We start from the raw sequence: 121,896 nt of genomic DNA on the forward strand, positions 1-121,896 counted from the left end.
AGACATTGGAAGGTATTGCAACACAATTTCGAAAGTGACCGACAGAAAGGGAACATCCTGGTTAGTGCAACCCTTGTTCCCTGATGGAGGGAATGGAGACGTGTCCTGCCTGTTAAAACTTAAAATGCTACTGAAGGGTTTAAATGGCGTCTTGGCTCCTTAGAACAAACCTGAAGTGTGTGTGCAGCTGGCTCACCTTATATATGCCTGTTTGAGTATGGCCTGGCATGCAAATTCCATCAGGGAACGAGGGTTAGTCTAGTAACCAAGAATTTTCAGTTGGAGGTTGGGTCCTCCATCATTTTGTTGTATAGCTCACTTTTGCTTCAGTAACTACCCCCACTTGTGACAGACTAAAACAGAATTTTAACCCCTGGTTTTGATAGTGCATACAATTGGCCTGCTCTAATGGGTTTAATTGTGTCCCCCAACAACAGATATTGCTAAAACAGTCAACTCTAAGCCTACCATTAGGCTTAACTCTAACTTTACCTACAAGAGGTTTTCCCAAGCCTGTGCGAAATGTAAGGGCTCCGGTTCATGCGTGTAATTTAGGCACTGATAAAAACTGCAACCAGCCTGAAGCCAAGTACCACACCCACCTGACTAGCTCAGTCAGTGGAGCATGAAACCCTTGATCTCAAGGTTGTGGGTTTGAGACCCAAAGTTGCATGTCTCTATTAGCTCTTCCCAACATGGCCAGAACAAGTCCTTAAACAGTGTGTAGAGTTCTCGTGGTGAGTAATCTGTCGGGGTGCTCAGTGAACAAAACCTCATCCGGTATGTCTCAGGACTGATCGTTTACTTCCCCAGTATGTCACGAAACGATACTGGGCTAGAATCCCTCCTCCCCTCGCCCATCCCAAAAAGCCATGGAAACTAGAGAGTTTGATTTAAATGTAGTTCTGTGTTTTGTTTTGGAATAAAAAAGTGAATGAATGAATGAATGAATGAATGAATGAATGAATGAATGAATGAATGAATGAATGAATGAATGAATGAATGAATGAATGAATGAATGAATGAATGGCTGTCTAAATGAAAATAAAAGTTTGGTCATAATTAAATGCTTCTTTCCCTTGCATTTGTGGTTTGCTTTGCTATAGTATCACCCCAAAGTTCTAGGCACTTGTGAAAAAAATGTTGTCAGGATACTTTAAAGAAATTAATGGAGTGACAAGTTTTTACTTTTTTTAGGGGAAAAAATTGGAGCCACATTATAGTTAAAAAATAAAAGTGCATAATTTTTATTGTAATATAGCTTAACACAAATAATTTCAGTAATGTGGAAACCAGTTATGTGATTTTTAATGCTGAAGCATAATTCACAGTATAGGAAATGTATAGGAAAATAGGGGGGGGGGGGATGGTTTATGATCATTTATAAATGTAGACTTTCAAAAACTGGTGTTTATGATAGATAATTTGTTTCTTCTCTTTTACCTTTTTTTTCTTTTCATTTCACATTTCCTTATCTTTTCCCTTCTCCGCTTCCTCAAACAGACTATAGTTCCCCCCAGTTAAAAAACTAATAAGTTCAAAAGGTACAACATAGAAAATAACTATTGTGGTCCTATGTGACCTCTATCGGCTATAAATGAAAATGAATATGAATATGTGCTTTAATCAAGAGTGGGTGAAAGGTACATCTTTTGCCCTTGGGGATCTTTTTTTGACCACTTCCCTATTTACACTGCCTGTGTAGCAATTCACTTTCTCACAAAAAAATATGTCAGCGATGAAAGAGGAACAATAAGAACAAATCTAGAGGAGTTCACAGAAATGAGGTAAGCTGTTTTTTTAATTAAAATAAATAGATACAACAAGACAAAAATGTTAGTTCATGCAAGTAAAACTGTAGTAGTAGCATATGTTTTTTTTTTGTGCATTAATATATATATATATATATATATATATATATATATATATATATATATATATATATATATATATATATATATATATATATATATATATATATATATATATATATATATAATTTCATATTCGGTTAGCCTGAGAGTTTGACTGAGAAATCCAGGAAGAGCTGAAGCAGGAGATAAAGTGATGATGGTAAAAAGAGCAGTGTTTATTGAATAATAGTGTGTTGCAGTGCTTAGAGCTCAGATTATGTTCTGATGTCTCAATGCTTAGACTTCATCTTTATGTTTCAATGCTCCGACCTTTTCTTCCGGCACACGTGTTATCACAGCAAAAACAAAGGAAAATTACAGCTTTGAAATATTGTCCTGTGACATCAAAAACCTTGAAATGGAGATATTCCCCCATTTCTTACATTAATGGTTAAACATAAAATGCTGTATTTTGTAAAACTGTAAAATATAGATAAATGTGCATATCCCAGTTTATGCCTGTTGGACAGAAAACTTTCAAAAAAATCAAGATGTTTAAAGAGTCAAGAGCCAGAGGAATGATTCAGATTCAGATTCCTTTTTATTGTCATTTTTTCCTGTGCCACATAGAAGAAAAACGAAATTGGGTTTCACACATCCACCACTTAGTAATTCAGTGCATACAATTAATAAAACACAAAACACAAATACCTAATATTAAACATACAAATAAATAAGCTAACTAAATAGAATAAATAAATAATTATGTTAAAAAAGGCATTCAAAATCCGAGGACCCTGGTCATCCCTTCAGTCCATTAGAATAAATCGCCTACTTTTTTTTTCTTCAAAAAGAGCCTACTTTTTTGGTGGGTTATTACAGCTTGGACAACATATACTTACATGTTTATGACTTTTAGCAGTGTTTTATGTAACTTCACTTGGCACCATATTTTAGAACTTAGACCACTGTATGTGTGTATGGGAAGCTTTTCAATTTGGGTAAGCCAAATCCAGGCAGAAATCCCAAAAAATGGCAAGAAGTGTAAGAGGTTAAATGCAGTTCACAGTTTCTGATTAAGCAGTCTGATAGTTGTGGAAAAAACTGTTTAACAACCGAGTAATCCTTGATTTAATACTTCTGTATGCTTTACCGGACTGCATCAGTGTGAACATGCCATGAGAGTAATGAGTGGGGTCCTTTTGGATGTTATTAGGATGATAAGAAAGTAGAGCGAAATAAATTTATAACAGAATAGTTCTATGCATCATTATATCTTCCTGTCATGGCATTTGTTCACTGTACATTATAGATCATTCTGTATCTCCAGTTGGCTGCCATCCTGGTGTCCCACCTCATTCTCTCAACTTATAAAATCAGAAGACAGAATCCTGAAACGTAAGTATATATATTTATATATAAATAAAGTTGATTGATTGACTGATACATGTGAGTGTGTAACTTATAATTTTTTTTAAACTCTTTAAAAATTATTCAACATATTGTATTTTCAGCCATCAAAGTAAGGTTTACTCAAGGACATGTTCCCATTTCTAATGGCAACTACATTTGGACTCTGGGCTTTAATGAAACAGAGAGTGCATATGACATCTCAGCCTCTGGGGTTCAACACCTTCAGGTCCCATTAGTGCTACTACATGGTTTTGGGGGTGGAGTGGGTCTCTGGGTGAAAAATCTATCTGCCTTTGCAGGGGAAGGAAGGCCTGTGTACGCACTGGACATGCTGGGTTTTGGACGCAGCAGTCGACCAACCTTTGGCAGAGATGCCATGGATGCAGAGGAGCAGTTTGTTCAATCTTTGGAGGACTGGAGAAAGGCCGAAGGTTTGGAACATATGATTCTTCTGGGCCATGATCTTGGAGGATATGTGTCTACTGCCTATGCACTGAAATATCCTCAAAGGTAAAACTGTGTTTTTTAATAAGGGATACGCCATAGCTGTGCATTTAACCGCGCTTATACCATAGTCATTTGGCAGCAGTGACAAGTTAAAACTGATGTTTAAAGCACTAAATTTGACAGAAGGATTAAAATTTTTGGTTATTTTCATCAGTTATCACTTGTTAGATCTAGCAGTCTGTCCACTTTAATCAGACAGAAATAAAGTTTAGAGTGTGGTGATGTGGCAGTACGAAGGGAGAGTTAGATACAGGTCCTTCTCAAAAAATTAGCATATGTGATAAAAGTTCATTATTTTCCATAATGTAATGATAAAAATTAAACGTTCATATATTTTAGATTCATTGCACACCAACTGAAATATATCAGGTCATTTATTGTTTTAATACTGATGATTTTGGCATACAGCTCATGAAAACCCCAAATTCCTGTCTCAAAAAATTAGCATATCATGAAAAGGTTCTCTAAATGAGCTATTAACCTAATCATCTGAATCAACTAATTAACTCTAAACACCTGCAAAAGATTCCTGAGGCTTTTAAAAACTCCCAGCCTGGTTCATTACTCAAAACCAAAATCATTGGTAAGACTGCAGACACCCTCAAGCGAAAGGGTAAGACACAGAAAGAAATTTCTGAACGAATAGGCTGTACGTTCAGAAACGAACGAACCCCCCACCCTTCTGATCCATATTAAACTTTTCAAAACAGCTTATTTTTTGTAATTATCATTTAAATCTGACTAATTTTAAAACTGTTTGCAATAAATCAACATAACATGTTATTGGGTTTCTAATCAATATGACTTTCTGTTACAAAATGTCCACTGTATGGGACACCAGGATGCTTATAAGGAATGTTGGGAGACACAACAAATTAAAAGTAAAATAAATTAAATTCCTATGAAATTGTATAAATTATTAGGAAAATGCTGCCAATTATTAATCCCATTAATACACTTTTTTATTACATGTTGCCCCAAGAACACATTAATATGCAAATTAGATACAGTGTATAAAGTGCCATAATGGTACTACCCATTTATGACAATTTTACCCACATATTGCATAATGTTTACATCAATTCATTTTCATAACATATTGACAATAATCTTTATACAATTTTTAAAAAAAAAAAATCCTGAAACATTAAATAACCTAACCCTAACCCTATACATATAATTTTGTGTATTTATATATATATATATATATATATATATATATATATATATATATATATATATATATATATATATATATATATATATATATATATATATATATATATATATATATATATTTAAACTGAGAATGTTGTGCAAATAAATTTAAACAGATTGAAGCACTTGGTGTTGGTGGAGCCATGGGGTTTTGCAGCCAGACCACATGTTCAGGAGCACTGGGTTCCCATTTGGATTAAAGCCATTGGGGCAGTAATGAATCCATTCAACCCTCTTGGTCCACTTAGGCTGGCAGGCCCATTGGGTATGGAACTTTGTTTTTATTGTTTACTTACTGTTTTACTATAGTTTTATTAAGAAAAAAAACTATTAAAAATTGTTTTCAAAACTTAAATGAAGTTTAAAAAATAAGAAAATATTAAATAAAAAACTTTAACTTTTAACGAACACTTTTGTTTATTAGTGCATTTCTCAGAGTTGCCTACAAGAGAACCTGATGCATTTTTTTTTTTTTTTTACTAATTTAACCAAGTTTAAATGTTATTTATAATTTAAGGCTTCACTTTAGTTAACATAAACAACACTTCTACAGCATTTATTAATCTTAGTTAATGTTAATTTCACCATTTACTAATACATTATTAAAATCAAAAGTTGTATGTTAATATTATTTAATATACTGTCAAGTAAGGGATAATGTACATCCAGCCGGTTGTTATTGCAGAATAAACCCTGACAGAGTGATCAGGATCAGTCTTGCATCACTCTGAAGGGGTTTATTCTGCGATAACAACCGGCTGGGTGTACATTATCCCGCTTATTACACGGCTACTAGTCTCAAATAATTATTAGACACAAAATATTGTCTTGAGATTAAATATTTTATTAGCTCTTACGCAAAGCTTCCGCGAATAAAAACAGTTCCAACCTGCTTTAAGCCTTTATCTATTGCTAAGATTTGCCACATGCCCTTGCTAAATGTTGAAAATGAATGCTGAAAGGGTTAGCCCAAAAATGAAACCAAGCTCACCCTCAAGTTATCATAGGTGTATATGACATTATTCTTTCAGACAAAAAACAATCAGAGTTATATTTAAAAAGTCCAAGCTAACGTTAATCCAAGCAGTAGCCTAGTTGTAGTTGTGTTTGAAGTCCATAAAAAATGCAGCTGTCCGTCAAATAGTGTGCTCCACACGGCTCCGATGGGTTAATAGATGCCTTTTGATTTGAATCGATGCGTTTTTGTAAGAAAAATATCTATATTAAAAACGTTATTAAGGAAACCTGCCTTGGAGTCTTCCATTGTAACCCACGGCTGTTTAAGCCACAAGATGGTGCCAGCGTTAAGCATAGAAGTAGTACCGGTCAAGTTAACTTGTAGTACCCGTATGAGCGGTTGTTATCTGGAAATAACATACCGCTGGAATGCGCGATTGACCAATCAGAATCAAGTATTTTACAGAGCCGTGTAATAACTGACATTAACAAATGATGAACAGGTGGATTTTTTTTAAAATTAACATTAAGAAATATTAATAAATGAAGTAAATACACTCACCTAAATTATTATTAGGAACACCATACTAATACTGTTTGACCCCCTTTCGCCCTCAGAACTGCCTTAATTCTACGTGGCATTGATTCAACAAGGTGCTGATAGCATTCTTTAGAAATGTTGGCCCATATTGATAGGATAGCATCTTGCAGTTGCATTTTGTGAGATTCACATCCAGGGCACGATGCTCCCATTACACCACATCCCAGAGGTGACTTTGGGGGCCATTTTAGAACAGTGAACTCATTGTCATGTTCAAGAAACCAATTTGAAAGGATTCTAGCTTTGTGACATGGTGCATTATCCTGCTGGAAGTAGCCATCAGAGGATGGGTGCATGGTGGTCATAAAGAGATGGACATGGTCAGAAACAATGCTCAGATAGGCCGTGGCATTTAAACATTGCCTAATTGGCACTAAGGGTCCTAAAGTGTGCCAAGAAAACATCCCCCACATCATTACACCAGCAGCAGCCTGCACAGTGGTAACAAGGCATGATGAATCCATGTTCTCATTCTGTTTGCGCCAAATTCTGATTTTACCATCTGAATGTCTCAACAGAAATCGAGACTGGATTTTTCCAGTCTTTAACTGTCCAATTTTGGTGAGCTTGTGCAAATTGTAGCCTCTTATTCATATTTGTAGTGGAGATGAGTGGTACCTCGTGGGGTCTTCTGCTGTTGTAGCCCATCCGCCTCAAGGTTGTGCATGTTGTTAGCCTAGAAATCTTGACGCACCCTAGCGGCAGAAAATCTAATCTGCCGCGAGTATCGTCTAGCAACTCTCAATACAGTTCTGAGCTGTAAAAACCAAACTCTGGTCAGGCCAATCACATTGTGTATAGAGTTGGTGGGTGGGGCTTAACATAATGATGTTATGCCATAATGATATTATGATGTTAACTTCTGCCAAGTTGCGCTTGCGTGTTACTAGTAAACACAGAAGCTGTCGAACGGGGTCTTTTGAATCAGCTTTGACCGCGACTTTGGAAGACTTGGAGTTAAGCTTTTCTCTGAGAAAAGAACAAAGAACAGCACTGAAGTCATTTTTAAAAAAAGGGAAGATGTGTTTGGAGTTTTGCCGACCGGATACGGCGAAATTTGAATCTTCACATATTTCCTAGCTTCAACTAGCTCCGTTTCACATTCGTTGCTCAGGGTGCTTATAGTGCTATCCAATTGCGTGCAGAGGGAGTTTGAAAGACAACCATTTATCCCGTCCCTCGGATTGAGCCCTGTCAATGGTGAGTTTCCAGACCAAACATCTTGATGTGGGTCTGGCTTGTCAGGCTAGCGTGTTGTGGCTTCACAAATGCTTTGCTGCATACCTCGATTGTAATGAGTGGTTATTTCAGTCAAAGTTGCTCTTCTATCAGTTTGAATCAATCGGCCCATTCTCCTCTGACCTCTAGCATCAACAAGGCATTTTCACCCACAGGACTGCCGCATACTGGATGTTTTTTCCTTTTCACACCATTCTTTGTAAACCTTAGAAATGGTTGTGTGTGTAAATCCCAGTAACTGAGCAGATTGTGAAATACTCAGACCGGCCCGTCTGGCACCAACAACCATTACACGCTCAAAATTGCTTAAATCAGCTTTCTTTCCCATTCTGACATTCATTTTGGAGTTCAGGAGATTGTCTTGACCAGGACCACACCCCTAAATCCATTGAAGCAACTGCCATGTGATTGGTTGATTAGATAATTGCATTAATGAGAAATTGAACAGATGTTCCTAATAATCCTTTAGGTGAGTGTATATTGCTCATTGTTAGTTCCTATTATTTAATACATTAACTATTGTTAACAAAATTACACCTTATTACCTCATTTAATTTAAAATACATTTATAAATTTATTTTGTATGGTTTATGACTCATAGATTTTAATGTCACATATCATTTAGTTGTGACATTCTCCACTTTTCAAACTGGCAAACCAGCTTGTAGACTAAATCAATCCAGAGCGTGAATATCTTGGTATGCAATTTTTGAGTCAAAACAATTCTAGAAAATTCACACTGTAACTTTTGTCTTGAAACTTACATTTTTTGTAACAATACTTAAAGCTCTTTTTCATAATGCATTATAAATATATCCATAATGCATATTATAATGCATTATATCTTTCATAAATAACTGTAATCAAAGTTAAAATGCAATGTGTATCAATGCAATTTACTTTCTAAAGGTGTGTTCAATCAATTGTATTATAACTGTGGTTACAATTATTCATAAAACCATACAATATAACAAGGCATAATTCAATCAATTAATCAACTTTATTTATATAGCGCTTTTACAATCATTATTGTGTCAAAGCAGCTTCACAGTGTCAAACAGGTTAATATTGCAACAAAATTAGATTTGGCTGTACAGTCGTATTGGAGAAAACAGTGATGTTATCAGCTTATTTTAATTTATCATATAGCGACAATTTTGGCATATCAGTATTATAGTTTATAGAATTAAATAAAACCTAATTCATACATTTTATTTGTATAATTAGTTGAATAACTTTAATCATAATTTTAGTGTCAGCAACTGAGCAAGCCAAGCCAAAGGCGACAGTGGCAAGGAACCAAAACTCCATCAGGGCGTGAGGGAGAAAAATAAACCTTGGGAGAAACCAGACTCAGTCGGGGTGCCAGTTCTCCTCTGGCCTATTAACACACCGTGTATGATTATTATTCTGGCAACCTTACAGGTCAGAAATCATATTAGATCGGAATATTCAAAATTTCAGGGTATCCCGGAAGGGACGGGTTTATTTAGGATGGTGCATCGATTACACAAGAGTATGAATACATAAAAGATCGGAATTATTGCGCCTGAGACGGGTTTTTTGAGCATGACGTGTCGGTGAGGCAAATTCGGAGGAGACACCATTTGACACGGCTCAGCAGACACTCCAGGATGCGTTGGTCATGTCCAGGCAGGTCCACCATCCGATCCGAACAGGGCCCAGATCCGGGACAAACCTCGGGATAAACAGAGAGACTAACATTAGCGTAGATGCCACTCTTTTTATGATGTAACGAGTACATCAGGTGTTATGGGAAGTGTTTCTGGTTCCGGCTGACCTAGTTAATGCAGCCTAACAATCAGTCAATTGATTTGAATAATGAAAGTTAAAAATGTTCTCTGTGTATGCCATAGTAAAGAGATGTTTTTTATTTTATTTATTTTTTATTTTATTTTAATTACTGCATTAAACTTTTATAATGCATCTGTACAATATAAGTAAAGCCTTTAAGTGTTTTGGTAGTGACTGTGTGAATGAATATTATTCTATTGCTCATAAAACATTCACTAATAGGCTTATAACCAGTTTAAATGGAAATAATCTTAAGCTGACTACTAGCTATGTAACTAATACGTTACTGTAGTTATACCCATTAATAGACCAACCATAATGAAATGACCCTTCATAGGGGTAAAATGCTTTAAAATCAACTCCGTTAGAAAGTTACATTATGGCAATTGATCTGTTCAATAAAATACCTTACCTGTTGTGTAAAAAAGGAAGAAGCCATCTCTGCATCGCTTTTACGACATTTCAAATCCCTCAGTTCTTACCATCTCCAAAAATGGTCACGTTCTCTTTATGCAAGCAGAAGCTCCTCTGTTCTGCTTAAAACAACAACAACAACACACAAAAAACAACAACAGCAGGTGCAATTGCAGTTATTTGCGGAATTATCACCTTTATGTGAATGTGCCTAGGCACTAGCCAAGATATCTAGACGCACCCTAGCAGCAGCAAATTTTATTTGCCGTGAGTGCAGTCCAGCAACTCTCGGCATGACCTACGAGCTGGAAAAACCAAACTCTGGTCGGGCCAATCACATTGTGTACAGAGTTGGAGGGCCGGTTTAAAATAATAATGGCAGAGTTGCGGAGGTTCTGCGTGCTTCTTGTAAACAAAGCTGGGGGACAGCAGTCTTTTGACTCAGCTTTGGCCATGACTCTGGAAGACTTGAGGCCTGTTCCATGAAGCTAACTGAACCAACTCTGAGTTTCAGAGATTTTGAATGTAAAAAAACATGCAAACGTCAGAAGTGTCACGGTTCATGGATTCCCTGTCTCACTCTTGGGTGCGTGTTGTATGTAGGTTGGGGCGGAGCCTGGGAATGGCTAATCACGCACCTGTTGCTGGTCGCCTGTCCCAGCTGCAACTCATCACCTTCACCCTACTTAGTCTCTCTGTTTCTCCCTTGTCTTTGTCAGAGCGTTGTTGGATGTTTCCTTGTGTGTCTTCCCGTCGGTTGTTGTTCCCCTCTTCCTGGGAACAGTGGATCCCTTCCCGGTTTTCCTCGCCGATCTCCCGAGTCTCTGCTGCTCACAGCCTGCCTGTGCTGCCTAAGGGAATTCTCTCACGGCTCTGTCTTATCCGGATTTTAGTTTAGTAAGTCTCCGCCTAAGGGCAAGCTTTACTCTCTTTCTATTCCAGAGAGGGATGCCATGGAGAAATATATTTCTGATTCTCTAGCCTCCAAATTCATCCGCCCTTCCTCTTCTCCAGCGGAGGCGGGGTTCTTCTTTGTGGGGAAGAAGGATGGTTCTCTGCGACCTTGTATAGATTACCGAGGGCTGAATAACATCAAACCCGACTCTTTATCTCATATTTTTGATGCTTCCGAACGCCCGGTTACTCCCGAGTGTATTTTGCCAGAGAAGATAGTTATCTCTACACTCAAATGGGAGATCTAATCAAAGGTCAAAGTGGCCTTAGAAGAGGCAACGCCTCCGCCCGGCGGCCCACCAAGTCGTCTGTTCGTTCCGGAGGAGTTAAGATCCGAGGTTCTCAAATGGGGTCATTTCTCCAACATTGCGTGTCATCCAGTAGTAAACCGCACTAGCAGTTTAATAAAGCAACGATTCTGGTGGCCACTTATGGCTCACAACATTCGCAGTTTTGTTTTGGCTTGCTCGGTCTGTGCAGTTGGTAAGACATCTAACCAACCTCCTCATGGGTTACTTCAACCGTTGTCTGTTCCTTCGAGACCCTGGTCTCACATAGTGCTAGATTTTATCACCGCCCTCCCGCCCTCTAATGGCATGGTGGTCGTTTTGACCGTGGTGGACCGATTCTCGAAGGCAGCACATTTCATTCCCTTGCCCAAATTACCTTCAGCCAAGGAGACAGCGGTATCTGTTGTCGATCACGTCTTTCGGTTACATGGCCTCCCGATGGACGTGGTCTCTGACAGAGGTTCCAATTCGTGTCCAAATTCTGGCAGGAGTTTTGTAAGTTACTAGGAGCTACGGTTAGTCTGTCTTCGGGTTATCATTCCCAAAGCAACGGTCAGACCAAGAGAGACAACCAGGATCTGGAAAGAGTGTTGCGATGTTTGGTCTCCAAGAATCCTTCATCCTGGAGCCAACAACTTTCTATGGTTGAGTACGCTCATAACTCGTTACCAGTGTCATCCACAGGCCTTTCACCATTTGAGTGTAGTCTAGGTTACCAGCCACCCATTTTTCCTAGTCTGCATTCCGAGGTTGCAGTCCCCTCTGTTCACGCTTTTATCCAGAGGTGTCATCGCACGTGGACCAGAGCCCGTGAGACTCTGCTCCAGGTGGGAGCACGCAACAAGGCTAAAGCCGATTGCCACCGGCCTAAGCCTCCCGTTTACGTCGTGGGTCAAAAAGTGTGGCTTTTTTACTAAGAACATTCCGCTCCGCTCCGTATCTAATAAACTTGCTCCCAAACTCATCGGCCCGTTTACTGTCACCAAAATCATTAGTCCGGTGATAGTCCGCCTCAAACTTCCTCCGGCGTATACTAGAATTCATCCCGCCTTCCATGTATCCAAAATTAAGCATGTTTTTTACTCCCACCTTAATCCGCCAGTCCCGGTTCCTCCACCGCCGCGACTCGTAGATGGGGAACCAATGTATTCGGTTAATTGCATTCTGGATTCTAGACAGAGGGGACGCGGTTTCCAGTACTTGGTGGACTGGGAAGGTTACGGTCAGGAGGAGAGAAGTTGGGTTCCTGCTAGGGACATTCTGGATCGCTCCCTTATTGATGATTACAATCAACAGGTAAGGTCGGCTGGGAGCGTCAAGGGACGCTCCTAGGGGGAGGGGTACTGTCACGGTTCATGGATTTCCTGTCTCACTCTTAGCCGTTGTATGTAGGTTGGGGCGGAGCCTGGGATTGGCTCATCACGCACCTGTGGCTGGTCGCCTGTGCCAGCTGCAACTCATCACCTTTACCCTACTTAGTCTCTCTGTTTCTCCATTGTCTTTGTCAGAGCGTTGTTGGATGTTTCCTCGTGTCTCCCCCCGTCGGTTGTTGTTCCCCTCTTCCTGGGAACAGTGGATCCCTTCCCGGATTTCCTCACCGATCTCCCGAGTCTCTGCTGCTCACAGCCTGCCCATGCTGCCTAAGGGAATTCTCTCACGGCACCGTCTTATCCGGATTTTGTCACGTTCTGAGTTTTGTCTTTCTGTGACATTGTGTCAATAAAGACTAAGTTACTTGCTATTGAATCCTGCCTCTGTGTTTACGTGACAATAAGTTGTCTTCAGACAACAGTATAAAAAAATGTAATAAATAAAAGCAAGTTTATAAACCACCTTTAACATAACCTTTAACTCTAACATTTTACACCTTTAACATAAATCCTAACAAATCAAAATGTGACATGGACGGCTTAAATACACAGATTAATGACTAACAAAACACACCTGTAAACAATCAAGACAATAAATCAATGACAGAACTAAACTCAGAACCCACATGACTAAATTAACCAATGACAATAGCTTGTTCAAGATCCATTGGTGCTGCGCAGACATCAAAGTATACCGCAAGAGAGATTCAAAAGCATAAGGAGACATTTGCTCTACAATCGTTCTTCCTTTACTTTGATGTCATATGCTGATCAGTCTGCGCAGAGCCAATGGATCTCGAACAAGCCTAATATATGACACAAAATACTAGGGAAGCACATGACATGATCACATGAGGGCACAATGGAGTCATGACAATGAACATAAGAACGACACATGAACATGAAACAGAACCAACACTACACATTACAAGTAGCTAATATTACAAACATTTATTTATTTATTTAAATAATTGAATGAACCACACCACAAGATATTAATCCACTATGAGAAATAAAGATACGTCTCAACTGTGATACAGTAATATTGTGAGATGTAAAATCAAAACAGAAATTAAATTAACAAAAACCTTTTATCCCATACATGCTTCTGTATTATATCGCTTGATCTGTCTTTATGAATGTATTTCTCTTTCAGGTCCTTTGTTGCTGCAACTTTTGCGATCAGATTTTAAGCAGAAATATGCATCTGTATTTCCCGATGACACTGTTGCTGATTACATATACCATGTGAATGCACAAACTGCCAGGTAAACCTTAAACCCCCTGTGCAGAACAAAAGCTATTTTCTGACAGTTTTTTTTATTTTTTTACAAATTTGTCTTGTGATTGGACAGTGGCGAGACAGCATTTAAAAACATGACCATCCCATACGGATGGCCTCAACACCCCATGATAGACAGAATGGAGATGATCAGTCCCTCTCTTCCCATGACTTTCATCTATGGATCACGTTCCCGCATTGATGGGCAATCAGGAAAAGCTATTCAAGAAATGAGACCCAACTCGCACACAAAAATCATAGTGAGTTTTATTTCAGTAATTGGACTGTTTTTCCTCAACTCTCCAGAGTAACATTTTTTTTCATTTGTTTTTTTCCTCATCCAAGGTCATCCACGGCGCAGGTCACTATGTATTTGCGGACCAATCAGATGACTTCAACCAGGCTGTGCTCAATATATGCAATGATAAATGTATAGAGGAGAGAAAACATGAGTCAAGTGTGAATTAAAGGAGGATCAGATGAAGGTGTAAAGGGAGAGATAGATACCAGAGAGGTACTATATAAGAGGTAAAGGAAGGAAATGAAGGAAAGGAAAGAGGAAAAATTGCATGATCATTTATAGCTTTCTGCAAATCTGCCTTTAAAAATAAATACTTAAATACATTTGTGCAAATGAAATATATTTTAATACATCTGCTATATGAAAGCAACAAAACAGGGCCACACTTTATATTAGATGTCTTTAACTACTATGTACTTACATTAAAAACAATAAGTAAAATGTACGTTTTGTGCTCATTGTATTGCAAACACTACTGAAGTGGGATACAGTTGTGGTTATAGAAAGGTTTGGTGGTATGAGTAGGTTTGAGGGTGGGTTAGGGTGTAAGGAAAGGCTCAACGGTGTAATTATAGAGTACAAATTAATTACAGATGTAAAGTAATTACATGCAGGTGTTAAAAAAAATAGTACAAAGTAAAACATGTATGTACACAATGTATGGATTGTATTAAATGTGTTTACATTAACATGTTAGGACAACATGCCTGAAAAATACTGCCTCACATCTCCCCCTCCCTCCTTATTGACAGAAATGAGAGGGTGAGGTGGAGACGTGAGGGAGGATGTTTCAGGCGTGACTTTTTAGTGCTATTCCGCCATACATTCTCCTTTTAAACCCGCTAAAAAGCACCACATTTTATTTTGTGTCACCATACTTGGTCATTCAACTATTCTTGTAACTGAAATCAATCAGTCAATTAGACAAAGCAAAGGTGTAAAAACAAAAAAACAAAAACAAAAACACACACTAACCCTGGTTTTACATCTGACATTTCTGTCCCCCTCACTTCTAAATAGATGGGTCACCATCACCCGTCTACACCTCCCTGAATTTGTCTACAACTGGTATGCTAAAGAATACATGGGATACATGGGATTATTAAATCTTTTTTATGTTTCTTTTCAGTATGTAATTATACCTAAATATATGTTTATTACAGAAAGACAATTCTCAAGATGTACCTGTAGTAAGAGGCCTTGTCGCCTTTGGCTTGGCTTGTTCAGTTAGGGTATAAGTCTAAAAAAAAGTCTAAAAAGTTTTCAACTAAATATCCAAATAAAATTAATTACTAACTTAACTGTATCAACTATATTACTGATCTGCCCACATTGTCTCTATATGATCAATTGAAATTAGCTGATAACATCACTGTTTTCTCCAGAACAACTATACAGCCGAATCAAACATTACAATATTTTTCTGTTTAACTGTGAAACTGCTTTGAAACAATTGCCATTTTAAAAGCACTATCTAAATAAAGTTGACTTGACTCTGTCAATTCAAAAATGGATTAGACCAGTAATTTATTTTGTTTATTGACCTGCTAAATTGATGTAACAAATCTTACAGTTGGGAATACCGTATGTACTTTACTGTACTGACCAAAGTCACAATATATACCTGAATTCAGAAAACATTCTAAACATGCTACTGATTTTTTTAGTTTTTACAGAGTCACAAACGCAAAGCTTCCAATTTGGAATCATGGGAGTTTTTGCAGAGTTTTATGAGTGACATAACACATGCAGCAACAGATTGAAGAAGAGTAGAAGTTGAGAAGAGAAGAAAAACAAAGAGAAATGATGATAAGATGTTTCTATATTATCTAAAGTATTTAACTAATGTTAAATGTAATGTTCTGAAACCTTGTAAAAGTGTTACCTATGTGGCTCAAATAGAGGGCATTAAGGCAGTTCAAACTATTCTTATTGATGGCCACATTATTTAAATAGCTGTCTGATGGGCACATTTTGTTTTCTGTGATGCAAATGAGGTCCTATTCAGTTGAATTATTTTGGCTGTCAAGAATTTATTGGTATAGACAACTATGCTTATTGATGAGACACATTATTTAAAGGGGCTGTCTAATGCCATTTCTATGGAAGCAAATAAGAGATAATTCTTTGGAATTTAACAGGCACTGAATACTTAATTTTGAAATATTTTATTTTGACAACATTTATCTGAATTGATTTGCCCTGAATTCACCCCTTTGAAATTATTTTACTAAACCATTTACGAAACCATTCAAATTTACCTCTCAAAACTTGAATAGCAATGAATATTTTTCAATGCTCACAAATTCAGATACAAAAAACGTACAGAATTTTAGATAAAATTAGTTGAAAATTGGTTTAAAACAGGTAGATCAAATTTATGTAGCAATGTAGCATGCCAACACACGTTCAGACAACGTGCAAAGAGCGGATGAGACTATCACGCAATACGTTGCTGCTTTAAGATTGATAGCATGCAGCCCCGTGTGCATTCGGGCAAATGGAGAGTGAAATGAATCGTGATCAGTTGATCGCAAATGTGTCATTGACTAGAGTAAAGGACAAATTACTGTTCGGAGGATGACCTCACTACAGAGAAAGCAGTTGCAATCGCATGTCAAGTGTATTCATAATTAAATAATTAATTATTATTATTAAGTGGAAGCTGCAGTTAAAAATTCGTCATTAATCTGTAATTCCGCTGCTACATTTATGAAGTCAGTACAAGCCATTAGTATGGATACTAAGCATGGCAGAGGGGGAAAGGGAGCACGCTTAAAGAGGGGGTGAAATGCTGTTTCATGCATACTGAGCTTTTTACAAAATTCGTTTTTTAGAATACAAAAAGCTGTGGGATTTTAACATGTCTGTTTTTGAATGTTAAAAGTAATTTTAATTCATACAAATTACATGTTTCAACTGCATGGTGGAATAGGCAGACGTTCCCTTGGGCATCAAGCGCAATGTCAGCGTGTAAAAGCGTTTTCGAGTATGAATATGCAGCTACAATGCCTGTAGATGATTTTGAGTTAATATTTAATGTCAATATACAATGGTTACACACTGACCGTAGTGTTTAAATCTCCGAAGACTGGCCAATCTATAGAGCAATGGCAAGGGAAACTAACTTTATTGCACTCCGAGAGCCCCCTCGTGGTCGGGAGCATTTCCGTTGTGTTGTGTTGTGGTGAGGTGAGGTGATTCCGTCTTGCTGTGGTGATTCCGTCGTACTGTGGCGATTTCGTTGTGTTGTGCCTTGTTTCCGTTGTGTTGTGGCAATTTCGTTGTATTGTGGTTTAATTTAGTACGGCTGCACTACTGGGCCACCGTAGTACGGGCTCTTCTCCCGGAAGGGTGCACGCACGAGCGAGCGACCAGAACGAGAGAGCAAATGCACGCCCATAAACACTGCTCTCAAGGTACAGATCCATTTGCCCGTGCAACACTTCTGCCGCGCCGCGCTCTACTTTATTCCTATGGGTGACGTCAAGGGACTTCAACGCGCCCGCATAGCATTCCGGGAAGCAGCGCTGCATTTGAACCGATTTGAACGCACAAATGACGGGAAGCGTCACAACATCATGCTTCAGTCGTATCGCAAAAGTGGATCTCTACGGTCACTGCTGTCTCAGGACTTCACGAAATCAACAATGTTACCAAAGAAGTGTGTTTTTGATGAAGTAGTCCCAACAATAAAGGTTCACGGTCCTGCTTTGGAAGCAGACGGTGAGTAAAACTATTCAGTGGACTGTTTACATGAGACGTTATCTAAACTGGTTTACATGTTCTAACTTTCAATCGCAATCATCACAGAGCAGTTAGTCTGCCTCTTCAGAAATGTCGACGCTGTCCTCTCCAGCAGCTGGAATCTGTTCACGGATGCCATAGCCACTCTCAACAGCCAGCAGGACTTTTTCACGGTTTTATAAAAGCTATTTAAGCTATTTATAATGTTTCGGATCAGGTCGTTTACATGGTTACATTTTTCGTTTGATCGGTTCATGAAAAGGTTTATCCCACCCCTCTCAAACCGATTACAATTTCATTGTAATTTCATCGGTTTGATCGGCTCTGACACAGAGTCGCTAAGAGCTTTTCTAAGCCTCGAAGTCAACCCTGACACCATCCAGGACACCTCGTCGTGCCCCTCCTTTCTTGAACCGCACATTCCAAAGGCTCTTTGAACATCACACAAAGACCTCACACCAATGCAGACATGAGGAGTTGACTTAAACCATAGATTCAATAACATGAATTAATCCACCCAATGGCGACTTAAACATATACCAAGGTATTATGTATATTTTCATTTAAATGGAAGCTTCAGCTTAAGTTCTGCCAGGAAGACTTAATCACTTCGTCACTTATTAACCTAATCTCTGGCCAATCACGTCTTCATATTTTCTGTATAAAGGTCGTACTTACACATTCAGACTCGGGGCAGCTACAACAGCTGCTGAACGAGGAACCTCTACATAAGCGATTAAGATCATGGGCAGATGGACTTCCTCAGCATTTGAATCATACAGCAGACCTGATTCAAAAACCATTCTCGAAGCTCAGCAAGCTCTTCAGTAACAATCAGGTAAATGTTATGCAATTACTGGTGGTGGTTTATGGCTGTAATGGCCTTGCGCAACCATATATAAAAAAAAACAACAAAAAAAAAATGGTTGCGGTCTGTATATATCTTTCAGCCTATCGAGGTCTGGCCTAACGTGGCTATATCTGTCCGGTCTATCGAGGCCTGTCTACGTCTGGCCTAACGTGGCTATATCTGTCGGCCTATCGAGGTCTGTCTACGTCCGGCCTAACGTGGCTATATCTGTCGGCCTATCGAGGCCTGTCTACGTCCGGCCTAACGTGGCTATATCTGTCGGCCTATCGAGGCCTGTCTACGTCTGGCCTAACGTGGCTATATCTGTCGGCCTATCGAGGCCTGTCTACGTCCGGCCTAACGTGGCTATATCTGTCGGCCTATCGAGGCCTGTCTACGTCTGGCCTAACGTGGCTATATCTGTTGGCCTATCGAGGCCTGTCTATGTCTGGCCTAACGTGGCTATATCTGTCGGCCTGTCGAGGTCTGTCTACGTCCGGCCTAACGTGGCTATATCTGTTGGCCTATCGAGGTTTGTCTATGTCTGGCCTAACGTGGCTATATCTGTCGGCCTATCGAGGTCTGTCTATGTCTGGCCTAACGTGGCTATATCTGTTGGCCTATCGAGGTCTGTCTATGTCTGGCCTAACGTGGTTATATCTGTCGGCCTATCGAGGTCTGTCTACGTCCGGCCTAACGTGGCTATATCTGTTGGCCTATCAAGGCCTGTCTATGTCTGGCCTAACGTGGCTATATCTGTCGGCCTATCGAGGTCTGTCTACGTCTGGCCTAACGTGGCTATATCTGTTGGCCTATCGAGGCCTGTCTACGTCCGGCCTAACGTGGCTATGTCTGTTGGCCTATCGAGGCCTGTCTACGTCCTGCCTAACCTGGCTATATCTGTTGGCCTATCGAGGCCTGTCTATGTCTGGCCAACATGGCTATATCTGTCGCCTATTGAGGCCTGTCTATGTCTGGCCTAACGTGGCTATGTCTGTCCGGTCTATCGAGGATGTCTGTCTGGCCTAACGTGGCTATGTCTGTCCGGTCTATCGAGGATGTCTGTCTGGCCTAACGTGGCTATGTCTGTCTGGTCTATCGAGGCTGTCTATGTCTGGCCTAACGTGGCTATGTCTGTTGGTCTATCGAGGTCTGTCTACATCCAGGCTAACGTGGCTATATCTGTCGGACTATCGAGGCCTGTCTATTTGGCTATGTAAGGCAAAAAAAAAAAGTGTATATATAAAACAGGTAATTAAAAAGTCATGGTAACCCCTTCTTTTTATATAATTATCATTCATTTTCTATCTTCAGGAACCTCAGGATTCACGTCCGGTGTGTATTCTTTCCGTTTACCATTTTTTGGGGGAAAGCTGGCCCCGTCCGGTGGATCTACAACCACCTGCTTTTGGGGGTCGGCTGCGCCCCTGCCTTCATCTTCAGGCAGGAATATGCTGATCCGCTACCCTCGGATTATAAACTATGGACGGGGCCTATGCCAAAACTTTATTATGCTTACTGGGCTGTCAATAAATGTATACTTCATTCATCATTCTATCTCCCGAGTCTTTCTGGTAGAACTTGTAAAGTTTCTCTGTATACGAGACATGTGTTACATATGAATCTTTACTATCTTCTACTCCCATCATGGGAATAGCAAGCTGTTTATGTCTATGTGATGGATAAATGAATGCCTTTCCTGCCTGCACGCAGCGTCCTCAGAGCTACCCAGAGCTCTTCATCACCACACTACAAAACTCCGTCTGAACCTCGCCGAAGAAAACTTCCTGGAGTCCGCACAGCCGCGCCTCCTGTCGCGTAGCAACCAGCTAACGCCACCCAGGATTCAGCTTTCATCCCGCAAAACTAACCATTCGTCCCTCTGACCACAACAACTGACTACCAGCCGAGCAACGCCGTGCTTAGAGGAACCCATGCTCATAGGAGCATTCAAACGCAAGTACATGACTCTTCATTCTGGCTGAACTGGTAAAAATCGTATCTAAGCGTGCAAACTAAGGTTGACCTGCTAGTATATTGATTCTCAGGTTGCGGTTAAGTAATCATTGGGACTTCACTCCTTTCCATTAACAAACCTCCCTTTCCCAGTAACTGTATGAATGTGTGTTTTTGTTAGTTTGTGTGTGTTTAGAATAGTTCAATAAACTTTTGTTTACCTTTTTCATCTAGTGTCTTTGGCTATGTGTTTATAAGTTATTGCCTCAAACTGATCGATTGTGTTACCTTAGCTCACAAACAGTGAACATAAAATTGATATTATTGCCGTTTTAAAAGGGTAATATCCCAATTCAAGATTGATAGTGTACTCTAATTTCAACGTATCGCTGGACGAATAGTTGATAAAGTGTAAAAAAATTAATTTTGAATCATTTAATATGTATCACGGTTCCTTTCACTGTAATTTAATACCCCTTTCAGTTACTTGATCCGAATCAATTCCTTACATTATCACACAGAACTAATGTCTCTACGACAACCTGTCAAAATCAAAGTTCGGTATCTCTAAGAAATTATAACAGAAATATTTTGCGGTTGCACTGTAGACTAAAGTTCTCTTTTTGCCAGAGGATTGCTCCTGGCTGATGATTGCTCCTGGCTGATTGATTGTTCCTGATCGATTGCTCCTGTCTGTCTGCCTGCTGCTGCTGCCTGCTGCTGCTAGTGATGGGCAGACCGAGGCTTCGTGAAGCACTGAAACAGTTGAAGCAAATGTGCCGAAGCTTCGAAACAACACCCGACACCCGTCTCCATGACGCCATCTAGTGGACACTGGCGTGTATTTATCTGAAATAGCCTTGACTGTGATCTACTATGTAAAAAAAACAAAAACGTTTTCAACATCTGGCTCACAACTACTTGGTTTTGTAACCTGTAGCCTCCTCATTGTAAATAACTTTAGTTTTTTTTGTTTTGTTTTTTGAAAAATTAAGATTATTAAAAGAAATAAAGCCACAATGTGTCATTTGTTCCATAACATTTTTATTAAAAAATATGAATTATGACATACAAATGAGTGAAAATTACTGAAAATTAAGTTAATGGATCCTGCATTCTGGGTCAAAACAATACACACATCTCACTTTATGTGGTGTTTCCAAATGGAAATGCTCCCACACCAGATGTAGTACGAGATTTCGTTTTTGATTTAAAAAAGCATTGTCATTTCATCATTGCGATATTTTAGAGAAGCATACATTTTTAAGCTTTGATAATTTTAAGTGTTTAAGTACACTTGTTTAGTATACAAAATGTGACATAATCTTGCTCCCACTCCACTGCATGGCTTTTTTCAAAGACTTGACAGTGGAGGTTATACACGGGCCTGTATCAAAGGAGACTGCGTGATACCATTTAGGCTCACCACTTTTGGGCAAAATGTTTTGTTAGTAATAGGTGGTAAACTCCAGAATAGCTTGCCCCTTTCAATAAGAGAATGTCCTACATTCAACACCTTTAAAACTCACTTAAAACAGTGGCTTCTTGAAAACCAGAAGTGTACTCATATTTAACTGTCATACATTTATCAATAGTGCATGTACACTTACACTGTAAATCTGAATGTAGTATAGAGGTGAATGAACAATGTCTTGCCATTTGTGTAATTTTTTGTTTAGTTTTTTTGGTGAATGATGTTGTATGATTGTTGGCTGTCTTTGTTATTTTTGTTATCTGCCTATAGTGACTGCAGATGAAAAGTAGTTATTTTTACTAATTCTGGCATATTTACATGGAGTATTTTTATACAACAATGTTCATGAATATGCTTGGTCCCTATTAAATAAACGAATAAAATAAAACAAAAATATATATCACCTATGAATATCTTATCTATCTATCTATCTATCTATCTATCTATCTATCTATCTATCTATCTATCTATCTATCTATCTATATATATATATATATATATATATATATATATATATATAATTCTAACTTAGCCTATATGAATGTGTTACTAGCCTATATCTATCCTATCGGTCACTGATCAGTCAATATAGCCTATCTCATTTAAATCTAGCCTCCATATAACTAACCATAGCGCACAATAAATCTCACTTATCTCACAAAATCTCTCTCCTCTCACAAAAACCCATGAGGTGAAGATGGATTAACTTCACTTTTAAACTGTGGGGAATGAGGTTTCATTCAGATGTATGACTGTATGGTTTGTTCCCGCCCCTTTTAATCAAAGCAGTCTCGACAGGCGCACCTGATGAAACACTTCAGTGCTTCGTTTAGCGGTAGTCACGTGACATGGGTGAGTCGAATCACAGCTCGGAGCAGTGTTTCGAAGCATCCGCGCTTCGGGATCTCGACACAGCGTCGAAACGTCAGGATTGCGTCAGCCATCCCTAGCTGCTGCTGCCTCAGTGTTTGTAGCTCTGTATAGCTGTGTTTGAATCTCTATTTGATATATTTTCTTTGTTATTTACACTGCTAAATATAACTTACTCATCACCATATAGTGTTTAATATAGCCTATCAATTTAAATTTGACATTACTAGCTTTTAATCTAAATCACTACCACACGTTAGCTTTTCGCTAGCCTGGTAGCTTTTCATCCCAGCATCCGGGTCTCCTGTTTTCTGAGTTCTTTAGACAACTGTGGTGAGTTGGATTATTAAAAAGACTCCATCAGACAACTGTGGTAAGTTTTGGATTCATCAACAAATACGGTAAGCCATGTCTTCTTCTCCTGTCATTGTCACTTGCACTGCATGCTACATGTTTAGCATATCTATCTCCGTTGGCGAACAGGGCTTCACATGTGATAAATGTAAGGAATTAATCAGACTGACGGAGAAGATTTCAGATTTATAGACACGCATCTAAGCTTTATGTGAGAGTAGTGAGAATGTAACAGCTTTAGATACTGCTTTGGATGCGACTAGCTTAGTGAACACTCATTGTTTGGTTCCGGCTGAGCCCGCGCAGCAGGGCTGGGTGACGATGAGAAAGCATAGTCCCGGATCAAAAAACCACTCTTCCGTTCCGATTAGAACATCAAACAGGTTCTCCCCACTCAGTGACGCACCCACTGAGGATCCTGTTGAAAGTGCCCTAGTTATTGGCGATTCTATTACACGGAATGTGAAAATAGAGACACCAGCCACCATAGTCACATGTTTACCGGGAGCCAGAGCGCCTGACATCAAAGCAAATTTAAAAGTGCTGGCTAAAGCTAATCGTAAATTCTCTACGATTATTATTCACGTTGGCACTAATGATGTTCGACTTTGCCAGTCGGAGATCACCAAAATTAACATTAAAGAGGTGTGTAAACTCGCAAGTATGATGTCAAAGGCCATATTTTTCTCTGGTCCCCTCCCTGCTAAAAGGAGTGATGAAATAGTTAGTAGATTATCATCACTCAATGGCTGTTTGTCTAAGTAGTGTCTGCAAAATAACATAGGGTTCATAGACAACTGGAAAAGTTTTTGGGGCAGACCTGACCTGTTGAAGATAGACGGCATTCATCCCTCTTGGGCTGGTGCTGCTCTTCTCTCTAGTAATTTGGCACATTGTCTTAGAGCTAAACCTTGACTCACTGGGGCCCAGGTCAGGAAGCAGACAAACTGGCAAAACCAACAGACAAACTGGCTAAACCGATATTATCATATAGAGACTGTGTCTGTTCCCCGAATTAGTAAATACAAAAAAACATCAAAACCATTCAACAGTAAAAATTTAATTGATGTCCAACAAATTAACAACAGATATAATTCGGATGAACAATTGATAAAGCTTGGGTTGCTGAATATTCGATCCCTTTCGCCAAAAACGCTTGTTGTCAATGATATGATTATAGATCATAACTTAGATGTGCTGTGTTTGACAGAAACCTGGCTAAAACCTGACGATTACATTACTTTAAATGAGTGCACCCCCCGAGATTATTGTTACAAACATGAGCCACGTCCGAAAGGTAAAGGGGGAGGTGTTGCTGTAATTTATAATAATATTTTTAGTATTACTCAGAAGTCTAGTTTCAAATATAATTCCTTTGAAGTTTTGGTGCTTTATGTAACGCTGTGTAGTGTAAATGATAAATCCCGTCTGACATTTGTGTTGGCTATTGTATACAGGCCACCAGGGCACAATACAGACTTTATCAAAGAATTTGCTGGTTTTGTATCGGAGTTAGTATTAGCTGTAGATAAAGTACTAATTGTTGGGGATTTTAATATCCACGTAGACAATGAAAAAGACGCATTGGGATTGGCATTTAGAGACATTCTAAACTCTATTGGAGTCAGACAACACGTATCGGGACCCACTCATCGCCTTAATCATACTTTAGATCTAATAATGTCACATGGAATAAATGTCGATACTGTTAAAATTCTGCAGCAGAGCGATGACATCTCAGATCATTAGCTAATATCAAGTATACTTAATTTACCTAAGGCTGCAAAGCCATCCCCTTGCTTCAAATATGGCAGGACGATAACCGCTGCGACTAAAGATTGCTTTGTACATAATCTTCCTCATCAGTTCCATCTCCTCAGCATTACAGATAGCCAAGAGGAACTTGATGCTGCAACAGAAACTATTGACTCTCTCTTTACTAGCACTTTAGACATAGTTGCTCCCCGGCGCTTAAAGAAGATTAAAGCAAATAATTCAACGCCGTGGTACAACGAGCACACGGCAAAAATGATATATAAATATATAAAATAAAACAGCAGCCAGAAAAATGGAGCGCAGCTGGAAGAAAACAAAACTGGAGGTTTTGCGCAATTTGTGGAAAGAGCGCATGATGGCATATAGAAAGGCCATAAAAACTGCTAGATCTGCTTATTTCTCAACTCTTTTAGAAGAAAACAAACACAACCCTAAGTATTTATTCGATACAGTGGCTAAATTATCAAAAAATAAAGCTTCAGCTTCTGATGTTTGTAAACAACACAGCAGTAATGACTTTATGAACTTCTTTACTAGTAAGATTGATAATATTAGGAATAAAATTATAACCATGCAGCCGTCTATTACAGTATCACTTCAGACAGAGCATTGTAGTGTCACTGAGGAAAAATTACACTCATTCACTACTATAGGAGGAGAAGAATTGGCTAAACTTGTAAAATCATCAAAATCAACAACATGTATGCTTGACCCTATACCGACTAGGCTATTAAAAGAGATACTTCCAGAGGTCATAGATCCTCTGCTTAATATCATTAATTCATCTTTGACATTAGGATATGTACCGAAAACTTTTAAGTTGGCTATAATTAAACCACTTATTAAAAAAACGCAACTTGATCCTAAAGAATTAATCAATTACAGGCCAATCTCGAATCTACCGTTTCTATCAAAAATACTAGAAAAGGCTGTCTTCACAATTATGTTCCTTTTTAGAAAGAAATTGTATATGTGAGGATTTCCAGTCAGGATTTAGACCGTATCATAGTACTAAGACTGCTCTAATTAGAGTTACAAATGATTTACTCTTATCATCTGATCTTAGCGCTGCATTTGATACTATCGCTCACAATATTCTTCTGAATAGAATCGAAAATTATGTTGGCGTTAGTGGAACTGCTTTGGCATGGTTTAAATCGTACTAATCTGACCGTTATCAGTTTGTAGCAGTAAATGAAGAGATGTCACACCGATCACAAGTTCAGTATGGGGTACCGCAAGGCTCAGTGTCAGGACCGTTGCTTTTCACCACTGGGAGATATCATTAGGAAGCATGGCGTTAGTTTTCATTGTTATGCTGACGATACTCAGCTCTATATTTCCTCACGCCCTGATGAAACCTACCAATTCACAAGATTAACGGAATGCATAGCTGATATAAAAAATTGGATGAATAGTAATTTCCTGCAACTTAATTCAGATAAAACTGAATTTTTAATTATAGAAAAGCTCCACAAGTAGTAACCGAGAATACTGTCTAACACTTGATGACTGCTCTGTCTTCCTCCTCGTCGTCAGTGAGGAACCTGGGTGTGGTCTTTGATACCAATCTTTCATTTGAAAGCCACGAAACCGCATTCTATCATCTTAAAAATATATCTAAATTACAGCACATGCTTTCAATGCAAAACGCTGAACAGTTAGTACATGCGTTCATGAGCTCAAGGCTAGATTATTGTAATGCTCTACTGGGTGGTTGCCCTGCTCGCTTAATAAACAAACTCCAGCTAGTCCAAAATGCAGCAGCTAGAGTTCTTACTAGAACCAGGAAGTATGATCATATTAGTCCTGTTCTGTCAATACTGCACTGGCTCCCTATTAAACATCGCATACATTTTAAAATCTTGCTTATTACTTACAAAGCATTAAATAGTTTAGCTCCCCGGTACTTAAGCGAGCTCTTAACACATTATACTCCATCACGTCTATTGCGGTCTCAAAACTCTGGCCAGTTGATAATACCTAGAAGATCTAAATCAACTGCAGGCGGTCGATCATTTTCCTATTTAGCTCCTAAACTGTGGAATAGTCTTCCTAGCATTGTTCAGGAAGCAGACACAATCAGTCAGTTTAAATCTAGACTAAAAACACATCTCTTTACTATGGCATACACATAGAACATTTTTAACTTTCATTATTCAAATCAATTGACTGATTGTTAGGCTGCATTAACTAGGTCAGCCGGAACCGGGAACACTTCCCATAACACCTGATGTACTCGTTACATCATAAAAAGAGTGGCATCTACGCTAATGTTAGTCTCTCTGTTTATCCCGAGGTTTATCCCGGATCTGGGCCCTGTCTAGATCGGATGGTGGACCTGCCTGGACATGACCAACGCATCCTGGAGTGTCTGCTGAGCCGTGTCAAATGGTGTCTCCTCCGAATTTGCCTCACTGGCACGACATGCTCAAAACCCGTCTTCGGCGAAATAATTCCGATCTTTCATGTATTCATACTCTTGTGTAATTGACGCCCCATCCCATCATTTATTTCCAAATAAATCTGTCTCTTCCGTGATACCCTGAAATTTTGCGCTATATAAATAAAGTTGATTGATTGATTGATTGATTGATTGATTGACAGCAATGTATTGTTTTAAACGTTTAAAAAGCACTAAACACTTGTAATCCTGTTTACCACACCTATCTGTTTCAGGTAGCCTAATACAGCTTAAAAAACAAAAACAAGCTTAACTAATTACATCTAAACACCACATCAACAATTGCATGCATATTTGGCGGTGGTGCCGTTTTTTTATTATAATATTAAAAAAAAATTGACTGTTGTTAACGGCGACGCAAATAATTGTGGGTTATCTCCAGCCGTGAAGGATACTCCTTGTGCACACTCCGAATTCCCGTGAACGAAGGACGCATTCGAAGGTCGCATTTGGAGAGTCCTACTAACTTTTTTGAAATGAGACGGCCTTATGACGTATGCAGCCTTCAAATACGACCTCTGGAGGACACAGACTTCTGAAATGAGACACAGCTATAGAGAAGCAATGGGTTGTTGCCTGTTGGTCACGCCTCTTGTGGTCTGATTGGTTGAAGGACTTTCCAATTGCGTACAGAGTTTATCAAATAATGCCAGACTCCCCAGACCAATGTTCAATTTTAAACTGAGGTTGGTCTGGTGATAGCCAGACAAACTATGCATTATTTGTGTTTATTATGAACTTGTATTTAGTGGTTCTTAGAAGTCCTTTGAGATATGAAAATAATAGTTATTGATAAGCCATAGTGAACTACCACATTTGACCAATCACAATTACTTGGTAATTCATCTAAATCAGTTTCTTGTTAGTTAATGGTAATTACTAGAGTGTTAACAATGCATTACTCATTTATTCCTTTGTAGTTATTTATTAATGACAGAAGTTTTCTAAAGTGTTTCCAAATATTCTTCTGTCAAAGGAAAGTTTTTATTTAAATCCAAAGTACTCTTATTTATTAATTTTCTTTAAAAATCTGTGTACTGCCCCCTTGTGGGAAGAGTAATTTGCGTTTTGAGTTTCTTGTGTTTTGTCCGCTCAGAGCTACCGTAGCTCAGTTATTCTACTAACAATCCTGCAGCAAGTCGATCGCCAGAGTGTTAAAGTCTGTAAATCATTATTTTGTTCCCTGGGAATTATCTGTCTGTAAGTATTTGTTTGACAGTGATCTTAGCTTCCTTTATATTCCAAATTTAGTAATTTTAGCATGTTTTCTATTCGCAATTTGTAAGGAAATATGTGGCGCTAGTACTGTTAGCTTCTCTATGACGTTTTCCATGTGTATTAGTGATCGTCCTATTCTCTCGCTAATGCGATTGTTTTTTGAGGGTTTTAGTTAATTCTAAGCTACTTATTTTATATTTGCATTGTATATTCCCCTTATTGAGATTGTAATGCTTTCTCTTTGTTTCTGTATGTCACAGTTTTACAGTCCTTCCAGTAAAACACACTAACACAGCAAGATGCTTCCTGGTTCTTTATTGGAGACTGTTAGCTATCTGTAAAGCTAGTTCACAAACACTAGTGAAGGCAGAATAGTAAAAAGACAGATGGAAGGCCAGCCAAAAGTCGATGCAGAAGACAACACTGCTGTCCCGGATCGCCAACGTACGTACAGCAACGTTGGTGACCTGTGGGAAACAAGATCGAATTGTTCCAGCATCTCACGTGCCAGTCAGCGGTCACGTGCCAGTCAGCGGTCACATGCCAGTCAGCGGTCACGTGCTAGTCAATGGTCCAATGCAAGCGTTTTGGCAGCAAAGGCACGTGCTAAAGCAGCTGCCGCTCAAGCACAGGCATCATACGCTGAAAGAGAAGCAGAGGTGATAAAAGAAAAAGCCCACATTGAAGCTGAAGCTACAAAAAAGAAAGCAGAGCTCAGCGCTGACCTCCTCAAACTGCGTCTACAGAGTGCAGCTGCAGCCGCCAATGCCGAAGCAGAGGTTCTAGAGGCAGCAGCCGTGGATGAAGGTGGGGATACCTGGTTTCCAAAAAACAGCGACAACGTCGTCGAATCCATTCCAATACCACCTCCGCCGGCTAATATCAGCTTTGACTACGCACAAGCTACCGCACAAGTGCTTCCAGCAGTTCAGCGAGTAAAGTACAGTGGTGATTTTGTGCAAAATAAAGTCAAAGAACGCGGCATACAAGACAGTGAGATTAGTGAATACGAGTTTCAAGAGATACCAATGGTGCATTCATCACAGTATGGTATCAATAGTGGAGCAGATCATTCTCATGCCCAAAGCTTGTTCAAAAATGCTCTTTTCACATCTTACTCGCAGCACCCAACCCCAGTTACCACTGACCACAGATTTCATCCACGCTCTATGAATCAGTCTGCCCCTTTCCAGCCCAGGTTATCGTCTCCACGTCCTGTTGTCAGTGCAAACGAGTCCAATTCCCCAGCCACATCAGACTTAGCTAAGTATTTGGTTCGCAGAGAGTTGGTTAGCTCAGGGCTCCTGAAGTATGATGATATGCCTGAAAATTACTGGGCATGGAAGGCATCTTTTGTGAACGCTACAGAAGGACTCTATTTATCCCCAAGAGAGGAGTTGGATCTCCTCTGCAAGTGGTTAGGTCCCAAATCATCAGAGCAAGCGAAACGATTAAGGGCTGTACACACCTATGATGCCACAACTGGTGTCAAAACGGTGTGGCAAAGACTGGAGGACAGCTATGGGTCCCCTGAAGCGATAGAGAATGCTCTCCTGAAAAAGTTGGAAGATTTTCCCAAAATCGCAAACAGAGAAAATCACAAGTTGAGGGAGCTTGGTGATCTCATCTCAGAGCTTGATGCTGCCCGTGTAGATGGTCTCCTACCCGGCCTGAGTTACCTAGATACGTCCAGGGGCATCACTCCTATCGTTCAAAAACTCCCATTCCACCTCCAGGAGAAATGGATTACTTCAGCATCTTCCTACAAAGAGCATCACCATGCTTCATACCCTCCTTTCTCTGTTTTCGTGAAGTTTGTGTGCGACAAAGCTAAAACTCTCAATGACCCAAGCTTTGCCCCCTTGCTTTCTACTGGTTGTCCAAGTGTTTACAGGCCTGAAAGACTGAACAAGCCCAACTTCAAAACCACAGTATCTGTTCGGAAAACTGAAATAACTGCTCCAAAAGGCTATCGTGACTCCTCTGACCAAAAGGTGGTTGACCCAGATAAACTGTGCCCGCTCCACAACAAACCTCACTCCCTCCGCAAGTGTCGTGGTTTCAGAGCAAAGACCTTGGATGAGAGAAAGGCTATTCTGAAGGAAAACAATATTTGTTACAAGTGTTGTTCCTCCGTCAACCACATGGCAAAAGACTGCGACACAAGTGTACATTGCAATGAGTGTAAAAGCGACCACCACACCACCGCACTGCACCCTGGACCAGCACCCTGGAAAACGGAAACTCCAGGCTCTGCAGCCCCAGACGGATATGGCGGGGAGCTACCAGAAAGTCCTATCCAAGCCATTGTGTCCAAATGTACAGAGATCTGTGGCAAAGGTAACAGCTCACGCTCATGCTCCAAAATCTGTCTAGTAAACATTTATCCTGCTGGTCACAAAGAAAAGGCAGTGAAAGTCTATGTTGTGTTAGACGAGCAAAGCAATAGATCGTTAGCAAAGACAGAATTCTTTGAGATCTTTAACGTTAACACAGGAACCAAAGTTTACACTTTGAAAACCTGCTCAGGTGTAGGAGAGACAAGGGCGCGCCAAGCTGACGGTTTCATAGTAGAGTCTCTCGACGGCAACACTAGTGTCCGGCTTCCCACATTGATCGAATGCAACATGCTCCCAGATGATCGATCTGAGATCCCGACACCGGAGGTCGCAATACACCACTCTCACCTCAAGCATTTGGCAGCCAAGGTTCCAGATTTAGACCCAAATGCTTCAATACTGGTCCTCCTCGGTCGGGATATACCAAGAGTGCACAAAGTCAGAGAGCACTACAATGGCCCCCACGATGCTCCGTACGCCCAGCGCCTTGACCTTGGCTGGGTCATAATAGGTGAGGTCTGTCTTGGGGGTGCTCACGTGCCAAGCAAAGTCAGTGTTTACCGCACAACTGTGTTGAACAATGGACGCACATCTCTTTTGGACTCCTGCCCCAACTCATTCCTTGTCAAAGAAAAGGTCCTGAGCACTGACTCCACATTTAACTCTTCGAACACGACCAGCTTGATTGACATAGAAGAAATCGACCGTCTCGCCAACAAATTGTTCATGAGAACTCCACATGATGACAAACCTGCCACGTCAGTGGATGATGAACTCTTCCTGAAGATCATGGACGAGCAAATGTTTATGGACGAGTCTAACAGCTGGGTGGCACCATTACCCTTCAAAACAAACAGGAACAGACTACCAAACAACCGAGACCAAGCGGTCAAACGTCTCAATTCGCTGCGTCGCACACTTGACAAAAGACCCCTCATGAAAGAACATTTCTTGAACTTTATGCAGAAAATGTTGGAGTTAGGACATGCAGAACCCGTTCTACCACTCGACAAAGACCAAGAGTGTTGGTATCTACCGTTTTTTGGTGTCTACCATCCTCACAAACCTAACCAGATACGTGTAGTGTTTGACTCTAGTGCCACTCACGAAGACACGTCTCTGAACAATGTTTTGTTGACCGGCCCAGACATGAACAACACACTTATTGGGGTCCTCTTGCGTTTCCGCAAAGAACCTGTGGCAATCACTGCGGACATAGAACAAATGTTCTATTGTTTTGTCATTCGTGAGGACCACCGCGACTTTGTGCGTTTCCTGTGGTACGAAGGTAACGATCCCACAAAGGCGATCAGAGAGTACAGGATGACTGTACACGTGTTTGGAAATAGCCCGTCCCCCGCCATAGCAATATATGGTCTCCGGAGGGCAGTGCTGTTTACACAAGAAGAATACAGTGACGAGGCCAGACAGTTTGTGCTTAAAAACTTTTACGTTGATGACGGACTGGCTTCCTTTCCTTCAGACGCCAGCGCCATCCAAACTTTGAAAAGTACCAAAGAAATGCTTGCAGACTCTAACATCCGTTTGCACAAAATAGCCTCCAACAGCCCAGATGTAATGGAAGCGTTTCCATCTGAAGAACGTGCAAAGGAACTGAAAAACCTTGATCTTGGTGCAGAGCCCCTGCCCTTACAGAGAAGTTTAGGGCTTAACTGGGATTTGCAAAATGACTGTTTCACCTTCATCGTGTCAAGAGAAGACAAGCCATTCACAAGAAGGGGAATTCTTTCTGCCGTTAACAGCCTGTATGATCCCCTTGGGTTTGCAGCCCCCATCATCGTACAAGGCAAGGCTCTCATCAGAGAATTGTGCTCAGAGAACTGTGAATGGGACACTCCACTGCCAGCAGAAAAAGAGGCACAATGGAAATCTTGGAAAGACTCGCTTGTTGACCTTGAGAAACTACAAATTCCTAGACAGTATGTGAACACGTCACTGCAATCTACCTGTCAAAGAGAGCTGTGTGTCTTTGCAGATGCTTCTACATCAGCCATATCAGCAGTTGCGTACCTCCGAACCATAGACACTGAAGGTCATGTCCACGTAGGCTTCTGCATGGGCAAGTCCAAATTAGCTCCTAGACAAGTCCACACAGTACCTCGCTTGGAGCTATGCGCTTCAGTTCTGGCGGTGGAGATGGCAGACATGCTACTAAGTGAACTTGACATTGAAATTCACAAAGTAAAATACTACACTGACAGCCGAGTAGTCTTAGGCTACATCAACAACACCAGCCGTAGGTTTTATGTCTACGTTGCCAACCGTGTTGCTCGAATCAGAAGGTCATCTGAACCCAGTCAGTGGCACTTTGTGAGTACGGAAATCAATCCTGCCGATCATGGAACACGGCATGTGCCAGCTTCACTACTGAGTTCTACCAATTGGTTGACTGGTCCTGACTTCTTGAGGAAAAGTGATGGGGAGTATCCTGTGCAATCAAACAGCTTTCAACTGGTGGAACCTGCCACAGACGCTGAAATCCGCCCACAAGTCTCAACATTTGCAACTACAACCGTGACAAAATTGCTCGGCTCACACAGGTTTGAACGCTTCTCCAGTTGGAAACGGCTCACACAAGCTATAGCTAAACTCATTGAAAAGGTCAGATCTATCTCAAAAGCTCCTGAATCAAATGAATCAAAGATGGACACTCTAACACAAGCAAAGTTGGTTATTGTACGAACTGTTCAAGGCGAGACATTTGAAAAAGAAATAAAAACTTTAAACAAAGGAGAGGACATACTAAAACACAGTCCACTGAAGAATCTCAATGTGTTTTTGGACAAAGAAGGATTGATGCGAGTAGGAGGACGTGTGACTTATGCTGATATAACTCAAGAACAAAGCCATCCCATCGTTATTCCAAAGAAGCATCACATTGCTGCTTTGCTGGTTCAGTTCTATCACGAACAGGTTGTGCACCAAGGTAGACTCATCACAGAAGGAGCTATCAGGTCTGCTGGACTGTGGATCCTTGGAGGAAAAAGGTTGGTGACAAATCTTCTCAACAAATGTACAACTTGCCGCAGGTTAAGAGGAAATGTTCAACAACAAAAGATGGCAGACATTCCAGCGAATCGCCTCATGCAATCTCCTCCTTTCACACATGTCGGAGTGGATGTGTTTGGACCATGGCACATCAGCATCCGCCGGACAAGAGGTGGAATGTTGGAGAACAAACGTTGGGCAGTAATGTTTACTTGTTTAGTCACACGAGCAGTTCACATCGAGGTAGTTGAGTCTCTCTCCACCTCAAGTTTCATAAATGCTCTCAGGAGGTTCTTAGCCATAAGAGGCCCCACCAAGCTCTTTCGATCAGATTGTGGAACAAACTTCGTTGGAGCGTGCAAAGAGCTACAGATAAGTTCAGAAGATCCAGAGCTTCAAACCTACCTCAAAAATGAGGCATGCACCTGGAAGTTCAATCCACCTCACTCCTCTCACATGGGAGGGGTGTGGGAAAGAATGATCGGAGTGGCCCGACGTATTTTGGACGCTATGTTGCTGAAAGTTCACTCTCCGAATCTGACTCATGAAGTACTTGTGACATTCATGGCAGAGGTAACAGCCATAATGAATGGTCGTCCATTAGTACCTGTGTCTTCCGACCCTCAACAACCCGATTTGCTAACACCAGGGGCCCTTCTCACTCAGAAAATCTGTCCTGTTTCTATTCCACCTGGAGACTTTGATCTAAAGGACTTGTACCGGAAGCAATGGAAACAGGTGCAAAGTCTTGCCAACTCATTCTGGAAACGATGGCGAGAAGAGTATCTTGCATCCCTTCAACCAAGAAGAAAATGGCAAGCAGATCAATCAAACTTAGCCATTGGTGATGTTGTTCTTCTAAAGGACACTCAGGTCAAAAGAAACGAATGGCCTACTGGACTTATTGTGGACACTTATCCTGGTCGAGATAAAAGAGTACGTAAGGTAGATGTACGACTAATTAAAGAAGGCACTGCTAAGGTGTATACAAGACCTATTTCGGAAATGGTGCTATTAGTTAAAGGTCAATAGTGATATAGTAGTATATCAGGCGGGGAGTGTACTGCCCCCTTGTGGGAAGAGTAATTTGCGTTTTGAGTTTCTTGTGTTTTGTCCGCTCAGAGCTACCGTAGCTCAGTTATTCTACTAACAATCCTGCAGCAAGTCGATCTCCAGAGTGTTAAAGTCTGTAAATCATTATTTTGTTCCCTGGGAATTATCTGTCTGTAAGTATTTGTTTGACAGTGATCTTAGCTTCCTTTATATTCCAAATTTAGTAATTTTAGCATGTTTTCTATTCGCAATTTGTAAGGAAATATGTGGCGCTAGTACTGTTAGCTTCTCTATGACGTTTTCCATGTGTATTAGTGATCGTCCTATTCTCTCGCTAATGCGATTGTTTTTTGAGGGTTTTAGTTAATTCTAAGCTACTTATTTTATATTTGCATTGTATATTCCCCTTATTGAGATTGTAATGCTTTCTCTTTGTTTCTGTATGTCACAGTTTTACAGTCCTTCCAGTAAAACACACTAACACAGCAAGATGCTTCCTGGTTCTTTATTGGAGACTGTTAGCTATCTGTAAAGCTAGTTCACAAACACTAGTGAAGGCAGAATAATCTGTATTTTTTTTTAAACACTTTAAAAAGTATGGAAAATGTATAAGAAAAGAGGCAACACTTAAAGCCAATTGATGTTGCCATTGTTTTCCAGGCTGTAGCCGATTCGAATCTGAGCATCTTCTATTCTCATACTGATACTAACTCTAGTTGCCTTGTGGACATCCTCCACAGTAAACTCTCCATCAGGGGTCATTCCTTGCGAGTGCAGGACCCTAACATGTAGTTTGACTCTCTATTGCATCTACAGCATTCTGAGCACATGTGGAAGACTGGACCCCTTCGGCTCCAATAGCAAGACTCCCTGTTCAACACAAAGTAATTATTTCACTAAATATTTTTGATCATTTCTAAATTTGATGCTAGTTTTTTTTTTTTATTGAATTTTAATGTGCTAAGGTATAATACTATAATGGGACATTATGCTAAGATATGTAATAAAAAATATTATTGGTTTTCAAATGTTTGATTTCTATGAACAATTTAAAAAAAATATTAATGTTCTACTGACATTATATGTAAAGCAACTCACTTGAAACACAAATGCACTTGGATATTTATTTTATTAATAGAATAAGTTAAATATAAAAAAGATATAAAAAATATATATATATATAGCTGGCCCGCGCCCGCATTGTTTGATCTTTCTCCCTTAACTGCAAATATCTGAACAACACAGTGTTGATAAGAAAGGAGGCAACACTTACAGCTCATTGATGTTGCCATTATTTTCCAGGCTGTTGACGAGCCTTCTTTCAAGTCAACTCTCCACCAGGGGTCATTCCCTGCAGTGTGAGAACTAGACCAATAACATGTAATTTGACTCTCTATTGCTATATATTAGGGCTGTCAATCGATTTATGGACAAATATGCATGCTTTATGCAAATATACATTTATTATTAGTGAAACCATACTCAACAGAGCATTAAGACTAGACATGTATCAAAGTTCACATGTTTTTCAAAGAACTAGTTATTGTCTCTTAAGCCGAAGCTTACAAATTCTGAATAAGCAGTGATTTCTCTCATTTTAAGAATATAAATAAAGGGAGTATTTACTTGGGCAGTTTAGTTCAGAACAGGGCACAGTTCGTATGAAAAATTGGTAATGTGAAAGCTGTCATGCGGACCTGGGACCACATCAGTTATTATTAATTAGTAAGGTAGTTGTTAATTTTAGGTATTGGGTATGATTAAGGGATGTAGAATTAATTAGTTAATGAGAAAAACTGGCCAATTGGCATGTGATATGTAAATCGCATGCAAATACTAATGGGATAACCTGGCAGTATAAAAGGTAAAGAGAGCAGCAATTACCTCAGAATCTCTTCATTCACCCTCATCGTCGAAGTTACACCTGAGGATTTATGTTTTTATTTGCATCCAATGGCAACTGTCTGCAGCCTTTGTTGACCCGCCGGATACCAGCAGGAGGGACCACGCACTTTAACCATTTCAGGAACAAGGTCCACTGACGCCAGCTGGTGAGCCCTGTTCACGGAGACGATGAAGATGCCTGGGACCACCTTTCTACCCTCCATCCTCCTCCTGCCGACTTCATCTTCTTCGGCACGTCCAGAGAGGATGACACTCTGTCCATCTCTGCTTTGGAGAAGGATTGGGCTGCTTCCGATCCAGACTGCCTGGACATAGATGCCCCATTATACTGTAGTAGTAGGGGATTTTACTATTTGTTTTCTTTTTGCGTTCATTATCCTTTATATGAGACTGGGTGTGCACGATAATTAGGGCCAGTGTATTTAAGTGTGTAGACAGGAAACCTTCGAACGTAGATTGTCATACCCGCCCCTCTTCCGGTTCTCGGTGTCACTATAGTGGAGGTAAGTGACGGAGGTGATGTACGGCTTTGCGTGGCTGTAAAGTTGTTAAAGTGTGTTTCTTTTTCTCTGAAGTGATCGCTGTAGTCGTCTCAGTGACGTGCCCTGGGAGTTGCGTTAAGCGCTCATTGAAAGCTTTAAGGTACGTCGGCGATCACCGTTGTGGTGCGGGTTTTATTGTTAGTTGGTTTTAATGGGGGTTATTGTGTGATTTTAACAGGACATTCGCGAGTGTATCCTGACATCGGGTATGTATGATCTAGTGAATGCTCGTATTACAGAAGTATTACAAGTAAATTTGATTGACTTGGAGTAAATCTTTGCTTGATGGTTATGTTTTGTTTTGCAGTCTCATGTGTACCACGTGATGGTTAACCCAGGTCGTGCTGCTGTTTTTCGTGATTAGATGTTTGGGTGTTTGTTGTGAATTGTTTTCATAATTTTAGTAATCTCTGTATTTTGCTTTTCTTTCTTTATTAGTGTGGTTTGTTATATTTGTATTGCAGTTTGGCCATTGCGACCAGGACCATAAGTTGTTGTATTCAATAGCGGATGTGCCATCTGACAAACTGTCACTCATTGATAGTTTTGTGGTCCTATAGTGCCGCTGAGGTTGGAGGGATTTTATCCATGTACCAGCTGATTTGGTCTATTACCAGAATTGTTTGATTTGTTTTGTATATTTGCACTGTACTCATTTTTCTTTCCTTTCTTTTTCAAGTCAAGGGAGCGCGCCGAGGGGGAAGGCTAGTCACCTGGGTGAAACACATTTGCTGTGAGTTTGATGCACCAGGGTTGGCACCTCTTGTTTTGGATTGCTGTGCACACATAAGGGGTGGAACACTTATTTACAGCTAGGTTGCCGCCCCTGAGGTAAGCTCTAGGCTTGTTTTATTTTTCTTTTTTTTTCTTTTCATTTAATTCTTTTTGTTAATGTATTTATTTGGTGAAAACAGAGCATTGTTTTTGTGTTCGTTTGTTTGATCTGATGCAGTATCTGAATCAGGCATGATTGGAGGAGTCTTTTTCTAACCATGAGCATTGATATGTTTAGTATTGTTACAATAAATGTGCTAGTGATTTATACCATGATTAAACGATGCTAGTGAAACATTTTAACTTTATGTCTTTTAAATAAAACTCTTCATTGATTTATTGGATGACCCGACTCTGTCTTTTCACTGCACCACCGACCTGTGTTCCTTTCTTATTTCCTTGGGTGTAATTCCCAAGGTGGCGTAGTTAGTGATATCTGGATTATACTATATAATACTGTGTTACGGCCGGTTACAATACCTCCAAGAGGAGCTCAAGAGGAGGTTTATCTAGCACTTCTTTTCGGACATCCCTGAACATGTGGTCAAGTGGTGGTCTGCACCTTAGTCGGCGTGCATCCACGCTTCCATCCACACCTTTTTCTCCCATATAAATGGTATGGAGGCCCATGAGTATGTCTACATGCCCCCCGTCGAGGAGACCATCGCCATGCACTTGTGTCCTTCTGCTACCTCAGTCCTGCAAGTTTTCCAGGCGAAGCTCCTGCAGTTCTTAGATCAGTAAAAACCACTGCCCTAGATGATGGCAGTCTCAACGTGAACGTCGTCAGAGGCCTGATGGCAACCATGCGCTCTTGGAAACCATGTGCTCCACCCGAACCATTGGCTGCGCTATGGGCTTTATGGTAGTATTCTACAGATTCTTTCATTACACTCTTTGGTGACGCCGTGGAGTTGGTCAAGCCTTTCGCTGAGGTGCAAAAGCTATGAGCCATGTGAGGCCCTGTCGCTCATTCCAAACCCAGCCTGGATCCCGCTCTGGAAAATGTGCAGTGTTTGTGTGAGTTACACAATAAAATGCATTACCTTCACAAAAAGAGCTTTTTCCTCCTCATCCCTCTTACACTGCATCCCTGGCCCACCCTCAGAGCGGTGCAGTGACATGGCATATATTGAGGAGAGCCTCCCATCACCTTGGGGGCACCCGCACGCACATGACATCATTCAGGACCAGCTGGCAGCCCTCCAGTCCAGCACACTCAGTCTCGCCGGGGTTAAATCTAGCTTTTGCTATGCGGCTGCCAGCAGCATATACGAGGACAGTGTGCAGACCGCGGTCTCTTTCTCGACGCGTGGAGAGCCATTCCAGGCATATCGTGCTGAATATAGTCCAACATGAATATTCTCTTCAGTTCAGACGCAGGCCATCCTGTTTCAACAGTGTGGTCCTGTCACTAATGTTACCCCAAAATGCCCTGATTTTAAGACATGATGTTTACAGTCTGTTTCCGAAAGGAGTGACAGAAAGGAGTTACAGCCGCTATTTATATTTTGTTTTGTCAAAGATTTTAGCCAATTCACGGGATGTGCTGATCGGTCATACAAACACGTTGATGCATCATCTGGAAAACCTGGGTCTACGAGTGAATATGCAGAAAAGTTCTGTCACGGTTCATCAATCCGTCGTCTCACTCACTGTGTGTTGTGTGGTTGTGTTGGGGGCGTGGTTTCTGATTATTGCCTGAGCACTATCACCTGCTGCACTCATCACCGCTGCCTTCATATACGTGGCACTGACTGCACACATTGTCAGATCGTTTCAGGCTCTGTGGTCCCTGGTGTGTGCTGTTCTCTCCCGGGAGATCGTCTCTGTTCCGGATTCCAGGATTCCCGCGGCACTTCTGCCCACTGCTTCCCCTGCGTCACGAGCCCCTGACCAGCTCACCGCCTTCACCGTTTTCTGGTCCTGCCTGACTGTCCTGTATCCTGCCTGCCCGTTCTGAGTCTCAGTGGTCTTCGGACTTTATGTACCTTGTGCAGTTCTGTCAATAAATGAGTTATCGCATTTGGATCTTTCAGCCTCTTTCTAGCCCGTGACAGAACGATCTGACCACAAAATGGATCCAGCGAGAGTTGCAGGACTGCAGGAGTATCTCGCTAACAGTAATCAGAGGATGGATCGCCAGGATGAACAGGTGACAGCTACCACCCAGGCGGTACAGGCTCTCGTGGCGCAGGTGTCCGAGCTCTCCACCCAGCTACAACAACTCAGACAACCCGCTGCGCCAGCCCCACCGCCGGTTCCCCAGAACCCAGTCAACATCGGCGGCCAGCACGAGCCCCGCATCCCCACGCTGGAACGCTACGCAGGCGAGCCTAATCTGTGTAGATCCTGTTTAACCAGATGCTCACTGTTTTTCTCATTACAGCCCATGACATTCGCCACGGAGAATTCCAGAGTGGCATTGGTTCTCAATCTGCTGGCGGGCCGTGCTGCGCTGTGGGGAACGGCGGTTTGGGAGAACCAACATCCATGCTGCTCCTCGTTCCAAGCACTCTCGGAGGAGATGAGACGGGTCTTCGATCGCGCCATAGTGGGCCGTGAGGCAGCCCAAAGACTGACGGAGCTTCGCCAGGGCAATCGACCCGTCTCCGATTACATCATCGAGTTCCGGACTTTAACGGCAGAGTACCGGGAGTTTCTGGCCAATGACACGGTCAGCCCACCCATCGATTACGAGCCCATGCAGGTGGGGAGAGCTCGGCTTTCCCGGGAGGAGAGAGAACGCCGGAAGACGGGAGGCTTGTGTCTTTATTGTGGCGCGGCGGGGCATTTCCTCAACCAGTGTCCGTTAAAAGAGCGAACCCGACAGTAGAACGGGGGTTACTGTCGGGTGGAGCTGCGTTGGGGAAATCCTTGTCCGCGACTCTCCTTCCGGGTAGGTTGCAGTGGGCCAATGGATCTCATCACTGCCAGGCGCTGGTGGACTCCGGGGCAGAGGGTAACTTTTTGGACCGCCACCTCGCTTCACAGCTTCAGATCCCTCTCACCCCCCTCCCCAACCCCATTGCTGTGCACGCCCTTAACGGACAGACTCTTCCCACCATCACACACACCACTGACACCCTCACTCTGGTCATATCGGGCAATCACACTGAGACTATCAAATTCTTCATCACGGACTCCCCCCTCATCCCCATTGTCCTCGGTCATCCCTGGTTGCTGGAACACAATCCCAGGGTTGACTGGGGACACAATTCAGTTATTGGTTGGAGTAATCAGTGCCATGCCTCTTGTCTTGTTTCTGCTCGTTCGTCTGTGTCTTGTTCTGTGTTTCAGGAGGAGACGACGGATTTATCTAACGTGCCTGCGGAGTACCTCGACCTGAAGGAGGTGTTCAGTAAGTCCCGGGCTGCTTCTCTCCCTCCCCACCGTCCCTATGACTGTGCTATAGACTTACTGCCAGGCAAGTCTCCGCCCAAAGGCAAGTTATACTCTCTTTCTTTACCTGAGAGGGAGGCCATGGAGAAATATATTTCTGATTCTCTAGCTTCCGAGTTCATCCGCCCCTCTTCTTCTCCAGCGGGGGCGGGGTTCTTTTTCGTGAGTAAGAAGGATGGTTCTCTGCGACCTTGTATTGATTACCGGGGGTTGAACAACATCACGGTAAAGAATACTTATCCTTTGCCGTTGATGTCTTCAGCCTTCGAGAGGTTACAGGGAGCATCCGTGTTCACGAAATTGGACTTACGTAATGCTTATCATTTGGTGCGCATAAGAGAGGGGGATGAGTGGAAGACGGCGTTTAATACCCCTAGGGGCCATTTTGAATATTTGGTTATGCGCTTCGGGCTTTCCAACTCCCCCGCAGTCTTCCAGGCACTAGTCAATGACGTGTTGGGAGACATGGTCGATCAGTTTCTGTATGTCTACCTGGATGACATATTGATTTTTTCTTCGTCTCTCCAGGAACATGTCCGACACGTCAGAATAGTGCTTCAGAGGTTGCTAGAGAATGGGCTTTTTGTCAAGGCGGAGAAATGCGCGTTCCATGCACAGTCTGTTCCTTTCCTGGGTTATATCGTCTCATCCGAGGGAATGCGCATGGATCCTGACAAAGGTAAGGCTGTGATAGATTGGCCAAGTCCAGATTCTCGTAAGGCCCTGCAGAGGTTTCTGGGATTCGCCAATTTCTATCGGCGTTTTATTCGCAACTTCAGACAACTAGCCGCGCCTCTGACAGCGTTGACCTCCTCCAGAACTGTCTTCAGGTGGTCTGGTGCAGCCGAGGCTGCATTTTCCAAACTCAAGAGCCGCTTTGTTTCGGCTCCCATTCTGGTGACCCCTGATCCATCTAGACAGTTCGTGGTGGAGGTTGACGCGTCAGAGACGGGGGTAGGTGCAGTTCTTTCCCAGCGCTCTTCCTCGGATGACAAGATGCACCCGTGCACGTTTTTTTCTCATCGTTTATCCCCAGCCGAACGCAATTACGACATTGGTAACAGAGAATTGTTGGCAGTCAAACTTGCATTGGAAGAATGGCGTCATTGGTTAGAGGGGTCAGGGGTACCTTTTATCGTATGAACCGATCATAAGAATCTTGAGTACATCAGATCTGCTAAAAGACTCAACTCTAGGCAGGCTCGGTGGGCCCTTTTTTTCGGACGCTTCAATTTTTCTCTATCTGGGAGTTTGCTTCATCTCAATAAGTATGAGAGCCAGTCTCTCTCATCAACGTATGGGGACCATTCTTTCTGCCCTGTGGTGTGCCAGGTATGTGCCACCGAAGGAATTTCAGGAGCTTTTGGGGTTGATGGCATCCGCCCCCTCGACCTGCCATCTACTGCTCCCATGGTGATTGTGGACGTCAGGCCATTTGCGCATTCTGGTCAATCACAGTTGCATCAAAGCTTTGAAATCGTGGTGCAACCTGGACATATACAAACAAGGCGTGCCTCTGGGTCTAGTGACGAGTAGACATGTGCCGATTTTCGATAATGTGATTTATCAAGATAATGAATATGCACGATATTGTTATCGTGGGCACTATTAAAATATTGTAAATAATAATTTATTAACAATTTATAATTTTTTTATAATGCACTCAAGAATACTTTGCCCATCAACCGTATAAATGCTCAACACCGCTGTATTCTGCGTCAAAGGGACACGCGCTCAGATATAAACAAGCCCAACGTGCGTTTGCACATGACTGAACTGGTGAAGGAGACGCGCTGCTGAAGTGCCGCTCAGTGACAGCAGAGGGCGCTGATGAACTGCAGAATGAAGCCGGTTACCCCGGAAACCAGCAAACAAACAAAAAAAACGCGTGTAGTTTTTAAAACAGCCATTCGTTTTTGTAATCTCAATGTTGTTCATCACAGCACCAAATACTTAATACTTAAAGACTTAATAGGCTATTTATTTTCAAATTTAAACATTTTTATGTTTTAATCTGGACTACAACCCTAATAATTAGAACTGTTCTAAATATTTGTTATTGTTCAGTACAACTTTGAGATACGACTTCATTAGTTAACATGTTAATTCATTATTACCAAACTGACAATGAAAAATACTTATAAAGAATTAATCATTCTATGTTAATTTCTTAGTTACTTTTTAATAACATTAAAATCAAAATCAAAATAACTTTTAATGGACCTAAGATAAAACTAACAATGATCAGTATTTCTTAACTAACATTAACAAAAACATTATACTTTCTATACCAAATGTAGCTATTGCTCAATCTTAGTTAATGCATTAACTAATGAGCCCTTATTGTAATTTGTAAGCCTACCTGTTGTTCTTTATAGCCTAATTCTTTTGCACTTTAATCTGTTTGAAAATTTTACTTTTAAAGCTCTGAAAAAAATCAAGAGACCACATAACATTGATTTCTCAATGAGGGGTCTCTTAATTTTTTCCAGAGCTGTATATATTTTTGGTGCATTATTGTATTTAAACATTCAGTTATTTTTGTTCTTACAAAAATAGTTCTTAAAGCTGTTATGCTATGGCAACAGTTTTTTTGCAACTTATTTAAATATCGTGATAATATCGTATATCGTGATAAAACGTCATCAATTAATCGCAGCATGAAAAATTGATATCAGCACATGCCTAGTGACGAGTCGCATCGTTGTTTCTGCGGACGTGTCCACCTCTGGTTGAAGCGCACTCTGCGTTGGCTCACCGACAACAAATCTCTGGTTAGAGTCACATAAGAGTTGGCACATAAACCGCTTGGAACTGTGTGTGGTCTCGCTAGGCCGGCCTGGAAGCTTTCCTGCCTCAGGTGAATCAGCTGCGTGTTCTGATGCGCACAGACTGCATGTCTGTGGTTTTGTATATAATTTGCCAGGGCGGCATATGATCCAGAACCCTTTTCAAGTGGGTAGCACACCTCCTTTTGAGACACTACCTCTCCATCAGGGAAAATTACATCCCCAGCTATCTAAATTGGGATGTGGATTTACTTTTGAGGAACAAGATTCCTCAGGGAGAGTGGAGACTTCAGTGAGGAGTGGTGAGAGAAATAAGGACCAGATTCGGAAGGGCAGAAGTGGATCTATTTGCGACGAGAGAGAAAGCGCATTGCTTGCCTGCTGACGGGGATGCTCTGACGTTGAGCTAGCCAAGCCAAACTTTATGCAATCCCTCCGGTGAAGATTTCACCTCTGGTGCTATGCAAAATCAGGGAGGAGAGAGCATGTGAGATTATCGTCGCTCCCAACTGGCCCAACCAGCCATGGTTTCAAGATCTCAAGGAAATGCTGAGAGTCTTTCCATTACAAATTCCTCTCAGAATGGACCTGCTGTCACAAGTGAACAGAGTGATATGGCACCTATGACCTGGCTTTGGTTCTGAAAGCACTCTCTCAACCTCTTTTCGAGTTGTTGGAATCTATTGCAGTAAAAGAGCTTTTTCTTAAACCACTCTCCTCCTGGCCCTTGATTCTGCTAATGCATTGGGGATTTATACACATTCACGATCCCGACGACTGTAATGTCAATCTCCAGCCGATACATGGCTATGCCCTTTAAAGCGCAGGTCTATGCCACTGTCCATGCCCTTTAAAGCGCAGGTCGTTGAGGCTCTGCCTCCGAGTGCTGTTTGCCCAGTTAGAGCGCTCAAGGTATACATTAATAGAACTGCCATCTTTCAGTCATACCAGCTTGTGTGTGCTACGGGGGTGTTCTAAAAGACTAGCTGTTTCTAAACAAACGCTGTCCCACTGGACAGTGGATGATACTGCGTTGTCGTATGCTAGCCAGGGCCAGGAATGCCCTTTACACATCAGGGCATATTCTACAAAAGCCATAGCATCTTCCTGGGCTTGGTCTAAAGGTACATTGTCTATTCAAGAAATATGCTTGGTTGCTGGATGTTCTTTTCTTCACCTTCACCAGATTTTACAAGACGTGCCATCTGCAGTTTCAGTGCTCTCAGTGAGTTAAAGTCACTGTTCAAGTTTTTTACGCTGCAGTTATTATCGTTTTCCTGTTGATGCTGTGTACATTCGTACTTGTGTGTTTACTCATCACTCCTCATCAGTGCAGCTTTCACTTCTTGTTCTTTTCGCTATTACAAGTATTTTTTTTGCAGCACAGTTCGTTACCGCTCTGCTGTTGCTCGTATCTTCAAGTTATTTTATGTTATTGTGTTAGTTCTGCCCTTTTCAGGTCAGTCTGCACTTTCTCCGTCTCATATGTAAATTTGCCCCGGCTTCGCCTGTCACTGGCGGCTCTGCCCCTCGGTGGCTTGTTACCTTCTGCGATTGGTGCATTTAGTTCTGCTACCTCGCAGCTCTCACGGTGGGATTGTATTCGTTTCCGGCAGTGGTTTACGCAGTGTTGAAGTGAACGCTCTCGAAAGGAAATGTCTCCGGTTACTATCGTAACCTCAGTTCCCTGAGAGGTAGAGTTTAGATTCTCTGCCTGAGCCCGTACCTGACCCGAACCGACCGGCGGGCCTGGTCGGGCTGAGATTTCCCGGCACTATCCTCGGGTCAGGTAGGGCCGGGCCCTTGATCAAGCGTTTGTTTTTTTAATCATTAGCCTACTTTACTAGTCTAATTGGGTGGGCAGAAAGCTATGCTATAATCAGAAATTACATATATATTTAGCAAAGTAAGAACTAATACAACAACTAAGAAACAAATGTGTAGGCTACAAAGTTGCACAAGTCAGGATTAGTGTAAAAATGCGCGTTAAACTCACAGCTCGTGCAGCGTCTGAACAGAAACGCTCTGTGTCAAGAGCTGCTAGCGTGAACACTGCACTTTGCTTAATTAAATGTCTTCGAATCGTTTTGTTTAAAAGTGGTAATTTCAAGCTTTCTATATGCATTCTCATGTCTGTGAGGCAAGTAGCCTGCTGAGTTTCGGTTTATTTATGAGAAGCGCTACAGTTCATGAGCAATGAAAGCGATCACTCCCACAACTTCATGTCACGATTATAGTCTGCTATTTGCTTTTTTATTTATTAAATCCAGGCAATTGGCCTAAGAAACCTTTTTTAAAATTAAGATACAATTTAAACAATGGTTTCTACAAAACGAAACTTAATATTAAACTAAATATAACCACCAAAATAATTTTCACTTATCATAATCACTCGCATCTTTTCACTTATCATAATCACATGAAATGTAAAAATGATATAATATTTAAACATAAATATGAAGGAAAAAACACATTGTTTAATGGCTACAACAAAGTAAGCTATACAGATAAATGTCGGAGCTGGATTTGAGCAAATATCAGTTTACCGGTGAGCGTTTCATGAGCACATGCCTGCGGATTATTGAGCGGAGTCAAGTCAACTTTATTTATATAGCACTTTTACAATGATGCTTGTTTCAAAGCAGCTTCAAAGTGTTAAACATGAAAATTTGATTCGGCTGTACAGTCGCTATGGAGAAAACAGCCATGTTATCAACTCATTTAAGTTTATCAATGTTAGTTTTATCATGAGCGTCACCAGTCCGCTTCGCTGCGCTTTACTCATTACAGGTTTGTTCTCGTCAAAACACCCACGTATTGAAAAATAGTCGGGTTTAAATCGGGCTCAGGCTCATAATTAGTTAATGTGTCGGGCCGGGCTCGGACACAACGTGCACGGGCTAGGGTAGGGCTTAATTTTTTGAGCCTGATCTAACCTCTACTGAGAGGTAGGAACGAGACACTGCGTAACTTGCCGTGCTCACCACTCAGTTTTACGTCATGTAGTGATTCTGAGGCAAATGTCGCTCTCTTCACCTTTTATACTTTTTTGCAAAAGTAAGTTCGGTTTCCAAACTTTTTTTTAAGCTAACTGAACTTTTTTTCACATTTTTAAATCTCTAAACACAATTAGCACAAAATCTAGCACAATATTCAGTCAGTTAACACAATTCTAAAATGTTCTCTTCACACAAGCTTACCCAATACCAACATCCAACATGGATTCTTCTGGCCTTATTAACCTATATTAAATGCTTAAAAACAGCATGTCAGAAATGAAGACCTAATGTTCCAAATATTAAATGTAGTATAAAGCCTCTACTTCTGCAACAACAGAAGCTAAAAAGTAAAAGCAAATAACTTGTTTCTGTTAAAGAAAATACAATTTTAGCAACATTTTTTTTTAAAATCTGCAAGCAGTATTTTTTTATGTGCAAGCAATACCCGTTATTTTCTCTAACACTAGTGACATGCATAAGCATTTGCAAAATCATTGTAGCACATTTAATATGGTTATTCACAAAGGCCATTCCCTCCCCATCTAATGCAAGAGAAGTTTTAGCAATATCTTTATTGTGAAATCAGACAAACTATCTTTCAAATCACCTGTTTCAACACATACCACATGGAAACAAAAATATTTTTTGTAAATATTGCAAAGTAATAACCGAAGATACTTTTTTTTCCTTATCTGTACACACAGCATCTTTTATTTCCTCAAAAACACAAGTCACGAAAAAAAAACACCCTAAATGTATTCAGCACCTAGTACTAGACCTGTTTTAGTGCTGTGACATGTTTGCTGTGTTGATATACTGTATACAACAAAGTAAAAAAAAAAAACAGATAGTATAAGTAGTCATAACTAAATTGATTTCCATCAACCCAAAGCTGTAACAACTGAATGTCTAATCCTAGGGTTCTCAAACTAATTCTGGAGGATCCCACATCTTGCAGTCACTACTACTTAACTGATGAGTTGAATCAGGAGTGTTAGATGAGGAAGACAAACAAAATGTGCAGTGCTGGTTGTCCTCCAGGACAGGTTTGGGATTCTTACCACTGCTTACAGGGAGCAACCCAAAAGCGTGCCATTTCAGAGATACTCTGACCCAATTGCCTTGCCATAATATTAAGCCAGACTAAATACGGAAGAACAGACTAACAGCTTAAATCCAAACAGTCAACGTCTCCAAGATACTTGAAGAAATCTACCTCATAAGCTACCTGAAAAAAGTATGTACCTATGACAGAAGCCGTTTTAGACGCAAAGGGTGGTCACACCAAATATTGATTTGATTTAGTTAATAGAAGTTATTGATAAAATCTATTACTACATTATTTTTGAAATCATCCACACTTTACAGCATTTTACTCGAGTACCTAAAATTTGTCTCAGTACTGTAGCTTTGCATGCTTTCTTCAAGCATCTTGGAGACCTTGGTGCAGTTCTTCTGAATTTAGTCTATCTCAGAATTTTTCTGTTTCTTCTTGTAATTCCAGATTGACAATGGTGTGATTAGATCTCTATGTAGAGCATATATTTAACACTTTTTTGTACTTTGGATACATATAGCCTATATATATTAGGGCTGTCAAAGTTAACGCGTTAATAAAGCGTTAACGCAAATTCATTTTAACGGCACTAAACTTATTAACGCAGTGCACATTTTCTGTTTGATCCGTGGCATAGCCCGTAGTTGGAAAAAGTGAGAGCAGTCACAGACGCAAAGGATGCAGCAGCTAACATTAATAGAGAAAGAAAAGGGTTGACATTAACATTACTATTCTAAACCAAAAGTGCATTGCCTACAAGCTAGCCTACCATATTTTCTGTTATATATGTAAGGGATAATGTACACCCAGCCGGTTGTTATCGCAGAATAAACCCCGACAGAGTGATCAGGACCCCGACGCGAAGCGGAGCGGCTGGGTTTACATTATCCCGCTTATTACACGGCTACTATTCTCAAATAAATAATTATTAGACAGAATATATTGTCTTGAGATTAAATATTTTATTAGCTCTTACGCAAAGCTTCCGTGAAGAAAAACAGTTCCAACCTGCTTTAAGCCTTTATCTATTGCTGCTAAATGTTGAAAATGAATGCTGAAAGGGTTAGTTCACCCAAAAATGAAACCAAGCCTATGATTTACTCACCCTCAAGTCACTATAGGTGTATATGATATTCTTCTTTCAGACAAATACAATCGGAGTTATATTTAAAAAGTCCAGGCTAACGTTAATCCAAGCAGTAGCCTAGCTGTAGTTGTGTTTGAAGTCCATAAAAATGCAGCTGTCCGTCAAATAACGTGCTCCACACGGCTCCGATGGGTTAATAGAGCCTTCTGATTCGAATCGATGCGTTTGTGTAAGAAAAAGATCTATATTAAAAACTTTATAAAGGAAACCTGCCTTGATGTCTTCCATTGTAACCCACGGCTGTTTAAGCCACAAGATGGCGCCAGCGTTACGCATAGAAGTAGTACCGGTCAAGATAACGGCTCGGGTTATGTATATAACCCTTGTTCCCTGAGAGGGAACGAGCACTGCGTCGGAACGACGATTTGGGGATACTCCCTTAGCATGAACGCGTCTGAAGTATGAATGAAACTAGTCCAATCCTTATTGGTCCTACGTCATGACGTAGATGTGACGGCATACCCGGAAGCTATAAAGGGGAGCCCGGCGCATAGTAGCGTCAATTATCGCGATGAAGCATAATGCTCTCAGGCGATACGCGGTGTGGCGACGAGACGCAGTGCTCGTTCCCTCTCAGGGAACAAGGGTTATATACATAACCCGAGCCGTTCCCTATATCGAGGGAACTTCGCACTGCGTCGGAACGACGATTTGGGGAACGAGTACCCACTAGGCCACACCAAGGATACGCCTGCCCTATTGTGAGCTGGAGACCAGGCACAATCAGGACTGGAGTACCCTGCCGCCGGGGGTCGCAGGGAGGTGTAGGCTGTAAAACCTTATAAATGTGTGCTGAGTAGCCCAGCCAGCCGCTTCACAGATGTCCTGCATAGGGACTCCGGACAGAAGGGCCACCGAAGAGGCCATGCCTCTAGTCGAGTGGGCTCTCAAGGCAATAGGTGAAGGCAGATTGCGCACCTGATATGCCAAGGCTATTGCCTGCACAATCCAATTACTGATAGTAGGGGTTGACGCAGGCAGCCCTTTTTTGGGTGAGCCAAAACACACTAAAAGTTGGTCTGATTTCCTCCACTGAGCTGACCTTTCCAGATAGATCCTTAGGGTCCGAACTGGACACAAAAGGAATAATCTCCCTTCTTCCGCCGTCACATGGGGCGGAGGATGAAATGCCTGAAGAACCAAAGACCTGACCGTACTGGATGGAACCTTCGGCACATACCCTGGCCTAGGGTGTAGTACGGCCTTTACTCCTCCCGGGGCAAACTCCAAGCATGTTGGCGTGATGGCCAAAGCTTGAAGATCTCCCACTCTCCTGAGAGAGGTAATAGCTAGGAGGAACGCCACTTTAAGCGTTAGATTCTTAGGTTCTGCTGTCTCCAGTGGTTCGAAGGGGGCCTCAGCCAGGCCTTCGAGAACCACTGCCAGATCCCAGGTTGGAACTCTGGTGCGCACTACAGGTCTTAACCTACGCGCCCCACGAAGGAAGCGTACAACCAACTGATGCCTACCCAAAGGCCCATCACCTAACGGAGCGTGGAAAGCTCCAATAGCTGCCACGTACACCTTAAGTGTGGACGGGGTAAGCCCTACAGAGAAACGATCTTGGAGGAACTCCAGTACTGAAGCCACTGGGCAGTTAACTGGGTCCACCTCACATTCTCTACACCAAGTGACGAAAACATTCCACTTGAGGCTGTACAATCTCCTAGTAGACGGGGCCCTAGAGCTAAGTAAGGTCTCTATAACGTCTGCCGGCAGGCCCTCCTCTCGGAACCTGGCCCCCTCAGGGGCCAGACCCAGAGGTTCCAGATTTCGGGGCGGGGGTGAAATATTGTGCCCCCCGCCTGTGATAGGAGGTCCCTCCTCAGAGGGACCTGCCACGGGTGATCCGCCAGCAGCGCTATTATGTCCGAGAACCATACCCGAGTTGGCCAACAAGGAGCTACCAGAAGGAGACTGACTCCCTGTTGCCGAACCCTCTCCAGGACCCCTGGGAGCAGAGCGACGGGGGGAAATGCATACAGACGCCGCCTCGGCCACGTCTGTACCATGGCGTCCAACCCCAGCGGGGCTGGGTGCGTGAGGGAGAACCACAGTGGAAAGTGGGACGTCTCTCGAGACGCAAACAGATCCACTTCCACTGGGCCGAACCTCCTGACAATCGCCTCCACCACCTCTGGGTGGAGCCGCCATTCCCCGGGCCTCAGCCCTTGCCTCGATAGTATATCTGCCCCCTGATTCTGTATCCCCGGGATATACATTGCCCTGAGGGATAACAGTCTGTCTTGTGACCAGCGAAGAATGAGATGCGCCAGTTTGCATAGCGGGCGCGACCTCAACCCCCCCTGGTGGTTCAGATATGCCACGACAGCCGTATTGTCTGTGCGGACTAGAACGTGGTACCCGCGAAGCTCTGGGAGGAAACTCCTGAGAGCCCTGTAAACCGCCATCATTTCCAGGCAGTTTATGTGCCAGGTCGAATGATGGTCCTCTCATAGACCCCTCGCAAAGCGGCCTTCCATGACCGCGCCCCAACCAGTTAGGGAAGCATCTGTTGAAACGGTTTTCCGGCAACATGATGCTCCCAGGACTGGCCCTTGGGACAGAAACCAAGCTTTCTTCCATATACCTAGAGCCCGAAGGCATTTGCGCGTGACTCTGATCATACGGAATGGGTTCCCTCTGGGGGAAAACCCCTTGGTTTTCAGCCACCACTGTAGAGCTCTCATATGTAGCAGGCCGAACGGAATAATGTTGGACGCTGCCGCTAGATGCCCTAACACTATCTGAAAGTGTTTCACAGTGATACTCTGGCCTAGCTTTATTCTTGAGACTACCGCCAGAATGGTCTTGATTCGTGCGGGGGAGAGTTGCGCCCGCATCGAAACCGAATCCCATACTACCCCCAGAAAGGTCGTTTTCTGGGCTGGCGCCAACACGCTCTTTTTTGTGTTGAGCCTCAACCCCAAGCGTTGGATATGTGCTAGAACTACATCTCGATGTTGAACTGCCATTTCGGACGACTGGGCCAGAATAAGCCAGTCGTCGATGTAATTTAGTACCCGGATGCCCTGAAGTCTCAATGGAGCCAGAGCTGCATCCATACATTTGGTAAACGTGCGAGGGGAAAGAGCTAGACCGAAGGGAAGCACTCGATATTGGTACGCTTCGCCCCCGAAAGCGAACCTCAGAAACTTCCTGTGGCATGGAAGGATGGAGACATGAAAATAGGTGTCTTTTAAATCTATCGTGACGAACCAGTCCTTGGGCTGGATCTGACTCACGATCGTGGGAATGGTTAACATCTTGAACCTGAATCTCCTCAGAGACCGGTTCAGATACCTCAGATCTAAAATCGGCCGAAGCCCTCCATCCTTTTTTGGAACTATAAAGTACCGGCTGTAGAACCCGGCCTCCCTCTCCGACGGCGGGACCCACTCTATGGCCCCCTTTGCCAGCAAGGATTTTACTTCTTGTTCCATTACCCGAACCCGCTCTGGCACCACTGCAGTCCATGTCACCCCATTGAACTTTGGCGGGGGGTGATCGAACTGCAGTCTGTACCCTATTTCTACAGTACGCAGGACCCATGTGGATATATTCGGAAGGCATTTCCATGCGCCGAGATAATCTACTAAGGGAATCAGCCTCTCGAGGCTGGTCTCGGGTGTTATTTGAGTCTCGTTTCCCGTCCCCTGAAGCGGATGCCCGGCAGGGGACGAAATACGATTTTCGATATTTGGACACTCGTCCCGCCCAGTCGCAGGTCTTACTCGAGGCGACTGGATCGAAACGTGCCCTAGGAAAAACGATGTGGCCCGAAGCGTCTGTGACGGCGGGATTACCACATCGTTTTCCCTTCGAGAGCGTCGCGCGAGAGACAACCTTGGTTGTTCCCGCGCGAGGGGGACCGCTCTCTGAAGCCCTACCACAGCTAGGACTTCTTCCCAGCAGCCTTCTTAGCGAGAAGGACGTTCCTTAGATCGCCCTTCTGCACGGAAGCCTGCTGGTGAGAGCGCCGCCTCTGTTGCCAAGCTCCCGGAGGAGGGGCTCTAGAAGCGACGCTCTCTTTTTGCACCTGACGGTGCGAGGAGCTGGCTGACGGCTGCGGCTGCCCACTAGTGGCAGCCTTTGCTGGTTTTGGCCGACGAGGGAGAAACTGTCGGAAGGCTGCTGACTGTTTCCTCGCCTCCTGAAACCTGTCGACGACCGAATTAACGGCGTCGCCGAACAGGCCAGAAGGCGAGATCGGGGAGTCTAGGAGAAAAGTCTTATCTTTCTCCTTCATCCCCGACAGATTTAGCCATAGGTGTCTCTCCACTGTCACCATAGAGGCCATGGAGCGGCCGATGGCACGGGCCGTCTCCTTGGTGACGCGGAGAGACAGATCAGCAGCCTTCCTAAGCTCTAATACATCCTCCGGGGAGGGACCTTCTCCCTCGTCAAGCTCTTTTAATAGGTCGGCCTGGTACGCCTGCAATATCGATAGCGTGTGCAGAGCGCTACCAGCCCGACCCGCCGCCATATATGCCCTGCCCACCAACGCTGATGTGTCCCTGCATGGCTTGGTGGGCAGTACCGGGGCTTTTAGGGACGATGCCGATTCGGGTGACAGATAGCTCGCGAGAGCATCTTCCACCCGCGGCATCGTCCCGTAGCCTGCCTCGCGCGCTCCCATAACATTAGCATAATCTAATACTGGGGGGTTGGATATGCGCGCGGAGTATGGTCTATTCCAGGACCTACACAACTCGTTGTGCAGGTCCGGAAAGAACGGCAAGCCCCGGCGAGGCGACTGAGCCCGGCGCGAGAGAAACCGGTCGTCCAGCCTGCTGGATGGCTGGACTTCCTGCCTCTCTTGTGGCCAATCGATATTTAACTTGGCCACGGCACGAGTCAGTACCTCGATAAGCTCCTCTTGGGCGGGTGGGTGCGGTGGTGACATATATGCGGCCCCACCCGCCTCGATGTTGATATCTTCCGGATCCTCGGTCCTCGGGTCCCGGATCCAGTCTCAATCTCCGCTGATACGTCCAGCTGCGAGCCCCATGATCTGCGACGCCGCGCCGCCTCAGCGGACGCAGGCCCAGAACCACGGGGCTCGCGTGGTTGGCCGGCCTCGTCAAAGACCGCCAACCGAGACCTCAGCACCCTGAGCGTCAGCAGCTCGCAGTGGCTGCAGGCGGCTCCCTCGAGAGCCGCCTGAGCATGCTGAACGCCCAGGCACTGTACACAAAGAGAGTGCGTGTCCGTTCCCAAGATGTAGCGGGGACACGGATGCACGCACCTCTTGAACTCAGAACTAGACATATCTTCGTTCTAGGTCTCTTTTTACTGATATAATATATTATATATATGGGACAGACAACAATAAATAGACAGACAATGTTCAAACACACACAGAGCGTTATGCTGAAGAGCGATAACTGACGCTACTATGCGCCGGGCTCCCCTTTATAGCTTCCGGGTATGCCGTCACATCTACGTCATGACGTAGGACCAATAAGGATTGGACTAGTTTCATTCATACTTCAGACGCGTTCATGCTAAGGGAGTATCCCCAAATCGTCGTTCCGACGCAGTGCGAAGTTCCCTCGATATAGGGAACTCGTAGTACCCGTATGAGCGGGTGTTATCTGGAAATAACATACCGCTGGAATGCGCGATTGACCAATCAGAATCAAGTATTTCACAGAGCCGTGTAATAAATAAAATTTAACTTTACAGTTTCGAAATTATATCTTTATGGCCATACATTTTTGAGTTAAGTTGTTTCTGCTATTATAATGAGACCAGTGGCCTTATTCATAAAACGTACCAATGCACAGATTTGATCAAAGTCTGCATATGATAAAATCCACGCCATTGTTCAGATTCATAAACAGTCTTTAACATGCTTTGCGCTATGTCAGGTTCTAAGCATGCGTGCGCAATTTGTTTTGTGGCAGAGTCGCAGTACTACAGGTATTTGGAAATCTATGCAGCAATTATAAATAATAAAACATTAGCAAAAACCTTTTGCTATAATATTTTTTTTTTTGCATAATTAAGTTGTCACCTTTATTTATATAGCTCTTTTTAAAAGAAGATTGTTTCAAAATAGCCTTACAGTGATAATAGGAAAATATTGCAACAGACTTTAATAGACAGAAATATAATTAAATATTTAGGTTCCCCAACTGAGAAAGCCAAAAGCCTAAGGCAAGGCTTTTACATCTTGTGTAGCCCATATGCTGTATCCATTTTGTAATTTAAGATATTAGAACGGGGTTCTTAATTCTCACCTTGAGATCCATGATCCTTCAGCATTTAGCTCCAACCCTACATTTACATTACATTTTATAATTTAGCAGACGCCTTTATCCAAAGCGACACAAAAAAAGAGGAGTGCAAGAAGCAACGAAACAAGGCCAACAACCAGAAGTCTCAGTTAATTAAGGAGAGTACACAAACAATTAAAAAAAAAAAAAATTTGGACAAACAAACTAAATTTAAATGGATAGTTAAGTGCTATTTTTTATTGGTCAGGTGCAATTGGAAAAGATGCGTCTTAAGATGTTTCTTAAAAATGGCTACAGAATCAGCAGCACGAATTGAGATCGGCAGTTCATTCCACCAGGTGGGAATGGTCCAGGAAAATGTCTGTGAGAGTGATTTCATGCCTCTTTGGGATGGAACCACGAGGCGTCACTCACTCGCAGAACACAAGCTTCTGGAGGGTGTGTACGTCTGAACAAGCGAGTCTAGGTATATTGGTTCAGAGCCAGTGGTTGCTTTGTGGGCGAGAACTAGTGCCTTGAATTTGATGCGAGCAGCCTTTGGCAACCAGTGCAGTCTGATGAAGAGAGGCGTGACCTGCGCTCTCTTAAGCTCATTAAAGACCACTCTCGCCGCTGCATTCTGGATCAGCTGCAAGGGTTTGATAGTGCATGCTGGATGGAAGGCCAGCTAGAAGAGCATTACAATAGTCCAATCTGGAGAGAACAAGAGCTTGAACCAGGAGTTGTGTAGCCTGTTCTGATAGAAAGGGTCTAATCTTTCTAATGTTGTATAAAGCAAATCTGCAGGACTGGGCTGTTGCAGTAATGTGGTCAGTAAAGTTTAAATGGTCATAAATCACAACTCCAAGGTTCCTGGCTGTCCTGGATGGAGTTATGGTTGATGAACCAAGCTGAATGGAGAAATTTTGATGAAGTGCTGGGTTGGTTGAGACAACAAGTTATTCTGTCTTTGTAAGATTGAGTTGAATGTGTTGCTCCTTCATCCAGTCAGAAATGTCTGTCAGACAGGCAGCGATACGAACACTGACTGTAGGATCATCTGGTTGAAATGAGAAGTAGACTAACACTAATTAAACACATTACGGGCTTGCCTCATATACCGGGTGTTTTAGTGTAGTTTGTGAATGGAAGGCTTATTAGGGCACCTAGGCTTACGCCCGTTTCACACATACTCCGTCTGCAGTGCGTGTGCGGTGCGTGTTGCGTTGCAGGAGCCCCACACCCTGTAGTGCTTTCACATATGCTGCGTTTGCAGTCCGCAACTGATCCGCTGTTGCATACCACAAACACAGCATTTATTCATTATTTTTTATTTAAAATCCAACAGTTTTTACTGAATGTGCCTCGCCAGAATTCCAATTCTCTTTGTTTACTCTTTAATATAAGTCAGGTTACGTAGCCTACTACATTTAAACATCATTTTATTAAATTAATTTATTCATATATATATATATAGGCTACTAGATTTAGCTCACACAAGTGGCAAAACATTTAAACATAGGTTATAGCCTTAAATGACAAACATTTTAAATTAGAAACTAACAATAGTCTATTCAAAAACAGACGACTCGTCTTTTCTTTCGTTTTTACACCCTTTTAAAAGAAATCCTGCAGGTCAAAAAGAACTTTGCTTTTCACCTCCAAGAAAGTACGAGTGCTATATTATGGCACTTTTTTTTTTTTACCTAAATGCCAGGTAAGGTGTCGTTTTGTTGCTTTACTTGAGAAAAAAAGCCATGTCTTGACTTTGAAACAAGAGTATATTTTAAATGATATGCATCTGTGGTGAAATTACTAGATTTTCGCGTCAGTACATGTTTATTTTAATGCGAACAATGTTCTGTCGCTTTAATGCAGCAACGCAGCGCAGCGCAGCAAAAAATAGACTCGGTACGAAAACGATCCGTGCACTGCTGCAGATGCAACGCACCTGGAACGGACTGACGGACCGCATCCGCGTGCAGTGTGAAAGCTGTCATCCGTTAACATGGGTACTGAAAAAAATACGCACCGCACACGCACTGCAGACGGAGTATGTGTGAAACGGGCGTTAGTATGTCCCTCCTGCCCACACTGATAGCGCACAATAACCTTGGTGTTAAATCTTGGGTTCTCACTAATAAGACCACCATTATCACCCACAGACTTACCTGCCGTTACATTCGTCTTCATTGGTGATACAGATCTTTTACTGAAAGTATAAATAAGAGAAAAAAATATGCACTAAATTAACGATCTCTTAACGATTAGAAATATTTCCTAATTTCACTAAACTTTAATGTCGTGATTTATTTAATTATTTGCTTAAACCTGAATCTTTATTTAAAATGGCTTATTTCTGCTTTTGTAGGCTCATTCAGTAAATTTAAGCACCTAATTTGTATGTGCAAACTGGGGGCCGGTGTGATGAGACGTCATGCTCGGCTAGATTCGCCGAGAACTCGTTCATCTTCGGATGCGGAGCTGCGCGCGGAATTACAAAAATGCATTATATTTTGTTGTATGGGAATATTTTTGCAAATGTTTCTTAAAAAAATCAATGCATAAGGAATGATCACTTTAAATTGAAAACGGTTTACATAAAGCAATTATATTTCAAACAAATGGAATTAGAAATACAGGCCTGCCCCTAATAAAAGCCTGCTTCAAATAAAAGCTGGTTCACATCGGCAGGTCAGGTAAATAAAGGCCCGGTCTTTATTTGAGGAATTACGGTATATATGTCCAGTGTTTCCGCCCGAACCCATTTAGACGGCGCACCAGCTCACGAGACTCAGCCATAACAAAACAGACAAACAAAGACAGGGTAAGAATAAACTCCAACTACTCGTTAAAAAGTGTGCACACTTAACTCCAAAACGAAAGTTAAAATAAAGTCTATTAAACCAAAAACAATATTGTTGTGAGTTTTGTTTCCCTACTGCAAACAAAATAATTAAATTAAATTAAATAGAATACACAAACAAACTAACCTGACTGAGACTCAGCCACAATCCATCACATCCATTAATGTCATTTAACAGGTAGGAAATATACATAAATTGAATAAAGTTATCAAACGGTCTACATTTTTTTCTGCTACATTCTTACATTTGATTAGCATTAGTGGCTGCTGTGACCTGCTGCTGCCAAACATGATGTGGATCTGACATGCTGTCTCATCTCATTTTCTCACAAATCAAACATATCGTGTTAGCTTAGGCATGCCGCGTAGTGAAGATCCGCTATCAGTCGACTGCCGAAATTCCAACCCTGCCCATATCAGCTGATCTAAATCCTAGGCACTCAATTGGCAACTCTCAAACAGGCCACCTTACTTAAGAACAGCTTAATACACCAACAGGGCCAAATCAAATTTCAACATAAATCTACTTGAGAGAATACTGCTCACAAATAAATTAAAGTGGCATATTCTGCAATGATGTCAGCGTTCATGGTATAATTGCTTTTGTCAGGAATAAAAAAATCCCTAAGGTAAAACTTTTTTTTAAAGCTATTTCAAAAATCGAGGACCATGCTTTCTTGCATGATTTATACAACAGTGATCTTAAAACAGAGGTATTTAAACTTTTTTTGAGGGCCCTGTTTTGTTTTAATTGAAGTGACCCATTTAAATGGCCTACAACCATTTACATGCAAACAAGACTAAACAAGCATAAGTATACGCATAATACAATGGCCCATTTGACTATTCTACTTTAAACCACTAGATGGCACAAAAATTCAGCTCAGCACTTCTCTTAACAACCACTTTGGCTAGAGTTGATTCTGATGCACTCATTTGATCTAGCTTTATATGGGACGCTAAATAACTGGTTAACTGTTAACCAACAGTTAGACTTTTATCCAGTTAATAGCCTACTAATAATAATAGTTAATAGTTCACTCAAAGCAAGGAGAGTCTGCTTTTAGCTATTATGCCAGCCGCAGTTGGAACCAGCTTCCTGAACAGATCAGATGTGCTCCAACAGTAGCCACATTCAAATCCAGACTCAAAACACATCTGTTTAGCTGTGCATTTACTGAATGGGCACTGTGCCATTGTACGTCCGACTGATTGCACCTTATCTACGCATCATTTTTAAAATCTTTTTATAACTGTTTTAGTTTACGTTTGTTCTTTTCTTTGGTTATCGTCATTTTATTATTTTTAATTCTCTTTACATTGTATTCTTTTTCTTATGCATTCTTATCCCTATTTTAATTCCTTTCTATGTAAAGCACTTTGAATTGCCATTGTGTATGAAATGTGCTATATAAATAAACTTGCCTTGCCTTACTATGATACACTTCAAATATTTTTGGTTTGAGAAGAAAAAAAACAGGGTGTCATGTGTCTCACAATTTACTGCCTTTAGAAACACTACCGGTAAATACTGCGAAATGTTATTATGTACTACAAACATAGCTATAGGCTATTTTAGTTCCCTTAATTTTGTCCCCCACTCAACAACAGATGTATACTCACCGGACAGTTTATTAGGTACACCATCAAGGGGTTAAGGGATAAACAGACATTTCAGTTTACCTGCAAACAAATGTGTTTATTTCTTAAGGGTTAGTTCACCCAAAAAACAAATTTCTGTCATTAATAATTATTATTTTTATGTTGTTCCAAACCGTAAGAATGTCGTTCATGGTCAGAACACAAATTAAGATATTTTTGATGAAATCCAAGAACTTTCATTCTGACTCCACATAGACAGCAACACAACGACCACTTCTAAGGCCCAGAAAGGTAGTTAAAACATAAACAAGTCTGTATGACTACAGTGATTCAACCTTAATTTTATGAAGCGTTTTTGCTTATTGTGCAAAAAAAGTTTTATTCTTTATTCAAAAGACTCTCTAATAACGCTAAACATGCAATTAATCAAATAATATTTTGAAGTAAAATAAAATGTCATGAATTTCAAGTTTTTAATGAAAGCTCATTTCTGTCATACAAGTAAAAAAAAGATCAGTTCAAATAAAAAAAGATCAGTCCAAATAAAAATAAAAAAACATTTGAAACTATGTGAAATTGACACAAAATAGAAAAACAATTTTGTTTTGAAAGTTGAGGGAAGAGCGACTTTCTATGTCATTATAGCATTTACCATAGCATGGCAAATCCTTATTATGTACCAAATATTCAAATAGGTAGGTTTTGATTCCTGAGAAAGCTTTCTTGACTCCTCAAACTGGCTGCTTAAAGGGTTAGTTCACCCAAAAATGAAATTTATGTCATTAATGACTCACCCTAATGTTGTTCCACACCCGTAAGACTGAACACAGTTTGAGAAAACAGTTTAATATATTTTATATTTAGTCTGTAAGCGTATCTAAGTGTATACACACTATACTGTCCATGTCCAGAAAGGGAATAAAAACATCATCAAAGTAGTCCATATGTGACATCAGTTAGTTCATTAGAATCTCGAGGCATCGAAAATAAATTTTGGTCCAAAAATAACAAAAACTACTATGGAGCCATATCAGCGTCAAAAATAATACATTTACAATACAATTCATAAATGCACAAGTAAAAACAAATATTTCCCCAAATGCTCACACAAATGCATCTTGCCTATATACATTTTAAATCTTTACACAAATATGTATATATCATGTTGAATCTGCATTTGCGAATCATCATACGTGTCTGGACTGCTTTGAATTTGTGTGTGGGATTTTTGAGACCTTCCTGGCAGGTTAGGATTCATAAATATCTTTTTTTGGAGGATGTTCTGTTTAGCCAATCATGGTGAGCTTCTAATCCACCAATTAAAATGCTCCTTACTGAATAAACTCAAGAAGCTCAACTTTGCGCTTGTTCTGTGCATTGTTTTTATTCAGTTGTTTCATGACCTTTATATAAAGACATTTTAATGGGTACTCTTTTTCTAGCACCTTATTATAATTTCTACAAAATTATGATTTATATTGTTCGTACATAATACAGCTACCCGGTTAGCCTGCTGTCACCATGGAAACAGGGAGGCAGCTCCTCTGACAAGCAGCTGTCACTGTTGTTTTCACTTCAGGCAAGTTTAGTCCCTAAAATTACAATGATAATACATGAACTGTTCCTGACACTTTCTTGCAAGCTTCTGTTGAATATTTACTTTATAGAAATGGTTTAGTGTCTCCGGAAAAAGTCATTTAGAGTCTCAACCATTAGGCTAAATGTAAGAGGTAACGTTAGCCTTGAGCTATTATTTATGGAAGCTTGGGCTCTTAATCACATATCTGTAGATAAGAGGTTTTGATAGTTCTCTAAATGTTTTTCTGGCAATGTGTCATGAATGGAAGTAACGTTAATCCAATTATTTAACCTAAAAGTTTTCACTGTATTGTTAATCGGTGACTCACACTTACACAGTGCGTGAAAATGGGCTGAAACGATTTCAGACATGTTTTGATCTTTCATAGTGTACCAGTATTGACCACATATATCACCATGCATCTGTAAAACCTAAACGTAAATTCTGGTATCTTAAGATATTATATATTATATCCTGTAAGTTACATTATTCTTACTTTTTTCTGCATTTTCACCTATTGTCTAGTTCATTTCTAATAAACCTGACATTATATATACCACATATTGTTGGCTCTGTGACAAATTGTTTATGTTCCTATGTTCTTCCATGCTGATGGCTGTGCAGAGAACATCTCTAAGGCGCTATGAACCATCTGACTTGTAAGTAAAATCTCAAACATGCATAGATTCCTGTGTGTATATGATACAACAAATGTTGATAGTTCTATTAAATTAAATTATTTCACTAGTTCACACTTACATCAAATGAAATAGAGTAAAGATTATGTGTATTTGGCGTGCTGTCCGGGGGAGGGCTCTGGGTCGGAATTTGGCCCGAACCCAGAGTATTCAGAGAGTGAACCCAGAGAGTGACTCAGAGAGCAGCTCTGCAGGCAGTGAGACAGTAGACACTGAAATCATCACGAGCAGAGTTAGTTTTGAGACTTATTTATTGTTGTGTAATAAAGTTCTTACTATTAGTGTAAGAAGCGTATGGCTGATTGACTAAGACAAAATTTCAGTCCAGCAGAATTCAGAATCTGCACACTTCACCACCGAGCCCAAATGAGCATTGTGAATGTAAGAACCTCACTGTATAACAATTCTTGTTGATGTTTGAATTGTATTTCAGGGCAGTTTGTGTCTCTCATAAAGATTGCTGTCTAATGGTGTATTATATGTCCTCTTGTCCTCTGCAGAATTAGGTGCATGCAGATATTACTCGGGAACATGACTAAACTTTGTTTGCTATAATACATCTATTTAGTGCACCAGTATGAAACACAATTTTGCTGTATATCTATATCTTTGTCATAGTATTCTTTCAGTGGTTACAGGGATTTCACAAGACAGGCGTCAATGTTACTCAATGCAAATGATCACAGAATTTGGCAATACAACGGAATTAATCTACAGAGGCTCGCACATGACATGCAGGGAAAAATAGTAGGCTAAATTTATAAATCGAGGGAACAAATTAGTAAATAATTCACACAATTTACTTTTTTCTTGCACGTCATGTGCGGTGCTCTGTATGAATCGGCATTGAATGAAAGGTTTATTAACTTACTAACTCATAAGGACAGCCCCTTGCTGAAACCTACTGGCATAATGTAACCTGCTATGAAAGTGTTGAAAAAATATGATTGATTCAACAATAATAGCCATTATAAACTTAACATATATGATATATATTAATTAAGTTTTCAATTTTATTTTGGATTATGTGTATTTTGTTTTGGGGAAAAAATCCTTAAAATATAAGAATTAGTTTTAGAACAAAAAAGTAATTAGATTGCAATATAATTATTATAATAATTGCAACAAAATAACTATTAACTAGTCAATTGTAACTATTTAAAATGAGAAAATGTACATTTTACAGATGAAATGCAGTCTTTTTTTCTTCTGTTTTAACATCTGTGAACTGAAATTTCTTGTATTTCTCTATTTGTTATTGTCATTGCATTTTTGCATGTGCTGTAGTTTATTTGTACCATTTTGGCATATTTTTATTTATCTGTATATATATTTTTTTATTATTATTATTAATGAGAACTCTAATTTTATGTTTGAAAAAAATATAAATAAATAAAAAGTCCTTGAAAGAACTGGAATTTCATTTTACATTATCTCTAAGAACAATTAAAACATGTTTATTTTAACTTAAAAAAAAAATGTATTCCAAACTTGTATGACTTTGCTAGACCTTAATGTTAATGCTCCTTATTGACCATTCACTTTCTTTGGTTAAAAAAGTAAATGTTGAATAAGGATTCGGAATATTATTATGCTTAATATCTCTATCTGAGGTTAACATTAACACCTCCTTTTGTGTTCAACAGAGGAAAATAGGTCATACAGGTTTAGATTAGGAATAACCCAAAGATGATTCTTTTTTGTGAACCTCTATCATATTGCTTTTTATATTTTGTAAATAAATACAATGAGTACCGGTAAGTAAATTTGTGTGTAGTATAAATGATTAGTACTACATATGTCAATGTAGTTTAATAAAATGGGCAACCAGAAGTCAGCGCTACAGGTAAGGTGAAATGTAAAAAGTGCTAGTAATAAGCTGAACATTCAGATCTACAGAAATATTATAACCGGTGACTAGCCTATGACGAACTATAAAGAGATCTAAAAGACTACTTAATCTATTTCTCTTACAGTTATAATATTGTTTTATATTAAAGTCATTTTTCAAAGATAACATGAATAAACAGGGTATGTGCAACTTTGGTGAAAACGACAGCAGGCTAACTGCTGTATTTTGTGTAAACAATATAAATTTTGTAGAAATTGTAATAAGGTGTTAGAAAAAGAGTACCCATTAAAATGTCTTTATATAAAGGTCATGAAACAAATGATCATGAAAGAATGCACAGAACAAGCACAGAGTTGAGCTTCTCGAGTCCATTCATTAAGGAGCTTTTTGATTGGTGGATTAAAAGCTCACCATATTGGCTAAACAGAACAACCTCCAAAAAAAGATATTTACAAATCCTAACCTGCCAGCAAGGTCTCAAAAATCCCACACACAAATTCAAAGCAGTCCAGACACGTATGACGATTCGCAAATGCAGATTCAACAATCCATAAATACAGTATTGTTCAAAATAATAGCAGTACAATGTGACTAACCAGAATAATCAAGGTTTTTCGTATATTTTTTTATTGCTACGTGGCAAACAAGTTACCAGTAGGTTCAGTAGATTCTCAGAAAACAAATGAGACCCAGCATTCATGATATGCACGCTCTTAAGGCTGTGCAATTGGGCAATTAGTTGAATTAGTTGAAAGGGGTGTGTTCAAAAAAATAGCAGTGTGGCATTCAATCACTGAGGTCATCAATTTTGTGAAGAAACAGGTGTGAATCAGGTGGCCCCTATTTAAGGATGAAGCCAACACTTGTTGAACATGCATTTGAAAGCTGAGGAAAATGGGTCGTTCAAGACACTGTTCAGAAGAACAGCGTACTTTGATTAAAAAGTTGATTAGAGAGGGGAAAACCTATAAAGAGGTGCAAAAAATGATAGGCTGTTCAGCTAAAATGATCTCCAATGCCTTAAAATGGAGAGCAAAACCAGAGAGACGTGGAAGAAAACAGAAGACAACCATCAAAATGGATAGAAGAATAACCAGAATGGCAAAGGCTCAGCCAATGATCACCTCCAGGATGATCAAAGACAGTCTGGAGTTACCTGTAAGTACTGTGACAGTTAGAAGACGTCTGTGTGAAGCTAATCTATTTTCAAGAATCCCCCGCAAAGTCCCTCTATTAAAAAAAAGGCATGTGCAGAAGAGGTTACAATTTGCCAAAGAACACATCAACTGGCCTAAAGAGAAATGGAGGAACATTTTGTGGACTGATGAGAGTAAAATTGTTCTTTTTGGGTCCAAGGGCCACAGGCAGTTTGTGAGACGACCCCCAAACTCTGAATTCAAGCCACAGTACACAGTGAAGACAGTGAAGCATGGAGCTGCAAGCATCATGATATGGGCATGTTTCTCCTACTATGGTGTTGGGCCTATTTATCGCATACCAGGGATCATGGATCAGTTTGCATATGTTAAAATACTTGAAGAGGTCATGTTGCCCTATGCTGAAGAGGACATGCCCTTGAAACGGTTGTTTCAACAAGACAATGACCCAAAACACACTAGTAAACGGGCAAAGTCTTGGTTCCAAACCAACAAAATTAATGTTATGGAGTGGCCAGCCCAATCTCCAGACCTTAATCCAATTGAGAACTTGTGGGGTGATATCAAAAATGCTGTTTCTGAAGCAAAACCAAGAAATGTGAATGAATTGTGGAATGTTGTTAAAGTATCATGGAGTGGAATAACAGCTGAGAGGTGCCACAAGTTGGTTGACTCCATGCCACACAGATGTCAAGCAGTTTTAAAAAACTGTGGTCATACAACTAAATATTAGTTTAGTGATTCACAGGATTGCTAAATCCCAGAAAAAAAAAATGTTTGTACAAAATAGTTTTGAGTTTGTACAGTCAAAGGTAGACACTGCTATTTTTTTGAACACACCCATTTCAACTAATTGCCCAATTGCACAGCCTTAAGAGCGTGCATATCATGAATGCTGGGTCTTGTTTGTTTTCTGAGAATCTACTGAACCTACTGGTAACTTGTTTGCCACGTAGCAATAAAAAATATACTAAAAACCTTGATTATTCTGGTTAGTCACATTGTACTGCTATTATTTTGAACAAGACTGTACATGCTTTCATAAATGTGTGATGGAAATTAATTCAAAAACTTGATATATACATATTTGTGTAAAGATTTTTATTTTATTTAGGTAAGATAAATTTGTGTGAGCATTTGGGGAAATATTTATGCTTTTACTTGTCCATTTATGAATTGTTTTGAATTTACGAATCCGATTTTATAAATGTGAATTGTGCTGTGCATTTATGAATTTTGTTTTGTAAATGTATTATTATTGATAGATTTTGTCATATCCATACTATGACTCTGCTTTGTTTTCAAACCTCAATTTAAGATTCAAACGGTCATGAATCAGCGGATTGATTTATGATTCGTTTATCATTAAGTATTTTTTAAGTATTATTAGGCCATTATTATTAAGTATATTTAGCAGATTGCTTAAACGTCTTATTAACATTTAGAAATATACATGCTTATTATCAAGATACATACCATTACTTTAAGAAATTCTTATGTTATACTTATGAATAGAAGAAATACTTATGTTATACTTAAATGTTATTTTCGAGTTTAAATGAGTGAATGTAAAGTTGTGTGTGCATTCTATTTTCACACCATTTTTTTCATTATTGTCTTTACATATTTGACACCCATTTTTATTGTGAATATAGTACTGACAGTAGAAAGAAAAAAAGTTACACTTGTCCATACAGACACGCATGGGTCATGGTTAAATTCCATCAAATAAAGCGTCATACTCTGCCTTTTACAGCAACAGTTAAGATTTTGAAAAACTAAATAAACAGACTTGTCTGCATGCAAAAATGTGGGCAAAACATAATAAAGCAACTGCCTTTAGATTCGTATTGTATGAATTTACAATTTATTTGTAATAATATTTCAGTTAAACTGAACAAACTTAAATGTGCACATCACAGAACTAGAAAAAATCGTATCCAATGATGGAATGTCCTTCATATTATTGTACACAAGTGCCTTTCAGAGCTATAGGGGTCATAGGGGTTTACAATAATCACAAAACGTATTTGACAATTTCTAATTGGCAAGAAAAATTGTAACAGTAAAAGTAACTCTGTTTTATCAAGTCTAGAGTAGAAAAGAATGGAAATATTCACAAATGCAACACTATTTTAAACCTCTGTATTTCTTGGAAGTTCAAGAAATTACACATTTTTAAGAACATGAAACTAAATATTATGAAATTTTTTTTGACTCAAAACAAAACAGTCTTGTTTTACAACGTTTTAAACAAGGAAATATATAAACCACCACAACACATTTTTGCAAACTGTTTCAGAAAATCTCAGTTTCAACAGTCTAAAACATGAATTAACCTTTGATCAGACTTTGAGACGTTTGTTACATCTGGGACTGTTTACAAGCATTTGTGTTTGTGTGTGTGTGTGTGTGTGCTAGCTTGCCCAAATCTCTTGTGCCCATCGATCATTCTGTAAAAACCATTTGTGGGCAGACCCACGGTCCAGTTGAAACAGTTGCTCTTGGCTTTGATTAACAGCTGTGTAGCGGATGCTCAATTTGGGGTTTGGTATGAGAGCTGCAGAGAGGAGACGACAACCGGCTGCCAAGTACACACTCTCCGTTACATCTTCGACACCAGCATGCCTAAACCAAACAACTTGCATACTCACAAATCATGTCCAAACACTATTCATGCACTTACAAGTGGGGTTGGGAATCAAAAATACATTCAAATTCTATAATATATAATATATCGGATACTTTAGGTCAGAAATCAGATACTTGGAATAATATTAAAATTTAGACTGCTTATTGATTTCTGTGTGCACATTTTTATTTTATTTTAAACCATTCAAGTGCAAAAAGACAATTCTGCAATATCACACTTCCATAGAGCTGCCTCTCATATAGTGTGTGAATACTGAATTATTCCGCATTATCTCGCACTTTGACAAATACACACAAAATCATGACAAAATATAATGGTAAACATGGTTGGTTTTCTCTCAATTGAACACAAGCAAAAACACATTTGATATTAGTAATATTGGATCCATGCATTGGCTCTTAAAGTGACAGGCAGCAGAAGGTACAATGAGAAAAATAAGCAATTGAACACCCTGCTGTTTTGCAAGTTCTCCCACTTAGAAATCATGGAGGGGTCTGAAATTGTCATCTTAGGTGCATGTCCACTGTGAGAGACATAATCTAAAAAAATAATAATCCAGAAAACAATATATGATTTTTTAACTATTTATTTGTATGATTTCTCACCCTTCTTAGGATCATTGAGACCCCACAAGGTGAGATCTTGCATGGAGCCCCAGTCCGAGGAAGACTGACCACGTTTAGCTTCTTCAATTTTCTAATGATTGCTCCAACAGTGGACCTTTTTTCACTAAGCTGTTTGGCAATTTCCCCGTAGCCCTTTCCAGCCTTGTGGAGGTGTACAATTTTGTCTCTAGTGTCTTTGGACAGCTCTTTGGTCTTGGCCATGTTAGTAGTTGGATTCTTACTGATTATATGGGATGGAGAGGTGTCTTTATGCAGCTAACGACCTCAGACAGGTGCATCTAATTTAGGATAATAAATGGAGTGGAGGTGGACATTTTAAAGACAGACTAACAGGTCTTTGAGGGTCAGAATTCGAGCTGATAGACAGGTGTTCAAATACTTATTTGGAGCTGTATCATACAAATAAATAGTTAAAAAATAATATATTGTGATTTCTGGACATGCACCTAAGATGACAATTTCAGACCCCTCCATGATTTCCAAGTGGGAGAACTTGCAAAATAGCAGGGTGTTCAAATACTTATTTTTCTCATTCTATTTTAGGCTACTGTTGATCTGAATAAAAGAACAAAAGAAAAAGAGAAAAATCACTCACTGCTCTTGAATGACTTTTGTAACTTAAGGATTCATGTATATTTGATTTATAAAGTGAAGACTATACGGTGTTATTTTACATTTGATTTCAATTTCTCTACCTGAACATTAGACCCACCTAAAAAAATGTAAGGGCTCATGTATTGAGAAATCAACTTTCCTTTGAGATTTTGATACATAAACGGTCATGGTGATATAAGAATATACTATAAGTTTCAGAGCTAAAAACTTCCTTGTTAGTCAAATAAAAGCTTTTATTGACACCAGGCCCAGCAAACAATTGATCTCTGAATGCCCTACACCTTGACGTCACTGTGTGGTGAAACACCGCCTCAACAGAAGGACAAAACCTGAATCTTTAGCCCCGTCCACCGACTCGTGCCTGACATGACTAGTGTTGTTTTTGGCGGCATGTTTTAATTTTAGTCTAGTCTTTGTGTCAAGCTGTCCTTTTAGCTTTTATTAGTTTTAGTCACGTTCATACTCTTTTTAGTCTTTAGTCTCTTTATAAGAGTTTTAGTCTTATTTCAGTCAGAATTATCCATGACTATTTTCATCTAGTTTTAGTTGACGAAAACTGATGGCATTTTAGTCTAGTTTTAGTCAATGAAAATTGTATTTTTGTATCTGTTTAGTAATGCAACCCTATTTAAGCCATTCAATATAGTATAAGCACCTAGTAGTATAGACAAAACAAAAATCTTCCAACAAGGTTATCTTATTATATTTTTGATACCTTCAGGGTATCTGCAGGTTTCACCAAGTCAAATTTAAGACTTTTTAAGACCATTATGAATTAAATTTAAGACCTATATCGCACAACAAAAAACATACAAAGGAAATGCAAAATCACTAAATTACTTGCAAAGCAAATTAATTTATTTAAATTGAACAAAGTATTAGTAAACTCGCACTTATACATAGCTCAATCTCAGCAGGATTTAACTATATATACACGTTAGATTTATTTATTTAGATCAAAATATTTTTTTATTTTGTGGTGGTCACTTCCATAAATATGCTTTTTTTTCATAATTAGGATGCCACATTAACCATATTATGGTCACACATGGCAAAACAACAAACAAAATCCATGCATCTTGTTTGGCATTACAAAAAAAGGGCTGGTCCAGGGGTGTGCTATCTATCTTTAATAACACGATTGCTCAGGGTGGGGAATATGACCAGAATCTTAAAAGAAAATATGCAATATGCTCTTTAAGTAAAAAGTTTTAAAGTAATTAAGTAGGCTAATCAAGCAAATGGTCAGTAATAAAATATATACTTATAAACAAATGACAATAGGACAAACGAATACAACAAAAATACATATACAAACAGAGCTTTAAATGTAAGTGCAGTTTTCCCTGTTTGTGTTGTTGCTTGTGTAACATTAACACATAGACAAGAGTGGGTATAAGCTATATTAGTTTGCTTTCACTTTGAGAACTTACTAATGCGCAGATCCAGTACTTACTGACACACATCCAAAAATTTTTACTCAAGTCAGGTTATGGAAATGTGAAAAGAGTGAAGAGTTACGGGCAGCAAACGCACGCAGTCTGACATCGGAGTTTGTGGTTTACATTACTTTTATTAACTATTTTTAGTGCTATCGGTATATTATACTTTTATTTGGTAATTATGTAAGATGGTGAGAAAGATTCGCCTTAGCTTTCAGGATCGCGGAACTGGAAGAACTGTCAGCTGAAGAATAAAATCTGTTTTATGCGTCTGTGGGGTACAATCAGAAAGAGGCTCGTGCCAATAGCACAAAAGCTGATTGGCTGCAATATAAGATGCATGTTGTATTACATTTGTAGTTGTAATACAGCGAACAATACTTGGACTAAAGAAAGAACTACAACACTCCGGAATAAACACAAAAACACACACACGTGCTGCGGGAGCATTTAAATGAGCATTTAGGACATAAAAAGGACATAAATAATGTTAAGCAGGTCTTAATTTTCCTAAGACCTAGAACTCAATGCTTCCACGAACTTAAGACCTTACATTTTGATTTTGAAATGTAAGACTTTTAAGACCCCGCGGGGACCCTGACCTTTATAGGCTCAAGAATACATCCATTCCAGACATAGAAGATAGTCTGATTTAAATTTATAACATATACTATTTATTTTACCAACCAAACATTTTAGAAGTACATGCACATACATTTAAATTAAAGAAATAAAAACATTTAGATGTCTCTTAAGGTTCTTGGGTTTTTTTCCTTTGATTTTGTGGCCACATTTCTCCCATCTTTTTCCACAACGAATTCGGTTTTATTTTTTTACATTACCCGTCCAAATAGGGTTTACAAACCCCGACTGGCCGGCCATTGGTCCCTTTTTCTTTCAGACTTAACTTTTTTTGCTTTTGTGATGTTAACTCCCAACAGCTGCATCTACTAAATAATGCAGCGAGTGGGGTTTGAAGAGATTGACGGCGCAGTGCAGACGCGGCTCCTGAATGAGACGCACCGGAATACTGCAAACTATTAATAATAACATGACAAAAAGTTATACCATTTCGTCTCGTCTCATTTTTGTCAGCAAAAATGAAGAGACATTATTGTTATCTTTTATTTTGTGAACCACATTTAGTCTCATTTTTATTCGTCATCATCTCATCACCAGCATTTACGTTGCGTCTCGTCTAATTTTTGTCACGTAATAAAGTTTCGTTGACGATGATATTTATTCATAATTTTTGGTTGACGAAAGCAACACTAGATATGACATAGGCCTACATAGAGCTAAACCGGATCGAACTTCTAAGCAATAAACGTACTGCATAAGCTTCATTCAGATTCCAATATTATGAATGCACGGATTAACTTTATTGTTAATGAATATCCAGCTCACTTGGAAAGACATTGCACATTTGTTCCTTTATTTCACAATGGATTTGTTTGTAAACAAGAGACTGGATTAGCAGGAAGGACGAGATTACATGAACAAATAATGCAACACACCAATTATAGTCCTTTTTTTTACATATATATATATATATATATATATATATATGTGATAGTATTGCATTGTTTCAGATCGTTTGATATCTATTGTGTACGTGTCTAAAAGAACATACCGTACAGGGTATCTGCAGGTTTCACCAAGTCAAATTTAAGACTTAAGACCTTTTTAAGTAGCCTGGATGCCAGCTGAATTTAGCCCCGCCCACAAAATTTTTAGGTCATGTGGTTCGGTCTGGACTCGATCCATAGAGGAGTAATTATCTCCGAACAGAAACTGTTCGGACCAATGAAATGATCAGGGCAGGCTTTAGACAATGACGGACAGATGATAAACAGTAACGTAATCATGCACGTCATCAAAGGGGCTTGGATTACATTTGTTCGAATCCAAAACGGAGAGCTTGTTTGTATATGCATTCACCTTCACAATTTCTCTCAAAAATGATGATCATGTTGGTTAAGTACTCTATGTATCATTAGATTTTATTTTTATTTTTACAACACCGGCAAAGATCATTCATTCCAGCGCGTGTGCAGACAGGGTTGCCAAGTTTTTACAACAATAGCTTCTCGGGGGGTTCTCCGGGAAAAAAATGGCGTTTGGGGGGGTAAAATGTGTGTTATTTTGGCAAGGTTGCCTGCTAAAATTCGCACTCATGGGTCTATATATCACATAACAGTCGCTTCAACCCACGGACATAGAAAACAACCGGCGGAAAAAAAATGCGGACTTGTCATCAACATAGTGCACGCCCCCTAATCACAGCCCAATGGAGCAGTTTCAGACTCATATTCTGACTAGAATTGAGTATGACCACGTCAGGCTACTTTTTAAGACCATTATGAATGAAATTTAAGACAGGAAAAAAAAAATCTACCATGATCAATCGACCCATTTAAACTAGCTACCAGCTAACGTTAGCTGTAGTGCGACTGGATTCGGCCACCGCACTTCTCTCTGATGATGACGCATAACTAACGTAACAGTGGGGGAAAATCTGCGGTTTGTCCAATGATCAACAGTCAACTGTGTCCGTCAGACTGGAGAAATTTTCCCGGTAATGTGACCAAAAATATTTAAGACCCATCGAATCTGAATTTAAGACTTGTTAAGGCTTTTTTTTAAAGGAAAACCTTATTTAAGACTTTTAACCTGTTAACCGTCACGAGGACGCACTGAAGCTCTCTTTGCTTAAATTAGCTCAAAATTACTATCAGATGTAAGTAATTACCTTGACAAACTATACATCATTAAAAAGATCTAAGACTAAAGTTAAATTTTTTTTACCTCTGTTTTATTCTCAAAGTCTTATAGTGACCGTAATGTGTTAATATGTGCCAGGAGTTATGAATATGATCATGGGCGTCGCAACCTTTTGTTTGTAATATGCGCGTCATTTGCTCCCATTCATAAAAAACTCCTCTGTGGTCGTCATGAATACATTCAACAAAACAACTTCCCTCAGGGCTTTTACTTCAAATGTGTGCAGATGTGGAGAAATATTGATAGATTCTCACGTTTGAGTCAAATTTCTATACAGAGAAGTATTATTTATTAAATCTTTATCTAAAATCCGCGGATGTATCATTATGAGCGCAGTATACTGTGATATGCTGTGTTTTCAATTCATTCTAGCAGCCAGGGGGGCGCTGGAAAGCTGTACTACTGAAAATTCACTCCCATATATGGATGAAGAACAGACACACCATGTGGCATTCAGGAAGTATCTGACATAACCAAAACAGCTTCCAGAGATCGTCAGATCGCTATTTTATGCAGATAGACACGTTTTAAGACAATAAACACACAATTGCGGCAATATATGGTTGGTCTGTGTTCTTTATGCCATGTTGGGTGGTTTCATAATAGATTATATTTATAATGCAATGCTATTCCACATAGCTTTTAGCATTGTATATTTTCTGTCAGATTTTTTGACCCGAAGCTATATGAGATCACATACTGTTATATAAAACACTCGACTTATAAATTATAAAGTGATATGAAGCAAGTTTTGAATAAAACATGATTTTAATCGTATAAATTGTTGTTTTGCTGGTGTGCTAAGCTAACATGCTAGCTTGCCCTAGATGCACCTGCCACTGAGTAAATACTTTATTTTTATGAACATTTTCTAAATGTAAAACTACTGAAATGCTTATTTGGACGAAATGCATTCGATAGAGTCTCAGTGAGGGTAAAGTGAGAGGTTTGATTTAGAAATAAGGTTTGAATAGAACAGTTTGAATAGAGAATCGTTAGTAATTATAATGCAGACAAAAGAATAATAATTAGAGCCATAACCAGTCCGCAGAAGTGTGAATGTGTGCCGGGGAGACAAACTGAATGGGGCAGTTTGCACCTCTAAACAATAGAGGCAATAGACTGAATGAAAGCTCAGAAGACATGGCAATAAACATCAGTTGATATTTTAGAGATATCTCAAAATAAAATCACATGAAACGATCTTGTAAAATGTTTAATAAAATTCAGAGTTTTAGACTTATCATCTTCAGATCTGAAATATAACATGGTCAGACTTGTGGCTTTAGCTGAAGTGCATTTCTAGATTTCTCCAAGGCCCACTTCAATTTTATTTTCATAAAGATATTTCATACAAATAAATTTCTAATAACTTTACAAAACTTTGAAGCTTATTATAGCTTTTTTTGATTATAAAAAATATCATTTTGACTTTACAGTAAACTGCCAGGTGTCTGCTTTCAAATGAGACCATAATTATTCTTTTAGTGCAAAGGATTCACAAACTGTATTTGTTTTAGTCTGAGTATGCATTTCTTAGGATTTTTTCAAAATTTGGAATTCAGCTTAACAGGTTAAGGACCCGCGGACACCCTGTACCTTAGCATGCTGTCAAAGGCTGAAGAATCCTTTATTTGCTGTGTTGTTGGTTCACTGTGATTCAGTGTGATGCATGGGTCACACTTATATCCACCAATTAGGCGGGCCAAGTAATAAAAAAGTAATATTCCAATCAATCACAGGTGGTTGAAAGATAAATCATTGTGTTTGTGTGATAAAGACATATTGTGAGCCCTGTGACAGTTCATTCCAGTTGCCGTTTTCCCAAAAGCTTTCAAAACAATTCCCACATGTACTGGCAGCTCATTAAATGAGTGACACGAGATCTCACGAGACTAAACTGTGAAAAGATTTCCCGTCGAGGTGAAAAGCTGTCTCGTCACATTCTCATGACCTGGTCATGATGGAGTGTGAGGGTGAATTTTATATTATGCCTCTACTCTAGTTATACTTTTTATAGAAATACAAACAATTGAATTCAGGTGGATAATCATTACAGTCGCTTCAATTCCATCAGCTCATCTAGAATGAGCTGTTTGAATCTTGCGCAACAGTGATCATGTGACGAGAAGACTAATACGTGTTAGTGAAGCGCTCGCATTGAGCGAGTTATGTGTTAGTGGAAAAGACTGTGGCGGAGGAAAATCTGTAAGCAGAATCAGAATCAAAATTCTTAATACTTAAACGATACCCAACCCTACTTGCAAGCTAAAACAAATATGTTGTTTTGCCTTTGAACCTCCATCTCTCTCTCACACACACTTACCGTCTGAGTGTAATGAGAAGTGGCTGGGAAGATGCAGCAGGGGCCAGTTGGTTGGTATTAATAAAGGTGATGAACATCTCAAAGGCCAGCGTCATCTCAATTTCAGTGAGACTACACGGCAGAAACAGACCTTCTCTTTCGCACACCACGGCAGTGTAAAATCCCACTGACCGAGCACCTGGAACACATATACAAAAAGTACAGAGGATATGCAGTGCATAAGTGACATGCTGAGAAGTGCCATATATAAAAGCAGGTGTGTAACATCACATGCTAGACCACCAAATAAGTGAAGGCCCTAATATACTTCAAGCTAAATCGAAGAACGAAATGGTGTGATGTAATTTTGAACAAAATCAGGCCAAAATGAAGTTCGTTTTGTGTTTGAAACATTTTCCGGAAAAGTTCGCTCCGGCTGGTAAACAACCATTGATTTGTGACAATAATAGGTAGGTGTGGCTCTCCGCCTTTTTCTCCATGGAAATGTTCTCTTTTTTGATAAAATTATTCCCTTTGAAGTTACACTAAACACTGCTAAAAGTGATAAACATGCAAGTATATGTTGTCTAAGCTGTAATAACCCCCCAAAAAGCAGGCGCTTTTTTTTTTTTTTTTTTTATAAATTCATTTTTGAAAGTGTGTAACTCAGGCCCTGTGTATTCCAGGTTCCTGTAGACAGTTTGGGCTATTTCCACTAAATTCTAGAAAATAGTGGAAAAAAGAAGTTTGTCTGTGTCAGGTTGTATGCCAGATATACTCAAATGGGTCTGAAGGGATGACACTCAACCACAGACACTCATTCCAGGGGTCCACAGAGTTTAAAGCTACACTGTGTAACTTTTTTAGTTTATTCTTAGCTAAAAACACTTAGTTCTTTCAAAAATATATGTGCTCATTAATGTAAATTAACTTTGTTCAAGTAATAAAGTAAAGTATTCTCATAAGTTTATAATATGCCATTGAAAATACGGGTGAGGGGTTCGAATGCTAGTCGCCATGTTGCCCCTCCATCTTGAAAGTACATTAACCAAAGAGGGACATAACCATAAATTCAAGCTTCGCTTTTCGCATTTTAACACTCAATGGCACCGTGTCGAATGATAAGAGGGGGATTGCCATGTTAATCTTGGACTTAATCGGCCACCGTAGGAGTTAAAACGAAATCAGAATTGAGAGAAACAGAAACTATTATTCCCTGGATGGTCATATACCTTTTCACTGCTAGATGGGGTAAAATTTCACACAGTGTAGCTTTAAGTGGTTAAAAACTCAAGATCGGTTGAAGAGAAAATATTGAGAAGTTATCTGACTCACGTTTAAAAAGGGCCCTGGCACGGCTCCAGTTGTTTTGCTTGCCCAGTTTATGGATGAGGTTCTGTAGCTGAAGAGTTTCAGGCACCATGCCCTGTATTAGCATGAACTCAACAATATCTGCTGCAACTGGTAATGTCTGCTTTATCATGCAGATACGCAGATGGGCACTGAACATTTCAGTATAGTCGTTTATCTGCACACCATCTGGAAATGTGAAAGTTGAATTGTCAGGAAAAAATATTCATATATGGAATTAAATTCAATGAATTAATCAGCATATCAATAATCTAATTAATTCAAATAACAATTAACTGACAGTCCTAAACCTTAATAGACTAAACTACATTGCATGTTTCTTATGTCAGCACACACCACATACATTTATTGCATCCTTGAGGATTCAGTTAATTTTTCTGAAAAAAAATCTTGTTATATGAAACTTTTATTAGCACAATGCATTAAATCTTATGCACACTCTCACTTGTGAGCCAAAATACAGGCCCTAAAATTGTCAATACTTTGCGTCCTAGTATCGAAATAATATCGCCATGCAAAATACTGAGATACTAGATAACTATTTTTCTCCTATCCCTAATAAATACGGTTCTTTAGAACTTTTCAAAGAATCCTGAAAATGGTATCAGGGTTCAAACTAAAATATTAAGAAGCACAACTTGATAAGAAGAAACACTGATAATAATAAAAAATGTTTCTTGACCACCAAATCATCATATTCAAAAGATTTCTGAAGGATCATTACATTCTAAAATATATTAAATATTTTAAATTATTAGTATGATTTTGATTAACAAAATAAAAACCTTTCTGACCTCAAACTTTGAACAACAGTATATGTATGCATGCATGTGTGTTAGGGGTGTAATGATACATTGTTATATTGAGATATCACGTTATAAAAATGCAATGATTTGTAGCGTTGATGTAAACAATATGAGTTGCGCTATAGAGTTAGTTATATCGAAGGCTCAGCTTGCTGTATTTATAGGTGTAATTCACCCAAAAACGTTAATTCTGTCATAATGTAATCACCCCAGGGCTTCAGACTGCCAAACATTGCCCAACATCAAATGGCAAATGAAATGAAAGCGGAAAGAAACTGCGCTGCTCATTTGTGCTTCACGTTTATTGACTGTTTATCAGTTTGGACCGAAAACGGATCAAGCTACTCACGAGTCGCAGGCCAATCTCGATCACACAACACTGTTACTCCATAATGCTGGGAGATCCAGTGAAGAAATCCATTGAAATTGCCACAGAACGAATAACATTGCTGCAAAGTCTGTACTTAATGTCTTTGATTGCTGCAAGATCTAGTGAGAAGCATTCAGATTTGACGCAGAGCTCTCTATTATATGAATAACTGTGTTGAAAGTTGATTTAAAGTGTGCCCCTAAAATATCTTCTTGAGTCTGGAGCCCTGCACACTCATGTTGTTTCAAACCTATAAAGATTTTCATTCAACTTCCAAACACACATGCAGATATTTTTTTATGAAACATGAGATGTTAGGGCGATCAGGCCAGAACTTCAATTTTTAAATATGGATATTTTTCTTAGACGCATCGATTCACTTCAGAAGGTTCACCCCTCAGAGCCGTGTGGAGCACGTTATTTGATGGACAGCTGGATTTTTTATGGACCTCAAAAACAGAGCTACAACAATTTCCCTTATAAAGCTTGGATTAATTAGGACTTCGTCTGAAAGAAGAATGTCATAAACCCCTTTTTCCACCAAATTTACCCGGAACAATTTGTACCAGGAACTTTTTTACAGGAACTTTTCTCCCCCCCAGACCTGCAACTGTCTGCGTTTCGACCGCGATCTAAAGTTCCGAGAAGATTAGGCAAATTAGTCCGGTGATCAGATGTAGGACTGCGCGCGACTGTTCCTTCAACTCAGTGAAGGACAGTAATCATTTTTGTGTATACCGATTAAAAGATTTAGTGGACTATTTACATGAGATGTTATCTAAACCGATCTGGTATTTACATGTGATTACTTTCAATCGCAAATCATTTTGTCACATGCAGTTTGTCTGCCGCATTAAAAATGTCAACGCTGTTTTCTCCAGCAGCTGGAATGTGTTAACTGTAGCCATAGCAACTCTTAACGGCCACCAGGACTAATACAGTATTATTTATAGCTATTTATTTGTTGTAAAGTGTAATAATCATCTCAGGAAAAATAAATTCTTCTGTCAGGCGCAGTTAAAGTAAAAACTGCATGGGGCAATATACACTGTGTCATTACTCCAACATTATCTTCATAACTTACGAAATAAAAAGTTTACCCCTCAGAAAAATTAACTTTCCTCTCTTGTCAACATGAGCGCGGCGCGTGCCGTCACGTCATGTAAGGACGCACACTTAAAAGTAATCGGTCAGGTCGTTTACATGGTGAAAAAATTAATAACGAGTATGGAAGAGATTCAAGCTGTGCTGCTTTTGCTGGTTATGTATAGGTTTACAAAGGTAATTAACAACGACAGAAAAGAACACTAATATGCAGATTCAGCAGCATGCAGCATATTCAGAAAGCTTGTAAAGCTAGATTTAAAATGACAATGTATATTATTATCAGCTATTACGGACATTGAACGTGAGATGGCTGAGAACGCGGCGCGTGCCATCAGACAGAGAGCAAGACTGATATTTACTGAATGAGACCGAACCTCGCAAAAGACTTTTAAAAATGCCCGTTAACATAAAATGCCGCGTGAACTAAACCAATCAGCATGTTCAGCGCCCAAGTCCCGCCCTCGAAAGTTCCTGAACTTTGAAAAAGTACTACCTCGCGAGCAGGGCCGTTTGGAGGGGGAAATATTTACCCGGAACTTCATTTAGACCCTGGTTCCTGCGGTCTAAACACACGAAGTACCACCCAAAGTTCCTGGTTCCTGGGTAAAGTTCCTGTGGTGGAAACGGGGCTATATACACCTAGGATGGCTTGAGAGTGAGTAAATCCTTGGCTAATTTTCATTTTTGGATGAACTATCCTTTAAGCATTCATTTCAATATATGGCAAAAAACAAAAAATTTCAGCAATAGATAAAGGCTTAAAGCAGTTTGGAACTGGTTTTCTTTGCAGAAGATTTATGTAAGAGCTAATAAAATATTTATACTCAAGATAATATTTTGTTTCTAATTTACTTTCTAATTTACTAATTTTGTTTCTAAGCTACTTTACAAGTAGCTGTGTAATAACACTGTGAAGCTACTTTGAAACAATCATCATTGTAAAAGCACTATATAAATAAAATTGACTTGACTTATAAGCGGGATAATGTACACCCAGCAGGTTATTGCAGAATAAACCCCTTCAGAGTGATGCAAGATCAATCTGTCAGGATTTATTCTGCGATAACAACCGGTTGGGTGTTCATCATCCCTTACTTAAAATATCATGATAGCATCATATCAGGAGTTCAGTATCGCGTTTTGCATCTAATGGTTATCTAATCTAATCATGAATGTGTCATTACACCCCAAATGTGTCTGTGTTTGTGTTTTTAGGAAGAAATAACTTACTTATTGGTTGTCTGAGTCCAGGTAAGTTGGTAAGAATCTCAAAAGTGTCTCTGTTTGATGTCTTCTCAGCTAAAAGAGTCAGGACATGTTTTCGACTTTCTATGTCAGCCTGCTCACAAGGCCACATGCTTGAGCTCACAAACCAACCATCAGCTGAAGGAAAAGAAACACACACACATTCCATTATTTTCAGATTTAGAACAATACGGACAAAAGTTGCATGTCTCCATTTTACCTCTCAGCATTTTCAAAGCTCCCTCAATACTCCCGCTGTGTAGGAAGAGCTCTGTTGCTAAAGTGACCAGTTGACATCGAGACACCCCATGTTCATTCCCCATAATCCCCTTCAGAGTGATGAATTCAATGTGCAGTCTGAACATCACACTAACCAGCTTCACTCCCTAAGAGCATGCAAGACAAACACAGCATTCAGTCAAAGGTATATTACTGTACAGCGTGCTTCCACAAACAGGATACACACCCACCTTATTCCACTCTTGTGTCCTGTGGTACCTGAAGATCAGAGAAACTCCAATTCTCCCCAGGATGTTTTTGATCATTTCATTAGAAGAGGCGTGCTGACACACTGACAGAATGACAATCCATCCAAAATTAGTTTCACAAACAAGGTTTTAGTCTAGTCTGTATCTTCAAATATGTCAGTGCCATTGTTGTGTCACTAAATTTAAATGTATAACTATATTCTCCATAAACTACAACAAAACATTTATTTTATTCATTTTTTTACTCATTCTTTTTTATAGTTCCCACTCACATACCTAACTCAAAGGCTCATTCATAATGCAGCTGTTAACAAAAAGTGTCAATTTCAATTTAATAAATTGGAATGAGTAGGCACTAGGGCTGGGCGATATGTTAATTTTTGGGGGGGCGATAATCGCCTTCAAAAATATTGCGATATCCGATAATATCATCTACTCCGCACTGATCCCGCCCACTCCCCTGCGCACCACAAAATTTTCCAGGCATAAAATGGAGGACAACTTAATATCCAAGAAAAGATGTACATCAGTAATTTGGCAGTATTATGGATTTAAACCAAATGCAAATGGTGAACCAGTGGATCCAACAGAGGCTATTTGCAGGCTGTGCAAAAAAAAAGAAGAAGAAAAAAAAAGAAAGAAAGTGAACCCTCCGCAGCCATATTCACGTACACTACCCAGCAGTAGCGGCCTCGTTTCCGCTCTGCAGCTGCTTCTCAAAGACGACGGATATGTGGTCGAGCAGCAATGACACCTTAAATGTCAATTAGAGCTTAGATCGTGCTCAAAAAATCAAACCCGACCCGACCGGAGCTTGTGCTCGTTGTGTCCGAGCCTTGCCCGGCCCGGCACATTAACTGTAATTATGAGAACGAGCCTGTAATGAGCGAAGCGGACCGGTGTGACTCATGTTAAAACTAAAATTAACGAAATAAGCTGATAACATCACTGTTTTCCCAGAACGACTGGAAATCAAATTTTGCTGCAATATTGTCCTGTTTAACACTGTGAAGCTGCTTTGAAACAATCGTCATTGTATATCTCAGCTCAATAATCCGCAGGCGCGCGCTCGTGAACCGCTCACCTGTTAAATAATTAAATCCAGCTCAGACATTTATCTGTAGCTCACTTTGTTGTAGCCATTAAACAATGTTTATCTTCTTTCTTTTTGCATATTATGTTTGAATAGGCCTATTATAATAGTATTTTTACATTTCATCTGATTATGATAAGTGCAAAGATGCGAGTGAGTCAGAAATGCTTTTGGTGGTTATATTTAGTTTAATATTAAGTTTTGTTTTGTAGAAAGTATTCTTTCGTTTTGTTTAAATTGTATCTTCATTTTAATAAAGGTTTCTTTGGCCAATTGCCTGGGTTTAATAAATAATATGCAAATGGAAGACGTGTCGAAGTCGCCGGAGTGATCGCTTTAATTTCTAATGAACTGGAGCGCGTCTCATAAATAAACCGAAACGCAGCAGGCTACTTGCCTCCATAGACAGTAAAAGAAATGGACGGAGCGTTCCCATTGACGTCAACGGCGAAAGAATGAAGTCAACCTAGGGGCACTCACTTCCTGATGGCTGAGCGAACTGCGCAGGCTCAGACTGAGCTTGACGACGTAGTTGTGACGTGAGCCTCCTGTCTGACAGCTGTGAGTCTTCTAGTAGATGTGGAAAGCGAAAGCTGAATCACGTTGTTTAAATATTTTCTCCCATTGCTTTTGGCTCACTATGGGCTTCTCCCCATTCTTCCCCCTTGACTTTATCAGACTAGTCTCCAGGACATGTCTCCACGTCCCCCCGACTGTCTCATAGACAGTAAAAGATTGCCTGCGAGCGTCTCCTCAGGTCTATACGGTAATTTCTCAACTGTGCGACAGGGTCGCGTTGGTTATGACGCAATCATTAGCCTATTTTTACAAAAACAGCTTCTGTGGGGCGATAGTGTAAGATACAAGGTAATGGAGCCTTTTATACATTGTCGTGTTTCTTTAGAAATAAACAATGGACAAATGGAGTCTTTAAACGTCTCAGATGTAAAGTTATTCACTGTCAAAGTGACTCAAAAATGAATGGGAGTCAATGGGATGCTAACAGCAGGTGATGGCTTGGTTAGCAATGGCAGCCCCTAGGGGTGGAACGCTTTCCGAGCGCTAGATTACCCCCTTGCTTGCCTCACAGACATGAGAAATATGCGCATAGAAAGCTTAAAATGTCCACTTTTAAACGAAACCATTCGAAAAGAAAATATTTAATTAAGCAAAGTGCAGTGTTGACGCTAGCAGCTCATGCTTTTCTGTTCAGAATACTGCGCTCCGTCACTGCACAAGCTGTGAGTTTAACGCGCATTTTTACTTCACTTTAATATATTTTTCTTTCATTTTTTATATTATAATAATTTTATTCTAACACCTTTATTTATAGTATTTAAAATACAGGCCTATGGTTAGCTTTTATAGACATTTTCAACCGTTTAAGGTTGAGCTTCTTCTTTTTTCGTTGAGCTTTTTTTTCCCCCAAAGGTTTCTCTCTCGTTTTATTTTTAGCGTAAGTAGGCTATTTTAAATGTTTTCCAGGTTTCCATGTTTGATTAATGTTTGTATTATTAATAGGCTATTATATTTATAATTTAGCCTAATAGGAAATAATATTTTTAGAGCGTTTTAAAACATTTAGCCAAGCCAATGTGCTTCTCTTTGCGCGTGTATAATGAAAACACAACCAACGTCTTATCCATAATTCAATGTTTTGCTTTAACACATATAGGCTACTGTAGTTATGCATCAAAAACACCGACTGTTATCGATATCGACATATTTGCGAGACATCGTCGATATATGATAATATCGTCATATCACCCAGCCCTAGTAGGCACAAATATTTTTACATCACTGTGCGTTTTTTGGCCTTATTTCATGAACATATATATATATATATATATATATATATATATATACATATACATATACATATATATATATATATATATATATATATATATATATATATATATATATATATATATATATATATATATATATATATATATATATTCTCTCAAATTTACAAACATGCACATAGATGTTGCTTGCATAGCCCAGTTTGCGATGAATATGGTGTAATGAAACTTTTACCATTAACATGTTTAAAAAGCAACTGAAAAAAGCACAAATGTCAGAGCAAAACTTCTAAAGGGCCCCAAAAATGCCATAGACCCCTAGATGTTAAAGGTCCCATGGCATGAAATTTTCTTTTTATGAGGTTTTTCAACATTAATATAAGTTCCCTAATCTGAATATTGTCCCCAAGTGGCTAGAAATTTTGATCGGTGTAAACGGTTCTGGCTGTATTTCTCTGCCTTTGAGAAAATGACAGCCCAGACGAGCTGATCTTATATTCTCCTGTTATGACGTCATACCAGGAAAGGTTTCCTCCCCTTCCTCTGCTTTGCCCGCCCAGAGAATTAGTAGAGAATGGATTCAGTTTATCAGTCGCAATGTCAGCACAGGCTTTACCATATGGATTCAACAGCACCACCACAAATGTATAGCTGTATAGCTAATCATTCAAGTTCACAGAGACTCTCTTTCTAAATCATTTAATACTGTCAGTCCTGCCGCTGGCCGTCTTGATGCATCAGTAAATCAAGCTAATGACTAAAACGATCAACTTCACATCGTTTCTGTTAGTAGCATGAAACAAATCTGTTATACTGTAAAAACAATACTAACAGTATATGTACAGCTCAGGAAACATTATAACATTTAAAAAAAATCCATGCCATGGGACCTTTTAGGGTCACACACAATGGATACATTGCCGCAGTGCTTCTGAATTTAGTCTCAGTTTTTTCTGTTTCTTCATGTAGACGCAATGATGGTGAGATTAGATATCTGTGTTGAGCATACAGGATACACACCCACCTTGTGTTGAGCAACAGCTGTGTACAAACCTTTCACTGAATTATTGCAATTAATGACAAAACGAATGTTTGGAAATATGCTAACATGCTGAAGACCTTTGTATCTGAAGTCAGGACATGTTTTCGAAATGTGAGAAATATGAGAAATCTAATATGAGAAATAACGCTGCAAAGCTCTCAGATACAAACAAAATAAACTTCCGCTCTCAACAACTCTGTACAATAACACTTTATTATAGCAATTTTTCCCCAGCTCTCACTACGTCTTTCTCTGGACTGGCAGTGTTGCAGCTGCTGCTCGTGCTCACTAAACCACCTCCCTACGCCACAATCTCATTTCAAATGCAAAGATGTCAGACAATCACAACAGTGGGTGTTTTCACTAATATCTCACAGCAGACATGCCCCTTAAAACGGAGCATTCAAGCCAGAGGGTTTATATAAGTATAGAAAAAAAATGCCTTTTTATTTCGAAACTATGAAATTTTTTTGATGTAAAAACAATACTAACAATATATGGAGACATTGCTACAGTTCTTCTGTATTTAGTCTCAGTTTTTTCTGTTTCTTCATGTTAACGCAATGATGGTGATATTAGATTAGAACAACCCACAATTTCCATCTGCAGGTTTTGCAGCAGACTGCCACACCCGAATTGGACTGTACAGTCACAACTGACGCTGCACTGGTGATCTTCATCCGGCATGATCCACAATCTCCTAAAACTGGAGGATGCCTATATCCCTGTTCTCTTCACAGATGAGAGCTAGTTCACACTGAGCATGACAGATGTGAAAGAGTATGGAGATGCCATGGGGAACGTTATGCTGCATGCAACATTATTCAAACATGACCAGGTTGGCGGTGGTTAATTTATGGTCTGGAGAGAAATATCCTCACGCTAGCTAATGGTTCCCTTACTCCTGTTAGGTGCCGGGATGAAATATTCAGAGCCATTGTCAGACCAAATCGTGGTGCAGTGGGCCCTGTGTTCCTCCTGGTGCATAATAATGCCCAGCCTCATGTGGCTAGAGTGTGTAGGCAGTTCACAAGATGAAGGCATTGATGCCGTTGACTGGCCCTCAAATTCAGTAGGACAACTAGTAGGACAAAGGCTGCGTCCGAAACCTGGAAAATGCGGTCTTCGGAAGACACATTACAAGGCAGGAAGGCATCAAGCCACGTCCAAATCTAATGTTTACTTCACTTTCTGTCACCTGAGACACCTTCATCTGATTGATATTTGAAGGCACTATGTATCCTTTGTATGCATTTGATATCCCACAATCCTGTGCTTTCCATTCTGTGACAGTTGAGCTATCACATAAAGATGGGAAATTAAGATATCGTCGGAAAGTTGCGTTTGCTGGTCAGTTTGTGTGTGAACGTTTGTTTTTTGATGTAAAATTTCTGATGTAGTTTCTAGCGAGAAACTACAAATGTAATTTGTAAATTTGTTTAGTTCTCACCAAAACACACTATTTTGCTGTAGATAATTAATCTGTTACACTGCCTTAGAAGTGTATTTCATGAGGTGCCTTTCATGCACAAAACACTGCCTTACAAGTCATTGTCTGATAAGGCATTGAGGGAACGACTCAGCTGCCTAGGTTTTAAGACGCAGCCAAAATGATCACTTGCTGCGTAATATATCCCACCCACAAACAGGTGCCGTGATGAAGAGATATTCAGTGTTATTCACTTCAACTGTCATAGTGTTATGCCTGATCGGTGTATGTATTTTAAGCCATTTTAAAGGCTATTTTTCACTTAGGTCTGCTTTTATTACCACAAAATCTGATTACTCAATAATCAAAATAATTGACCAATTACTAAAATAATTGTTAGCAACAGTCCTAGTTCAGACAGAAGATGAAAACAGGTGCTGCAACAATGAAAATTATAAGAAAAATAATTATTGACCATGAAATGCTCTAAACATTCTAATCTCCGTAAACAGTTATGAACCTGCAAGTGGGCATAAATTGTGCCTGTTGCATTTTAAATTGCTGTACTTCGGATTTTTTTTTTTTATCAAAGAACCTTGAGGGGGAAAAAGTGCATCAGTTTCCACAAAAATATTAAGCAGCAAATCTATGTTTTTGAGCAGCTTATCAGACTTTTAAAATTATTTGTGAAGGATCACGTGAGGATTAATGAAGACGTAATGTAATGGCGGTTGAAAGTTCAACCTTTTTAAATATATTAAAATATAATTATTTTAAATTAAAAATTGTTATTTTAAATCGTTATATATTTCACAATATTACTGGGTTTACTGTCGACCAAATAAATGCAGCCTTGATATGCCTCTCTTACTAAAACCCACATTTTCAAGTGTATGTAAAACTAAACTTTTTAAATAAATTCAATTAGGCATGCGTGTACCTGATTCAGCAAACAGCTCATATGGTAGGGCGAGTTTGTCTTTGGGCTCTTTCAGCAGCGCCATTGTAACACAGCAGCAAAACCTGAGAAGCTCCGTGGGACTGTGTGAACCCACACAAACACCACAGAATACTAGTGCCAGTCCAGCCCAGTCATTCTGATGCTTCAGCATCTAGACACAAACATATGTAAACCTCTCTACAAATGATGATAATAATGAATGACATGGCATCATAAAGACATAACCAAAGAATAGAAAAAAGTAAAAAACAACTGCGTAAAAAAAAGTGTAAATAAGTACAGTGGAAAGGGTGTGCCTTTACCTCAACTCTAACAACAGCCTGGGCCAGATCTGACAGCTCAGAGGTATGAGGGTTAGTCGCCAGAGCTCTACAAACAAACAAGGTGTGTTTCTGTGACATTATATGATGGTTTTTCGGTAATGTTACATGATAAAACTATTAACTGTTCTACTGTGGGAGGGAGAGTACCTGCATTTAACAGCAAGAAAAATGTCCATCTGCTGTCTAGGAACCTGCATCATTTGGAGATGACTCTGCATGACCTCACATTGATCCACAGTGAATACACATCCTGCCTCAACAATCTAAACACAAACACACATTAAATGTAGCATCATAGCTTATCTGAAATTGCAGCATGCATACACATCATCACTTATATCCATAATATTATATAATGCCCTAATGCAGAGGTGCAGAGGTGCCTAATCCTGTTATTGCAGATCTACCTTCCTGTAAACTTAAGCTCCAACCCTAATCAGACACAACTGAACCAGATCATCAGCAACACTTGATAAATTCGACTAATTTAGAGCTCGACCTGAACTCTGCAGGTAGGTAGATCTCCAAGAACAGGATTGGGCACCCCTGATCTAATGCTTTGAATGTGAGCATTACCTTTGAGGTGAGGAGAATGAGCTCAGGCACAGTGTTGTTCAGACCTCTTTCCCTCACAAGTTTAAAAACAGCCAATATAATCTCAGGTGGAGGCTGACAAAGGAAAATATATAAGACACGAAAAACAAAGCATATACTTATGCATTATGTATACAGTAGGTAATCAACTAAAATGCATATTACCAATGCTGCAAGGCCAGTGTAAAATACAACCAGGTTTTGTGTGACATTTGTTTTCAGTGAAAATAACCACCAGCTAGCGCAAAGGGACAGTTTGCAACATTGCTCATTAAGTCTGGAATTGTGAAATTTTCCTTGTAAATTAAGATAAATGAGTTCAATTACTTGTAATAATAATAATAACAAAAAAAATATGACATTATAACAGGGTTGGGTACCGAAACCCGGTGCCATGTATGTACCGGACCGAATCAGATTACAAATCAGATTTCTGTTCCTCATTTGGGTGCCGCCCACTCAAGTTCAAACGCGCTTTCACGCTTTTGCTGGCGCTGAGCCAGACGCAATCAGCGCTCATCAGATATCACAACGATTCAGTGTTCATCATGGTTTTTTTGTGTTTTTTTTCAGACATTTAAATGCACACAAGTAGCAGCCAAAAAACACACACTGATGTCTATAGCGGCAATGACAATTCTTTCAGACAGTTAGAATTTGCCTGTTTTATTCATATCAGATACACATTATATAAGTTACTATATAGTTTGCCCTATTCTTTTCAGAGTTCATGGGTCACTTATTTTCTTGTATTTCGTGAGACGTGGATGAATTAACCTGATGTAAATTGCGAGGCGCAAACTAACATGGCAGTGCTCATCAGGAATTATAGATCAACTAACATGATCATTATAAGGTTTTTAAATGACAAAACACATGCACTTACACATATTTCAAAATCAGAATATCAGATAGTTCATAACATATGTAACAAGTTTGTTAATATTTTGAATAAAAAAAGAAAAAACCTAAACAAAAAAGATACAGCTGAGCTGTCATACAGTGCTATTGTGGCTGCTGTGTGTCATGTGAGAAGCGCGACGCGTCGCCTTATGACATACTTAATGTTACAGTGAAATATTACAGTGTTGGCACTTATTGACTGGATCAGTATTTTTTGTGCTTTTTTTGTGGAATACTTTGTGGAATTTGTGGTAGACCCAGTCTACTTCCACTGGCCCACAGGTAAATTGAGTTTGAGACCCGTTGTAGAATTTCCATGAATTAAGAAATTGTTGATCACTTTTTATTAAATTGTTCCTTTGTTTTAATGTAACTATCGTTTTTATGATCCAGAAAACTTCACCCAAAAATTAAATTGATATCATTAATGACTCACCCTAATGTCAATATATGCAAGCGGGAATAAAAACCATTTCGAGGGGGATACCGGGTGTGCACGAAAAAAAATATGAATATTCGAAACCCAAAACTGAAAATTTAATACCAACCCAATCGAACAAATATTTGAATATTCTAATATTCTGAATCCATTTAATGTTCAGTTTAAATTAATTCTTCAATGTACCTACAGCGGTAAAACACGCTTTCTAGTTGAGAATACACAAAAAAAACGTATTCTTCAAAAGCAACTTACCACAAAAAATAAATAAAAAATATAAATAAAATAAAAACACTCACCAGCCTTTTGTGTCTGAGAAGCAAGTAAACGACTGCCTCAAATTCTCTCAGCAAACACATATTAAGGAGAGATGAAAGCAGAGAATTGACAGTCTCCTGGTTGAAATTTGTGCTGGGAGAACATTTATTGTAATATCCCATAAACACTTCCACTACACAGAAAAGACAGACAGAAAGCCATTTAGTCAACCTGGGATTATTTATCTGTTTGACACCAAAAAAAAAAAAGTATAGAGGGTATGCACATGACATCACAGCAGGCAATAAACACCCACTGAGTGGCAAAAAGCATAGCAGCATTGGTGTTCAGCTTGAATGCATTGAAATCTTGTGTTCATTTTAATGTGTTTTGTGCACGTACAGTTAGCTCTCGTACAGTCCACAAATACTGAATTAAGTAGTCTTTTGCATCATCTTGCACTTGAACAGAAAATACACAAAATAGTCAAAACATCCTTGTAAACACAGTAGGTTTTGTCTTAAGCGAAAGGTTGAGAAAGAAAACATTGGAGCCGTATATTTGATACGCTTAAAGTGACGGCAGCCTAATCCTGCTGACGTCTGTGTAATTAACATTAATTAAACAACAAGAAAAAGTGAACACTATTTGCAACAATAGCAAAATTGAGCCTGTTTTGAGTCTCCAGTCTCTGTTTAACGTGAAAGCTCGTGTGTATGTGGACAGCCAGCGCCTGCCTCAGTTACGGTACAAAGTTCACACGGTTTCTTCAAGCTGTGTCTCTGACAGATCCGTGACCGACCGTCACACCTCCCGCCGCGGCCAAACCACAGACAGTATAACGTTATTGTTATTCTATGTTTCATGTGATCCTTTATTCGCTCATTCTCTCAAAATAAACCCATAACACGTGTTTTGTTTTGTTTTTCTGCGCCGATTCACCATGGATAATGTGATGCATGCCGTTTTGAGTATGTATTTGAGAGAACTTGAATGTACATACATGGCATAAATAACATTATCAGGACATAATTCCAGACTTGTTTTTTAAAAGTGTGAGACTATGCATTTGTGTTTATGTAGCCTACATACTTTGTATTCATCAATGTTGAAATTGATTAATGTAAAAACAATAACATTATCCTTTAACTACATGAGTATTGCAATGTTCTCTATCATATCGTTGATAAGCCGTGGTGTAAAGTGACCCACACACACACAAACACACACACACACAAACACACAGAAGTGAAGTCCCGTCTCTTCACCTGCACAAAACGCCACCATGCAGCTTTTCTGACATTTTTTTTTTTAGGAAACCTGTGGACTCGATGTCCTGACAGGCTGGACACAATCATTTTCCATGACAATGATAAACTGAAATAGAAAAACTACCGAAAATACACCGATTCCTACTGAATACCAACCTATTCTGCACTGAAGCAATGCAGAGCTTGGCAGACAACTCCCTCGTGACAGGGAGTAAATAAAAAGACAATAAAAGCCAACAAAACGGCCAATTTATCTACTAAATTTGTGCTCTTGTGTCTTTTAAAAACATTTTAAATCCTGCATTACCTTTTAATATGGCATTTTCATACAAGGTTATATGTAAAAAAAACTTTTACCTGCAATATGCTCTTTAACACTGAGGATTTGAAGGTGTGGCGATCGGGTGCGGGTGGATGGTTTGTTTTTAACAGCGTATTCGGTGACATTAGAACTGATCCGTGCATCTCTTGTTCTTATTTCAAGTTACCCTGTCCGATATTTTTTGCTTCTTACAAAAGCCACAAAGCTTTCAGAAGACAGTAAAGGCTTATGTCATGCCTGAGCTGAAACATGAAAGTTGCACAACATAAATACAATGTTTAGGCATTATTGTTATTCATATTAGGATACTATTATTTTGGTTTATTGATTGTAGGTTTAGTTTTAGATTGAACTATGTTTACCTTTTTAAAGTAATTTTAAATAGATTTTTATACAATATAATATGGTAATTGTATGCGTTAATTATTAATGTATGCAATTTCAGCAATCAAACTAAATTTTTCAAAAAAGAAAACAAATTAGATGTTAAAGATACCCGTCATATTTTCTCTTATATATTTAGTATTGCTCTTAAATAAATAAAAGTTAGTATTATCTGATTAATCGATTAATCGATCTATTAAGTGCTAGATTAATCGATTACAAAAAGAATCGATAGCTGCAGCCCTAATTTCAATGCAATACGGTTCTTCGCCTCTATGTCGTGCATTAAAATCCTTTAATGCTTGGCTAGCCGTGGATTATCCCTTACATGACTCACCCTAATGCCATTCCACACCCGTAAAACCAGTCGCAAACACAGATTGAAAACAAACACTGAAGAGAAGACAATGCTGAATAAAGTCGTAGTTTATGTTATTTTGGGACCAAAATGTATTTCGATGCTTCAAGAGATTCTAACTAACCCACAGATGTCACATTTAGACTACTTTGTTTATGTTTTTATTACCTTTTTGGTCCATCTGAAAAGGGAAAGTATACCATACATACGTTTTCAATGGAGGGACAGAAAGTTCTCGGACTGAATATAAAATATCTCAAACTGTGTTCCAAAGACGAACAGAGGTCTTACGGGTGTGGAACGACATTAGGGTGAGTCATTAATGAAAATCATTTTTGGGTGAACTAACCCTTTAAAGTACCAGCAATAATAACATTTCATATCATACCCAACTTAACCAGTCAACTAAAAATATTGACGTTGACTAATTTTCAGCGTCGACACAGTCGATTATACCGACCAATCGCGCCAGGCCTAGTTGGAACGATCAATGTGGAGTACAACTGCCTTTAATTTAGTTATTAAAACCCTAAAGACTTGCTGGATGTTTTGCCACTCAGTCCGGCTGAGGGGGCATATACCAGTGGCAAAATGACATCAATGCATACCCTCTATTCCTTTAATCAGTTAAGTTCTGTTACCTGCTCGTAGAACTAAAGCATGTTTACCAACATGACAAAACTTCTTCACTGTATCCATACAGAACTGAAACAAAACAGTGCAAACCATAAACAGAATCTCATGAGATACTCAAATATTCCAAATTTCTTTAGAAGGGGGAACTTGTCAAAAAACACAATCCGCATGACATTAAAATACACACCTTTTCGTCTCCATCTCTCGGTATGTGAGGGAACCAACAGATACTTCGCATGCAGGTGTTATATTCGCTAAAGTAGTACCAACAATACTGAGAAGCAAACAAGACAAAGAGAGAAGTTTGGTAGAAAATGTAATACATGTGAATAATGCATCAAAGAGAAAGATAATAGTAAATTAAATAAATCACAAACATTTACTTTGCTCTCTTATCTATCCATGTCAAAGATTGAGAATACTCACATTGACATTTAAAGTTCTCAAAGTAGAAGACTCTTTTGCAGTCGCTTTTGCAGTCGCTTTTCCAGTCACATTTGCAGTCACATTTGCAGTCACATTTGCAGTCACTTCACACCCTTGGGCATGAAACACAACATTACATATGACATTTTTATACATATGACATTTTTACACTATATTAATAAGCAAATATTTCAGGCAAATTAATCTCAGATCTTATGTTGATGTTGAGTTTTACCTACCATTACTGCACGTGCCCTTTACAAGGCTTGCTGCTCTTGTGTTTATTACTGTAATAGCATTCAGATTGTTTGTTTCTTTCATCTCTTGGTTGTTATTGCAGTCTGTGGCATTCTGCAAGATGAGGACACCAAATATTGACCCTCTGTTCATCACAATTTGTGTTTAGAACCAAACATCAAATAAGTGTTAAAAGTTCAATCTCTGTGCCACTAACAGCAACATACAAACATTTAAAGAATACATTTAGATAAATAAATAAATAAATAAATAAATAAATAAATAAATTGTTGCAAAAATCTAAAATGTTTTGGTTAATATTCAAATCACAATAATTTAACATTATTATTGGGGGGCTATATGATCAAAATCTTATTATACATGACCAACAATATACTGCTGCCCACGCTGCTGAGAGCGGAGTTTAGGTGAATATGTGCTGCACCTATTCCTCTCAATAACAAAATCACACAACAAAAATGAAAAGGAGCAGGCTCATTTCATGTAAATAGGATTAGACTTCATCTTTTTAAAGGGTTATTTCACCCAAAAATAAAATTTATGTAATTAATGACTCACCCTAATGTTGTTCCACACCCGTAAGACCTCCGTTCATCTTCAGAACACAGTTTAAGATATTTTATATTTAGTCCAACAGCATATCTAAGTGTAGGCACACTATACTGTCCATGTCCAGAAAGCTAATAAAAAAATCATCAAAGTAGTCCATATGTGACATCAGTTAGTTAGTTAGAATCTCTTGAAGCATCGAAAATACATTTTGGTCCAAAAATAGCAAAACCGACAACTTTATTCAGCATTGTCTTCTCTTCCGCGTTTGTTTTCAAACCTCAAATAAAGATTCAAATGGTCATGAATTGATTTATTTATCGGATCGCCAATGTCACATGATTTCAGCAGTTTGACACGCGATCCAAATCATGAATCAATACGCTGATTCATGACAGTTTGAATCTTTATTTGAGGTTTGAAAACAAACTTCGAAGATGAACGGAGGTCTTAAGGGTGTGGAACGACATTAGGGTGAGCCATTAATGACATAAATTTCATTTTTGGGTGAACTAACCTTTTATGTGGCGTTGATACTTAAAAATCTGTCCTCACCACTGCTACTCTGGAGTTCCTTACTGAACCAAGGGCAATAATATACAAATTCATTTGAAAATAATATTTATATAGATTAGTGGTGGATGCAGTGCATGACAAATAGATACCTTGATAAGGTTAAAGGGGTGAAAAAGGGGTGATGAATTGAGAAATCAACTTTCCCTTGAGCTTTTGATATATAAAAGGTTATGATAATATAAGATTATCGTATTATTGTAAAAGCGCTATTTGACTCCTTACCAGTCAAAGATCGTATACGGCCTCAGATAACTGACGTCAACATTCAATGCACGTTAAAACATAGCATTCTAACGTCATATGGACAAACTCAGTATCATCAGACAGATTAAAGACCAAAAAATTGGTGTCCCTTTTGCTTGAAGAGAAACCACACAATTAGTCTAATGCCATGCCGTTTGGAAGTAATGGACAATGAAAACATCACAATATAATGTGCAAGTGTTTGGAAGCAATGCAAACTGACCTCTAACTTTAAAGCATTCATACTCTGGGCAGGCTCTGTCTCCTCTACTATAGGTGAGAAACAGAATTGAAATAACTTTCTTATAATATAAAACAAATAAATAAAATCAGGAAAGGCCCTAATATTTAAATGTACAACAGTTTGCAGAATGAGAACGTTGCACACCTTCCAGGGATAGTTCAGCCAAAAACGTAATTTCTGTCATCATTTATTCACCCTAGTGGTGGAAATATTGATTCTTTTAAGAGAGTCGTTCATTTTCAGTTCGTTCACCAAAATGATTCATTCAGATTCGTTCATTGATTCGTTCAGTAACATTTTTTAAAATATTACATAAATATGACCGCAGGTGACGAAAAAGAGTGTTTTATGTGTAATGTCTTAAGTCAATGAACGTATTTACTTACAAAAAAACTGATTTGGCTTTATTAAAATGTGCATAATCTACTCATTAAATGAAATAAGTCTAAATAAGTGGTTCAGATGACCAAAGCATGTTTTCTAGCATGATTAACATTTAATTGTTTGGTCAGACATTTAGACATTCATATATCTGGGATTATGGTAAACGTGGGGTTATAAACATGAGGTCTATAACTGTGCTTTGCATCCGCTGATTGCTGAACGAGACTGACGAGACTTGTTCACGAACGAACGACATGTAGCCTACTAATTCGTTCACGAACGACATTTCTCGTTCAGAGTCAGACTCAAAGCCTCTCGGTCAGTAAAGGGCGTATTCGTTCACTGAATTCAACAAATCACATGCTCCGTCACATCTCATACTCGAATGCTATTTGCTTGAGGTTTTGTCATTCTTTGACAGAATGAAACAGTCGACAGAGCTGCGCATGTGCTCGCTGCTAATAGCGCCACGCTGCGGTGGAGGGAGGAATTTCAGTGAACGAGAAACATGAGTCAATAGACTACGTGAACGAGAACGATTCGTTCACCTAAAAGGTTTGTTCAAAAAGAATGATTCGTTCACGAACGTAACATCACTAATTCACCCTCAGGTTGGTCCAAACCTGTAGTATAACCTGTATTAATACTATGGAAGTCATTAGGACCCTATGCCTGTTTGTTATTCTTCTTTTGTGTTCAACAGAACAAAGAAATTCATACAGTTTTAGAACAACTTAAGGGTGAGTCATTGATAACAATTTACATTTTTGGGTGAACCATCCCTTTAATTAAACTCATACGAATCGGAATTAGGACACAAATACAACTCAAATTAATATTTCAAGTATATCTGTCAAAAAATTCAAAAAAGTTGCATACCCGTCACAGAACTGCCATCTTTCACATTTTCCATCTTGATATCTGCAGCAGTTGGATGAGATTCGCTGATGCTTTATACAATAAACGATAGAAGAAAAAAACAGAACAACCATATTCAGTAAAATCGCTGAAGTGAAACATATAGCCATGAACGAAGAAATTGCAAATAGCAATCTTTCAGTATTAATACTTTCTTCAAGCATCTAAAAAGATCCATCATTGTGTATTAAATATCAAATAAATTACCAATCTGTCTTTAGGTCCCAGACAATCTTGCAGTGATTCCCTGTTTGAAGTATCGACTCTGTCTTTAAATGTGTCTCTTCATTTTCCGCATCTCGTTTACTCGCAGTTTCAGCGTCAACAGCTCCGAACAACTCTGGATCATCCTGTATTACATCCAGTATAAGGACGTCTTCTTCATATGCTCGAGAAACATCCAGGAAGCTTTCGGTGACCACAGGAAGCGGTGGAGGGGTGGAGCCTTGTTCTTTATCTTTAATCCGACATGTCCCATCATCACCAGACCACAAGCTCTCAGCAGCATGATGTTCCCCTGACTCCTCATCTGAAGACAGACTAGTGGCATTCTTGTTTTCATCTTCAGAAAAGGAGTCTGTGTAGCTGTTAAATACTTGCGTTCTTTTCCATTCTCCTGAACAGGCAGGGTTACTGTCGGGTGTATAAGCGACAGAATTTGGAGTAACACTTTTGGTATTCTGGTCCACCAAGGAAGAGGTTGTCACTAAAGAATGCTGTGCCTTTAGACATATTTTCGAAAGTGACCCTGGGTTATAGAGAGTTTGTCTACCACCATTTTTGTTCTCCTCTTGATCCTCAAATGACAGAGCTCTTGAGGTTTGGCTAACAGGTTTGGGATCCAATGAATCGATGGGCAATGTTTCATCTTTTCTGTTGTCAGAAACATCAGACCCATTTGAAAGCACTTTCTGGTTAGATTTCCAGAGGAGGGATTGATTTTTTAAAAGACTGCTCCCCTCTGAGGACACTGCATAGCCAAGACCATTAAGTTTGTAGTTGTTGACCTGCTCAGTCACTAAAGGTGCAGAGTACTCAGGAGCATCCTCAAAAGTATCCTCAAAATCTTTCTTCAGACTTTGGTTGGACTCAAGCTCTGCAGGTTTGGAAACATGAGTCAATATGACTTTTGGACTGTCTACTAGACCTTTCCAGGTCTTCTCTTGTGTACAAGTAGGTTGCTTTTTGTCCAATGCACTGCAAGTGGTGTTGTCTGGAAGTTTCGAAATATGAAATATATCTTCAGTCAATGTACCTCTGGATTTGTTAAGATTTTCTGCTTGATTTGAAGTCCTTTCCAACACTGCCAGCATGTTAGTGGGTGGCCTCTCACCTGGTGCAGAAGACAGCAGTTGCCCCTCCAGTACTTCTCTTGCTTTGTCACTGCTCTTGCTTTGCTTTGTGGGTTTGGGAAGTTTGTTTTGAACATCCTTATCTGATAAGCATTCAGGTTCTACACCGAGGGAAATCTGATCAGTGGCAGGAAATGAAGTGTTCACAATCCACCGGGGTCCAGTTTGATGCGATGGTCTGAGTTGGTTTGGAGGGCACATTCTTGGGAAGGGCCAGATTTTACTTGTGCGAGCGCATGATGATTGAGGGAAAAATATGTAGGCTTGTGTTCGTTGGCACGAGAAACTCTCAGGTGAGTTCACTTCACTGTCAGAATCCTCATTTCTACTGTCCTCCTCCTCCTCTTCTTCATCCAGTGAAAGACCACAGTGCTCATTGACATTTCTGAAACCAAAACCATTGACAGTAACTCGTCTGAGTACTAAAGGTGGTACACGACGCACTGGGCTGGAAGGACTTTCAGAAATGTTTTTCATTGGACAGGCCTTGTCCTTCTCAAAGAAACACACAACAGGACCATTGTCATCACAAAGTGGGAGTACCGAGGCAGTTCGTTCAACGCCGGTCTGTCTCATCTTCTCGAAGTCTGGATTCCTTGCAAGGCAAGCATCCCATTCCTTTACAGATCCATCTGGAGTCTCTGCGGTGTCTGAAATGTATGTACTGCCTGTAGCTCCAGATAGAGGATCACCTGATGAGAAAGAAGCACAGCTATGGGTTGGAGTGGAAACTTCCCAGGATTGGTTAGCAATCTTACTTCTTTGCTTCCTGATGCCATGGAGATAAGGATGCACAAGAAAACTGAATTCTTTCTTTAAGCACCTCATTCTTTTGCATTTCTTCTCTTTTCTTAGTACTGCTGGCAACACACATGTGAAATCATGTGAGGCTATGTCAAACACTCTGGCTACATCGCACATTTTCACCATGGGGTATTTCTCGAAGTGGAAAATCGGTGTGGTCGGGGGCCGACGGGACTCAGAGATATGACAGACACCTTTCTGCCACGCAGTCGGGCTGGGACGGCCAGCTCTCGATTTGTGATTGAGTAAACGGGTCTGATTCTTACTAGGGCGAGGAGTGTATTTTACATCACCACACAAAGCACAGCACGAATTTTTCACCAATCGTTTGCGGTCTTTCCTTGTGTCTGACCTAAGTTGTCGTCTCAACTCAACTTTTGAACTGATATCTGCAATCAGAGACAAAAAATGTGAGAAGGGTGAGAGCAAAAATGCATTATTAATATAAAGAGCCTCCCTATAACTGCTTTATCTCAAACCCTGACAATTTTTCTCCATTAAATAATATCAATCAAAATGATCTTTAAGGGATTCTCCACCCAAATCTAGAAATTATGTCATCATTCACTCACCCTCATGTCTTCCAAGATGTATGACTTTTTCTTCAGATGAAAAATTATACATTTCTGTGAGTCAATATAATGCAAGTGGATTTTAACCAAAAATTTGACACTTCAAAAAAACACAATATTGATTGATGATAATGATGACAATAACCATTTGTACCCAATGGATAAATCACTGTCCTGTAACATACTTAGAAATACTAATATTTTTAAAATATGTTAGCGAAACATTTTAAAGGAAAGACTTTAAAGGAACACAGCAACTTTTTGGGACTAGCTTATTTACTGTATTCCTCCGTTAGATAAGTCCACACAAACCACTCATCTCCTTTCGTGCTATCACTCAGTCTAACGCACCCACCGCTAGCCTAGCTTATCAGGGAACTGTGCTGCCATAGCATGGATGTCAGTGACCAATGTTGTTTCACAGTGCCTGAAAACAGGCCAACTTCCGTCAACTTAACCAACGTGACAAGCTGCTTGCACAGTACGCGCTGGGGACTATTTCCAGGCACTGCATAATATCGCTGCGCCTGCTGCACCCATGGTACGGCAGCAAAGTTCCTTGATTATTATGTAGGAATGAGAGTGTAATTCCTAGACATAATTGTTCTAGAAAATAACGTTTCATTTTCCATAAGCCTTAGTATTAGGGATGGGCAATAGTGGTTGACTGTGAATGATCATGAAATACAGTGCAAGATGTGCGGCGCCAATTTGTCACATACACAGCATTATAATGAGAACATGATAGTAATAGAATGCTGTATTCCCCATGCTTTAGTTCCTCGTGTATCAGCGCGCGCTGTTAAAAGGAAATCCACAACGAGAGTCAGAGCGCGGTCAAGTTCATCTGCGCATCCGTGTCCTTTTCCACAGATGCAGGTTGTAAGATTACATGTTTAATACTTGATTATATGTTGTCTATATCGATATCATATAGGACAACGTTTGGTTGAGTTTAATAACCAGCTAGTAAAGCGCTGCCGTTATTTCGGCTGGTGTTCATTCTCTTCAGCTTCAGCTCAAATACGAACAGCCCGACATTATCGACTCTGGGTTATCTGAGACTTTTCGAAAGCATTGACTTCTTTTTCGAAAGCATTGACGATATTAATAATGCAGCAGTGTTACTCATTTTTTAACAGTAGATCCGTTTTAAAGTTGTTTCTCGTGGATTCGAAAACGTGCAGTGATGCTGTACTCACTTTGATCATGAAAAAGAAAATTATGTGCAGCGCCAATCTGTCATGATGTAGGCTACATAGAATTATAATAAGAACACGATAGTTTTGTAAATGATCTGTGCTTTCGTTGCCCATGTATTAGCGTTGTTGTTAAGGGAAGACTGCATTCAAAATGGGTTTCGTTTTCAAGCCTGTAAAACACTAGCGTGGCCAAGTTCACGTGCACACTTGCGTACTTTAGGGCAGATGTAAATTGTAATAGGCATATATCTAATTAATCTCATATAGGATGCTGTGGCGAGGGGGGCGTGGTTTAGCAAGGTCTGTGACGGGAGAGTCGGAGGACGAGCGGCACGCAAGAGAATCAGGGGCAAACAATGAACACCTGTCTCTAGTTTCAGTAATTGGTGTGGAGAGACAGGTTATATAAGCCACGCAGGAGATGAGGACTGGAGAGAGAGAAGCAGGGACTACACACCGTACAGGGAATCGGGCTGGTATTCCAGCAGAGAGGAACTGCTAAAAGAAACCGGAGAGACTTTTAAAAGAGACTGAGTGAAACAGTGCGAAGTGCACATTGTCTAAGTACCTGAGTTATTGAGTTAATAAACAGCCTCGAGCTCCAGCCAGCCGATCCCTGTTGTCTTCTTCCTCACCCACATACACGAACATCGTTACAGATGCGTTTGACTGAGATTATTAATTCTCTAGCAAAGCTCTGCGGGGAGGTGTATTCAGTTTCAGCTCAAATACAATACCCGATATCATTGACTGGGTTATTTGAGACAGTTATTTAGTTTCTTTTTCCAAAACATTTATGCATCATAATCTAGCAGTTATTTTTTATAGTCATATGTTCATATTTGCATAGACATCTCATGTTTTTGTCAGCATAAATTTGTCTTAAAATAGTTTCATATTTCCAAGACGGAGAATCAGAGAATGATTCAGAAATAACATACTGCTATTACTATTTAGGCTTAATGTTTAGGCTATAGCTGTATGAGTAAAATGCTTATATGCGTGATTCCAAATTCGCTCAGCCGTTTGAAGCAGTTTAATGTCATTCAATTCAATGCCATGTTTAATATCTTAAAAACTGAAGCAGCACAAACTAAACTTTTAATGGCATAAACCAGCACAAACAAACAAGACTATTTTGGGTGAATTTGGAGCATATGGGGCCTCAGAATGACCTATAAATGTTATTTTAATATTTTTAAAAACTGAAGTACAAATGAAAATATTGCACAAACAAACAAGACTATTTTGGGTGAATTTGAAGTGTGTGGGTTTGCTGGGTGACCTCAGAATGACATACATATTCTTTTAGGGTGCTTTCACATCTCTAGTTCGGTTCATTTGGTCCGAACCAAGGGCAAACAATTATACACTGTTGCATTTTTTCAGCTTTTTTGGTGCCTTTTCACACCACACTGATTGCTTTGGTCTGAACCAGTTGAAACGAGCAAAATGCAGGCACATGACAACATCCATATCACTCATTGGCCATGGCGTATTTCCTAAACTGCTTTTCGTTTGGTCAGAATTTACGAGTGGGAAAAGTGTATTTTCCGTGTATTTTTTTAGTCTATAGGAAAAGCCAGCAAACTACACATCTATGAAGAGACTGCGCAGGCTGGTTTTGTCCCTGGTCATAATCTACTACATTGTATGTATTTACCACAGTATGCAAACAATACATTTCTACAATGAAGCACGGATGCGACTTGAAAACTGCGTTCTAATGCACTGCAAACGCGAGCGCGCATTGCTCATCACTTCGAGCGGAGGCGTGTATAAATTATTCTTAACTCTGACATGCTCATCTTCCAAAAATATTGCCAACGATCTATCAAGGTCATGCACATAATATCAGCGCAGCTGACCACGGCAGCTGGTTTAGTCCAAAAATGATCAGTACTTTTGCAGTTGGTTGTGTTCAAGGTCGGATCACATTCTCACCACAAATGAACCGCTCCAGAGTTCGTTTGAAAGCATACCAAGACCACCTTTTCAAGGAGGTCTCGGTACGCTTGTTTGGTCCGCTTTTGTTGCGCACCCGAGTGCAATTGCTGCTTTCACACCAGACCAAACAAACTGCACCAAACGAGAAAAAAAACTCTAGTACGATTCAACCGAACTAAACGAGGCGGATGTGAAAGCACCCTTGATATCTACAAAAACTAAAGCAGCACAAACAGGGCTCTGGATTGCGACCAAAATTGTCGCAAATACAACATTATTAATAATATATTTGCTTACTTTATACATTTATTGTGAATTGCTTTATTGTATTTAAATGTTCGGTTCTTTTTGTTACAAGTTATTAAACCTGTTCTATGACAACACTTTTTTTGCAACTTATTTCTTTAACACCGTGATAATATCGTATACTGTGATAAAAGCTACAGCAATTATTCACTGCATGAAAATTTGATACCGGCACATGCCTACTGAGCGGCCATGCATATTTTACTTTCAGTTAAGAATTGGCGATTTAAACGCTTCCGCTGGTGATAATAACAGATGGTATTACCGGTGTTATGCGTCGATTAATTGGTGGGAAAATTCCCTCACCATCACATCCCTAGTGTGAGTTCACAATGCTTTTTCCAGAGACACATAAATACTCAAGTGCTAGCAAAACAATACATTTAAAATTTGTAAAATACACAGTGATGTCTATGAAAGTGGCAATAACAATCTATTAACTCTTTCCCCGCTAAACAAGGAATTTTCCGTTATTTTTGAGAAAACGCTTCCCTGCCAAACACGGAATTTACCTGGTTTTCGTCTTTTCACTGCTATATGCTAGGGGCGCTATTAGCCTCTTCTGAATGAGTACTGAATCACTTTTCTTGCATATATGCCCAAAATTGAATCAGGCAGCTCAAGATGAGCAATTGATGGCGCAGATTCCTTTGAAGCCATTCAAAGCCCTTTGAAACTGCATCAATTTGGACCTGTTGGTTGCCATAGAAGTGCATTATGTGGAGAAAATCCTGTAATGTTTTCCTCAAAAAACAATTAATTTCAGGACATTGTTAAGTTAACTAATCCAGAAATCACATCACAAGCTGCCTAAAAATCCCCACTTCTAGTTCATAAAAGCATTGTGAAGCATTACATCAGCACATAGTGAAGTGTGATGCAACAGGGTTTTTCCTACATTGAACATTTTTTGGCTGCCGCAAAAGCTAATTTTTGTCCCACCAAAGCCTTATTTTATGAGTTATTGTGATTTATAAATTGATGTAGATTACTAATGCGCGTGACTCTCTGCTCGTGCGCCCTCGTTAACTGACCCTGCTCCCTAGTTCACTAATGGGCTGACTCCCTGATCAGTGCCCTGACTACTGAACTAGCGAGCCGATTGAGACGCACCTAGAGTGAAGGAGAACGAGCAGAGAACCGCGCGCTCTCTCTGTCTTCAAAACCATTACCTTTCTCTCTCTTTCTCACTCGCGCATATCAATCAAAATCAACAGAACTGACAAAATGGTAAAAGGTCTGAAGACTGAATCCGTGCGCCACGTGGCGCGTTCGCACAATATTTTCCCTGAATTACTGCTGGATGTGAATTGTGCTCAAAAATCGCACCTCTTTTAACAGACGTTTTGCACACGCAGCTGACATGAACCATACTTTCAAATAAACGGAGAAATATCCTTATGAAGTGTTTTCTGTGATCAATCTTTTGGGTTGTTTTAAGAGTCTAGGATCACACATAACGTGTCCGCTTTTGGCGAACTAATGACTCATTTGAACAGATTCATTTGAATGAACTGATCTATCCAACACCGAACTCACGAATCGATGTGTAATCATTTACTCACAACACCTCTGAAATGAGAACACAAGTGTGCTTACCCCATTAAACAAGAGGGGTTAGTAAGAATTAGTCTTAATAATCCACAGTATTTTCATGTATTTATTTTGAGTATTTATATTGATAATGTGTAGTAAATTAGGCCTACCACAAAAAAAATTGTTTAGACTGGAATAAGGTTAAAGCAGAACAACGCAAGTAAAATTGTTTATGGCTGAGAACTAGACTATTTGTTATTACATTTTTAATGCTGCTTTTTAATAATTGTTGCCAAAATAATGAATCAGTAAACCATGCAAACTGTGTAAAAATGAGGAGCTAAAGAAACAAACATCAAGACATCATACATAATGAGATATCAAAATTAGATGAGCAACAAAAAAATTTTTTTTGCATTTATTTTACATGTATTGTCAGTATTGGGCTCACAGATCACGCGGGTAGGTACTTTTACTGTTGGGGTGTGTGCACGTGCATGCATGTGTGTGGATGACCATGACTGGTCAGCCACCACCGAAGACCATTTCTGACCCAGGAAAAACCCTGTGCAAGTGTTTTGTTAAACTCGTGTGAGAAGTGACATTAACTCAAACGTGCATTTGACTGGAAGCAAATTATTACAAAAAAATTCTAAGACATCTCTCCTTTTGCTTCAGAAGACTATTGATTAATCCACTAGGACCATTAGCATTAGGCCTACTGTTGTGTTTTGAAGTGTAAACTTTTGGGTTGCTATCCACTTGTATTATATAGACTCGCGGAAATAGATTATTTTTCTAAAAAAATTAAAATCATCTTCACTTGAGTTCATCTGAATAAACAAAGGACCCATCTGGGACATCACGAAGGGGAGTAAATGATGAGAATATTATTATTATTTAAAGATTGATATAAATCAATGCATGTTGCCTATATCTGCCTCTTGAAGGGATTAGGCATCCCAAATGACTTTGCTGCCTGTGAAATGAGGCACGGAAATAAATACCTGGTAAACATGTGCTTCACTAAATTACCTCCACCTTTATTTGTATGTGATATCTTGCCCCTTACTTGGTATTTGTCCAGATACAGTGGGTCTGGCTTTACTTGCATGATCTCTCCGGACTTCCGTCTTGATGGTAGTTTTCACCTGTCCATCAGACCCACCAAAATGATCAATAAAGAGCTTCCTCGGTTTCCTTCCCCGACAAGGTTTTTGGTTTTCTTGCCTTAAGTAATCTGGACTGCCAGGATCTAGTTGGACAGGTGGAGTTTGATCCACTGATTCTTCACAGACGGTGGACTTAATATAAATATTATCTGACTCAACCGACACTTTACTGTTTATATACGACGGTGCGCGACATGGTGTTCCCGTTGGCCCCTGCATCACGCGCTTCCCGCCACTCGTATGTTTTTTCCTGGCAAAGCACAAAGCTAAGCGCAAGCGGTAGAAAAATTCTTTTTTATGTTCGGACAATCTTTTCAGCGTTTTGGTGGGCGTTGACCGACTCCTTGTACAAGGAGCTTGAGCTTTAGGAATTCCACCTTCACAGATACTAAAGCCACTGACTCTGGATGGGAAAGTACCTTGATTATAACGCCCTCGGAAGTCGTCGTGTTCAGCATGATCGTCTTGTTTGGAGCTCGCCTGTCGGTCAAAATAGCACGGTGGTTCGGGGTCGGCGGTGGCGCAGATTTCGTTTGACTTTCGCTCTGTTGAAACGACATCCGCTGCCTCCGGAGCTGGAGAGCTGTCTTGGCCTTGTACCTGTATGCCACGATCGGCAAGTGGATTTAAACCAGACACAGTTTTAGGTCTAGTCCATCGCCGTTTATTCGGCTCTAATTTGTTATTTTGTTTAAACGAATCCCTCTTTAATTTGATCCTCGAAACGCCGTTGCATGGAAGCATTACTACAGCCAACTGCGATTAACGAACATTAACGAAAAAAGTGCATTTGTGTTCTAACTAAACATGAACACAAATGAACTCTCTACTCAATGCACTAAAAACTCAGAATGACGGTTCATACTAAGCGAATTGTTGATTTAAGCCAAGGACTTTTAAGAAAGTATCGCATTAAATTCGCTGTTTCCACGAGACGTGCATCAATCGCGATAAAGCTGCAAGAGACTAGAACTAGAAGGCCAAGCGGTTAACGTTATACAGATGCACGTCAAACCTGATTTTTAAAGACAATATTGATGAAATGTATGTTCCTCAATACCTGTCGTTGTCACTGCGACTATTACTAAAACAATAAAACCCCCTCCCACGTTCAATTTCGATTTAAGACATGCGCAATTGATGTTACAGTGTTTGAACTTCGATGAATGCTGCCACCGCGTGGTTTGAGAAGCTCCTGACTACATCATGCAGAACGGTCGCTGCACGTGTCGCTCCGCCCATACTCTGATTGGCTCTATCGTCTTAGGTATACATGATAGGATTAGTTTTTCAACTTTCTGTTTCGTATTGTATTTAATTAGCAGTTTTTTTCTAATTGTGACAAGAAAAAAAATCACAAAATTATTTTTTTATTTATTTTTTATTTTAATGTTTGTTTAATTTACAAGGAATAAATGTGATTATTTAGCTATGAAATATTTGGGTTTAAATGGCTAAACTTGCACACATTTCTTCACATTGAGTCAAACTATGCACAACATCAAACCCTAACAACATACAAAATATTTTTGCAATTGGTGTAGGACGGAGTGCTGTGTCATTCAAATCTATATGAACTGGAAAACCTGTGCAGTTTTAAGCATTCAATATAAAAGAAAAGAAAAAAATATTAGTCTGTGTCTCGTAATGTCCCTGAAGTTATTGTTTTGTTAAATTAGGCTGGTCTTTAGGCTAACTCACGAACAACCTCACAACATTTAAACAAATGTATTTGTTGATTATCTACAGCAGAAGGTTCAAGTCTTCAGATAAAGGAATGAATTATTAATTAAACAATTCACGAAATGTGATTAGCCTTCTTCATATCAACATAGTATGAGAAAGGAAATTAAAAAGATGTATGTATCAGTATTGTTTTAAATAACGTGGCAAGACACTTGCAGATCCAGCAGGTCCTTTAAAGGTGCACTATGTAGTAAAATTTGCAGTAAAATACCCAAAAGACACCAGGCCAGTGTTATATATTTTGTTCAGTTGAGTACTTAGAATATCCCAGATGTGTTTCCGGTATTATTTAGCAAAGCGATGTTTCCATTGAACAATAACTTTGACTGACGTGGGTCATCAGCCAATCAAATTTTGATGTGTAGTGATAGATTGGCCCAGAGGCCCAGCGATGTGTCCCCCGTTACCCCCCACTGATGTCATCAGCCGTTTGAACTTTTCACGGGTTGTGAGCGTTCTGTGTGGAATGAGCTATGGCCGCTGCGGATGACGGGCTGCGTGCGAATGATCGATCCTGATGTCAAGCCGGTAATGTTAGCTAACAAGCTGTGTTTTTTCTGTTTATTTTGATGTTCTTGTTGGTCCGTGTTTTTGTTTGTCTAAGAGTATTTGTGCCAGTGAGCTGATTTTGATTCATTTCACCATTTGCCTAAACGGTGGTACGTGAGTGCAGTGGTATCATCATCAATATATAGTCAAATTGCCTTTTTGTCTCGCGTATACTTTTTGCTTGGCCCCTTCCCAGCGAACACTTTGAAAGCGAGGTTCGTAACAGTTTTGCGTACAGTGTATTATTGTATTTGTAGAGTGTGTGTATGTGTGTGTGTGGGGGGGGGGATATGGAAATAGTGCGGTCGCCCCCGGCGATTGTGTTCCGCCCTGTCATAATAAAAGTTCAATTTCTCGCAAGGCCGGTGTTTTTGTAACATTCGCTCCAGTAGCAGTGCTCAGCTCCACAACACTCTTTCCTGCTCTGCTTCATACTACAGTAACGTTAATAACCGCATTCATGAACATGATTTCTGCCTGAGGTGAAGACCACATGTCCCAAGATGCTGTGCTCAAACTTGCCATCATCAAACTACGCCTTTGTTTTGAATAGGTGACCTCTAGTGGACGGAAAGTTGCACAGTGCACCTTTAATCCTTTAAGTTGCGAGGAGGGACCACCATGGATCAGTGGTGTAAACAAAGTATTTGAGTAAATGCAATTAGTGACTGTACTTAAGTATCTTTTTGGCTACTTTGTAGTTGTACTGAGTATCAAAGACATTAAAAAGAAGCATAACTTTTACTCTCTACTTAACTACAATTTTTAACAAATAAATGTACTTTTTACTCCAATATATTTGTGTTGAGTAATGCAATTACATATTACATTTTGCATGGCACCTTACTTTTTCTGCAGCAGTTTGTTTCTATTATAAAGAAGTGATATCACCATTTAAGGGCATTGAAGTAACTATGTCTTGTGCGTTTTGCCCTAACTCAACCAAACTTGTCAACAAGGCTTTTTTTCGGGAATGTGAGTGCATTAGCAGGGAGTTGATGAAAGTGTTTGATTTATGAAATGAGGTCCTGACTGCAGCCGCTGATGAGTCTGAAACCAGCACATCCAATGCAAGTAGACTTTGACTATTTAATTTTATTTAACATTATTTTATATTTATTTTATATAGTTTCCGCTATATTGACCAGACCTTTTTGAAGGAAATTGGTTTACTTATGTCCTTTTTGTGCACTTGAGCTTAATTGAGACTTGAGAGTTTGTGGATTTATAAGATGCTGTGTAAACAGTAAACAGTGTTATTCCAGTATTGAGGTGTATTTTGATTTAGAAATTAAACATGATGTATCATCTTACAAAACAATAGTTTCTTATTTTCATTGGTATGTATTTTAGGTGTTGAGCACTCATGCATCATTGAGCCTACATTTAGAATGAGTAAAATATCTAAGTACTGTTAAAATCAGATACTTTAAGACTTTTACTTTACTTCTAAGTTGTATTTGGAATATTAAGTTGTATTTGTATTTTTACTCAAGTATGGTTTTTAGGTACTCTTTACACCTCTCCCATGGATCAAACTAGTTTGTTCAGCACATCCCACAGATGCTCAGCTCAGCACCCGCATACTTCGACTCACTCCTACGAGTCTACACCCCCACATTAAATCCCTCTCTAGAACTTTTTCTTTCATTGTTCCTGGTTGGTGGAACAATCTTTCGTCCTCCATACGCACGACAGTATCACTCGCTTCATTCAAAAGACAAGTAAAAACTCATCTCTTCCATGAGCAACTTAATCTTACATAAAAAAATAAAAAAAACTTTTCTGGTTTTTGCTACTCTGAGCGGTATACAAATCTTGGTATCTGGGGCACTTTTTGTGTTTCTTTGCCTCTTCTTGACGGATCGCTTCCTGTTCTCCTGAGTTGTAAGTCGCTTTGGATAAAAGCGTCTGCTAAATGCATAAATGTAATTTAAATGCTCAATTTAATTTGGAGGAATTTAATTTTAATTTCAAACTTGATTTTTGTGCTCCTCAAACAATTCTGCCTCTGAACCGGGATCTTTTTGAGCAACAACAAAAACGGGCGGGCAGATTCAAACACACTTTGCTTTTCAGATTAAAATTTACTTAGTATTTTTAGGTGAATGTGCTGTGACTATAAAACATTAAATACTATTTGTAAATATATGGTAAAATGTACTCTTTCATGTGGTTTATTTACCCTAATGCTACACCAAAACTCTGTACTTTGGCCTGCCAATATAAAGGTTCTCAGAAACACACATCTAATGATGATTTGCATAATAATGGTGACTGACTTGTGATCTGTATCTAGTTGGCACACCCTTGTATTGTGGCACCACAAAACATCTTGAGCTCAACCACTTTTCACAGGAAACAGCCAGATCACCAGAAAAATAAACAAGAGTAAAATGGATACAAATTTCAGTGAGTGCTGCACACTTGTTCTGAAATTATATAGAAATTATATGATAGCCACTGGTAGTTTAGTTTGCTTGAATTTGTCATTAAACATCTTGGACATTTATTTGACTATTGCCGACAGAGCTGCATACATAGAAGAATGTGCAAATTCCAAGAGTTTTCCATCTTTGTTTTATAGGAATGACGATTCTGATGATTCCTATGGTTTTGCTGTTACACATCTCTGCAGGAACCTGTATGACCTATCGACTCACAGGTAGACAATGTTTAAGTGTTTATTTTGGTACTTTAATTGACTAGTACACAAACATACAGTAAATGCGAAAATAATATCATACATTATTTAATATCTGGTGTTAAGGCTTGCAGTGTGAAAGCCTTGTCTTAGTGGTTAAAGATCTGGACTAGTTCTTTAAAGACATACCACTGGTTTTACAGAGACTAAAATACATGTTCGAGCTATTCTACTAATTAAAAATATGTAAGTGCCATTGTTATGTCTCAAGATGCACACCAATAATGTTTTAGGCATAATTATAAAAGCTAATAAGCACTGTATGTGAAATCAGTCCTATATGTTCATATCTCAACAGAGATAATGCATGAATTACTATCATTTGTGTCAACCTCTGGTTGATCCAAGGGGAACATTTCCAGTAATAAAAAATCTGAGAATAACACCTATAACTGCACATAAAAGAAAAAGGAACATTTGCAATCATGATATGAAGATGATATGTCATCTAAGTCAGAATAGGCAACATCAAACAAAGATGCAGATAGAGAGGATTTTTTGGCAAACAAATGGTATTCATTTTTTTTTTTTCTGAGACATGTTGCTGCTACAGAGTCTATAGTGCCACAGCAAAATCATATTCTGAGGCCTAAATGTGTTTTAAGACCAAAAAATTTAGCTAAACAAATTGATTCACAAACACAGGTAAGCCAGTGGGCCTGTCCCAACACCCACACTTGAATGACAGGAAGTAAATGTGCAAGACTCCAAAAACGTTGAAGCTAAATAAATAAGATATGTAATTTAGTAGTAAAATGTAAAATATTGAAAATCATGTGTAAATAAAGTTCTGTAAAAAAAAAAAAAAAAAAAAAAAAAAAAAAACTTTACTTGCAATTTCACAACATTATGTTGTAAGTGAGTCCCATTGGGTAATAAAAACTGCTCATTTGAAAAGACCACAAGTGCAAGTATTGAGAAGGGCCCAATGTAGTCCAATTCATAAGTAAAAATTACATTAAAACTAAAATCTACCAAAATGATTCATTATCAAATTGGAAAATCTTTGATACTCTGCCCTAATTATTTTCCTGAGTCTATTGTTTACTGCCAATGAATCCACTGAATATATACATGAATATTTTGTTGTTACATCCTCCAAATTTATTCCAAAATTGATTAAAAACTTTCCTTAAAATTCTACAAACAATACCCTACAATAACAAAGAAGTGTGTTTAAAATCTTTGCAAATTTATTAAAAATGAAAAACTTTTCTAAAAAAAAAATCACATGCACATAAGTATTCAAGCCATTGCTCAATACTTTGTTGAAACACTTGTGGCACCAATTACAGCCTAAAGTCTTTTCGAGTTTGATGTTACAATACTCAAATTGGTGCACAGCCATTTTCAGATCTCTCCAGAGATGTTCATTTGGGTTCAAGATTTCACAGATTTGTCCCATAGCCACACCTTTGTTATCTTGGCTGTATATGCTTTAGGGTCATTGTCCTGTTGGAAGTTGAACCTTCACCCCAGTCTGAGGTCCAGAGCACTCTGGAACAGGCTTCCATCTTTCTGTTCATTACTGCATTGATCTTTCCCTCAATCCTGACTACTCTCCCAGTTCCTGCCGCTAAAAACATCCCCACAGCATAATGCTGCCACTACCATACTTCACTGCAGAGATGGTATTGACCAGCGGTGTCTGGTTTCCTCCAGAAACGACGCTTGCCATTCAGGCCAAAGATTCAATCTTTGTTTCATTAGACGAGAGAATTTTGTTTCTCATGGTCTAAGAGGCTTTTAAGTGCCTTTTTTTTTGACAAACTCCAGCCATGTGCCTTTTACTGAGGAGTGGCTTCCATCTGGCTACTCTATCATACAGGCTTGGTGGAGTGCTGCAGAGATGTTTGTTCTTATAGTAGGTTCTCCCCTCTTTACAGAGAAATGCTGGATATCTGTCAGAGTGACCTTCAAGTTCTTGGTCACTTTCCTGTCTAAAGCTAGGAACACACCAAGCCGACGCCGATCAACTAGTGGCGACGAAAGCAAACTGCTGAGTCGGCTCACGTTGGCTCACGTCGGCAGCGTCTTGGGTCCAAAGCGGTCCAAAGTTGCCCTGACACACCAAGCCGACGCTCGATATCACACAGCCAATAGCGCGTCCGTTCTGCGCCTGCGTTAGAGGAAATACCTTTCCGTCCCAGCTTGTGGCAGTAGTCTGTTTTCCTTATTCGAAGCGGGAAACCGGAAGAGCTATGAAGATATCAGCTGTCGTTTTCGTTTCCCCACACAGACGGATTCGTGCATTTCAGAACGTTACAAATGGCATTGCCGTTGTGAGCCCTTGGTCTTTTACTTGTGGAAGAGGAAAGGTAGAAGCGGACGCGAAAAATACGAGGAACGCTCACTAAATGGGTGAAACCATGGATACCCGAAGTAGAAATGTGAAACCATAGATTATTACACTTTTTCACCTATCAATGAACCATAACAATAACAGGGCATAGCTCAAACAATACCCTGCAAATTGGCTCATTCGCTCAAGATGCACTGTGGAAGTTAATGTGACACAATCTGAACAATGGCCCAAAGGATTATTAAAATAAATATATACGTATGACGCATTCTGTCTGATTTACAGTAAATTATGTTTGTGACAATGCTTGGTGCTAGTTCAATGAATTATGACAGAATTTGTATATATTTTTTTTCATTGGAAACATGCCTATGGTGACATTTCTTCAAAATGATATCATGCAGCTTCTTGCACATCACATAACAGCAGTTTGGAAATGAAATCTCCAGTGGCACAGAAATGTTAATGAAAATAATGTAACACTAAACCATACACTGAACTTAACTGACAGTAACCATGCTAACTATTAGTTTACAGATATTGCACTTTGATAACATTGTATTGTGGAAGTAACACATAATGAAAATATGTCTCTATTAATTGAAAATCTATTTATTCTTAAATTAAAACATCAATAAAGATGTGTTTATTTACCCTGCTAGTTAGATGTCAAATAGCAAAATAAGGGTTAGAATTCTGCATCATCTTGTGTTTTGTGATCCTTTTTTACATAAAGAACTGTGAATGCAAGTACCCAAAGTCAAAGTTTTTTATTTTCCAATGTTCAGTACAATGGGCACAAATAGCTATATAGAGAGTAGCTATAAAAGTAGCTATATAGGTAGATTCAGCCAAGGGTGTCCTGGGCCGTAGCTCAGCCTTAATGAAGCTGGGCTCCTCACGGGTGCCAATCCAGGTGTCACTGTTGGTACCATCTGAGGGTAAACAGGATTCACTTTCAGACAAAGGTTCCTTAAAGACACAATCAAAATGTGAACAATGTGATACAATAGATTCTTACACTTGTTCACCAATAACCCATAACAATAACAGGGCATAGCTAAAACAATACCCTGCAAATTGGCTAAATGGATCTATTCAGATGCACATTGTGGAAGTTGATTTGTTGAATTACTTGTAAATAGACCCATCTGAACATTCATTGGCCACTTTACCAAAAGCAAAATGTTCATTTGTTCAAATGGAAAGAAAAAATAAATAAAATAAATTATACACACACACATATATGTATATATATATATATATATATATATATATATATATATATATATATATATATATATATATATATATATATATATATATACACACACACATACATACATACGTATGTATGTGTGTGTGTGTGTGTGTGTGTGTGTGTGTGTGTGTGTGTGTGTGTGTGTGTGTGTGTGTGTACCCTGATTTGGTAGATTTGAGGTGCACTCCTTCCTTTTTGTGTGAGGTTCTAGAAACTGCAGGTGGGTCTTCTGAGCTCCAGAACTTCCTGAGGGTCCATGTTTCTTGTAACACATGTACTGGGTTCGCAATGAATCCCACCACTTCTTGAGCTCTTTCTCTGAGGGACAAAAAAAAAAAAAAAAAAAAAACATTACGCTGAGTTGTGTCAATTTCATGGCTATTGTCATGTTCATTTTTGTTCTACTTTTAACTGGATGTATTCTGGATGACAGCATTTTTTTTTACAGTCGCTAGAACACATTTCTCAATACATTTAGGTCACTTTTGCAAAACTCTCCACACAGTTACTACAACCGAAATATATGAGGGCTAAACTGTGGATTTATCATTGCTTTTGGACATGAAGACATGCATTAAGTGTTTTGATATCTTTAGTGCATTTTGAATGTGAAATTAACTGCTGTGCAAAGATGAAAGTTGCACACAACAATCTAACATGCAGTTTTTTAAAAAATATGGACTACTGAAGAAGAAAAAAACTATTGCAAAAAAGGAAATCTTACCTGACATGACAAGTTTATTTGCGATCTCACGCCACAGTTCTGCTTTCGCCACACAGTTGACATAACGTTAACATTTTCCCGTAGTGTGATACTAAGCTGGCCTTTGCGGGATCATGCTGATCAATTTGTCTTCACTTGCCTCGGTCCACACAGCCATATATATATATATATATATATATATATATATATATATATATATATATATATATATATATATATATATATATATATATATATACAGGGGCGTAGCCATCTTTTCAGAAGTGAGGGGGACAGAAAAGTCGTAATACCCTTTTTTTTTTTGGACCAATATAATTTATCACATCTCTTGCTTTTAATTGGGCAAGATATCAAATACACTGCTGAACAATAACCACTAATTAATATCTATAATATTATTCTCCTATTTTTTATGCCAATTTTATGATTGGTTTATAGTACAAACAATTGTGCATTAAGATTCCATAGATTTTATGCAATGTAAAAAAATATATAGATATATTCTGATGTAAACCATGCTGTTCTCATGTGAGTATAGTAAAGTGTGATTTATTCCTGTGATCAAAGCTGAATTTATCATCATTACTCCAGTCTTCAGTGTCACATGATCCTTCACTAATCATTCTCAGATGAGGATCTGTTGATCAACACACATTTATGATTATTATCAGTTTTGCTGCTCAAGGTGATGCTTAATTTGTGTGGAAACCATCTAAACATTTGTGGTCAAATTAAAAAAGAGAGAAATGAATACTTTTATTGATCAGACATGCATTAAATTGATCACAAGTGATATTTTTAATATTAAAAAAGATAATGTATTTAATAAATGCTGTCCATTGAACTTTCTATTCATTAAAGAATCCTGAAAAATAACATGTAGGCTATCGTGGTTTCCACAACATTTTTAAGCAGCACAACTGTTTTCAACACAGATAATAATTATAAATGTTTCTTGATTATAAAATTATTTTTTATATCTTATATCTTGATTATATCTTGATTATTATATCTTGATTATAACGATTAGTGAAGGATCTTGTGACACTGAAGACTCGAGTAATGATTATATTATAAATTCAGCTTTGATCACAGGAATAAAGTACTATATATATATTCACATAGAAAAAAAGCTGTTTTAATTTGTAATAATATTTCAAAATATTACTGTTTTAACTATTTTTGATTACATAAATGCAGCCTTGGTGAGCAGAAGATACTAAACATTAAAAGCTGCATTATTCATATAGCCTACTTTATTGTCAATAAATAGCCTACATTGAGATGACTTGAAAAACACACATAAAGCATATATTGTCGCAATCGTCTGATTGTCGTCGTCACGTTTCATCACTCATAACGATTGTTTTCCTTCAGCTCAGCTCCAGCTCCAGAGGTATTACCTCTACGAATCCGCTTTTGGACTTTCTGTGAGAGAGCGCCCTCCTCATATTTAGATTCGAATAAAATTACAGGTCCTGCATAGATAATTTTTTGTCTCTGAATTTAAATCTTGATGTATTCACTTTGGTTTCTATGTAAATACATTTGCCCATGACCTCAAGAAGCGCGCTCTCAACCGAGATTAGAGAAAGCTGTTTTTTAGCGTCCCTGTTAACTTGCCCGCCCTCGCGCAGGTCAGAATCCCGCTCGGAGCGGGTCGACTAGGATCGGTGAGACCCAGTAAAAGTGCGGGGGACGAAAATACATTTTATTAAAAGTGAGGGGGACACGTCCCCCGCGTAATCTACGCCCATGTATATATATATATATATATATATATATATATATATATATATATATATATATATATATATATATATATATATATATATATATATATATATATATATATATATATATATATATATATATATATATTTTTTTTTTTTTTTTTTTTTTTATTATTATTATTATATATATATATATATATTTTTTAATATTCACGTGTATCGGAATGAGGAATATAATCAAATGAGACGACACCTTTCTTTTACTGTCTATGGAGGAGACAGGCGTTCTGTGTTCCCTCTTGACTCTGTCGTTTACTTGCTTCGTCACTTCCGTTTTATTTTCTCGTACACTGGTTTGCTAGCTGAACAGCAAATCAGAACGATCATATGTCCCGACTGACGATCATATGTCCCGACTTAACATGTCGAATCGGCTGAAAAACAGCCGACGAGGACGAACGCCAGCCGACGGCGTGGAACTGTGTGGAACACACCGAGGAAACTTAGTTGGCCGACGCACAAAAACTGCCCGACGGCCGACCGTCGGCTTGGTGTGTTCCGGCCTTGTTTGTGTTCCGGGTTTGGCTGGGTGGCCAGTTCTAGGAAAAGTCCTTATGGTTCCAAACTTCTATTTCTTCTATCCTTCATCATCAACATTTATTGATGATGGAGGCCACCGTGTTCATTGAGACCTTCAATGCTGCAGACATTTTTCCATACCCTTCCCCAGATCCAGATACAATGTTGTCTTGGAGGTCTACAGACAATTCCTTGGACCTCATGGCTTGGTTTGTGCCGCTGACATGCACAGTTAACTGTGAGACCTTATATAGACAGGTGTGTGCCTTTCCAAATCATGTCCAATCAACTGAATTTACCACAGGTGGACTCCAATCAAGTTGTAGAAACATCTCAAGGATGATCAGTGGAAACAGGATGCATCTGAGCTCAGTTTTGCATGTCATGGCAAAGGCTGTGAATACTTATGTGATTTCCTTTTTCATTTTTAATAAATTTGTAAAGATTTCAAACAAACTTCTTTCACATTGTCATTGGGGATACTGTTTGTAGAACTTTGAGGAAAATTATTAATTTAATTCATTTTGGAATAAGGCTGTAACATAACAAAATGTGGAAAAAGTGAAGTGCTGTGAATACTTTTTGTTGTTGTTGTTGTAGTTATGTAATGAATTCTCTTTTGTGTCATCATTTACAGGAAATGTTGCTTTGAAAAGTGTGACCCACCAGTCAATTGACTTGTTGAATAATAACACTGCTTCCAATGCTGTTGATGGAAACCGAGCAACAAATTTGGCAAATAATTCCTGCACTTATATAACTGCAAAAATAAACCCCTGGTTGAGAGTTACCCTGCAACAGTCCTATAAAATTGTCAAGGTTGCCATCACCAACCGGGGTGATTGTTGTGCAGATAGCATCAATGGAGCTGAGATTCGTATTGGGAATAGCCTTGACAACGACGGCAACAACAATCAGATGTGAGAGACTTGTTAATCTGTTGCTAAAATTATACAAAACAATTTGTCCAAAATGTAAGATCATCGAGCATTTCTATCTTTATTTAGGGCTGCAAAAGTGTATTCCATGCAGGCTGGGAAAACACAGGAGTTCAAGTTCAGCCCTTTAGATGGACAGTATGTTAATGTGCTTTTACCAGGAGTGAACCGTATTCTGACAGTTTGTGAGGTAGAGGTGTACGCAATCTCTGAAGGTAAAACAGTCACGTGCGATGTTTGGGTGTGTTGTTTGAGTGTGTTTTACAGCACTGTCTAACTGTTCATATCTCCTTATTTCTCAGACATGGTATCAACGATGCAGTCCAAGAAGACAAATGTGGCACCAAATGGACGAGCCACCCAGTCCAGTGTGAATCAAGGATCTGCAGCCTGCCTGAGTCTTGCACAAAATGCCATTGATGGGAACCGGCAATATGACCTATTCAAAGGCTCGTGCACTCAAACGAATACTGAAAGTGATCCCTGGTGGAGGCTGGATCTGATAAAGAGTTATACAATTATGTCAGTGGCTCTTACCAATCGTGGTGACTGCTGTGCTGAACAACTGAATGGAGCAGTTATTCACGTTGGAAATTCACAAGAGTCTGAGGGCCGTGCAAACCCAGTGTAAGGAATGCTGTTATAACATGCATTTATAGAGACCTTTTAAAGGTTGAGTGTGTAGTATTTATGAGGATCTCTTGACAGAACTGCAATAATATATAAATAGCTAAGTTTTCAGTGGTGTAAAAAGACTTTACATAATGTACCATTATGTCTTATTAGGCCTACCTTAGAATCGCAGGTCCACTTACAGTGAAATCTGCATTTTGCGCCACAAATTTCTCTACAGTACGGAGCACTAGTCACTGCTTGCTACAATGACATTTTTGTCCTGTGTCAGCCACCATAGCCTCTCTATAGCCCCTTTCACACTGCGATTCCGGCAAATACACGGATAATGCGACCCGGCATTTGTTCCCCGGCTGCTAGATTTGGTACATTCTCACTGCCAGCGAAATACCGTAATATGTGCGCTTTCACACACAACCCGTAACGGTCCCGGAACGAGTTGACATGTGACATCCTGATGTGACGTATAATGGCGAGCGATCTCAACTTCAGCGCGGATAGTAAGGAGCTCCGTGGTCTCGACTTGTGTCCAGTTTGCGCACATTTCTGCTTGTTTAATTCTAGGTTTTTTTTGTATACGAACACTCTGCGTTTAAAACACCGACTAGCTCTTCTGGCACTGCAGGGTTGTATTATTGAAAAAACAAGCTCTAGGAGTTGCACGCTTACTACGTACACGTTGCGGCATTAGTTTCGGCTTTCGTACACACAGCGCTCGTCCCGGGTCGAATACCGCAATGTTACTAGGTCCCCGACCCGGGTTCAATTCAGTAATCAATTCCGGGACGTGGTTGCTTTCACACAGAAGGCGACCCGGCAATGTTCCGGGAATATTGCGGGTCCGACGTGCAGTGAGAAAGGGGCTTAAGTGCTCCGAATGGGGGAGGGGGGTGCAATTCAAATCTTCGCCACTAGATGTCGCTAAAACGCACACACTGCACATTTATAGCTTATGTATTAATGATTATTATTAAGCAATAATACATGAGCAAGTGTGCTGTGTGTTCAGACCAACAGCATGTAATCAACTGTTAAAAGAACAACAACATGATGTTTATTTTAGACACAATATTACCTGTGTTAATCTAATAAATTGTTCCAAATTATGTCGAATCAACTTTCCAAGCAACACACAGTATAGGCCCATTCACACCGAGGATGATAACGATTAAAAATCGTTAAGATTACTGGATATAACACAACTATAACGAAATGCATAACGATATCACTGGAATCACTTTCAGAATGAAATATTTCGTTTTACTTATCTGAGGAATGATCAAAACATTCAAAAGCTTAAGCAATATAAATGTTGTCATGTTTGTGTCATTTTGTTTTAATATGTAGTTTAAATAAGTGTTAAATAAATGTTTTTCTTTAGGAAATTAGGTTGTCTTTCAGAGAGTTGGTGAACAGGATTCGTTAATATATGATTTTTAATGTATCATTCCATTCCTTAACTTTCTCCCTTAACTTTCACTCCTATTTAGGTGTTTTAAAGTGTCCTTTATCCCTGCGGGAGGGACAAGGACGTTCCAGTGTGATGGGGCTCTTCAAGGCCGTTATGTGACTGTGGCTCTTCCTGGGGATAACAGGACTCTTAGCTTGTGTGAAGTGGAGGTGTTCGGGGTTCCAACAGAATAATGCGGGTGGTGGGGGTTCTTTTTATTTTTAAGCAACATAGCAATGGCCTATAGTGCCACCCAATTACATCAATATTAATTTACTGTGTTAATATTATGTGATTTTCTTTTTCTTTTCTTTTTTTTTATAATTCATCTAAACCTTCTACAAATATTTGCATGAGAAACAAAATCATAGTCTTCAAAGCTTAGTAACTTTCTGAGAATTCTCACTTTTACTTAATATGTAAGCAAATATGTAAGCTAACGTGTGTTCAATGCAATCAGCTTGTTTTAATACAAAATTGCACATTTATACCAGCCACTTGATGTCACTATTGCTTTACCTTCACTGGAAAGAAATATTAAACAACTTCCTGAAAGCTTTACAATTACAATAAATACTGTACGAAGACTGCTGCTTGATTTTTTTCCCTTCTGAACTAATAGTTAAACCCACCTTGCTGATCCCAAACTAAAGCTAACACAATAGACATCACTAAATCAAAAGTGAACATTTCTTGTATGATCAATATTGATCCAATAACAGTGCAAGATATGTGTTCAAAACCATGTCTGTAATCATTCATTGTTATAGTGTAAACAGGAATCAGCCTGTTTCTTTTCCACAGTGAATTGAGAATGACAAGTTTTCATCATATTAATTGAATTTGGAGCAGCTGTATGCTTTGAAATGAGTTTGTCCGTCTGATAGACCATCTGTGCTTAATTCTCCAAAGTACTTGGATGGATGTTTTTTGCAAGATATGTCAATGTACATTTTATGGGCAAAAATTCTTGTGGAAAAGTATAAAATGTGAATCTTATTATTTTAATATCACTGAGAAAAGACATCCCTGGATAGCAGCGTAATAACTGTCTACAGTTTTGACAATCATCTTGGCAGTTTACTGCATTGTCAATTGTACCAGTTGAGAAAATTAAAATCATATGCTATATACAAATATGCTAATATTAAATACACATTTTCAGATCCACACTGACAGATTGAAGCTACACTTCAATCAATGTTATAAAGACTGAAAGAAGTCAAAAGGAATAACTAAAT

The 121,896-nt window shown here is 39.4% G+C and overlaps 3 protein-coding genes across 13 annotated transcripts; 2 read left to right on the forward strand and 1 right to left on the reverse strand.

Annotated features, from left to right (window-relative positions):
- The first annotated feature begins 1,570 nt into the window (after nt 1-1,570).
- On the forward strand, nt 1,571-15,162 carry LOC137047581 (1-acylglycerol-3-phosphate O-acyltransferase ABHD5-like). 6 transcript variants are annotated; one of them, XM_067425352.1, is made up of 7 exons: nt 1,578-1,787; nt 3,166-3,251; nt 3,368-3,776; nt 5,108-5,256; nt 13,788-13,899; nt 13,987-14,173; nt 14,259-15,162. In XM_067425352.1, exons 1-7 carry the CDS (start codon nt 1,783-1,785, stop codon nt 14,379-14,381), a joined length of 1,071 nt encoding a protein of 356 aa, XP_067281453.1. In that variant the 5' UTR covers nt 1,578-1,782; the 3' UTR covers nt 14,382-15,162. The 6 variants fall into 6 exon arrangements, with proteins under 6 accessions (XP_067281457.1, XP_067281455.1, XP_067281453.1 ...); XM_067425355.1 differs by having other exon boundaries at nt 1,579-1,787; nt 3,566-3,776; XM_067425358.1 differs by having other exon boundaries at nt 1,580-1,787; nt 3,184-3,251; nt 3,566-3,776.
- A 46,893-nt stretch (nt 15,163-62,055) lies between these two features.
- Nucleotides 62,056-121,244, forward strand: si:ch1073-376c22.1 (uncharacterized protein LOC100000126 homolog). Of its 4 annotated transcripts, XM_067426095.1 has the most exons (7): nt 62,056-62,207; nt 62,832-62,866; nt 110,919-110,996; nt 118,272-118,554; nt 118,642-118,787; nt 118,875-119,199; nt 120,696-121,244. In XM_067426095.1, the coding sequence occupies exons 3-7, from the start codon at nt 110,921-110,923 to the stop codon at nt 120,847-120,849; spliced, it is 984 nt and encodes a 327-aa protein (XP_067282196.1). In that variant the 5' UTR covers nt 62,056-62,207; nt 62,832-62,866; nt 110,919-110,920; the 3' UTR covers nt 120,850-121,244. The 4 variants fall into 4 exon arrangements, with proteins under 4 accessions (XP_067282196.1, XP_067282197.1, XP_067282194.1 ...); XM_067426096.1 differs by lacking the exons at nt 62,056-62,207; nt 62,832-62,866 and adding an exon at nt 106,535-106,652; XM_067426093.1 differs by lacking the exons at nt 62,056-62,207; nt 62,832-62,866 and adding an exon at nt 107,231-107,303.
- Nucleotides 68,122-106,784, reverse strand: topaz1 (testis and ovary specific TOPAZ 1). 3 transcript variants are annotated; one of them, XM_067426092.1, is made up of 19 exons: nt 106,456-106,784; nt 97,353-99,189; nt 97,107-97,177; nt 95,823-95,869; nt 94,213-94,324; nt 93,974-94,086; nt 93,735-93,821; nt 93,553-93,616; nt 90,618-90,769; nt 88,959-89,051; nt 88,530-88,645; nt 88,362-88,428; nt 88,039-88,210; nt 81,709-81,809; nt 81,459-81,624; nt 81,224-81,376; nt 77,675-77,878; nt 76,361-76,538; nt 68,122-68,542 (listed from the first exon to the last, which is right to left on the reverse strand). In XM_067426092.1, exons 1-19 carry the CDS (start codon nt 106,778-106,780, stop codon nt 68,332-68,334), a joined length of 4,269 nt encoding a protein of 1,422 aa, XP_067282193.1. In that variant the 5' UTR covers nt 106,781-106,784; the 3' UTR covers nt 68,122-68,331. The 3 variants fall into 3 exon arrangements, with proteins under 3 accessions (XP_067282193.1, XP_067282192.1, XP_067282191.1); XM_067426091.1 differs by having other exon boundaries at nt 105,937-106,784; XM_067426090.1 differs by having other exon boundaries at nt 97,353-99,690; nt 105,937-106,784.
- Nucleotides 121,245-121,896: the final 652 nt, after the last annotated feature.

This window comes from Pseudorasbora parva, chromosome 19 (genome assembly GCF_024679245.1).
Source record: "Pseudorasbora parva isolate DD20220531a chromosome 19, ASM2467924v1, whole genome shotgun sequence".
Taxonomy (NCBI): domain Eukaryota; kingdom Metazoa; phylum Chordata; class Actinopteri; order Cypriniformes; family Gobionidae; genus Pseudorasbora; species Pseudorasbora parva.

What these genes read in the sequence shown, in the direction of transcription:
- LOC137047581 (XM_067425352.1), top strand. An exon ending in GCACTGAAATATCCTCAAAG is followed by an intron (nt 3,777 to 5,107) that starts GTAAAACTGTGT and finishes AAATTTAAACAG; the next exon opens with ATTGAAGCACTTGGTGTTGG. An exon ending in GTGAATGCACAAACTGCCAG is followed by an intron (nt 13,900 to 13,986) that starts GTAAACCTTAAA and finishes GTGATTGGACAG; the next exon opens with TGGCGAGACAGCATTTAAAA.
- topaz1 (XM_067426090.1), bottom strand. Translation starts at nt 106,780, where the DNA reads ATGCTTCCATGCAACGGCGTTTCGAGGATCAAATTAAAGAGGGATTCG. An exon ending in TGAGCTGTTTGCTGAATCAG is followed by an intron (nt 81,810 to 88,038) that starts GTACACGCATGC and finishes TCATTCTGTCAG; the next exon opens with TGTGTCAGCACGCCTCTTCT. An exon ending in GGACACAAGAGTGGAATAAG is followed by an intron (nt 81,625 to 81,708) that starts GTGGGTGTGTAT and finishes GCATGCTCTTAG; the next exon opens with GGAGTGAAGCTGGTTAGTGT.
- si:ch1073-376c22.1 (XM_067426093.1), top strand. Translation starts at nt 107,243, where the DNA reads ATGCAGAACGGTCGCTGCACGTGTCGCTCCGCCCATACTCTGATTGGC. An exon ending in TATGACCTATCGACTCACAG is followed by an intron (nt 110,997 to 118,271) that starts GTAGACAATGTT and finishes CATCATTTACAG; the next exon opens with GAAATGTTGCTTTGAAAAGT. An exon ending in GGTGTACGCAATCTCTGAAG is followed by an intron (nt 118,788 to 118,874) that starts GTAAAACAGTCA and finishes CTTATTTCTCAG; the next exon opens with ACATGGTATCAACGATGCAG.